Raw genomic sequence first — 142,513 nt, 5'->3', positions numbered from 1 at the left:
CTAGCCCTGAGTGATGGCTTCCTTTTGGGTGGCTCTAAACACAGCTGCCAGGACTGAACTTGCTGCCACTTTGATCAGATCCTCAAGCTTCAAAGGAAATGTCTAAGTAGAGGTAAGACCAGTCCTCACCACCATAGCTTGGCCCATGGTTGGACCTCATTGTTCTTCATGGAAATGGGATTGGAGGGCAGCTAGCCCAGGTTGTAACTGGGGTAGGATGCTTACAGTCATCAGGGATACAGGGGAGCTCTGGACAGGGCATGTGGAAGTTGAGGAAAGGCCTTATCACACAGCCTGTGACTGGGAACTGTGCTTCCTCCTTAAGCAGGTTTCTTCACAGCAGCAGCCTTTTGCACACGGAAGACATTACCCAGGATTTCCACTACTCTGTTAGCCTGTGGTGCTTGATACGTGGGTATTTGCACATGCAGAGGAACTGTTCCTCTCCTTCATATAAAAGAAGCACCTTTTGGGGCAGAGCTGTTCCCAGCTAGTCTGTGAGTCACTACCTGCCAGTGTCATTAGTCCAGGCACATGGGGGTCAGAACTCCTTTTCCCAAGACTTAAAGACGCTTGGCCCCCAGCCAGCCCACCAGAAGGACAGAGACACTCCAGTCATATAGAGCTCACATCATATTGTGTGTAAATGACTACACGCATATATCATACTCACTTAAGGTATGTCCTCCACATTCATTAAGGCTATTAGAGTGGTGTATTTAAATGAAATGCTATATAGTTAAAATCACCAGATTATTGAGTTAACAGGAAAATTACTTCGCAGAAAAACTAAGACTTTGATTTTTTTTAAAATAGGATTAAACTGTTCATATGTATTAACCAAAAATAAAGCCTACTGCTTTGCAGTAGAAACCACACAAACGGCTTCCAAAAACTGAAATGCGGTCTGGCATCAGTGTCTCTCCACACAGCTGTTAGCTCAGAGACAGGTTGGACCTAGTCAACCAGCTCGCAAAACACAGCTGTTCTAACTCAGAGTTTGTCTGTCCCAATTCAGCCACTCTCCCCCATGCTGATTTGCATGTAGACATCCTCCAATTCCAAGCCGATGGACATTCTCCAATAACATAGCAATCAATTTAATAAAGGAACTCACCAATGTCAAATTGCAATAAATTTACCAAACATTTTCACTGTTTATGGAGAGCTTTACAGTAAGAAAGTGTCGACAGAAGCAGGCACATCCGGGTACAAAGTGTTGCTGTTGGTTGTTCTTCTGTTCTACAGTTCCAACTGCTTTGCACTCTCAGCCAGAGAGGTCCTCTACAGGAAATCACCTTTGCTAGGCGTTCTGCTCTTACCCATTCGACCCAGGACCTCCAAGCACAGTCCTGGGGTATGGACTTGCCTAAGAGAAGTGTGATCGGCGAGCCCACCCCAAACATTTATTGTAAACTTTAAATGGAGTCCGGATATGAATGACACAGAAGGGAGACACCTCCTCACACAGAAAGGAGAATACCATATAGTGTCCTAGAGTCTCGCAGATATCACAAGGCCCGGCCAGAATAAGTGCCAAGCCTCACGCAGGCACAACACCAAGCAAAGCCTGACTGCTACCCTTTGGGTGTCTCGTTGGGGATCGGGCCTGAACTCAGCAGGCTCGGCTAGGCTCCCAAGGGCGCGCCATCTCACAAGGCGGCCGGCAGCAATAGGGGTAGGAGGCGTTGAGGTCGGGGTCCGAGGGCGCATACCCTGGCAGTTCCACGGACGGGTGCCCGCCACAGCACACCTCCACGCCCGCCTCGTCAAACGCGTGGAAGACGCCCACGTTGATGTAGGACACAGCGTGGTGCGCAGCGAAGCTCGCGCAATCTCCTGGGGTGGTGAAGTCGGACTCCTCCGGGGATAGGATGGAGGCCTCGCTGGGCCGTGGCTGCAGCCGCCGCCCCCTTTTGCCCCGGCGGCCGCGCCTGGTCCGGGAGGCCAGCGGCTGAGCGCGGAGCCCGGGTCCGCCCCGCGGTCGCGCCAAAGATCGGCTTGCCCTCCGGCGGCCCCGGCGGCCGCGCCGAGCCTGCGACGACTTGTAGTTCTTGACCAGCAGGAGGCTGAGCAGGCCCAGCAGGCACTCGAGCGAGTTGAATACAGTGGAGAGCACCAGGCCGCGCTGGTAGTCCTTCAACTGGCGGCATTTGGCGGTCGTGGTGCTGTCCAGGTTGCTGCGGGAGCGCTGCGTGCTAGTGCCTGGGGCTACAGAGCCAGTGGCCGGGCCAGGGCCAGCGGCCGGCGTGCGCGGGGGCAGGCAATAGTGGGAGTACTTGCGTTCCACCAGGGACACTGTGTCGCCGTCGATCACTGCTCCCGCAAAGGCGCTGAGAACCCCGAGCATGAAGACCAGGACGCCTAGGAGCAGCAGGTTTTGGCTGTTCACCGGTCCCGAGGGCCCGGCAGCCGCCCGCGTTTCTCCAGGAGAGGGCTCCGGAGCGCCCGCCGGAGATGCGGGGACCCCGAGTCCCGGGCCCGGCCCGGCCCCTGACCGGGCGAGGGGCGCCTCCCGGGGCCCGCAGCACAGCAGGGCGGCGCCGAGCAGAGAGAGGCCGGCAGCCAACAGCAACCCCGAGTAAAAGGCTCCGGCGGCCGCCCCAAGCCGGAACGGCTCCCCGCGCAGCTCCGAGCCCAGTGAGAAGCACTTGAGGCCGACGGCGGCGGCGCTGAGCGCGCAGGCGAGCAGCAGGCAGGAGGAAAGCGCGGCGCAGGCCCCGCGGACGCTCCACTTCATCCTCCGCGCCGGAGCCGGCCCGCACCCGGCGCGCCCGCCGCCGCCCGCCGCCGCCCCCGCCGCCTGCGCCTCCTCCCGGCGCCGCGCGGCCGGACCGCCGGCCTCCTCTTCATCCTCCCGCGTCCTCCCGGGCTCGCGCCGCTGCTACTGGAGCCCGCATCCTCCGCCTCCCGCCGCCGCCGCCGCGACCCCGCACCGGGAACCAAGCCGGCGCGGAAAACCGCAAGGTGCGCGCGCCCCCTCCCCAGACCGCGGCGCCGATCCCCGGACGCGCGGCCCCCCCACCCGCGGCCCCGCGCGCCTCTCCCTGACACCACCCTCCGCGGCCCCCTCCGGACCCTCTGGCCCCCAAGACGCCCCTCCGGCCCTCCCCTAGGAGAGGGGGCCCTCGCCAAGTCTCCGCCTTCCTGCCCTCCTCCTGTCAATGCCGCTGTCCAGAGCTCGCAGCCCTGGGAACGCCACTCCAGCGGGGCCTCCTTCTCCTGGGACCCCCTGGGCCCCACCCCCAGGACCTCCCACCTCTGCAAACCCCGAGTTTGCTTTTCCCATCCACCGGGCAGCTCTTCTCCACGCCCACCTGGCTGGACCCGGGAAACCGAAGAAGTTAGTGGGGGTTCACCAGTAGGAATCGGTATGAGGGAGAGCCTGGAGGAGGAAATGGGGAAAGGGGAAATGTTCAGAAGGAATGGAGGACAGCGAGCAGGGTATTCGGGGATGGAGGACCAAGTGTGTTTCTTTGGGAAGTGCTGGCATGTAGGGGTGTGTGCTGTGTACCTGTGTGAAGGATGTACGCAGAATGTAGAGTATGGGGTACGTGAGGGTGGTGTGCACGTATGTGTCCTGTGGCGGGGAGCGGTGTGCATTCCGAGATGTGCGCAGGGTGAACACAGTGTACGTGCAATGTCCAGGCGTGTGGTGTGCAAGTGTGTGTCTGTGTGTTATGTGGTGAATGTGCAGGAAAGGTGTCGCCTTGAGGTGTGGGTAGAGTATTGTAGGTGCTGGGGGGTTATGAATAGGGTATGCGGGAGAACTGGCTAGAGATTTCTCTCAGAGGACCAGCCATGGAGAAGGCCAGGATGAAGTCTTGGGGAGAACCTCGGGTGAGTTCAGCTCTGAGTCCATTTCCGTTTTCAGATCTGGCAGACAAATCCCTCACACTCAGGTAAATAAATTCGGCCTGTGCTCGAGTGCACGAGAAGGGAGAACGTTGTAGTAGCCCAGATCTGGACTTGGACCACTGGAGGCCTCCCTCTGGCAACCCCGCCCTGGCCTGCAGTCCGGGGTGTGGGTGATTCAGGCCGCCTGCGCAGCAGCTTCGGAACCGCGGGTTGCCTTGGCTGCGCCTTTAGCTGGGGCTGGGAGAAGCCGGGTCCGAGAGCCGGGAAGAGGGAGAGGTGGAGAGAATGCGCCTGCGCACGAGTCTTTCCCACAGCAGGTTCAAGTCAGGAAAAGGCCTAGGGACTTTCCTATTTTTTGCCCTTTAAAGTCAGAGACCCTTCCAAAACTGAGCGCTGTATTGCCTGGGGAAGCCGCGCCTATGTGTCCGAGGCAGCTCTGGGGTTCTTGCCCACCCTTCCGGGAAGCCGATTGCTAGTGGGTGTATGGAGGCTTTCCAAAGACTCCCGGAGGTTTGCGTGGGTTTCACTTCGGGCCATAGCTTCAGAAAGAGTGAGCCTGCCTCTCTGTATTTTTAGCAGGAGGAGCAGAATTTGAAACAGCAGCATACCGGTCCTGCGCCTGGTGAAGGATGACTCGCCAGAAAGCAAAGGCACAGCCCTACCTCCGCGAGCTTGGCGCGTGGCCCAGGAGGCTCCGCGAGCCCTCGTACGTAAGGATCGCGGCGCCCACGCTTGAGAGCAGAGCTCAGTGCAAACTTCCAACGGTTCTTCCAGTTTCCAGGGAAACGAGATCTGGAGCCGCTGTGCGTTGCAGAGCTGCCTCTCTGCAACCCACATGTGACCCCTGTGGCTGGCTGGTCTTGGGGAAGAAGGAGTTGAAGCCACCACATCCATGAAGGGTGAGGTCTGGTCTTAAGATGGAAGACTTGGGTAGGGTTATGGGGATGCCTTCTACCTCAGAGCACTCTTTGGGGTTGTTTCTCCTCTAGAGGGGCACTGCCACCCCCCTAACCACCTTTCCATTTCTATACTCACCACAGGGTCCATGAACATGATGTTTTCCCCGTTAGGGTATATTCACACTCCACAATGATCCCCCCCCCCGATATTGCCTCCTCATTTCTCAAAATTTATTGTCATATTTCTTAATTGCCTCAGTTTTGTCTGGAGCCTGTCTGATCCGATGCATTCAGTACTGAAAGCTTTCAGGAACATTCTTTTACTCACTTCTCAGGACAACCGGTGAGGTAGGTCCCCTGTTATCCCCAGTAGGACTTTTCATTAGTAAATTAGTGACTGGAATTGGGACAGAAACCCACACTCTGTGACCAGGCTATGCTCCCCCCACCCCCGATGCCTTCCTGATTCCAACCCCTGCAGAGGATCCTCAAGGTGCAGGATTTCCCTGGAGTACAAATAGGTCTTTTCTATCAGGTCGGATTGGAAATGGCCAGGTCAGGAGAATTCCAACTATTTCTGGGGCTAGCTGAGTATGTACGTGTCTGTGGTGCCAAAAAAAAAAAAAAAATCTAGTTCTTTGGAGAGTATGGTGGCAGGAGCCTGCAAACACGGAGAGGGGAACTCACTGAGAAGGGTCTTTAAGCCGAAGCAATTCAATTTTATTCTGAGGGCAGGAACACAGAGATTTCAGGCGAGCATCCTGGCGTGTGCTGAGAAGGAGCTCTGCTGCCTGGGATCTAGGGGAGCGAAAGGAGCTTTCTCTCTGCTTGCAGTGTAAAATCCCAGGTACAGGGAATCACCCTGCAGCTTCTGCTCAGCAGTCTTTCTAAAAGGACTGGGAGTTAGCGGAGAGTGGGAGGGGCAATCTGTGGTCCCGCGACAGCGAAACCGGGGATGACATTGAAGCTAACCCAGGTAGGATTTTAGAGCAGATTGAATTGCTTTATTTCAGGATCCTTTCACCGAGGAAGAGCTCATCATGCTCTGTTGTGAGCCATCCTCAACTTCCACTTGCAGAGTCTGCTTAACCTTCCATGCATGCCAAGGAGGGGACCCAGGGTAGCTGCGGTCTAGTCACGTGACCTGGAGGGTCAGAGGCAGGAAGGAGAGCAACTCCAGAAAGAACCACACCGGTGAGGGATAACTTTGCCACTTTTCCAGGAAAATGACATCATTAACTACTGTGCAAGTTCCTACAGAGGTCTGGCGGCCTTCTGGGGGCAGGTATCACTCTCCCACACCATCACCTTTTAAATATTTTATTAACATATGTCTTAGTCTACCTTCTTTTACTGTAACTGAATAACATTTACAAAGAACAATGGTTTATTTAGCTAACACTTCAGAAGTGCTTGCAACTGTGAAGCCCTTGTGCTGTGTATAGTATGGTGTAAGGAATGACTTGGCAAGACAGAGCAGCCAAAGAGCTTCTTCCACAACAAAACCGCTCAACCAATTATATCCCAAAGGTTCCACCAAACACCATGACCATATGACTTTGGGGGTCACGTTTCTCGCCTGTGGATTCTGGGGACAAGCGTTCATGCATCACAAGTAGCCAAATAGTTGAAATGTTCATTGTTAAGCCTCACCCCCTCCCGACCCCCCTTTTTTTCCTAGGAACAGCCACGTTAATCTGTTACTTCACACAGGCAGTGCAGGCATCCTCTGTGCAAAACACCCAACGGTGAATCTTCCAAAACCGTAGCCGAGTTCTCAGAGACACAACAGTGTTTCTTACTATGTTCAAAGTCTTATAGAATGTAACACAGAAAATATTAAATATACAATGTGCTATCTTCATGGCATAGAAACAAGCATTTATCTAACTTACGAAAGACAGAAGTGCCCGAGACACGGCCCAGGACCTGTCAGCCAACCAGAGCTTCTTCCTGCACTTGCTTAGGCATTTGTAGAAGGAATCTATCCCAGCCGCTACAGCTGGTCTGGTTTGTTTTCTTTTGTTTGTTCATTTGTTTTTATTTTACAGAGAGTCAGAGAGCATGATTCTCCCTACCTGGCTTCTTTTGTTCCATAAATAATGTTTGTGGAGCGTGTCCACGATGCTGCGCACAGCCCTGGCTCACTCATGGCTGGTAATGAAACCCTGCAGCTGACCAGTTTCACTGCAGTAAGCAACACATTGCTTCTTGTTTGGGAATGGTGTGTCGGGAATCATTGAGACACGCAGCTGAGTAACCCTGTCTGATTAATACTGTCTTTACTTCTATTTCCCCCTCTTTGCATCGAGGTGCAATTTATGTACAATAAGAATCATTGATTTTAACTGTATGATTCCACGAGTTTGGACAGCTGCATACATTATACGGACGACCCACTCATGACTCAATGCTGGTCCAACTCCTGCAAATGCTAAGCTCAGCTTTTCCCGACTCCCACCTCATGCAGTATACAGGATTTCCTGTGCATGGGCAACCTTTTCTGTCTGGCTTCAGTGCCTTTCAGATTCGTCCAAACTCTCACATGAATCGATTGGTTGTGCTTATTGCTGAATAGAATTCTAGTAAAAAGTGTTTATCCATTCACGGCATGGTGGGCATTCCGGCTGTCTCTGACGGGGTGACTGACCTGTATTCAACCGTGGTACCATGCAGGTTTAAGTCGATATGAGCGTGCTTCCAACTCCTTAGGTGTGTGGTAGGAGTGTGATTGCTGGGCTGCATCACCACACATTTACAGTTATCCTTAAAGAAAACAGAAGATCGTTAACTAGAATCATTTTCCGCCCCCATCCCCCCGTGCCGTATGTGTATACTCCTGGGTTGTGTTTTTAGCAACACAAGGTGTGTCAGCTTCCCTAGCATGTTGGCCAGCCTGGCGTCCATAGATGGATTCTCATGGTGGCTTTAATTTGCATTGCCTGGTTTTGAATGCTATCAACACTTTCACTTATCTTCAGTAATGCGCGCGCGCGCGCGCGCGCGCACACACACACACACACACACACACACACTTGGTTAGCTTTTTCGAAAATTACGTGGTCTCTAAGTCTCTATCATTTTATCAACAGTGAATAGAAGCGTGACTGGAAATGTGGCGTACGTTGGCCCTGTGGATTCTCCTGTAATAGCCCAAGCACATATTATACCTCTTTCAGCTGATCCCTCGAAAACTCATCACTACTCAACCTGTAAGTTCAGTCAGACAGCCATAACTTCTCCAGTGTGGTCTAGGCTTGTGCTGCAGAAGGGCCTCACAGTCTCGTAATGTTCAGAGCTCCAGAGAATTTTGGCAAAAAAAAAAAAAAAAAAAAAAAAAAAAGCAGCTGCCTTGCAAGGAAAGATCTTAGGGGGACTTTTAAAAAGTAGACACTGGACAGCCTGCCTCTAATAATCAACATTGTAGTGGTTCTGGGCGTCCAATTGTGGGATCTGGAACTCAGCTTCTAGCTTGCTTCAAACGGGTAAGGAATCTGCCTCAGAAGCGTCATCTTGAAGGGGCCCTCAGAGATTGAAGTCTTGGTGAAGCTGGCCAGGCCCAGGTAAAAGTCAGTTATATGAACCCACAATTAAATATATTAAAATAGGGACAGCAAATACCTAAAGCAACCATTTTCTATCTTTAACGTACTTTTCTCTCACCTGTTTTCTGAAATTGCATCAAGTTAAGCAGAAATGTATATTCCGTCTCTCCCAAACCCTTGCTCAGTGGCTCTGGGTGATGGCGTGTGATTCGCGCAGCAGGAGAATTTACACCACAGAAATGAGCAAGCGGTGCAAATCTGGCTGGGGCTGCTTATTTAGCGTATTCACAAAGTGAAGGGCAACGTGAGCAATGCAGACTGGACGGACGCTAGACTGTGGCTCTAGCTATCCAATCCTGCACACACGTCCTCTAGTGTTTTGGGAGCCATCACCTGTGCAGGAATGGTATGCACGTTGTACGTCTCTAATGATGCGTTTCAATATGACTCCCTCTTGTCCTCCCTGGAACTCATCAGCTCACGTGTAAACAGCGCACAGCATCCAGATCACAGCAGCGCCCTCCTGTCAGCGATGGGAGCGAGTGTTCTGCTGAGTCAGATGTAATCAGGGTTTATTCATGTCCTAATTTTGCAATACGGTTGTCAGTGATAGAGTTACAAAAGCAGTGGGTTTTGCAAGAAATAGGGAGTCACATTGAAGTTATAGAATAAAAAACAGATAAGTGCTCTCGCTTAAAATGTTATTTCCAAACTTGCGTAAGAAAATGCTAATGAAATATTGTCAATTTTTAAAACCACGATCATTTGCTCATTGCGCTGTGGCTTCGCATGCAGGGACGTAAATGTATTGGGGGAAGTCGTAGAGTTCAGAGGGCAACCTGGAGCACTTGATTCTCTCCTTCCGTCTTGCGGGTCCAAGGGACCAAATTAAGGTCATCAGTCTTGGTAGCAAGTGACTTCACCTGCTGAGCCATTTCACTGGCTCATTAAATTGCTAATAAAAATTTTATGTTAGCTCAAGTAATGGCACGGATTTAATAAGGTTATAGAGCCACCTTTTCATATTTTAGCTGTCTTCAGATACACCAGAAGAGGGCATCAGATCTCTTTACAGATGGTTGTGAGCCACCATGTGGTTGCTGGGAATTGAACTCAGGACCTCTGGAAGAGCAGTCGGGTGCTCTTAACAGCTGAGCCATCTCTCCAGTCCACCTTTTCATATTTTAATCCAGCGAATCATTACTTCCTCACGTTATCTTACCCGGCAGACAAGTGAAAACAGATACAGGAAAGAACTGTGTGACCTTCTGAGGATGCTCATTCACTAATAACTCAGCAGACCACCAAGCTGCTCCAAGTGTCTGGGAGTAGTTAGCAGGGAAGGCACGGCTCCTGCTTCTTGAAACAGTTTTGCAGGAGAGAAAAAAATCCTTCAGGTAGCGAAGATGGAGAAGTAACTGAGAGTTCTACATCCTGGTCTACAGGCAGGGGGGGAGGGGGAAAGAGAGAGGGAGAGAGGGGGAGAGAGAGAGAGAGAGAGAGAGAGAGAGAGAGAGGAGAGAGAGAGAGGAGAGAGAGACAGAGAGACAGAAAGACAGAGAGACAGAGAAAGACAGAGATAGACAGAGAAAAACTGGGCCTGGCTTGAGCTTTTGAAACCTTAAAGCCCACACCCAGTGACATATTTCCTCCAGCAATGCCGTGCCTACTCTAACAAAGCCATGCCTCCTAACCCTTCTAAAACAGTGCCAGTCCCTGATGATTAAGCTTTCAAAAATATGAGCCTAGGGGGGCCATTCTTATTCAAAGCACCACATGACCCCTGCCTCGTTTTCTAGGGTTTCTTGGTCTGCTCTCAGACCAGCTAGTATATCCCTGCTGCCCTCTCACAGAACCTCCAACAACATCTTCTGAGGCTTAGTCCTTTCAGCCAGGAGTTGAATGCAGGAATTTAAGAGGGACATATCAGTGCCGCTGATATTCCTCTTTCTCTGTGGAGAAGGCTTCCTGTGGTGTCTCAGAGAATGAGCTCCTGAGGACTGTCCCCAGAGGACATATGCCCAAGAACCCTGTGGCGGATGCAGGGGGATGCTCAGCTGGCCATGGTTGCCTTTTGAATATTTCCACTTAGACTAGTTAGTTGTCCTGCCTAAACCCACCAGCAGAGTCATGCAAATGCAGGTATAGCCATCTGTTGTCCTGGACCAATAGGATGGCAGATTAGGGTCCTCGGGGCAAAGGTCTCTGTTGTCCTTAAACTCATATGGACCATGGTCTTTCTGCCTCCTGATTCAGGCTTCTCCCTGGAGGACAGCTATGTTTACCACACTGGCTTAACTAAGCAGTCATCCCCCAAGGTGGAGCCGTGGGGCATGTGAGTTTATCATAGCACTGACTCTAAACCAGGCACAGGTGAAATTTGGGGAACAAAATATGTCCAGCGAGTGCTGTTGCCAATCCAGGGACACAGAGACTGGTACAGCTTTGGATGCTATCCTAGGCCCCAGACCCAGGCAATAAATCAGAAGTCACACCATGAGTAGCGCCAACATGGAAGGAGAAATTGTCCTGAGAAGCCTGAGAGACCCCTCTTGAATGGACCTCAAAGACTGTTCACATGTCTTTCAGGGTCTCCTCTGGAGTCTAAATGAAGCACTTAATGGGAATCCACCTAAGCCTCCTCTGGCTTCTGTTTATGACAGTAAAGAGTCCAGGTAAGTCATGTCAGGGGTAGACAGAGCTGCCAGCTGCCCATGTCTTAGCGAGATCAGTGAGCTATATCTCCCAAGAGAGAATTGTCATTCTGCCTCTCCGCCATGAGGACACTGCTGGACCACCTCTGCAGGAGCTTGCACTGATGCTGTGCTAGAAAGAACAAAGACCCTTCTCTGCTTTGGTTTCCTTTAGAAATGGTTCTGGCTCTGTCTCCCACATACTCCAGCCTCCCACCACTCCAACTGGGGTGAACTTTCCTTCTACCTGTGGAACACATCAAATGGAGTTCTTGTGTTTCCTGTGTTCATTTTCTCGTCTGAAATCATGCTGTTGCTGCTGTCTACCACACTATGTCCTTGTATTCCTAGACCTCCAAAACCAGGGCTGGACAGTCCAGGTGGAGCCTTTCTTCCTTAGCAGACGTAAGTAGACACAACCATCCTGTAGGGCGAACAAGAGCTTGGTGGCTGGACAACCACTTCAGATTTTCAAATACACCCTCACAGAGATGCTCAGGGATGCTCACTGAAGTTTCATCTGAGGCAGGGAGTCACAAGAAAGCAGAGAAGGATGACCCCTGCCAAAACCATGTTAGAGCAAAGGTGGCAGGGTCTCCCTTCCCTTGAAATAACTCAAATGCTGGACAGAGGACAGAAAGCATGGTTTTCAAATGCTAATCATGAAACAAGGCAAGACTGTGACAGAGAATCAAAGAAAGCCTCCAGTGCCTCGTGTAACAGCTTAAGAGTTGCCAGCAATGGTGCCAGCCGAGGAGCCCAGGCAGACTCAAAGAACTTCCCTGGGTTTAAGAGACATGCTTGTGCTCAAGGGACCAAACTAAATGTATACAGGTTTGATTTTTGTCAATTATGCTTCAATATAACTATAAAAACTGGGGTAAAAGCACACTGTAAAATACTGTCAATCAGAAGTAACAAAGCTGTATCTAATACATATCTCTAAGTGAGTAAAGAATCAATATTGTCCAACCATATGTGTGTGTGCTTAGCCATATACATGTGAATAAATTGATGAAGGATAGATGGATGGAGGAGTGAGTTAGGATTGCATAGATAGCCGATAGATTGGTAACTGATAGATTGATTGATAGCTAATAGATAGCTGATAGAGATAGATAGATAGATAGATAGATAGATAGATAGATAGATAGATAGATAGATAGAATTAGATATGAAAGGGGCCCTAGGCCAAAGATGATATAAGAACTAGAATAGACATTGAAAGGTTATAGTTTGCCTTGTGCAGAGGTCATGCCCTCAAATGAGTTTGACTTATAATAATCATTATTCTGTCTCCCTTTGGTTTTCTCTACGTTTTGTAATTATAGGATGGTTGTGATGTGTCATTTTTCATTCTGGAATCACATGAGGAAAATATCCTTATGTGAATGTGTTATCTCTGTGGTCAAGGTGGCCCATGCCATGACAATTTAGAAGATGCTTTTTGGCTTTCCCCCAAATTCTTATAACAATGCCACCGGTCAGTAGCTTAAGGACAATTGCAGGGTAGAACTGACTCCTCACTGAAATGTCAGCACCGCTTCAAACACACCTTAGACGTAAGCATTTTATCCAACCCTAGAGCCTGAGGGCTCCTCAACCCCAACCTTGGGGTCGGAGCATTCCAGCTTCAGGAAACTCCTCTTCGTCTTGGATATCGTGACAAGTCTACATTTCTCTGTCAGTGCTCAGTGTTACTCTGGGTCCTCTATTTTTCTCCTTTTATCCCCAACATATTTTTATTGATTATTTTGGATTTTACGTCATGCACCCTGAACACACCAGTCCCCCCATGTCTGCCCCACAGCACCCTTGTGCCCTCCATGCCCCCAAAAAGAAAAAATATAGGAGGCAGAAAAGCAGGAAGAGAGGGGAGGGGAAGGAAAGGAAAGGGGAAAAAGCCCAGTTTTGTGCTGCTCAAATACTCACTGGAACAGGACCACACTCCAAGTGGCCAGTCCCTGAAAGAAAACGGAGTTCCTTCTCCACCTACACTTCTGCCAGCAGCCCCAAGATGTGCAGAGCTACACTTCAGCATCCTCGTCACAGTTTTTTAAGAGTTCTCTTTGATGGCTTCCTTTTTAGGACGTTACTTTGGTGGAGGTTGGGGGGATAGAAGCCTTCTTTGTCCTGTCATCTCAAATGTGCATGTGCAGTTACTGCAAAAGTAGCTTCCAGGGCTGGAGAGATGGCTCAGCGGTTAAGACCACTGGCTGCTCTTCCAGATGTCCTGAGTTCAAATCCCAGCAACCACATGGTGGCTCACAACCATCTGTAATGAGATCTGATACCCTCTTCTGGTGTGTCTGAAGACAGCTACAGTGTACTTATATATAATAAATAAATCTTAAAAAAAATAGCTTCCAGTCAGTGATAGCATCGATCCTGGGCCTCTACATGGCTTCTAGCAATAGCACAGATCACAAACATCCACATGATCTCCAGCATCATCAGGTACCAAGGACCTCCTCGGGGCCTCTGGTGGCAAGCACAGACCACAGACATCAACACAGCACTCTGCTGAAGCACAGGCCACTGATACCATCATAGTTCTTGGTAACAACATGGGCTAAGGACGTCAACATGACCTCCAGGGCCACATGGGCCTCGGACGCCAACATGGTGTCTGAGCTAGCCCGGAAAACAGATACCAACATGGCCTCAGGCAGCAGCACATGAACTGCAGACATCAGTGTGGCCCCAGGTGGTTCCATAGGCCACCCACATCAACGTGGCCCGTTGGTGGTAGCATAGGCCACAGACAACAAAATGGCTTCAGGTGTCAGCATAGAGCATGGACATCTGCACGGTCTTAGGTAGTAACATAGGCCATGGGCAATAACATGGCCCCAGTCACATCAGGACCACCATGAAGCCAGACAGGGCTCTTGAAGGCAGCATGGGACTCAGGCAGTGAAAGAGACCACAGACTACTGCATGGCCTCTGTAGCAGCATGGGCCTCTAATGTCAACAGATCCTGGCTACAGCATAGATCATGGACATCCACATGGCTTCATTATGGCCTGGGACCCCTGTACCTGGAGGAGGAAACTCTAGCTACCTTTCTTTAATGTGTCACCCAGACCCTATATCAGCATGAACTGTTGAGTTCTAACATAACCCACCAGTTTTATGCAGAGGATAGACTCTACCCTCAAAGCCAGGGAGGCCCCCAGCCTTCAGCCTTAGAGACAAGACACTGTTCCTCAGGTCAATAGAGGCCTCAGGCACACTGGCCACTGCGCTTTGGAAACAGGCTGTGTGTAGCTGAACCTGCACTGATCCAGAGACATATTCTGATTTCCTGCTGAACAAGCTATAGGCTTCCACCTGCTTCCAGGTCCTCACAGTAACAACCTGGCTCTGAGCAATTTTTTCTCACCAAGAGACAGATGCCAGACTCACGTTCACCCTGAGGAGGGAAATGACCTGACAGCACTGGGGTCATCTTGGGGTGGGTTCAGAGCCAAGGTCTGGCCACCAAGGCACATATGACCCATAGCAGCAGCAGGACTACACACACACACACACACACACACACACACACACACACACACACACACCTCCTGCATCTGCCTGTTTATTCTGCTGTGAATAAACATGATGACCAAAGCAGCTCTTATAAGGACAACATTTTATTGGGGCTGGCTTACAGGTTCAGAGGGTCAGTCCATTATTATCAAAGCAGGAGCAGCATCCAGGCATGGTGCAGGAGGAGCTGAGAATCCTACATCTTCACCTGAAGGATGCTAGGAGAAGACTGGCTCCCACATTACGAGAAGGAGGAGCTCTTAAAGCCCACGCCCATAGTGACACACTTCTTCCAACAAGGCCACACTTCCTCCAACAAGGCCACACCTCCAGTAGTGTCCCCCCTCCCCCAGGACAAGCATATTGAAACCACCACAGTGTGGCTCATCTTGAGGGATTGGATACCATCCAGGGACACAAGTTCACGTCTAAACAAAGCAAGGTGCAACCCACCTGGCCATGATGAGGAGGTAAGAATATAGAATTATACTTCACAGGATCAGCGTACCATTTAATTTCAATTCTCAGCTTGTCACATAAACTGAACTCATCTGAGAAGGGAAACTCAATCGAGGGATTGTCTAGATTGACCCATGAGCACATCTGTAGAGGGTTGTCTTGACTTTAACTAATACCTTAGACCCAGTTCACTGTGGGCAGCACCATCCTCTAGGCTGGGTCCTGAACTATGTAAGACTTAAGAAAGCGGTTGGGGGTTTAGCTCAGTGGTAGAGCACTTGCCTAGCAGACGCAAGGCCCTGGGTTCGGTCCCCAGCTCCGGGAAAAAAAAAAAAAAAAAAGAAAGCTAGCAAGCGGGCTGTGTGCGTGTTTATTCTATCCTAACTGTGGATGTGATGTGACCAGCTACTTCAGTTCCTGTCTTGATTTCTCCCAAGTGATGGGCCGTAACTTGTAATTGTAAGCTAAAATAAGCCATTTCTCTCCCTAAGTTTCTTTTTGTCAATATATTTCATCACAACAACAGAAATAAAACTAGGAGAGTCAGCAAGACACTTGTCCTACTCAGGAACTTGGTAGGAGCTGATCACAGCTATTTGCAAAGGCCTCTCTGTTGCACAGCAGTGCAACTGGAAACACTGAAGGACCCACCAAAAGCACACTGCAGCTTCCACCAAGAGCAGCTCTGACCGTCAGCAAGTCAGCCCTGGTTCCAGCTGGCTGACTCAGTCTGTCATCGACACCTTCCCCTGAACTCTCCCATCTCCACCTCTGTCTGTTGTGGCTCATGCCCAGACATTGTACTGGCCACTCGGGGACTTTGTTGAGTCTATGGCCCCTTCTTTTTTGCACAAAGATGATTATTGTTATGATTTTAGAGCTTGTATAAATTTTTATTTTTAAATCAATTTTTATTTTAGAATAATGACAAAAATGTTTACAGATGTGTTGGACTTTATATTTTTCCTTCTGGGTAGTAGGTGTTTTTCAAACTGTATGGTCTTTTATTATTATTTTTTTAGATTGAATATTTTATTTATTTACATTTCAAATGTTATCCCCGTTTCCGGTTTCTCCTCTGCAAACCCCCTATCCCATCCTCCCTTACCCTGCTTCTAGAAGGGTGCTCTCCCCTACCCACTCCCACCTCACCATTCTAGTCTTCCTCTACACTGGAGCATCAAGCCTTTAGAGGACCAAGGGCCTCCCCTCCCATCCCTCTGGGAGAGAACTGGTCTCTCAGGAGTGCTGACACACCTGAGGGCACAGGTAAGACCACCACTCCTATAATTCTTTCTTTGTGAATCATTGTCTAAGTTACTTCTCTGTTGCTGTGAAGAGGCAACATGACCAACATATAAAATTTATACAGGCAATTTATAAAAGAAAGCATTTAATTTGAGGGCTTATGGTTCCAGAGGATTAGTGGCCGTGATCATCATGGTGGGAAGCATGGCAGTAGGCAGGCAGCCATGGCACTGGAGCAGTACCTCGGAAATACACACCTGATCCACAAGCACCAGAAGAGAGAGCTAACTGGTAAAGGGGTGAGCCTTTGAAACGACAGAAAAACAACACACCCCCTCCAACAAGGTCACGCCTCCTTAGCCTTCCCAAACAGCTCCACCAACCGGTGACCAATCATTCAAATATATGAGCTTATAAGGGCCACTGTCATTCAAACCAACACAATCATTGACACAACAGATCTCTCAGATGTCCTCTCCCGCATTGGTGTCTCAAGAGGCATCCAGTTCCTTGACACATCATAGCTCTTACTCATCTCTCATCAGATGTCACTGTAACACACAGTAACATGCACACATGCACACACATGTGGATGTTGTGCCGAGGACTCTTCTACTCTGTTCTGTGTTGTCTCTTTGATGGCCCTACTAGACCAAAGACATTAAGCAAGCACAAGCAAGGTAATAATTTCCTACCTTCTTTTGTTTCATTAACTCTGATCTTCCCAGATCAATATTCTTCCCAACTTGATGTTGACTACTGGGATTCCGGTATTTATACTATTCTCTTTTTTTATTTCTTTTTATTTGTATTTGTTTGTTTGAGACTCCAGCACTAATCTTAAAACCTGTCAGTTCTCTTAATGGAATATAAATCTTGTCAAAATAAAGAAGGGAAAAAAACTCTCTTACATTGGCAGAAAAGGAATAAAATTCTGTGTCGATAAACAGTTCCTACAGCTCTTCAAGGGCATATCTGTAAACCTGAGTTCATACAGAAGTGTTCATCAGCAGCTACAGTGTGGAGGCAGCCCAAACACCCGCTGAAGGATAAGAGGAGGGGCAAAGTGTGGCCCATCCACACCACGGAATGTTGCTCAGTCTTGAAATAGAATGAGCTTCTGACACATACTTCACAGCATGCAGGGGAGCATATAAGGCAGGGTGAACTAAGCTAGACACAGAAGGACACACATTCTTTTTCCTAGAGTTAGGAAAAATCACAGAGACAGCAGTAAAACGTCGTCTGAGGCAGGACGGGAATTAGTGTTTGGTGGGAACTGAGTTACAGTGTGGGAGGTGAGGTGCTGCTGCAGACAGATGGTAGTGATAGCCCACAGTATTCTTAACCATGCCCCACAAGGGGGCCCCACTTCAGATGGACAAATTGCACTCCGAGCTCATTTGTGAGTCCACACCAGAAAGGAGCTGTCGACAGCTGCCCGCGTCACAACTGCCGGAGATGTGTTTTCTCAAACGCCAAGCTCACCAGTAGTCTTTGACACTTCGAATGGGCTTATTTTCTGATTCACATTTAAATGACCATGTATCTTTTTTTAAAAAGCAAAAAGCAAAACAACAACCCCCCCCCACTGTATGTATAGTGATGGCTGTAACTGTAAAACCTCTTAACTGTGAAATTGAAACAACTCCTTCTGAAGTTGTTCAGTTCCATGTTCCTTCTGGATGCTGGTGCTATAAGGTCTCATTGCAATGTTCATGGGACCAAGAATTGTGTGTGAGCCTGAAACTTCCCATCTGTCCCCAGGCTTCACCCTTCCAAACTGTGCTTAGTTTAGTGGCACACATCGTCATCTGCACAAATCACAGCATTGAAGTCTCTTGGTTCCTGGAGCTTCTGTTTCTTGTTCTGTGCTCATCCAAACTGAGGCCTTCATTTTGACCTGCCTGTCTCCCCTGCCTACTGCAGTCATAAATAGTTATGGGAAGTTTACAGGTGTCCTTACAGGGCCTCCTGTGTTCCCAGGGTATCTCTGTGGAGCTCAGAGTCCTTTCTGTACCCAAAAACTCAATCCATCAGAAAAGGAAGTAACAGACATAATTATTTGGGAACTTTCTTCAGGAACTATGTGAAGAAGCATGGCATAGCCTAGCATATCAGACGCCACCCCTACTCCACTGAGTACTAGTCAGTGCTGTACTTGACACCAAGACTGAGACCCAACAGGTTGCTCTACAAAACACTGGGTCAAAACTCAGGAAGCCACAAAGCCAGATGAGCTTGCGGATGACCCATGACTTTGAAGGGTCAGCAACATGTCCATTACTTATATGAGGTTCAACCCCACCAGCTTACTTTCAGCTCTACCTTACCAGCCTCAGCATCCATACCTCCTCCTTAGGCAATTAAGAAGACATAGGAGGGCCATCTATCCTTAGGGGTGATGCTCTCTGCTCTCCTGACACCTCGAGGACTTCCGTTGTTCAGAATAGGATGAATTCTCATGAGCCACCCACCAGGCATCTCCACTCTACCTTAGTCACTGACTCAACGAGCAGTTCTGGACACGTCAGTGGAATTCTACAATACACATATGTTGACCCATTAGATAAATGGGCCACATGAGACCAGGGGCAGTTAGTGAATGTTCACTAGGAAATTCCAACACCTTGGTACAGAGCTTCAGTTAAAATGAAACAAATGGATGAAGGGTTTCCACCGGGGAAACATTGAGAAGCTCTCTAAGGGGGACAAATGTATACACGTGCGTGTACAGAGCAATTTCCACATGCTGACTTGGACTCACACTGCCAGATGCCCAGGACCCCAGCATGGCTCCCACGCCCCCCTTGGGTACTTGGGTGGACATAAGGGCCCAAGACTAGCAGTAAACATGCATTATCCTTCTTGCCTTGGGTGATGCCTCTCTAGCAAAGCACATCCTGGCCAGGCTCAGGAGGGAGATTCGTCAGAGGGACCTTCCTAGTGCCACCACTCTGTTCTGAGCACTGCAGCCATGTCTGGATGGCCTTCTGTGTCACCAGTAGAAGTATGAAGTTGATCCCCTGTTCCCTCTTTGCAAGAGGCAGGATTGTGGGTGGGCACTGCACTTGGGCAGCTAAAGAGCAGTTTTCAGCTTCAGGGCACCGTTCCCCAAACAGCAAGCACAGGACCTGCTTTCTCCGTTTGAGCTAACATCTTCTGCCCAAACCCATTTGTTATGGAAATACCTCCTACAGATCCGTTCCGGATCTCTGATAGTGACCTGTGTTCTTTGGATCGTGGTTGGTGCCTATGGCCTTTCTTACCTTGCTCCAGGAGCTCATCCTGAGGTGCATATATCTGTTCCTCAGCTCGCAGACATGATTGGATTCTGGTTGTGAGCTGAATTCTCCCCACTTCTATCTCTTGCCTCCCCCCCCCACCGGTTAATTTTAATTCCAGAACATACTGCTCCTTGTCTAATTGTATCCTTTCCACAATTTAGTACAAGAAGCCAGATTCTCTTCCCGTAACAGCTGGTGATGACACATTCCTGTTCTAAATGACTCCCAGGATGTGTGACTCATTTTAAAATTCCACATTATGATGAGGCAAAATTAATAGGAGACTGGTAAGTGGAGCGGTCCTATTTCTCCCTAAGCATCCCCCAGTTGCATCTGCAGAGAAGTCATCTGGTGAGTCCAGTGGCCCCCTGAGCATGCCTGCGTCTTACAGGTGCAGCTCACAGGTGTGCCTGACAGGTGTGCACCACAGAGAAGCCTTACAGGTGTGTTTCACAGGTGTGCCCCAAGGTATGCCTTTATGACTTTGCTGAGGCCCTCCCAGTCAGATGGGGGGGTGGGCTGGAGGGATGGCTCAAGGGATAGCTCAGTGGTTAAGAGCACTGACTGCTCTTCCAGAAGTCATGAGTTCAATTCCCAGAAACCACATGGTGGCTCACAACCATCTGTAATGAGATCAAAGATGCCCTCTTCTGGTGTGTCTGAAGACAGATTTGAGACACACACACACACACACACACACACACACACACACATATACATACCTTGACACATTTATGCAGAGCTCCTATCAACACAGGCCTAGGCTGTCTCTGGGATTATTGAGTTCCTGATGCCCCTAAACCAGCCTACAGACTCCACGGCAGCACCACTGGTGGATGTTGGTTGGGTTAAGGTTAGAGTAAGTGAACTCCAAGCTAAATTTATCCTGTGACCATTTATCCTTCCCTGTGCCTGTGGTTTCTTCCACGGTTCCCACAGCTGCACAGCTGTCCTGTGCTACTGGAGCAGAGAGGTGGACCTCCAAGTAGAACAAGGTGAACTTGTGGGCATTTCCCCTCACCCAACAGAAATAACACACCAGGACTCTCCCGAGACATTCCAGGACTAAATGTCAAGCAGGTGGCTTGCTGACCTGAGCCAAACCCCAGCACTGAGGTCTCTGCCCACATACCTGCCCCTGTCCCAAAGTCCCTCCCCTGGTAACCTAATCAGGATTCAACTACTTTTAGGAAAAGAGAGACACGTCCAAGGAGGTTCATGAAAAGAAGATGTATGTGACTCAGCAGAGACAAGAACTTGTGGGTACAGGGCCTTGTTACATGCAGTTAGGCCCAATGCCTACACAGAGCAGTGTGGCTAGTTAACCTCTCCTGCCTGGAAACTTGCAGGTGCCAGCACAAAGCCAGAGAGAAATAAAGACAGGGTTTTATGCTGAGAAGTCACTAAACATGTGTGTACCAGTCCTTGCCACCTGATGCAGAAAAGTCAAAACTGTCCTCTGCTGGAAAGTATACATGAAAGAGGCAAACGAAGAAGCCCCTGCTAGTCCCCGGACGTCCACAGTTTGACTTCTGGTCTCACCCGGAGTGAGGCCCACCCAGAAATCCTTCCAATGAACGCATCCACCCTCATCTCTGAGGTCAGGCTGGGTGCCCTGGACCATCTCACACCATGGACAGACTTAATCCTCAGGTCTCCCTCTGTCCATCAGCACTGACATGTTCTCATGCTTAGGCAAGCTCAGCCTCTGCAATTCCTAGTGCTCAGTGCAAACTATCCAGACACCAGCAATGACTCTATCCTCACATCACGACTGCCATAGAAACCAACACCAGGACACCTACTGTTCTCTAGACACATGGATCCTCACCTGACAGCAGGTCTGCGGGTGTGTAAAACAGTGCTCACAGTGCAGCTGTGGATGGATGGATGCAGGACAAGAATCCAGCGACACAGATCAAGGTGCCCAGAGTAAGTTTCTAAATTCAAGGAAGTAAAAAACTTCCTTACATTCGGTTCACACAACACTGTGAGTAATTCCACTGTGACGTATGAACTTTATGGACCCTGAGGGAGGACCTCATCCATGAGAGAGAACATGTGGGCCCAGGGGCCTGTTAGCCAGTGACACAAAAAAGGAAAGTCTTAAGTCTACAGCAGGCAGCTGTTGAGTTTGAACCCTCCTGCCACCGATAGCCACATGGCTGCAGGGTGCTGTTCCTCCAAACCTGTGCCCTCCACAGCAGGTAAAGATCAGGAAGAAAGGGAGAAGCAACTTCTATCCAAGTATTCTAGGCACGGTTGGCCTAAAATCTTTGTATTTGTTTCTCTTCCAGGCAGGGACCCCTCCATGCACTCCCTGCCTCAGAAGTCAACTGCAGCACCGGAAAGCCAATGCCCACCACCTTCCCAGGGTCTCTGAGCCAAGGAAGACCAGGGACTTTTTATTGGACCAACCCAAATCCTTAGGCAGCTCCCCAAGCAAAGAGGGTCATAGTATGTGTTTGTGGAATTCCCTAGTCTCAGGGCCTTTTTCACCAGAAGTGACATTCCATGTCGAAAGCCCACCTAGCTTTACCCCAAACCGCAATTCTAACAGGGGAGCTGGGACTGCCGGGCCTCTGAGAAGTGAGAGGTTGGGCCACTCATGTGGTATGAGTCAGCGGCCTCCCCTGGGCTCCCTAATCATCACTAAGAAAGACTTTGCTGACAACAGAGTTTGCAGAATCCATGTGTACCTGGGGGTGGAGAAAGCTCTGGGCACAGCAGGAGGAACACCATGAGCCTCAGTGAGGAACAAGTACGCAGCTTCCTGGATGGGAACCCCACCTTTGCCCACCAATACTTTGAGAAGAAGCTGAGCCCTGAAAATGTGGCAGGGGCCTGTGAAGGTGGTTGCCTGGTGGACTGTGGCAGCCTACGAGAGCTGTGCCAGGTGGAAGAGAGTGCAGCGCTGTTTGAACTGGTGCAGGACATGCAAGAGAGCGTCAATATGGAACGCGTGGTCTTCAAGGTTCTGCGGCGTCTCTGCACCATCCTGCATGCTGACCGCTGCAGCCTCTTTATGTACCGCCAGCGCAATGGCGTAGCTGAACTTGCTACTCGGCTCTTCAGTGTGCAGCCCGACAGCCTCCTGGAGGATTGCCTGGTGCCCCCTGACTCTGAGATCGTCTTCCCTCTGGACATTGGGATTGTGGGCCATGTGGCTCAGACCAAGAAGATGATAAACGTGCAGGATGTGGCAGAGGTGGGTGATCTCCGGCTACCGTGTAGAGTAGTGTTCTGCATCCAGAGATTTCATAAGGACTTCAGGTCACCCTTCCTTGTCCCATCTCCTAACAGTGCTTAGCCTCCTGTCCTTCCCTTCCATAGTCTTTCACATTTCCAGTTTAAAAGGAGGGAGGGGCTCCAATGGAGCTTTAAAGGGTCCCTCCTTTTCTCCCCCGTGCTGCCTAATTGCCACAGAAACGCCATTTAAGAGATGTTCTTGTGGAGGTTTTTCCGGCCTCAGCCTCTGGCCTTGCCAATGTCAGGCCTCCTTTATGCATGATAAGCACTGTGAGGACCCGGGGCGGCTTCAGTGATCATCAGACATGAAGAGTCTTCCGTGATGATTATGGTTATCTGCAGAGAGGTTGAAGCACTTAGGCGGGGACTGGTGTAGAGAGGCCAGATGCCCCAAACATCCAGGCATGGCAGAAGCAACTTTACCCACAAAGGGAACCACACTGGTCCTGGAGGCAGAGGATCTGGGATGTAGGAGAGGGCAGGGATAGAGTTGCAAGAGATTCAGGGTCCAGGATGGGAATGGACTTATTGAGATAGACTTCATGGAAGCTGCTGGTTTGTGGCAGGTATAACCAGGACAGAGCTCCTGTGGGTGGAAAGCACCATGGGAGACAGTGAGTGAGGCACCCACTAGATATGGGTGTGACAACAGCCGGGGAGGCTCAGAGAAGGGTCAAAAATGTATTTTACAGTTTAGAGAGCTCCTCAGAAGGGTTGGGGGACAGTCTTCCTCCTGCCACCCCTGCCTGTTCTGTTTCTCTTCCTCTTTCTTTCCCAAGGTACCCAGGTAGCCTCAGCACCTGCTACATAGATCAACCACATACAGTGAGGGAATCCCAAAAGAGGAGAGGGTCCCCTCCTGGACAGATTCCCCAGAAGCAGTCTGCTACCTTCACTCCTGGCCAAGTGGGAAGGTTGGGCGGGAGGGTGCTGCAATCCTCTTACACTCATCTGTTATAAACAGGCACCCACTGGCGACCTGAATAGAATAATCTGCAGGATTATCTTGGTCTTCACTTTGCTTCCTTTTAAAGAAATGGGTCATCCATGAGCCAAATGGAGCATAAATTACCAACAAAGCAAGACATTTGGTATATAGGGGAGACTGTGACCGAACATTAATATTCTAGGCTTCTTGGTCTATCCACCCTTCCTCATTTTCTCACGCATTCTCCTGCCTTCTTTCATTCATTCCTGCTCTGCCCTTTTCTTCCTCCCTCCCACCCACCTTCAAGCAACCCTCAAACCGATGCCTACCCAAAGCCCTGAGCCTGGGGCAGGTTCTTTCCTTCCAATTGCCCTGATCCACACCAGAGTAATGATGTTTCTCTGAGGTAAGATCAAGTTGCAACATTGCTCTTAATCCTATTCCCAGGTCCACCTGTGTCCTGCAGCCCCCTCTCCAAGGTTTCTAGTCATTCTGTAGCCTAAAAGATACATCCCCAGAGGCAGGGATACCATGTCTGCTATTGTGGTGATTCTGTAAACTGCTGTCAAAGTCAGCAAAATCCAGATTTCCACCAGTGGCACTAGGACACTCTGCATCTCCAGGGATAGGATTCTGGGTTCACATGCAGGTTTTCAACAAAGAAACTGAAACAATCAACACAATCTTCCCAACACACTTGGTGCTTTCCTTGCAATCCAGTGTTGTTCTATAGTGCGGTAGATACAGTAACACAGGGTTGATACAAAGTTTTAATTGCACATAGACACTCACTGCACCTGGACACATTTGATCTCCAGGTTTTGCTGGGGAAATGATGTTTGTTTCACCATGTAGCTACAGTAGTTACACCAGACTGTTACTAAGCATAAATAGACCCTAAGCAAAAATAAACAATGAGCATAGGTACAGGTACACCATGAATACAGGAAGGCCTTGAAGACCATGAGCCCAGGCAGAACATGAACATAAATAGGACATGCACACAGGTGAGACATGATCATAAAACAGAATACAAATAAACTCTGCCTAGAGCAAATGTTAGCAAGTATGGGAAACTGACTCCCCAGAGCCATGAGTATATCTTCTTGGCATTGATTGTATCAGATTGTTAACATTTCTGATGTGATGCCTATCTCTGAAACCTCATCTTCTTGCCCCCCTCTAACCAGAAGCATGTCCCAGGGTGTGGCTTTGTGGAGGGAAAGTCTGCTTGAGACTATGTTCACATATCCAGCCTGTAAGGAATGTGGTAGCATTGGCATGTGTAGAACATACCTCTGAACAGAGAGCCTGAATCCATGCCTGAGACCCATCTGTCTCAGGACCCTATAATTTCTTCATATGTGTCACCGCCTTCCCCTAGGAACAGAGGCTAAAACCTGAAAGACAGTTATTTCAATAGGTCTCAGGTTCATCTCAATATCTCTGGTAACCAGTTCAGAGCAGAATAAGCCCTAGTATTTCAAAACCATATATCCAAAACCCCATAAAACCTGGGAGATAGATGCTGGGCTCTCTGTTTTGCTCTCCATATGTCATAATTCAACAAAATAGCAAGATCATTTACCCTAACTGTCTTCCAGAGAGGTGTGTTAGCATGGAGGAGATCAGGACAGCACATATGACGTCAACCCAAAATACAAGTGGAAAGAGATTCACCAACGAATAATGATATTTATTTAACAATAGCAAATCACTCCAATGAGAATCCCCATGTCCTGGCAAACTATTAACATATTTAAGGAAGTTGGGGGCAAGTGGTAGATTTCAAAGCCAAAAGAGAAAAAAATAAATTGCTTCCATAAAAAGTTCATTGGTCTTAGGGATCGAAGGCAGCAGATCACTGGTAGAGACACCCATGCTGGACAGGCATTCTCTTCTGAGTGTGTTAAATGAGTTGTTTCAATCTTAAGGACCACTAGAGATAAACTGAGTAGGTGTAGTGGTGCACGCCTTTAATTCCAGAACTTTGGAAGCAGATGGGGGCAGATCACTGAACTAGAAGCCGGTCTGATTTTAGGCTAACCAGGGTTATATGGTAATAGCCAGGCTCCAAAAAAAAAAAATAGATTTTTGCTATAGAAGCTTTTGCATAGGTCAGAAAGCTTGGCAGAAGAAATATCTCTGGGGTCTTTGGAAAGTTCTCAAGAGAGTATTTATGTTTGGTGGTGGCGTGCAACTTTAATCCCTACACACAGGAGGCAAAGGCAGGTGGATCTCTATGAGTTTGAGACCAGCCTGGTCTACAGAGCAAGTTTCGAGACAGCTAGGGCAGTTATACAGAGAAAACTCATCTTGAATAAGATCTCTTTTTAAAAAGTATTTGAGGGGGGAGGGGGATGTTTGCCCGGAAACCGGGAAAGGGAATAACACTCGAAATGTATATAAGAAATACTCGTTAATAAAAAAAAAAAGTAAAAAAAAAAAGTATTTATCTCAGAGAAGCAAACATGAGTGTGTTCTCCACTCCCACAAACTTTCGTTACATCCTAGATTATTTCTTGGATCTAACAAGAATTATTCATCCTTTAATCATTAATTTTTATATTTTCCCCTCTGATCAAGAACATTCTTTAACATTACTGCTGATCAACTAACACTGCATCCCTTGATGCTCAAAGGGACCTGTACTGATTGGCTGTGTATGGGTCAGTTGGTTGGCTGTTGAGAGAAGGAGACTGACAGCTAGCGTCAAGACCGTTTCAGTCATATTTAACCAACAGAAAGCCAGAGGGTCAAGCTCTCAGGACTGGTGCATGCACTATCACTAAGCTCCACCTCCTCAGGTGATAGCCATTACCTCACTGGGCCAACTGTCATTTTGTCAGAAGCTGAACTTCTATCCATTCTTGACAGACAGCAGGTACAATTTTAAAATAAGGAATACGGGCTGGGGATTTAGCTCAGTGGTAGAGCGCTTACCTAGGAAGCGCAAGGCCCTGGGTTCGGTCCCCAGCTCCGAAAAAAAAGAACCAAAAAAAAAAAAATAAGGAATACAAAGTATTGGTTTGTTATTTTCTTTTTTAGTGTTTTAGATTTATTTATATGAACACACTGGAGCTGTCTTCAGACACACCAGAAGAGGGCATCGGATCCCATCACAGATGATTGTGAGCCCCCATGTGGTTGCTGGGAATTGAACTCAGAACCTCTGGAAGAGCAGTCAGTGCTCCTTAACCACTGAACCATCTCTCCAGACCTCTACAAAGTATTGTTAACAATAATATGACAACTTCCATTTCATGGTTTTTTTTTAATGGAGAAAGGTTTATTATTTTATTTTTAATGAAATACAGTAACCTAGATATGAAAGGGACAAAACAACCAAAGAAGAGTGAGGGCCAAAGGAAAGGCACAAAGAATGCATGTAGATGCCAGACACAGGTGTTGCACACACAGGAATCCCATAAAAATACAGAACTGGAAGTCATGATATACATGCAAAGGATCTACAAGGTTAAAAAAAATATATTTTGACTTAACACTGTTAAGTTCTTAACACTTAAGACTTAAGCTGTTGAGTTCATTTTCTGTTGGTCATCTACTGCTGGGTATGGGGCCTACCCTCTAGAATGGTTTGTTTCCTCAGTGAGGCTCCCTTGGAGAAAACTAAAAATAATTCTTCATTCGCAAGTAGCTATCGATTGGAGATAGTTTCTGGGTTAGGGATGAAGGCCTGTGTCCTCTTTTCCCTTCGGCTCTAGGACCCCGCTCAGGAACAGACCCACACAGGACTGTGCATGCTGACACAGTCTCTGTGAGTTCATATGTGTTCCAGCCCTGTTATGTCTAGAAGGCATTCCTTGGTGTCCACCATCCTTTCTGGGTCTTACACTCTATCTCCTCTTCCACAGTTTCCTGTGCCCTGAGGGGAGGGATTCGATGGATTTTGAACTGAGTATTCCAAACTCTCTCTTTCCCTCCTCTCCCCTCTCTCCCCCTCCCTCCCTCCCTCCCTTCCTCTTTTCCTCCCCAACCCCTCTGAAGGGAGGGATTTGATGGACATCCTTTAGGGCTCTCTCTCTCTCTCTCTCTCTCTCTCTCTCTCTCTCTCTGCATTCTGTCTGGGGGTTTCTGTATTTGTTCCCCTCTGCTACAGGACGAGGCTTCTCAAAACCACTGAACAAGGTACAGGTCTATGAGTAAAGCAGAATGCTGTTCGGAGTCAGCATTTTACACAAACTGAGACGAGAGGGAACCAACGAAACGAGTCATGTGACCACAGAGGAGTTTCTGGGACCTACTATGGTACCTGAGCCTCTCCCTTGTTTTATGTAGCTGGGTTCTAACTCCTGAGGAGAAATCTGGAAACAGCATAGTCTTGACAACAGCACAGGCGTTTCCTCATCCAACCAATAGCTGGTCTAGAGCAAATTTACCACATAACATCCTATACTCAAGGAGATACCGTTTAAAAGGGTGACTTGTGTAATTTTTGAGCAAAAAGTTGTCTTGGCAATGTTGCCAAAGTCTCTCACTGGGTAAAGAAAAGGTTTTCTAGGGTCAAATTCTGTCAAATTATCCAAACTGGCCATTGGCTATCTGTATATCTTAACAAATATCATCATCCTTCTCATAAGCAAAGAAAAATTAAAGGGTCAGAGTCTTACGATACAGTCTTATTCTGACTGTAGTTTCCATTCTCTTTCTGCCTCCGTCTGCGTCATCAGACCATTTTAAAGACTATATTTGAAATTTTCATCAAGTTGTACAACTCTAGCTCATAGAGCTCCAGAAAAGAGTAATCATTGACCTCAATAATTGAAATCTGTTTTGAGATGTTAGAGAAAAAAAAGAGTCCAGAGTCTAGTCTAATCTACAGGTAGACAAAAGAATTAGAAGGCAGTGAACAGTTACAGTATGACAATAGATATTTCGTTTTCCTTTAGATGTAATTCTTTTAGTAACACTGATTTTTTTTTTCAAAACGACTTGCTAGGTGAGTTTCATTTTTATCAAATTTGACTTACACAAATACAATTAGAGAAATTATTTCTCTTATAAATAATCTCGGACATAGGAACCTTGAAGCAAGAAAGCCAAACAGAGGTAGAAACTAAATATAACTATATTCCCCAACCCCTTGGGCAGCAGACCTACTTCTGTAACTTGCAAATTGTAAAGGGAGGGCCCTCAAAGCCAGAATCCTGTGCACAATTTAAAACATGTCATTCAGTTTAAAGACAACTTCTATAAGAATACATTTTACTGACCCTGTGCAAAACAATCACAGGATCAGAAGAAAACTGAAGTATCTATAGGTCCTTCTTAAATTTTGGAGGACCCAAATAAGGAAAAAGGAAAAGCTTCCATCATTGCTTATAAAAATGTGTTCTGTTTCTGTCAAATTTCTATAAGCCGTATAGAGCTTAAGGAAGTTTTCTTAAACCTAGAAAAATATCTACGATACAGCAATGTTTCAAATAAGACATAAAATCACTGGAAGTGTTGGCGCACACCTTTATTCCCAGCACTTAGGAGGCAGAGGCAGGCAGATCTCTGGGTTCAAGGACAGCTTGGTCTACAGAGTGAGTTCCAGGACAGACAGCCCTACGTAGAGCAGAAGAGACCCTATCTCAACAAACCTTGTTAAAAAGTTGTTTTGCTATGTAATATAAAACTAAAATATATACAAACACACACACACACACACACACACACACACACACACACACAAAGAGAGAGAGAGAGAGAGAGAGAGAGAGAGAGAGAGAGAGAGAGAGAGAGAGAGATTGGCATCATAAAATGTAAGACTTCTGTTTCCTAGAGAATTATGAAAAGAGAGAAAGATCCTACAAAGTTGGTCACATCTTGACAGGAAGCCATTAAGAACAGCATTGTAGGTGCCTGGTGGAATGGTATGGGAGCCATGAGATGCTGGAGGAGGACATACAAACAGCATTTGTACAGCATGTGTGTACATCATGCTACCGAGGCTGCAAACCAAGATCAGTTGCCTTGAACAGGGGCTTGGTGAAACTGTCTGGTTTACAGGGTCCAAACACGTTAAGGAAATCCCCAAAGAAAAACTTTCATTCTGGACCTTTAAAACAAACGATGTTAGCACCCGGCTACAATACCAGTCAGAACTGAGGCAGTGGTGGGGGTCATCAGAGTCGATGGAAACGTTGAGTCAGTCACCATGTTACTTAAGAACTTAAAAACTTTAGGGCGGGAAAGCTGTAGGTAGAAAATGATTCAGAACTAAAAACACTAACCTCTTGAAAATTTTTACCAATCAAATCAATAGTTCTGGAAATTTGTTATTTTAACACTGTGGGTTACTCTCTGGTTTTATGTTTTCATAACAATGATGTCTTTTAGGAAAATCTATCAATGTTTTAGTGAAAACCCACTCGTTGGCACAAAGTTCATTTGTAAGATTAATCTATCAGAAACCTACAGACTTCTTTAGCCCTTAGTCTTCCTACAAAATTCTTTCTCATACAAAAAGTCCTTTCTTTTGGAATCCTTTGCAGGTAAAACTACATATAACCAAGATATTTTACTCTTACTTTAATTTCTGCTGAACTAAAGAGCTAACCTATGAAATAAAATATTTTAACTGTCTACCATGTACTCAGACTTTGTGAGACTTTTAAAAACATTTATTGTGTATGTGCATCTGCATGCAAGCAGGAGTGCATGTTCACACACCCACAAACTATGCAGGAGTGCATGTCCACAAATGGTGAAGATCAGAGGACAACTTGTAGGCATTAGTGTCTCCTTCCAAGATGTGAGTTCCAAGGATCAAACTCAGGTGGCCAGGCTTGTTAGCAAGCATCTTTTTTTTAAAAAAGATTTATTTATGTATATGAGTGCTTTATCTGCATGTAGACCAGAACTCATTACAGATGGTTGTGAGCTACCATGTGGTTGCTGGGAATTGAACTAGGACCTCTGGAAGAGCAGTCAATGCTCTTAACTGCTGAGCCATCTCTCAAACTCCTGCAAGCATCTTTACCACCGGAACCATCTCACCAGCGAAGGAGTTCCAGAAACACGTTTCCTCATAGAGCAATCGATGAATTTGGTGTTTTAAATTACTCAGGGATGACTTGGAGATCACATGAGTGTCAGTTAATTTCTGATAGTATAGTGTAATTTTGGAATTACATTGAAAATTCAAAATTAATTATTTGCTTACTTTTACCTAATTTATTTATTTTTCACTCTTAAATCTAAATTGCTTTTGACAACTGAGATGTCAGTCTAGTGTCAGGCTCATCTTTTGTTGTTTTGTTGGTTTTTTCAGTACATCTCAACTTTCCCCTCCCTCCGCTCCTCCCAGTCCTCCCCCTCTTCCAGCCTTCCCCCTCCTCCTCTCTCCCCCAGATCTACTTTTCCTCTGCCTCTGAGGGTCATCTCATCTTTTTGTTAAAGAAATGCCCTATGAATGTGCTATGCTTTTTTTTTTTTTTGGTTCTTTTTTTTTTGGAGCTGGGGACCGAACCCAGGGCCTTGCGCTTCCTAGGCAAGCGCTCTACCACTGAGCTAAATCCCCAACCCCGAATGTGCTATGCTTTGACACTCAGGGGCAATGGGCATATTTCCATGTTGTGTGCACATGTTCTTGAATCACAATTCCGTAACTTGTGATCTCAATCATCTGACAGTGGAAAAGGTAGATCTGTATTATGCTTAATGTTGACAACGAAATATATGTTAGGTTTAGTTAGGCCAATGATATTAGCCTCATTCATCAAAGACCTACACTACCAATACCTTTACAGTTTAAGGCTTCCCTCTCTGTCAAACCTACATAACGCAGTGAACCCAGAGGAAAACATGCTGACCACTCTGAAGACTTCAATTATGTTTTACCAACAAGTTTTAAATCAGCTTATTGATCAAAGATTCATTTAAATCATGTGAATGAAAAAGCTTCTGGATTAACGTATTTTTAGCAAGCTTAGGTGTACTCAATTTATGAGGATTCGTTTATCTCTAAGCCAATTAAAAATTCAGCTCTTATAAATCCAAGGTAGAAAAATCGCAGGTTCACAACATAGATACACACACACACACACACACACACACACACACACACACACACACACACAGAGAGAGAGAGAGACAGAGAGAGACAGAGACAGAGAGACAGACAGAGAGAGACAGAGAGAGATACAGAGAGACAGAGAGAGACTACATAATCACACAGAGAAATAAAAGCCAAAGTCTTCCTTTAATTGGGAACTGGGGGTAATGTTCAATGAGATAACATAACGCAGGGCCCTTTGATCACATTTTTTATCTGCAAATCTTGGTGCTAATGGGTATCTACATCTGATCAGATGACATTAATCTTAATCTGCGAGAGGAGATCAGAGAAATAGAGCACAGGTTCTGTGAGGGATCCTCACTCAGAAATGACAATCCCAAAAGTAGAATTGGCGAACTGGAACCGATAAAAATCAGTTTGATGCTGGGTGTGGTGGCACACAACTTTACTCCCAGCATTTAGGAGGCAGGGGCATACAGCTTTCTGTATGTTAAAGACTAGTCTGTTCTGCATCGTCTGTTTCAAGTCAGTTTTTTCCCTAGCACCATGGCCTCCACTGCAAACAAATAGATGTGCATTTGGAAGGCTGGGTGAGTAAATGACTACAGGTAAATGGGTGAGGGGTGAATGCATGGGTGAGTGGGTAGAAGGACGGGTGGATGGATGAGTCAGTGAGTGGATGAGTGTTACTGAGCAGCACTGGTACCTGCCTGGCCTATATAGCCAGAACAACAGGGTACAAAGATATGAAAGGCTGAAGGAAGGACAAGGCTATGCCATAGCACAGCAAAATCCTCAGAACAGAAATCAGACCATAGCTCAGGGTCTCTAGAGTTCTCTGCCCCTATCCTTACCAAAGACATGAGAACCCCTAGTTCTGCACACACAGCTCACCCCTTCTCCTACTTGTCATCTCCTAAATGTCACAGAAGGTTTGACCCAGGACACTATGTATCCCTGGTCCCTCCCCTGCAGTAGCTTCTCACTGGAGGGCTCCATTCAGCCATGGAGCCAGACTGGGACTCAATCCTGAGTACAAGACACGGTGAGGTTATGTAGCCAGATATGATGGGGGTACGTTCAAAACAATGGACGAGTAAAGGCGGGGGCTGGCACTGTGACTCAGTGATAAAGCACTTGTCTGACGTGCAAAAGGCCTTGGGGTTCTGTCCCGAGCACAGCAAGAGTGCAGAGAGACTTACTGTTCATAACAGACAAGGGGTAGCATCAGGATTACTACTAAAACAGTGTCCCTGAAAGGAGGAGCTTTGTGGTTGATGTCACGTATATTTCTACTGGAAAGATTATATTCCCTGAGGATCCAGCACATCCCTGAACAGATGTTGCTCAAGATCATGCCTCCTTGTGCATTGTATATTCAGGAAAGGTGGTTGGGAATGGCTCTGGGGTGGAGAATATAGCATTATAATGGAGTAATGATGAACATTGTTCACCTTGGGTTATCCAGAAAGGGGCTGGAAGGTTTGATTATTTTAACCTTGTTCTGTGTGTCCTTCTCTAGAGGACTTCATCTGAAACAGTCTAGAGTAATGCAGAAGGCATTTAAAGGGACAGCAAGTTCCCCAGTAAACAAAGTTGACTTATACATTTCTCCCAGCTACCAAAGAAGTTTGGCTGTGTGGGCCATGGCTTCAGGAGACCCAGGGATGTTTGAGGTAAAGAAGGGATGCCGACGATTAGGGGTCAGCAGAATAGAAAGGATCTTGGCCTAGACAATGGGCACGGAGAAGTGGATCTTGGAGAAGTCTTCTGGTCAAGAAGTGTCCCAGGAGTCCACCATATTTGTGTTGCATATGCATTTATATCTTGGCACTGAAGAGTTCAATTCAGTCTCCAGGGCCTGAGTACTTATCACCTTTGCCCACTTTCAAAGCAGTCAGATATTCTAAGTGGGAAACGATGGGAGCAAAGAAGCCCTGAGAAGACAGGAATGGACAAGAAAAGCAGGAGGAAGCCTGCAGATGCTCCCGAAGCCACAGGATGACAAGGAGGGAGTCTGGGAGCCGCAGGGCTACATGTCAGTGTTCACTGTAGAATGCAAATTTACATCACATACATAGAAGGGCTAGCCTCTAGAAGTCTAGAGGTGACCAAGAGGCTGAAGAGACACTCTCTACATGGGGGGCTTGTAGGGCCAGGCTGAGGATGAAGAGCTCCTGGGGGCATTTGAAGGCCCAACCAAAGACATGGCATCCTTGACTTACTGAAACACATGTGTGAATGGCAGGAAAATGGAAATCAAGGAAAGGTAGAAACGTGGTTATGAGGGATTGATTTGCTTAAGGCTAGTAGATTTGTCTCAGGGAGCTCTATAGTCCTGTTTTACTGGTGGAGTCACAGAAGGAAGTTCAAAAGGGAAACTGCTAGTCAGACTTGGCATAGATATCCCCAGAACAATCTCACTCAAAAGCAGCTTCACAGAGGGACACAGAGCCAGACCTACCATGATGACCAAGCCCAAGTTCTACCTGATCTCTGGCCCTGGACTCTAACACTTATTTACCCTTTTCCTAAGAGTCTTGTCTTGTTAGGATATGATCCTAACCATAATGATACCAAGATCCTGTGGGCATAGCCTGTTGGGTGAAGATACTAGAGTATCCCGAGGAGGGTATTTGATATCCCAGGAATAGGTGAGGTTGAAGGATGTTACCACAACATAAAGATTGTGATTCTACATCTGGGGCCAACAGTAGGCACCTGATAGGGAGACTGGGGACCTCATCAAGAAGGCGGGAAACCCAGGAAGTCAGATGCCATGGAGAAGAGAACATGGCAAAATAAAGGGTTTGAGAGCATTTTAAAACCATGGCTTTGGTCACAGTTATTTCCCAGCAGGGGAAGGAAATGTGGAGAGACAGCGATGACTAAGTTATGTTCCGGAGTGGAGAGATCAGGTCAAGAGCAGAAGATAGGGAGGTCCCAGGCTAATCTACAGCTTTACTTACAAAATGAGACTTAGACAATGTATAGATAAAGATGAGCAATGAAGTTAGGTGTCAAGTGGGGGTTGAAATGTGGTAAAAACCACGTTAATAAGAAAATCAAAATGAGACAACTACCAAGTATGACTTTTGTGCCTTGCACACTCTCTGAAAGTCACATCTGTAGATTTGTGGGCTTCTTTGGAGGATCAAATGTACTTCATCTAAGAGCACTAGTTCTCAACATTCAAAATGGTGCAACCCTTTAATACAGTTCCTCATGTCGTGATGACCCCAATCATAAAATTATTTTTGTTGCTCCTTATAACTGTAATTTTGCTACTGTTATAAGTTGTATTATAAATATCTGATATGCAAACCCTGTGAAAGGGTCATTCAACTCCCAAAGGGTTCATGGCCCACAGGTTGAGAACTACTGATCTAAGAGTCAGATATGCAAAACCATGTGACCCATCTGAGGATCAAATATGTGTATCTGTGTGCGTCATATGAGGGTGTGTAAAGATCTATGTATACCATCCAAAGGCAATTTCTTGCTCTGTGCAGAAACACCTTGGTATGCCTTGGTGTAGTGAGTGCTTCAAGACTACTGTAGAAGTAACCTGCAGATCGAGATTAGCCGCTATCACCAGTGGTTGGTCAGGAGATAGGTGTGTGCCAACCACCAGGTATCCAATGATCACAGTGACAAACCATGGGGAGCTACCCAGGATATGCCAAGAGAAAAGAATATCCAGGTAAATCTCTTCCTCGGAGGGATATACCATGTGAACAGAGCCTTGTACCTGTGATTTAGCCAGAAATAGTTGGCAATCTTCTGCGATAAGATATTAATGCTTATGCGAGTAATGTCATCTCTGTCAGGGTTTGCTGCTCATCTTCTTTCTCCACTATCATCATATGTTGATTTACCTCTATCTTAGTGCCACATGGCAGCCAGGTGGTGGCTGCTTCTCCAGGAATGAGAGAGGGAAGAGGAAGAGTTGACTTTAGCCACCTCCATCCCACAGAGAGGATGGCCCAATCTTCAGACTCCTAGTAGGTTCCTATAGCTAAAATGTGACCTTGCTAACATGCTACCATGGAGACGGAATGCCAGCAGGGAAATTTTCAAGCTGCCCATAGGCCTGAGCTATGGAGAATTACGACAAATCACTGGGCTTCAAGATAACATGGCCCTCAGGACACATAATAAAGTCTGTTAACAGTGGGGCCTGTCAAAGGCATTGATAGTCGTCCTCCATTCACCAAACAGGAATGGGAAAGACATAAAGGTGCTCCAACTTTCTGAGACAGAACCTGAAGAGAAAGTCACAGCCTTTTGCCTCAGTCACTATGCCAGGGCACTTTAGTCTCATGTAAATAAAAGAATAATCAGAAAGCAGAGAGGAAGGCAGCGCCATGTCTGTTAGGAGCTACCCGGCTCTAACTTAGTACCCTGACCCTAGCTTAAATAACCTGTTCCTTTCAGGGGTGACACTAATGTCAGAGGCAGGATTCCTTTTATATCTTGGGGTAGGGGATGTAGGAGCCCTTTCTAAGCTCTCCTCAAACCCTCCCTGAGCCCAGAGATGGGCAAAGCTCACTGTGTCACAAAGTCTCATGGTGGACATCGGCAGAGCATAGGGTTAGTGGTCAGATCCCAAGACACAGGGAACTCTCAACTGCAGCTCTCCAGCCAATTTGTCTTGGTGATAGCGTCCTGTAACAAGCCACCAACCACAACAGAGTCCATCCTTCATGCAGTCAAACTTATTTTTCCAGGAAGAGTGTGCAGCAGGCTTGGAGGGGGCTGGAGGTAGAAGACAGCCACCTGGGCTAAAAGTTATGAGGGTAGGCAGTGGGGCAGGCTTGAGCAGAGAGGAGGCCAACTTTGCCCAAGAGTAGACAGATGCTCGAAGACCTTCTAGGGGTTATTTGGAAAACTTGGGAGACTCCTTAGGAATCAGAAGTTAGGTGAACTTTATAGAACCCCAGGAACAGGGTGAACTCTCTTTGCCCAGAGACTGTGTCTTGAGTTCAGAGGTAAGGCTACTTGACATCACAGTGCTAGTCTAAATGGTGGCCGCCAAAGCAGAGGTGCTCCCTCCATAAAGACCTGGGAGCACCAGGCTGCCAACGATAGCGGTAACCTCTCTCTTCCCACTGCAGTGTCCTCACTTCAGCCCATTTGCCGATGAGCTCACCGACTACGTGACAAAGAACATTCTGTCCACGCCAATCATGAATGGCAAAGATGTTGTGGCTGTGATTATGGCAGTGAATAAATTGGATGGTCCATGCTTCACGAGCGAAGACGAAGATGTGAGTGCTGGAAGGTGTTCAACACACAGCTCTTCCCACGGCTTTGCCCACTGTGTCTGCATATTCACCACCTCCCCGCACGCCTTTGCTCATCTGCGTGCAATTATCTCTCTCTAGTCATATGCTTGTGTGGGCCATGCCTCTTGACAAGTCTAGGTCTGAGCTGTGTCCCTATGCTAATCTGAGTGTGTGCGCTGTGCTTATCCAGAGGCATCAGCCATGGCCACACAGAGATTTGAAGAATCTCTGTGTGTCTCTGTTTATCTGGGTGTATGGGCTATACCCGAGGCATTCATCTTTGTGCATATAACTCATGTCCCTTTGTGTGTGATCCATGTTCCTGCCCCACAAGACTGAACCTTTGTGTGCATGTCCACACCCATGAGTGCTAACTATAGCTTATCAGTGTGCTTGCCTGTGTGTGGCACTTCCTCCAGGACCATTGGGGTACGCTTCTCTTCTGTCCATGTGTCCTTGAACATCTGGATTTCTGACTCATGCTGTTATTAATTGTTGTTTCAGGTTTTCACGAAGTACCTGAATTTTGCTACATTAAACCTGAAGATCTATCACCTAAGCTACCTCCACAACTGTGAAACACGCAGAGGCCAGGTACCTGTATGCTCTGGCTGATCCTTCCCCAGCCTTCTACCCTCATAGGCTGTTTTGTCTTCATGAATGGCCAAGACACTGTGATGTCCAATCGAAGCACGACTCTGGCCTAACAGGACCATTCATGTTACCAGTACAAAGCTGACTAGGGGGCAGAAGTGCTATGCTCACTTAGGCAGGCAGGTTGGGAGGAAGAAACTGGAAACGTCCTCTGCTCATTGCTACAACCTGACCTAATAGGCACAGCTTCCTGCAGAGTCACAGACAGGTTCCAATCTCCTCAGACACTGCCTTGGAACTCTGCAGGAACAAGAGTGAATTGTTAATTAACTAAGCACAGAATCTCCTTGTGGGATTGGGCCTGACAGAGAACCTAGAATCTGTTTGCTTTGCATGAGATAGAAATTTGAGTGTCCAGCTGGGTTCGTGTGCTGTAAGTTTAGAACACAAGTGACTGTGGAAATTTGAAAATGTGAGAGAAGAGAGGCAGAGCCAGGGTTGGGGGCCACGATCTTGACCATAAGCTACAGCCCAAGAGCTCAGAAGAGGTCTCAAGGCAAAGTGGTTCTCTTACCTGAGTCTCAGCCTGTGGGAACCTCTGAGAAATTCCAAACAAGCCGGGTACAACAGGATATGTCTGTATCCCGGCACTCAGGAGGCAGAGGCAGGGTGTCTTAGTCAGTGTTCTATTGCTGTGAAGAGACACCATGACTACTGTGACTCTTATGAAGGGAAGCATTTAGTCAGGGCTGGCTTACAGTTTCAATGGCTTTCAGTCCACTGTTGTCAGAGCAGGAAGCATGGTAGAATGCAGGTATGCATGGTTCTGGGAAACTGAGAGTTCTACATAGGGGTCCACAGGCAGCAGGAAGAGACAGTCATAGTGGGCCTGGCTTGGGCTTCAGAAACATCAAAGCCCACCTCCAGTGACACACTTCTTCCAACAAGGCCACACCTCCTAATAGTGCCACTTTCTGGTGACCAGGCATTCAAATATATGAGTCTAGGAGACCATTCTTTATTATTGTTGTTGTTGTTGTTGTTGTTGTTAACTTTACATCCCAATCACAGCACTTCTCCCTCCTTTCCTCCCTCTCCCACCCTCATCATCTCTCCCTCCATTATTTTTATTTATTTATTTGTTTGTTTGTTTATGTATGTGAGTACACTGTTGCTGTCTTCAGACGTACCAGAAAAGGGCATGGGATCCCATTACAGATGGTTGTGAACCACCATGTGGTTGCTGGGATTTGAACTCTGGACCGCAGGGAAATCAGTCAATGCTCCTTAACCTCTGAACCATCTCTCCAGCCCCTCCCCTCCATTCTTATTCATACCACCACACAGGGCAATCACAAGTTCGAGGCTAGCCTGGGATACATACACAGCAAGACCTTGTCTCAAAGAAAGGGGACCAAGGAGGAAGAGAAGAATGGAGAGAGGGGGAGGAAGGAGGGAACAAGGGAAGGAGGGAAGGGGGAGAGAGAGAGAGAGAGAGAGAGAGAGAGAGAGGGAGAGAGGGAGAGAGAGAGAGAGAGGGAGAGAATGAGGAGTAAAATGGAGGAAGGGAGCTATCTTGAGTGGGTGGTAGGTCATTCTGTGCCTAAAGCCAGGAAATTCAGCCATACAAAAACTGCTGTTGGAAAGTGTTAGACGACAGGTAACTCTGTGCTTTCCAAACTTCTTGTTCTGCCTGTGAATGCTGCGATGCCTCGACCACCCATGGTAAAGATGTGAAAATGTCAGAGAGGAGAGGCAGGGCCAGGGTTGGTGACCACTGAGAACATCTTGATAGCTTGTATCCATGTGGTAATGGTCACTTGCCAAGAGATCTCTGTACAGATACTTCAAGTCCAAGGCAGAGCCTGCCTCCACTCATCAACCAAATGTATAGTATATACAGCCATGAGAGTACAGGGCAAAAACCAAGTTTAGTCACAACTTGGTCCTTGCATAAAGTACCCAGGCATGACACTGAGGGGAGGGAGGAAGAGTGAGGCTAAGAGAGATGAGTGAGGTAGAGAAGCTAGGCCTGCAAGAAGAGGACCACAAAAGAGAGAGCTTCAGTCAGACAGGAGCAGCTGAATGGAGAGCCAGGAATAGTTGGGGCTGTCAGAGGGCTGTGGGGATGGCGAGACCAGTAAGGTAGGCTGACTAGAGGAGTCAGGATTGGAGGCAAGGAGCCCAGGCCATTCTGAGAGGGGGGCACACGGGGTGAGAGCAGTTCAGAGAGAGGGAATGATGACAGGCTCATTGGAGAGGAGAGGGAGGAACAATGGCTTGTTGGAGGGGGTCACAGAGGTAAGTGGTCATTTGTGGTTCTCAATCTTTATTGTACTGTCAGAAATAGAGAAAGGAGCATCAGGAATCTCCAGTTCTCCACCAAACCTATTACATACTCCATAGCCCATGACAGACATACACATGCATGTGTGCACGCACGCACACACACACATACACACACACCCCATAGCCTATGACAGACAGACAGACACACACATATACATACCCTACAACCCATGACAGACATACACATGCACGTGTGTGTCACACACACACACACACACACCCCAGAGGTAAGCCACCTACAATTCACCACAACACACATAGCACAGACCACACACCATGCATTACACTTATTGTCTGTTCCACACCATCAAAAATGCCACACACAACCTCACCATTTGCATCTCAGACACAAATCATACACATACATCATACATATTCATCTGCACACAGCTCTCACACAGCTGCAGAGCCTGTGAGAGAGCCTGTGAGCCTCTTATTCTCCAGCCTCAGAAAAGGTCTTTCTGTCTTCCCATCCCCCATCCCAGTGTCTTAGTGTTCTACTGCTGTGAAGAGACACTATGACCATGGCAACTCTTAGAAAAGAAAGCACTGAATTGGGGCTTGCCTACCATTTTGGAGGTTTAGTCCACTACCATTGTGGCAGGGAGCATGGTGGCACACAGGCAGACATGGCACTGGAAAAGTAGCTAAGAATCTCACATCTGGATCCTCAGGCATCAGGAGAGAACCATACTGGGCCAGGCTTAGGTTTTTGAAAGCTCAAAGCCCAACTACCTGTGACACACTTTATCCTTACAAGAACAAACGTCCTAATCCTTCTCAAGGAGTGCCACTTCCTGATGACTAAGCATTCAAATGTGTGAGCCTATGGGAGCCAACTTTTACTCAAACCACCACACCAGGTTGTGTCGAAGTGTCCTGCACTGCTCACTTCCTGCCTGCACTCACAGTCGTTCTTCTGATAGATGTGGATGCTGTCCCTATCTGCTGCCCAGACTTCCTCTCCTACATACATAGGTCTAACTTCAGTCAAAGAAAGCCATTGCTCTCTCTGCCCTTCCTCCACCTTCCTGATAGACTTAAATAAAAACTGAGTGCCTTCTAGAACCTCAGAATTAATCCATTGTCCTCACGATGTGGTTGTTGGTGTCTATTTGAAATTGTGTAAACCTAATTCACAGCACCAGGTGCTCCAGCAGAGCCCACTATGCTGCAGTCACCCTTCACCCTTCACCCTTCACCCTCACCACCCACAGCCCTAGACAACACTGACAAACTCACTTCACAAGTTAGTGACAAGTACTCCTACCCACTGAGCCATCTCAGTAGTACGTCATAGTCTCTTTTCTAACTGGTTTAGGTTTACAGAGTTGAGCCAAATTTGTATAGCCCTCACCAACAAGAAGTTTCTCCATCTTGACGTCTTTCATTGGTGTCATGAAGCTGCCACAACTAATGAACCAGCACTGACTGACAACATTGTTAAGACCACGCTTGATTGAGATTTCCTTAGCTTTTACTTTCTCCTTCTGTCCTAGAAGGCTATCCCAAATCCCACAGGATGTTCAGCTGTCACATCTCCTCAGACCCCTCTTGTCCGAGAAAGTTTGTCCTGTCGGCTTTTTTTCCCATGACCTTGACAGAGAAACCTGGCTAGCAAGGGTCATGGTTTTGGAATTGTTCTGATGTCATTCTTGTGATCAGACTTGGGTCACTGGGCTTTAGAGGCTAGAAGCCTTTCCACTGCAACACAGTGGGGTGCTGCCACAGGGTCTACCAGAAAACCAGGAAACCATTTCCATCCCACCGTACTGTGTCACTTTCACCACTGGAAGTCACCTGACCTGATCTTCTGTCCTTTGCTTTCTGAAGGAAGTCGTTGCTCATATCATACTTGGGAATTCGAGGCATACTCCCTCGGAGTGAAACATCTATAAAATTTGTACTCAGTTAGTAATTTGCTTAATAATTTATTTATGTCTAGATTCATGGGTATTTATTTTCTGCTTTAGGTTGCAACCCAGTATTATTGTATTCAGACAAATATTCCCACCCAGGAAGGCAAACTGTTTTAGCCCTGGTCCTTCAGCTGGCTCCTGTGTCTTCTAACACATTTCATCACTGTAGGAGTCCCAGACTTCTCTGGGATGCTTCCTAACCCAGTACTAGAACCCATCATTTCTCTAAGAAACCCTGATCCATCTATTAGAAAGCTCTATTGGAAGCTAAGATCTGAGTATTGTTATAGTCTTTATTGCTCCAATCTCCTCTCACCCAACAAAGGAAGATCATGTGTGCTAACCCACGTGTGCATACGCAGTTGGTATATCACATTTAGCACCATACTGGTATAGAATTGAACATAAGTTTTGATTGATGTTCCTAGCCCTAATCTATTGCCATGAAGATTCTTTTTCGTACGTACTCTCAACAGAGAGACCCTTGGTCCTCTCTTCTGCCATGCACTTGCTAAATGTGAGAGGTTTTTTTTTTAATCAGGAATGCTAATCCACTCCCGTGAAAAAAATCAGAGCACAGAGATTATGCAACCCCCTTTGCCTTCTGTCCTAAAAATAAACCGGCACTTTCTCCATGCCCCTAAGGTGCATAGGTGCTCTTGGTCGACATTCTTTCTTGCTTAGTTTTAAGGGTAGATATGGATATATGTATATGTATATATGTATATATATATATATATAGTGTGTGTGTGTGTGTGTGTGTGTGTGTGTGTGTGTGACTGGAGAGATGCCTCAATAGCCAAAAATAATTACAACTACTGCTCTTTCAGATGACCTGAGTTCAGCCTGCAACTCCCTATAATTAAACTCATAACTGCCTATAATTTTGGGGGACTACAATGCCTCTGCTCTCTGTAGACACCTGCATTCACATACACATGCATTTATATGCACATATCCACAAATAGATACCTGTTCACACACATTACATACATGCATGCATGCATGCACGCACACACACAACGTGGTCTAAGGCTTATAACTCAACATTCAGGTGGCGGATTCAAGAGGATCACCCTCAAGTTCCAGACCATGCTTGTCTACACAGTAAGCACAGTGAGTTCTAGACTAGTCCAGGGCTTTATAGAAACACCATGTCTCAAACAACAATAACAAAAAGGAATATATTCATGTGTATTTTGGATGTAAGTCCAGAAGTGGATTTTTCATGTATTTTCTCCCAGAGTGTGGCTTGCCTTTTCATTCTCTTAGTAATACATACGGCAAAACAGAAGTTCAGCATTTTAATAATCCCAACTTATTACAGTCTTCTTCATAGAATGCTATACCTAAAACCTCATCCTTAAACCCACGATCACCCAGGTTATTTCAGGCCATGGTCTAGGAGTTCTTGGATTCTTGTAAATGTAAATGTTGCTTTTATTTCCTCGAATGAAGGGATGAGATGAGAGTTGTACCCAAGCTTCGTGAATACCCAGCTTTGGCTGAGGCCAGAGAGTGTCTTTCTCTGTACTAACTACCCCAAGGTCTAGGCCTGGAAACTTGTAGCTTCCTTACAATCTAATCTTCCAAGCTATCTGATTCAGTCTGGCTTCTCCTGGCTTCTGACTGAATTGCTCTGCTTGGCCTCACACTAACTTTGGCAATCTGTTCTAATCTTCTGGCTCCTTCTCATTCTCTGGCCTTTTCTGTCTTCAATTGTCTCCGACCTGTGTCTATAAAACTGTCCTGTCCAAACTGCCACACACACACCACCTCACCACTCCATCTTTTCTCTCTCTTGCTGCTCTTAAGCAGTCTCTCTCTTCCTCTGCTGTTTTCATGTGAGTTGGACATTTCCTCTCTCTGACTCACTCTGTCAGATCTTTCTCTGGTTCATCACTTTATCTGCCCATCGATTAAACGCACTTTTGAACTTGGCTGCTTCCTTCTACAAATTAACCTTTCCTTCATTGTAAATGATTAAACGTGTGTATTAAGGGTGTGTCTGAATTTCATCCAGATTATACTGTGATCCAGGGTGTATCTGCATATCTTTGGATATGATCCCTGGCTAGAGCAGCCATGTTGCTGGATTAAAATTCCTTTAAAGATTCTGAGTTTAGGCTCATCATTAGTTTGATGAACACTCTAAAGTCTGGATCTAGATTCACATGGGCATATGGATGTTGAGCTTTTAATCATTTGTGAAAAGACATTTTTTTTCTGTGAATTGTCTTTCCTTGTTGTTGAGGATTAGTTGAGTATATTTGCGGAGATCTACTTGTTTTTAATTTTCCAGGGATTTTCTCTGATCAGCCACTGTAGTTCTAGAGAAAATCTTGAGGATGATAATGTCAGTCTATCAATGTTGTTTTCTGTTCTCAGAATTGTGTTGACTATTCTGGGTATTCTGTCTTTCCACATAGACTTTATAGTCAAGATTTCAAGATTCATAGAATAGCTTTCTGGTATAACTTGGATTTTTCTAAATCTATATACCAAGTTGGAAAAAATAGTATCTTAAAATTTGTGAGTCTTCTAGGGTAAGGATGTAACTCAGTTGGTAAGAGTACTTCCAGGGGTTGTGGATTTAGCTCAGTGGTAGAGCTCTTGCCTAGAGAGCACAAGGCCCTGGGTTTGGTCCCCAGCTCCAAAGGAAAAAAAGAAAAGAAAAGAAAAGAAAGAAAAAAAAGAGTACTTCCCTACCATGCCTGAAATCCGCATTCAATTCCCAGTTCCACATAAAACCTGATAGTGTGGTACATACATTTTTGCAATCCTAGTACGTGGGAGGTGGAGGCAGGAGGATCAGGAGTTCAAGATGATCCTTAGCTATACAGTAAGTTGAAGGCTAGCCTTGGCTACATGAAACGGCCTCAGAAAAAAAATTCAAAATCACTTTAAATCTTCACATTAATTTTGATACTTTACTTCTTTAATCAAACTTTTGAAGTTTCTAGGGACTGGGGAAACAGTTCACAAGCATGAGATCTTGAGTTTGTTCCGTGGCACCCAAGTGAAAAGCCAAGCATGGGAACTTATGTTTGTAACCGCAGGTCTGGGTAAGTGGACACAGGTGAATCTCCTGGAGATCTACTGATCAGCTGACCTCCAATGTTTACCTCCACACAGATGCACACATATATACATGCACCTGCACATATATACAAAAGACTGAAGCTTCAGCACATAAATTTTATACATATTTCACTAGATTTATGCCTAAGCACTTCATTTTGGAATATACTGTAAGGTGTATTGTGTTCTGGTAGTTTCACCTTCCAGTGGTAGAGAGATGGCTCAGAGGTTAAGAGGTCCTGAATTCAATTCCCAGCAATCACATGGTAACTCATATGCATCTATAATGAGATCTGATGCCCTCTTCTGGCCTGCGGGAAGAATGCTATATACATAATTAATTAATAAACAAACAAATAAATAAGTCTTTTTAAAAAACAAAACGAATAAACATACAAATAGAATGATTCCACAGCCCAGTGTGGTGGTGCACACCTTTAATCCTAGCACTCAGAAAGCAGCAGTAGGCAGATTTCTGTGAGACCGAGGCCAGCCTGATCTACAGAGTGAGTTCCAGGTCAGCCAGGGCTATACAGAGAAACCATCTCAAAAATCAAAACAAAACAACAGCAACAAAACATAGGGTTGCTTCATGGTGTAAGGAGATAGCACATTGGACTTCTAGAGGCTGAAGAATGATGTCATCTCTTGTGGTTTCATAGGATTTTTTTTTTAACCTAGTTGAGGAAATTTACTGTATTTCTTATTGCTAAGGTGCTCCATCTTGAGTTAATACTGAATGCTATCAAATAGTTCTTCATCAGTTGATAGAATCATGTAAAACTTTCTTTAGTTTGTTTATTTTAGGATTATATTAGTTAGTTTGGGGTTTTTGGTTTGCCGTGCATTTATTTTGAGCTGTGGTTCCCGAATCATACAGCTAGGTCTTCAACTGCTGGGCTCCGGTGGTCCCCTCACATTACTCTTCTGACTAGCTGAGACTGCAGATGCATGCCACCATTTCTAGTTTATATTATCTGAATTTGAAATGCTGAGGTGGTCTTCTGTGATATTGGTCGTAGGGTGTAATTATTTGCTAAGCAGTGTAATAGTAATGGGGCAAACATTTATTAACAACTGCATTATTGTTACAGACTAGTTTTACCAACATTCTTCTTTTTCTTAGACAATACTTGCTATGTACTTGAACTTGCTGTGAGGCTCTTACCTCCCAACTGACAGAATTATAGGTTCGTCTTACTATGCATGGTAGTTTTGCCAGTGACCAGTGAGGAATTTTTGTATCTATAGCCAGGTGTAGTGGTGCATGCCTTAATCACAGCATCTGGGAGGGAGAAGCAAGTGGGTTTTTCCTGATTTCAAGGCTGGTTTGGGCTACATAGTTAGTTCTAGGGCAATGAGGGTTATGTAGAGAGACCCTGTCTCAAAAATAAAAATAAAAATAAATGTTTTTGTATCTATGTTAATGAGCCATATGGATATATAGTTTTTATTCCTTGTGATGTCTTTTTAAAAACCTATATTATTATTATTATTATTATTATTATTATTTTAATCTTTTTTTTTTACAATCTAGTCATTACCCCTATCCTGGTTTGCCCTCCAACAGTTCCTCATCCCATTCCTCCTCCCCTGTCTCCAAGAGGATATCCCCCATCCCCAACCCCACCCCACCAGACCTCCCCACTCCCTAGGGCCTCAAATCCCTTGAGGGTTAAGTGCATCTTCTCACACTGAGGCCAGACCAGGCTGTCCTCTGCTGTATATGTGTCAGGGGGCTCATATAACCTAGTGTATGCTGCCTGTTTGGTGGCTCAGTGTCTGAGAGATCTCAGGGGTCCACTGCTGGTCTTCCTATGGGGTCACCCTCCTCCTCAGCTTCTTTCAGCCCTTCTCTAATCTAACCACAGGGGTCCCCGACTTCTGTCCATTGGCTGAGTGTATCTACCTCTAACTCTTTCAGCTGCTTGTTGGGTCTCTCAGAGGGAAGTCACGCTAGGTTCCTATCTGTAGTAATAGTGTAGGTCTTGGAGCCTCCCCTTGAGCTGGATGTGGTGTAATGTACTCACAAGTATGGTTGCCTGAAGAGACCAAAAGTGTTGCGATCTCCTGGATCTGGAGCTACCTGCTGTAGGTGCTAGGAACAGAACTGAAGTCTTCTGCAGTAGTAGAACATGCTTTCAACCCTGAGTCATCTCTCCAGGCCTAGCCTGGTGATGTTTTCATCTGACTTTGCTTTCTGGTTAGTGCTGGCCTCAGAGAGGATGTTAGGCAGCATTCCCCATTCTGAGACACAGAGAAAATCAAACTCAGTCTCTCTCAAAACACAAGAATGGATCTGTGAAGATTTTAGCCAAACCTCAAACAAGCAATCATTTGTGCATCAGACATAGTGTCCTCTGATTCAACTCAACTCTAATCCTATCTATTTGGAGATAGTCAGATGCCACAAGTGTAGGGATCAGTCCAAACATGACCCACTTCTGATGCAAATGCCAAACTTTAGTCTGTTACCTGAATTTCTGACTGATTAGTTATAAAATAAATTTTAGCTAATTTTCTGCTGCTGTAATAAATTACCCAAAGCTAGGCATTTAACAAAGAAAAGAGATTTAGCTCCTCTATGGAGGTTCAAAGGCATGGTACCAGCTTCCACTTGAATATCATGAAGTCCTCCTGGTACCATTGGGCTTAACCTAGGATTTAGGAGAACCATAGCGTTCAGCCATAGTATTTCTTTGGTTGTCATTATTTTTTATATTGTTGGTGTTCTTATCTAGGTTTCATTATGGTTTTGTTTGTTTACTTGGGTCGGGGTGTTTGGTTTTTGACTTCTGCCATACTGGCGGACCGTGCTGAGTAACATGGCAGCCATAGCCTACTGAGAGTTTGTTGTCTGAGCACAGAAATACCTGAAGGGTAATGTCATTCATCCAAGCTAGGAGAAACCACCCAGCAGAGACCCATCCTGAGGCAAGGGCAGTCCTATAAACTAGTCATCTGATCTCTATTTAGAGTCCAGAGGTCCAGGCACATTCTCTGCCTTTGTGAAGGGTCATCCCAGCTCTCTTCCTCATGGCTACTATCTGAGAGGCTTTACTCTTGCCTGTTCCTCCATCCCTTTTCTCTAAGGAATGAAGGAAGCTACCAGAATTCTAGCCTGCCATTCCTGGGATCACCATATTTTGTAATACCCCCTTCTGTAAGTCTTACAGGGCCCCAATTCTCCAAGAAGTCAGACTTTAGGAAGAGAAGAAAAGCTGCCCTGAGACTCAGACCATAATGAGCATGTGCAGAATCCTGATTTATGCCTCTCTGTGGGCTTTGTTTTATTTATTTGGGGATGATAGAAACAGGGCCCAGAGCTTTATGCATGCTAGGTAAGTTCTCCTCAAACTTAGCCACATCCCTCACATATAAAAAGAAACCTCTATACTGGGTACAGACTGGCTCTGAAGGGCCTGTGGCCTAGCCTAAGACATATTGTTTTTTTGTCCCTATGTGGTAGGAGTACTGGTCACTAAGCATTAAACATTTTCAGACTCTCCCTCACAATGTTTCCTAAACCCTGGAGGTTCTGAGAATTAGTCAGATTTCTTTCTAAAAAGCACCTCAGTTACACTGATCAGAGCCAACAGAAGATAAGAAAACTATAGGGGACCCCCACATGCTGATGTTTACACTGACCTGCCACTTGGCTCCCAGTCAGGTGTAACAGAGCAATTCTTTCTGCTCATGGCACCAAAGACCCTATAGCCTCTACCCACTGTTTGCATGGCAGAGGTACATTGCTTCATTCGAAAGACACGATGGGAGGACTTACTGATACAAGAGAAGGGGTAAAGTCAGGGCCTTCTCAACGTCTCACATTTATAAGTTGTAAGCAGTGAGCTGTAAGGAGGTAGCCAGTCTGGAGTACCCACCATAGTGTCCCTAGACCTAGAATGGGAAGAAAAGGGCTGTGGCTTCCACATTCTTCTCCAGTAGTTCCTCAAAAGCAGAGTCCAGAACAGAAAATAAGGAAGGACAAGAAAGGTGAATTTTTAGTAACTTTTTTCTTTCTTTCCTTTTACTTTTTTTCCTCTTGAAACTGCCTTGTGTATCTCACATTGCTCTCATTCTTACTATGTAGTTGATGCTGGCTTTCCCTCCCGCTTCCATTTCCCAAGTGCCAGGATTATGGGATGAGCCACCGTACTTGGTTTTATCTTGGTTCTTAGTATAATGTTTTAATGTATAAGTTTACATGATTTAATTTTAATAACAATGGTGTTTTAACACCTGACTCCCAAGATTCCTAGATATTTGATAAATAGTTCTTAGTTCACCATGAAGTAAATGTCTCAATACTGAAGCTAGACTACAAAGGCATCGCAGTAAGAACAGCTGAGAGCTCATATCTTGATCCATAAGTAAGAGGCAGAGGGAGAGAGAGAGAGAGAGAGAGAGAGAGAGAGAGAGAGAGAGAGAGAACACACAATCACACAAGTCCTTTGAAACCTCAAAGCCCTCTCCCAGTAACACACCTCCTTCAACAAGGCCATAACATTCTAATCTTTCCCAAAGAGGTCTATCTACCGGGGAGAATAAATATGTTCTACCAACTTATATATTTAAATATATAAGACTATGTCATTCTTAAGAGATTCAGAGTTCAGTCCTATGAGAAAACATTCTTGAATACAGGCTTCCTGTGAGTGAGTTTTGCTAGAGTCACAGATTGTCCTTCTGTTTTGGGTCATTCAAGAGAATTGATGCCATGCAGATGTTGCTATTAAGGCCCAGAAACATAACTCTTAGACCTCTTGCTGCTCAGTCATGTGACTCATACCAACTGTAAGTTTCAAAATACATTACAAACCAATAGTAATCAAAACAGTACTGTTATAAAAACAGATGGGTCAATCAACTGGAAATGAGCCCAGAAATGGATCCAAATCAATTATTTTTCTCTACAAAAGTACCAAGAGCACACAATAGGACAGATGTCAGTGAATAATGCTATCTACATACCGCAGAAAGAAAACAAACCTAATTTCAACTCTTGTGGAGGAACCAACTCAAAGGGGATTATAAAATTAAGACTTGGAACTAGGGTTGGGGATTTAGCTCAGTGGTAGAGCGCTTGCCTAGCAAGCACAAGGCCCTGGGTTCAGTCCCCAGCTCCGAAAAAAGGAAAAGAAAAGAAAAAAAGACTTGGAACTAGACAACATATGAAGAAGTTTCTGATATTTTTGTCAAAAGTTTCATGAGTCTGGTTTTCTAGCATCCTTGAAAGTTCAAGTACTCCTATGGTTTTGCTTTGAATGTCTCTCCACTGAGGCTCTGGTACTGACCTGGAACACGCCTCTCATGCTTGATCTTTTTGGTGTCTGGGTTGGAATGAGTCTGAGAGAGGCTACACAAAAGAGGTAAGTGTCTGGGTAGAGAGGAAGAAAAGGCTGGCAAAGGCTAAGGCCAAGGGCCCCTCAGGCATAGAGTAGAACAGAGGCCTCTGTGGTAAGTTCCACCAGTCAGGGATGGAGATACAAAGCCTGAGTACTGTTCCCACAGGAAGAGCCTCTGAGAGGGATACTGTACCCCAAAATGGAAAGCTGCTCCTGCCCCAAAAGCATGCTGTGTGAAGAGTAACAACGTTCAGAGGTTGCTGACACGAAGCCCCAGAGCCCTGTGATCAAAGGCCAGGAGGGCTGTCATGCATGCCATGAATGTTGACTACAGCAGAGCAACCCTGGGGTCCTGATCTGACTCACGCAGTGGCAGACACTTGGTCATCGTTGATAAGTGTGTTTGCCAGAGTCCATTGGAAAGATTTTTAAAAATGAAAACAAGGAATAAAGAACAGGAGGCTTGCAAGGATCTTAGACCAGGTTTGTCCTCTCTGGTTTTCATTTCCTCAGGGTCTCAGATCTTGTTTCCCCAACTGGGTGAGGAATGATGGCATTCACAGAAGGGCATAATTGCTGAAAGAACCAGACCACAGAGGAAAGGTGTAGAAGACCTCTAAAGGGGACAAAATAAAGGGAGGCTACCTCTGAATAACGTGTTGTGATCTTACTCCGTTGTGTTCCTGAGAAAATGGTTTGAACTACCAACACTCATATGACTCCAAAGTCAAATATGTGGCTGAATCCACCTGCACTGTAGTAGGACATCCAGCAATTGTGGTAAACACCCCGAACACCAGTGAGGGGGTGGCCCTGGTTACATAAGAAATAAAACTCGGGCTGGAGAGACAGCTCAGCAGTTAAGAGCACTGACTTCTCTTCCAGAGGTCCTGAGTTCAATTCCCAGCACCCACGTGGTGGCTCACAACTATCTGTAATGGGATCTGATGCTCTCTTCTGGTGTGTCTGAAGACAGCTACAGTGTACTCATAAAATTAAAACAAATAAATCGAAAGGAAGCAAGGAAGCAAGCTCAGGGAATATCTATGGGACAGAGGCATGAGTGATCCAAATACCTGCTCATTCAATCGCACATTCAATGCTCACACTCAACACTCATTTACTTACACTCACACTCACACATGCATATAGGCTTACCTGCTCTTTCTACACACACAGAGAGAGAGAGAGAGAGAGAGACAGAGGCAGAGACAGAGACAGAGAGACAGAGAGAGAGACAGAGAGACAGAGAGACAGAGAGACAGACAGAGAGACAGACAGACAGACAGACAGACAGACAGAGACAGAGACAGAGACAGACAGAGACAGAGACAGACAGAGACAGAGACAGAGAGAGATTCACACATATGGGGGATTTACACACACAGGGACAGAGAGGGAGATTCACACACACACACACACACACACACACACACACATCCTTTTGAGACACAGCAAATGTCACTGTTCTTTGTATCTGCACATCCTACGAACAGGAGCCCATGTTCCTTTCTTTTTGATGGTCCCAAGACTATCAAAGCACAGTGGCCAAACTTCCAAGTTGTGGCCTTGGCTTTGTCATGGGAAAGCATGAGGTGTATAAGTGGTGACCAGAAATCACCCACGAATGAGGCAGGGCCAGAGTATTAGAGGCAGAGGTGTCCCTGGGACAGCTAAGACCAGGATCTCACTGTGGTTTAAGATGTCCAGATCTGGGCTGCTGATGTGAAGGTGAAAATGCAGTCCTGAGGCCGTCAAGATTCATATCTCCTGGAAAACTGCAAGTAGTGTGGAAATTGTCGAGTGTGAGCTTGTGAACTCATGGGAGTCAGAGGCCAAGGTGCAAAGATTGACAGGGCTGCTTCTACAGCAACAGAGGCTGGGTCACCCCAGGAAGATGGAGCCTGGGAAGAGTTACCTCCTACTAGGAGGGCTATAAGTTCATCAGCTCCCAGAAGTGACAGGAAGAAGCCACCAAGGAAGACCCATGGAGAAGGGCCTCTTCTGTGAATCAGGCCTAATGTGAGTCTGAGGACTGACAGGGCTGTTGGTATACATTCCAGGAACTTGTGCTTGAGAACCATGGCCTAGGCTTGTGAAAGAAGATTCCCGAATCTGGTCTGGCCAAGGACCTGTGTAGGTATTAACAAAATAGTCACTTTCAAATTCACCCTGCCGAGACACAAGAGGACCTGCTGTTTACAGTGCAAACCATGGTGCTCCTTGGGCTACCTAACTGCAGAGTGGGTGGGAATGGTTACTTGAATCTTTGTCTTTTAAGTTCACAGTGACTTCATTTTCCACCCATTGGCTCATTCACTGAGCAGGAGGCCAGTGATAGGTAGTAAGAGTCACAGTTGTAGCCTAAGCAAGCCTAGAGAACTTCCCAAGCAGTGAGTTTCCAGGGCCCCTCTGGGTCAAGACACAGGTAAGACTGTTCACAGTAAACCTTGAGTAACACACCATCAATCAGTGTCCTCCTGGGTTCAGGGCCAGTGGGGCATCCTGTATGAATTAAGCTTGAAGTGTTTATGGTACCAAATCTGAGTGGATCCCAAGGCTTCTGAGGCCAGACAGGTAGGGCCAACATGTGTTTTACCCCTCCAGGTGCTTCTCTGGTCAGCCAATAAGGTATTTGAAGAACTGACAGACATTGAAAGACAGTTCCACAAGGCCTTCTACACTGTCCGGGCCTATCTAAACTGTGACCGGTACTCAGTGGGCCTCCTGGACATGACCAAGGAGAAGGTGAGGTCTCAAACTCTCAGGCCCCTCCTCCCCGGCGTGACCAGCTCATAAGCTGAGCGTTCCCGTCTCTCCTCTTCTCTTTCCAGGAATTCTTTGATGTGTGGCCTGTGCTGATGGGGGAAGCCCAGCCATACTCGGGCCCACGAACACCAGATGGCCGGGTAAGTCAGGCTGATAGGTGACAACTACCTCACAGTCTGGCCAGCCTGGGTCGAACTCGGGGACGGGGAAATAGTGTAGCCCCAAGCACCTATCTACTCTCATCAGGTTGCACTGCCACAGTGATGATGGATTCTCTAGGTCTGCTTTAGCTTTCCAGAGCTCCTATAAATACTGTGATGTGCTTACACATGAGTTTTAGTGTCTATGTGGAGTATGGGCCCAGTGGGTGTGAAGGTAAATGGGATACAGGAAAGATAGATCTATGAGTGTATCTATAAGTATGAGTGCGAGGGGGGGGAGGGAGAGGGAGAGGTATACACACATAGACTATACATTGTACATGTGTAACTACTGAATGATGTACATATGACATCTTTGTGCATGGATGTCTGGGTGGGTGCCGATCTCTTTTCCCTTAAAAAAAGACTCCATTGAGAAGCTGACCAGGAATCCCTACACTGATGTGTTTTGTTTCCCAGGAAATTGTCTTCTACAAAGTCATTGATTATATCCTCCATGGCAAAGAAGACATCAAAGTCATTCCGTAAGTGCTGGGGTTTTGACAAGTGGCTCACCCCAGGGTGGGACCATCCACAAACACAACCTCCTGAGTAGCCATCTCTTGGGCTTTTTAGAAAAAGATTTATTTTATTTTTAATTTATTGAATGTATGCGCGCTCTGCTGCATATACACCCACAGGCCAGAAGAGGGCATCAGATAACCTTATGAGCCACCATGTAGTTGCTGAGAATTGAACTCGGACCTCTGAGAGAGCAACCTTTGCTCTTAACTGCTGAGCCATCTCACCAGCCAAGGTTTATTTTATTGATATGAGTGCACTGTAGCTGTCTTCAGACACACCAGAAGAGGGTATCAGATCCCATTACAGGTGGTTGTGAACCACCATGTGGGTGCTGGGAATTGGATCTCTCGAAGAGCAGTCAGTGTGCTCTTAACCGCTGAGCCAACTCTCCAGCCCATCTGGGGCTTTTATATGGAGCCAGCAGAGCCTTCCCAGAACAGAGAGTAGGAACATGGGCAGATGAATAGGGAAGTGGCTTAAGGCACTCAGGTATCTGAAACACATATCTAGGGAGTCAGGTGAGCTGTCCAGGTGGCCTCATCAGCGGAAACGCCACCATCCCAGGCTTGGAGGTGAAACCCTCAGGATGTGAGGCCATCATCACACCCCAAAGTAAAGTCTAGCGCAGAGTTCTGCCCTAGAGGGACAGCGGTCCTATGATTATGTGACCAATAGCCTCATGAACTATAACCCTGTCAACTCCCAAGCAGGCTCCAGGCAGGCAGTGGGGAATTGAGGTATCATGAATGGAGAACAGGTAGTCATCCCTCAGTCTCCAGAGGCCAACTGAAGTCAGGAGTCTCTAGTAGGGAAGGAGACTCTGCAAAATGAGGAGTTTGAGCACGGCGGAATGGAAGGAAGCTAGCCAGCTCATCCTGACCTCCTCCCATCCTCATCCGCTTCCTAGTTTCATCCCACCTGAGCTCAGAGAAGGGCATAAAGCGAACTCATGTATTGTTTCATCTAACAGTCCAAGCATCCATTCCTCTAACCTCTGTTCTTTTCGCACAGCACACCTCCAGCTGATCACTGGGCCCTGACCAGTGGCCTTCCCACCTATGTGGCAGAAAGTGGCTTTGTGAGTGTCCCTCTCCAGGCCTTGGCCTGTACTTGCCAGTGCCATGGTGCATGCTGGCCTGCTACCTCCTGTTAGCCCTTCCTGCCAGCTGCTGCTTACGTTGCCCAGTTAGAAGCTCCTCTGTTATAGGCAAGGCTAAGTAGGTTAGTGTTTGTGGGTGTGTGCTCAGTTGCTCAGCGTGAAACTGCTTCTCTTACTTTCCAGATCTGTAACATCATGAACGCTTCAGCTGATGAAATGTTCAACTTTCAGGTAATCTGCCTACTCACTTAATGAAACTGCATCTTACTAGAAAAAGAGGATATTTTGTTTCAGAAATGATGGGTCGAATTAGGTTTTTCCACTTAAAACGACTCTGGGGGTGGGTTCTAGAGAGATAGCTCAGCAGGTAAATTGTTTTCTGTGAAAGCACGAGGAGCCAGCACCCACATAAGTAAAACCCAGGCGCGTGTACCTGTAATCCAAGTGTTAGGTGAGGAGATCTAACCAATCAGTGAGCTCCAGTATCAGTTAGAAATCCTATCTCAGAAAATAAAGTGGCAAGCAACAGAGGAAAACACTTAATATGCACACATATAGGTACACCAACGTATGTAGCATACACACATGAAACAACTTCACTTACACCTCTAATCCAGCACTCACTCAAAAGACTGAGGCAGCAAGATTGCTGCAATCAGCCCAAGGCCAACATGGCTGAAGAGTCAGATTCTGTCTCAAAAAGCAAGAGAAAAATAGAAGAAACAATTTCAGTCTTAGAGACTGGGAAGCCATACAAGAAATGCGTTTGTATTTCCAGGTCTACAGTCGAGCTGATTTTATGTGGGCTCAGTTAGATTTAATTGATCATGGCTGGACTCAGGTGATCTTGTCTAGTCTCAGCTGACCTTGTCTGATCTCAACTGATCTTGGCTGGACTCAGGAGAGCTAATCTGGGCTTAGTGGATCCTGTCTGGTCTCAGGTGATCTTGGCTGGTCTTCACTGGGTTCATCTGGGTTCAGTTGGTCTTCACTGTATTCAGCAGAAGTCAGCTAATCTTTGGACTCAATAAACTTTTGTAGGACTCAGCAGAACTTTATTTGATATCACTTGATTGAACTTGGTAGAGTTGAGCTTTTCTGCGCTGGAACTATGAAGGTTTAGAGTTTTTCTGCTCTACATGTCTTTACCTGGTGTTTGGACAAACATTCCTATGGCCACATAGCACTTTCCTAAGGAAGGTTATATTAGTGGGAAAACATCACTAATGGCCTCTTGGAGGAACTGGAAGACAGAGTGAACCAACTACAGAGTGTTCAAAGTACAGTGTAAAGTAGAAATGTGGATCCATTTGTTGAGCAGATCGTAAGTTTTCAATTCTTCTAATAAGTGTTCTTGGGGACCGGAGCCCTCAGATGCCCATGAAGTCTGCTATACTGGGAAAATAGCCTCCTCCAGCCCACAAAATTATGACACAAAGCCCACGAACATAAAGTTTACAGACAAGTGAAAATGAAGAGTCGGCATTCAACCTATTAGCATGGCCCGAGAACAGAAAATATGAGGTCTAACCCTTCCCCTAGTCACCAAGTCATTACCCGACCACACCTGGAACAGCCTAGTTCTTTCTCTATTTCCTGCAGGAAGGGCCCCTGGATGAGTCAGGGTGGGTGATCAAGAATGTTCTCTCCATGCCCATTGTCAACAAGAAGGAGGAGATTGTGGGGGTAGCCACCTTCTACAACAGGAAAGATGGAAAGCCCTTCGATGATCAAGATGAAGTCCTTATGGAGGTAGATATCTAGTATCATATGTAGACAGAGGGGTCTGTCAATCATGTCGTGGGACATCAGCGAAGATTATCCCTCTCCACACACATCTGGACCCTGCTTAGCACTACATCACAGAGAAGGGGACAAGAACAGTTCCCAAAGTTCTATCTCGGGAGGCCCTATTCAGAGGCATCCATTGTTCTGTAGCAGTCTGGGAAACTGGCCTGAGTCACAGACATAAAACGTAGTTAGCACTCGCCGAAGTGCATAGCTAATGGGGTGACGCTGCTGTCTACCTCCAGTCTCTGACACAGTTCCTGGGATGGTCAGTGTTGAACACAGACACCTATGACAAGATGAACAAGCTGGAGAACCGTAAGGACATCGCCCAGGACATGGTTCTGTACCATGTGAGATGCGACAAGGATGAAATCCAGGAAATCTTGGTAACTGTCCCTGGCCCTCTGACTGGGTGTCCCTGGTCCCCTCTGACTGGGGGAGGCAGAGAGTTCAGTGATAAGGACGTATGTCTGGAGCCCAGTGGCTAGGTCTAGCCCTAACACTATACACTGTAGTATTTATTTCATCTCATTATTTCATCTGTACTCCACATGTGTCACTAAGTAGGAATGAACGTCAGGGTCCTCAGGAACTTTCCACTTACGTCTGGAATTGAGGCGGTTTGAGCACAAGGGACATTGTCATTCAGGGATTATCCTGTGTTCAACATGTTCTGTGATGGCACACCATCATTCTGTTGCATTCACAGGGTAAGGGTGGTTGTTGTCACTGTCACAGGAGTAAAGGAGATACCACCACTGACACACTTATGGATGGGCATGGATGGCATGATACCGCCATTCAGTCACTCAGCCATAGTCATAGGGTTATGGGATCTTATCATCCTGTCCCTTGTGGGGGAAAGGTAATGAGGTCAGTAAGTCACTGTCACTCTGTCCTTCCTGGGGTAAGAGTGATTTTGCTGGGTGATTTACACCGTATGGGGTGTAGGTGTTGCTGTTACTCTGTTATATAGGGTGAAGTGACACTATCACTCAGTCCCACAACTCACCTTTTGCTCTCTGTTAGCCAACAAGGGATCGCCTGGGGAAGGAACCTGCTGACTGTGAGGAGGATGAGCTGGGGAAAATCTTGGTGAGAATTTGCTTCCAGTGGACACATGAGTGTCAGGAGAGAGCCCTGGCACACACAGCTTTCTTTCATGATGTTAGTGCTGCCTGTGTAGGCATGTCAACACTCCCCAGCAGAGATGACCATACTGGCTCCTAGAGTGTCCAACTGGAGTTTACTTGATATCTGCGCTGCTGGGTGTCTCCGTCTGCTTTCCTGTCTCCTCTGCGTTTCCTAGAACTATCCACGCTTTAGTTTCTGCATGCACAATTTAGGCCCTGTCCATCTGTGCTGCTTCCCTACAGGAATAACTAGGTGCTACAACCCCTAGTTTATCTATGTTCGTGTGTATGCATACTTCTGGGTGCACACATGCGTGTAGGTACATAGAAACACATGTTTGTGTGTCTCCCAGAGAACAGTCATACATCAACTTGACAGTTGTGGGACACCTACCTTTTTCTTTCACCTATGTGACTTAACAGAATCACCAGAGCTGTCTGTCTTACTGAACATGCTTTGGAGTTTATTAATACCAACAAGTTCTAAACAGCAATGGCTCTGTGTGTTGTAAGTGTGGATATACGTGCCCATGTGTCCATACAGGTAGGTCTAAGTTCATGAGTCTACCTCTCTAACTTTTTATGTATAGACCTTCATGCTTGCTTTTCCAACATCACTGCCACCAAGCCAGGCAAACTTCTCATTGTCAGGTCACCTGGTGCAAGGAAGCAGTAGGATAAGTGACCTGCTATAAATTTGAGTAACTGGAAGGCAGACGTCACCAGAGATACCTGGTGTCTGCCTGGACAAGGGTTCAGAGAAAAGAAAGGTTAAGAACCAGTAGGGTGCAGTAGGCCTGAATCTCTCAGCCCACAATCTCTCTTACAGAAGGAGGAACTTCCAGGGCCTACCAAGTTTGACATCTATGAGTTCCACTTCTCTGATCTGGAGTGCACCGAGCTGGAGCTAGTCAAATGTGGCATCCAGATGTACTACGAGCTGGGTGTAGTCCGAAAGTTCCAGATTCCCCAGGAGGTGAGGAGATATGGTTGGAAGTTCCAGAACAAGAGGACATGGAGGAATGGTTAAGGGTTCAGGTCCCCTAAGAGGCGAAATGTGTATGGTAATAGGGGGAGTGTGTCCATGAGTCCCACAGAGAGTGTTGGTGACAAACATGTCTATCACAGTGAAATACATAATTGGATGGACCATGGATGGATAGACGGATGGAAATTTTGTTAACTAGGTGTTCCAAACAACATTTTTATTAGGACATCACAGGGAAATAGGGATCTTTAGGAATTGCAGCAACTGCTCACCAGAATAGAAAACACACAGCATCTTATAGGCTTGCTTATAGGAGAGCCCCTCAGGGATCAACACCAGGAGGAAGGGAAGAGCTCAGAGCCCCACCATCCTGCTCTCTCCATGGCTTCCTCACTCTGTCCTGCATCCACCTCCATACCTGTGTTCCCACAGCCCACATGAAGAATCTCTCATGCTCCTCAGAAAACAGGAGCAACAGGCTGGTATTTCTGAAAGGAATTTTACTAAATACTGAGGGAAACAGACAGACAAAAACATTGGAATAAAAAATATTGGGGTTGGGGATTTAGCTCAGTAGTAGAGCACTTGCCTAGCAAGCACAAGGCCCTGGGTTTGGTCCCCAGCTCCGAAAAAAAAAAAAAAAAAAAAGAACCAAAAAATATTACCAAAGCAGCTAGTGTTCTTAACCACTGAGCCATCCCTCCAGGCCCAGCCCTTCTTCACTTTAATGCAGTAACTTCAAACTACTTAAGTCATAGTACACAAATCTTTTAGTGGTATAGTAAGGTAAAATTGTTTAAAACTATTAAATTAATCATATTTAAAGTTATAAATCAAAACTATGCCCATAAGAAATTTTTATCTTGCTGGGCATAGTGGTGCTTGAGAGGCAGAGGCAGGCAGATCTGTGAGTTCTAGACCAGCCAAGTCTGCATAGTAAGTTCCAGAACTGCCAGGGCTATGTAGAAAGATGCTGCCTCAACAAAACCAAACAAAAAAAATCCAAATAATTACTTGACCCTAAATATCATAACGAAAGAAGTGAAGGGCTCCCTCAGCCTGCATCGTCTTGTTGAAGAAAATGTTGAGGTGTCCCACCTTCCTGCTCGCAGGCCACATGTGTGACCCACTCAAACATTCAGGCCTTAAAATGATGGGATTTTTTGTTTGTTTGGTTGTTCAGTTGGTTTGGACTTTGCTTTTCTCAAAAGATCTCACATGCCAGGGTCCTCTTCCCATTATGAGTCTGAACCACGGGGAGAGAGGCATCAAATTTCCAATGTCTGGAATGTGAGAACCCTTCCCAGACAGGAAGGGGCCAACGGGAACAAGGAACAAGGGCTCTGAGGCCAACAAGACAGAAGCAGGGAAATAGGTATAGCAGACTCTACTGCAAGCACAGGAGAGGCTTGTGTGGACTCTCATGTGGTATTGTGTAGACTCACGTGTGGATCCCAGAGCCCACGTGTCCTCTGCTCCCCAGGTCCTTGTGCGCTTCCTATTCTCTGTCAGCAAAGCTTACCGAAGAATCACCTACCATAACTGGCGCCATGGCTTCAATGTGGCCCAGACCATGTTTACCCTACTCATGGTATGTGTGTAAAAGGGATGGGCAAGATGACCGAGGGGGCTGGGGCAAGCACCACAGCTAACTCCCTTCTGGTCCAAGGATTGTGTGGATCCAGTCCCAGCAATGGTGGAAGGGACCTGTTTGGGCAAAGGGATGGGTTTGGGCCGCCCACATTCCCTTCAACCCCTGCCTTCTGGAGCCATAGAGCTGGGCCGGTGGCAGGACTCAGGACTGACTGGACCTATCCCCACAGACAGGCAAACTGAAGAGCTATTACACAGACCTAGAGGCCTTCGCCATGGTTACAGCTGGCCTGTGCCACGACATCGACCACCGTGGCACCAACAACCTGTACCAGATGAAGTAGGCTGTGGGGAGGGCAGGCTCATGGTGGGCGTGGTAAACCATAAGTCACGTGCCCTTAGGGTGAGTCTTTGCAGTCTGGCAATCAGTACTGAGATGGACCACCTTGAAGGCACAGTGCCAGATGGGTCAGACCTCATCCTGCTGCCTTCTAACATGGTTTATGTTGTGCTTTCTTTTAAAATAAAATATACAACAGATCTCAGAATCCTCTAGCCAAACTACATGGCTCCTCAATTCTGGAAAGGCACCACTTGGAGTTTGGGAAGTTTCTGTTGGCAGAGGAGGTTTGTTCCTGATTTGCTTCTTCTCTGGGCTTTAGTAGACAAGCAGGAGGTCCTGGACAGCATGGATTTATCGGTGTGAGGTGCTAAGGGACAGGCTCACATCTAGAGATGTTTCCACATGGGGCAAAATTGCATTCATGGAGACAGTAGCTATGAATGGCCACTAGAGGGTACAACGGATCATGGAAATGGGCAAAGGTATCTGACCCAGGACCCTCCCAGGCAGAGGGTAGACGCCAAGGGAAGAAAGACAGGTATGACGATCTTTGCTTGGAGAAGTAGCCTAAGACTGATCTGGACATAGTGAAGGTCAGGTTAGAGTGAGGAGATCAGACAGAGTAGGCCCTGAGAGTCAAGACAGCACCTGCCACAACCCAACACCAACTGATGGTCCCCACAGAGCCTGAATATCTACCAGAACCTGAACCGGCGGCAGCATGAACATGTGATCCACCTCATGGACATCGCCATCATTGCCACTGACCTGGCCCTCTACTTCAAGTAAGAATGCGTCAGAGGCTGGAGGTATGAGTAGAGCCCTCAGTAGACACAGATAAACATGACCAGCCTGTCACCTACTCCCCACTCCTTCTTGGGATCAGGAAGAGAACCATGTTCCAGAAGATTGTGGATGAATCTAAGAACTATGAAGATAAGAAGAGCTGGGTTGAGTACTTGTCCCTAGAGACCACACGAAAGGAGATCGTCATGTAAGTAGCAGGTCTACTGTTGGCCAATTAGCCCTGCAGACCTCCCCAACCCTAGGGTCAGGAGACCCCCACAGGAGTAGTTCTCTCTGAATTGAACAAAGGCACTGCCTTGATCTGTCCTGAGGTTCATAGGCCTCAGCAGAGAATCCAGAATCTTCCTCGGCTCCCCTTCTTCACCTACAAGATGGGGACTCGGGACCAGCACCTTCCCTAGGATTGTCCCAGAGAGCTGCTGAGAAAATGTGCTTACTCTCTGCTCAGAAGGACAGGAAGTCTGCTCTGTCTGTCCACAGGGCCATGATGATGACTGCATGTGACCTGTCTGCTATCACCAAGCCCTGGGAAGTCCAGAGCAAGGTCAGGACTGATGACCATCTGGACCCAGAGTAGCCCTTCACAGGCCGTCCTGGGTCTGTACCTAGGAAGCTACAGGGAAATGGTGTTGGCTTTTGAAGTAATGCCTGGGTACAGCAATGAGAGGCACCATACGAACACTGCCTGCAGAGCCTCGAGGGGAGGGCCGGCTGCTCCTGAATACAGAGCCCCACTATAACTTTTGTGTGTGCTCAGGTTGCTCTTCTGGTGGCTGCTGAGTTCTGGGAACAGGGGGACCTGGAGAGGACTGTCCTGGACCAACAGCCCATTGTGAGTGTGGCTTCCAGAATCTTCCATCTTGACATATGAATTAGAATGCTTGGTAGTGCTCCAGACCCCAGTTACTTAAGGTCCCAGAGTCTTATCCTGGATTTGTGGAGCCCTTTGGCATGACTATGGGTAACTTGGCATCTTGTAGTAGAATAGAAATCATGAAAAAATTGGAAGATCAGAGTTGTATCTCACGATCAAGAGCACCTAGTGTCTATGCAGCCTCAGAGTACACGCACTAGGCAGGACAGTCCAGGGAGGTCAACTGAGAAGGGCAAACCTAGGGAAAGACAGGGAGAAGTAGTCCAAGATAAGACAACGAGGGAGTTACAGTTAGGGTTAGGACCCCCTGCTAGCACCAGAGACGGTATCTATACACACAGGAACTATATAAGGTTGTTCTGACCACTTATCTTCCAAACCAGCTCTAGCTAATGGGAAGAACTGTTTAGAGCAGGCTTTAAGCAAGGTATAGACTCAGCGAGAAAGAGGTTTTTGCCAGCAAACAAAGCCTCGTAGGGAGAGACAGCTCCCATGTCATCTGCCTGTGTTTTCTTCACAAGCCCATGATGGACCGGAACAAAGCAGCTGAGCTCCCCAAGCTACAAGTTGGCTTCATCGACTTCGTATGTACTTTCGTGTACAAGGTGCGTAGCAGGGGTATTCTACATTGGCTGGGGTAGACTGGCTAAGGGTGGGTAGGGAATGGGCTGGATCCAACAGGGACCCAACAGGGACATTTGTGAGGTGTCCACCCTTATCTGATAGATGAGGGAAACCGCAACACCCATCTTAACCTGCCCAAGCAATGGTTTGTCCCCAAACTTATGACCGTCCCTCAGAATCACCAAGTATATTCCCTAAAATGTCCTTATGCACCCTGAGGTCTCACCTTAAATATCCCTGCCTCGGAGTACCCCTTTACCCACAGCAGGCACAACTTCTTCAGGAAAGTGGCCACAACTTTCCTAGGTATCTGTGAAAATGTGACTCAAGCCTGAGTCTTAGCTGTCTCCGATGGAATACCCCAATACAACCTGAAGAACATGTTAGCAGCCATGTTCCCACTAGCTGGCCAGGCACCAAAGAACTGCCAAGTCTTTGAGTTCTGCTATTTGATCATAGAATATAAGACAAGAACTTGAAGAGACTCACAAGACAGGCCTGACTACAGTATCCTCATGTGATATACATGACACCCAAGGTCCACATCATTGAGTTGTACTCAGTGACAGACCCACATTGAAAAGTAGATGCTGTGTGGTTTCAAGCGACATCAATCGTATGCAGTTGGGGAAGCAGGAAGAGATGACCACTGTGGGCCCCATTGTCCCTCTGCTCATTGACATCATCTGAAAGCAGTTGTAGAGTTTGTTGGAGTTTCCAATCCTCCAGCAGGTGACATTCTCTGCTCTATTCTTGGGATGGTCATCCTGTTAATGCTATATCATAAATCCATCTCACAAGTTACTATGCTGTCCTCCTCCTTAGGGATGTTCTGGAAAGGAGACACCTCAGAGGTTCTCTCCTATGGGGTTAACTATAGATGACATTGTCTGGAGCGAGCCCCAAGTAAAGTAAGATAAGGGTCAGGAAACCAAGCTCATGCTAGGCCTGCAGTGTGGAGTCTTAGATTATATGACCTAGAGATCAATCTTTGCAGTCCAGTGACCAGTGCTAAGAGTGGTCATTGTATATGCAGTATCAGGGAGTCTGAAGCCTCATTTCACCGTCCTTATGACTTTTAAGATAAACAGGCCACAGATACCAGAATCCTATAAGCAAGATATATAGCTCCATGATTCCAGAGCATTCTCAGTCCAGTGAGTTCGGTGGTAGGGAAGCCTGAGTCCTTGAAGAGCTACCATTTGAGCCCTGCAAGATCCGTGAAACAGCATGGTGACTTCTCAGTTCCCTCTAGGAATTTTCTCGATTTCACGAAGAGATCCTGCCCATGTTTGACCGACTGCAAAATAACAGAAAGGAGTGGAAAGCTCTAGCTGATGAGTATGAGGCCAAAGTCAAGGCACTGGAGGAAGAGAAGAAGAAGGAAGAAGACAGAGTAGCAGCCAAGAAAGGTCTGGGCCCCTCAGAGAACCGGGATGGGCTCATAGTTAAGCCCTAAGTCAATGCTGTGAGATGGCAGAGAAACACCAAGCAAGCAGCAAGGCAGCTAATTTGCATAGCACAACAGCTGAGACAGGCTCTGGAGCCAAGGGATGCTCCATCCATCCATGCTATTCCTTGTGGAGCATATCTCATATCCCCCAGCTACCCTGAGAAACGAGAGAAAACCTGAATCAAACAACAAAAAGGCAAAAAACAAAAAAAAAAAACAAAACAAAACAAAACAAAAAAAAAAAAAACCCAAAACCCACAGTGAGCTAAGAGTTAAGGAGGCTCAATGCTTACCTTGTATCGTGCGAGTCAGTTGAACAAGCCAATGCACCCCAGATCAGAAGCCCAGTGACACTGTCTTATCTTTTCCAGGGTTTGTTTACCCTGGACCTGGGGTTCTCCAGGGCCAGCTTCTGGGTCACGGGAGGTCAGGACTGAAAGTAATCAGGGCATAGTGACCGAAGGGGCTCAAGGGCTAAGCAAGGCTCAGTGTAATCGGCTTAGGTTGGCTACAGATCTAGTTCAGCCCCTGCAGGGAAACCTGCAGGGGTAGAGGGCACTGGGTGTAGAAGACAAGGCCTCACACTCTATCTTCTTTTGCAGCGGGCACAGAAATTTGCAATGGTGGTCCAGCACCCAAGTCCTCGACCTGCTGTATTCTATAAGCTCTATCTCATGGCTTTGTGTCCCTCCTGCCACTCACCCACTGGGTATGGACTCTGCCTATAGCAGTTTGGTGTAAGATATTAGGAACAGGGGGGAGAAAAAGATCAAACTTTGGATGTTTTGAAACTTTAAAGGTGTTTTTACAAATTAAAACCAACTATGAATAAGTTAAATAGTGTAGCCCATAATATTCATCTGGTTTGATAAAGTTCCCACGGAGATCTTTGTAATGGATCTGTGAAATGTGTCTGGAATCAGAGCTCTACTATTGTACGTATGTATCCTGTCCCATCTGCTTCAGTAAAGACATATGCCCAGGAAGTCAGAGCAACACAAGAGAAAATAACTTGCCAGTATTACACATCCTAACAGCATTGGAGGCCACATTATATTTGTCCTGTTGAAAAACTGCTGGCCAAGGCTGTGAGCAGAGCTGAGATCAAATGCAAGTGGCCTGAGTGGGAATACCCCGTACTGAATGCCTGAGTGGGAATACCCTATACTTGAATGCCTGGGTGGGAATACCCCGTACAGAATGCCTGGGTGGGAATACCCCATACAGAATGCCTGGGTGGGAATACCCCATACTGAATGCCTGGGTGAGAATACCCCGCACTGAATGCCTGGGTGGGAATACCCCGCACTGAATGCCTGGGTGGGAATACCCCGCACTGAATGCCTGGGTGGGAATACCCCGCACTGAATGCCTGGGTGGGAATACCCCGCACTGAATGCCTGGGTGGGAATACCCTGCACTGAATGCCTGGGTGGGAATACCCTGCACTGAATGCCTGGGTGGGAATACCCTGCACTGAATGCCTGGGTGGGAATACCCTGCACTGAATGCCTGGGTGGGAATACCCCACATGAATGCCTGGGTGGGAATACCCTGCACTGAATGCCTGGGTGGGAATACCCTGCACTGAATGCCTGGGTGGGAATACCCTGCACTGAATGCCTGGGTGGGAATACCCCGCATGAATGCCTGGGTGGGAATACCCTGCACTGAATGCCTGGGTGGGAATACCCTGCACTGAATGCCTGGGTGGGAATACCCCGAACTGAATGCCTGGGTGGGAATACCCTGCACTGAATGCCTGGGTGGGAATACCCCGCATAAATGCCTGGGTGGGAATACCCTGCACTGAATGCCTGGGTGGGAATACCCTGTACTGAATGCCTGAGTGGGAATACCCTGTACTGAATGCCTGGGTGGAACCCTAAAGGAGGAAGCACAGCAGCTTTGTCTGCTCTTGAGGCTGTAGCTGTACAGGGGAGCCTGAGGGTAAAACAGAGGTGGTCCAATGGAACCTCACAAGACTAACCTCTGACATGGGCACTATCTGGCAAAGAACAAACTTATGGGAATCCCAAAGAAATTGTCCTCCCAACAGGCCAAGACTAACTGGAAGGAGGCATTCCTGGGAAGAGAGCACACCCAGCAGTCTGGGGGATGGGGTGGCAGATTTAACTCTAAGAGCCCCAGAGAGTGGGATACCATTTGGGGAGAGTAGAGGGGGAAAGCGGCTCTTCAGCCTCTAAAACCAAATATACAGTTTTGAAGTTTACATGTCCTGATTCTCACCACATCTGTAGATCAACTCAGTTTAAAGACAAAAACAGGCTCCAAACCTAGAAAAGTTATTTAAAGCACGAAACTGAGGAAGCAGGAACGCTTCCAGCTTGCTTTTGATTGCTGTGAGGACCATAACCAAAAGCAACCCGGAGGGCTTGCTCTATTTGGTTTACACGTCTCCATCACAGAGAACAACAGTCAGGACAGGAACTCAAGCAGGGGCAGAGCCAGGAACCATGGAGGAATACTGATTACTCTGCTTACTGGCTCACTTTTGCTTTCTTAAGAGGACCATCTGCCCAGTGTTGGTACCACCCAGTGGGCTAGGCACTTCCACAGATTAACCATCGATTAAGAAAATGCCCCACAGACATGCCCACAAGCCAAACTCTTAGACAATTCCTCAATTGAGGTTCCCTCTTCCCGGGCGTCTTGTTTGTGTCAAGAACTAAGTATCACCCCAGTTGGACACAGGAGCCCAGTCATCCAGGTCTCCTTGAATAGTTCAGCTTTAGATCACTTTGACCCATGTTACTGTGAAGGCATCAACCCCCACCTTTCCCCCTGTGCAGGGCCCTGAGCTGCAGACATAAGCAGAAGAGCACAGAGCAGAGCAAGCTGCAACCAGGAGGCTAGGCCACTCTATTACCCTGGCATCCCTGGGTCCCAATTTGGACTTACCACTGCACCCTTCAGTACTCCTCACATGCTTCTGAGCTTTACTTTGTATGTGTGTTGGGTAAGGATCATTAATTCCTTTGAAACTCCACACACCCCACCCCCACCCAAGCCCCTACAGGAGAAAAAGCCAGGATAGAACCACAGAGCTGGTGCCTAGCAGCAAACAACCAAGGCAGTAATGAGAGGAAGCCAGAGCATCACACAATGAAGCTTTATTCATCCTCAACGACAAGAGAAAAGCAAGATCACTGCCGCCTCACTTGAAAATGCTGACATCTTCAGCTGAAAAGTGAAAGGAGACCATGTTACACATCATACAGACTCGGGCCACCTTATGGGGGACTTCAGTTCTTAAACAATTCACAATCTAATTCCAAGGGAATCTAACTTCATCACTAAAACCATCCCTTGCATCCCCAACTGCCTTCTCCATCTGACTGGAATCTACAGGAAGTCAACAGAGAGGGGTCAGAGAGCCTGCTCAGCAGTAGCCTCTTGAAAGGAAAGGGAATTTGCAGATGCCACCCAAGAGAAGGGTAGTGTGCTTCCCCTGCTCCACAGGCTCTACGGAGGGCAGCACTGGACAAAAGCGTCACGGGATGAGGTAGCCCCTGGTCCACTAAACAGCAGCTACTTCCAGAAACCTCGTGGGTGTTGGGAGGGGCTAAAAACCATACCTTCTGCCAGTTCTCTCTCAATCCGTTTCAACTCATCTAGTCTCTTTTTTTCCTCCGCTGCTATTCTTCTCTCCTCCTCTGCCCGGGGTTTTAAGTAACCTGGGGAGTGGAAGCAATTAACTTCTTCCCTAAAAATGCTGCTTCGTGAAAAAGCCGACTCCAGAATCTCCGGATAGCTGTCCCCACCTGCTCCCCTCTGGCCTAGAATTATTTCCCTCCCGAGGAGGTGCTGGCCCGAGCAGTGTCACACAGCTAGGTGTCTCTCCCCGGAATCCCGCCCTCCCAATCCCCAAACTCACTGTAGCGCTTGGCGCCGTATGCCATGCCGAGGATCAGAGCGGAGTACCGGCCGAACTGCAGAACAAAACGTTAGAGCAGAAGGAACACCGGTGGGACAAGGGGATCGCAGGGTCGGAGATGGAGGAGGACTGGGAAAGGGAGCAATGGGCGGGTGTGTGTGCAAGGGTTGCAGGCCGGGGATTGCTTGGAGACCACAGCCGGCAGTCTCGAGGGTGGGCAATGCTAAGTCAGAGGAGGGGAAGGGAAAGGGGGCATACAAGGGCTGTGAGCACCGCGCAGTGACGGTGAAGGGGATTCACCTTGATGAGCGGAGAGACCTGAACCGGGGGCACCATTTTGTCCGTGACCTCCGCGCCGGAAGCTCACCTGGGGCGGAAGCCAGCAAGAACGCCAAGACGCCTCCTGAAGCCAGGAAAGCGCATGCGCCGTAGCGCAAATGCTTCCCCCTAGCGACTGGAGGATAGCAGTGCGTTCCCAAGAGGCTGGTTACCGCTTTCCCGTGCGAAGTCTCTGGGCTGTTAGTGCAAGATGGCTTCAGAAGGGTGGAGACGCAGAGCCTCGTTACTTCCGCATCGACGTGTGAAGAACCACAAGCCCTGGAATCCGTCGCCCACCTGTTGTGGACTAGACCAAGCAAACAATTCCTTCGTCTCTTGGAACAGACAAGAACACCTGGCCGACGGGGGCGGCCCAATGGATGCGGGGGGGGGGGGGGGGGAGGGGGGAGACAGGGCAGGAGATTACAGAACTTGTATTGGCTCTTCCTGAGAGGTCAGCAACCTTCCAGGGCTTTCCTGCAACTTCCAGCCTCGGACGCATATGTCCTCTGGCCAGTGTTTTCTCACCCAGAGTTAGTAACGCCCACCTCTGTATGTTTGGGGCCTTACAGGTGATGGTCATCCAAATGGGGCTAACCCCTGGGTCTCCCTGCCCACACTCTCAGGAACACAGGTCCTGAGTCCTAATGACCTCATCTCCAGGCCTCGTGGGGATGAACCATGAGGCACCTAGATCGCCAAACTATCTTTCTGCAGTCCGTGTCCCTAGAGTGCGTACCTCTCTAGCAGCCATGCCCGTCTAGACCAGCAGTTCTCAACCTGTAGGTCATGATCCCTTTGGCAAACCCTTATTTTCAAAAATATTTACATTGTGACTCATAACAGTGGCAAGATTACAGTTATAAAGCAGCAATGTAGATAATGTTGTGGTTGGGGGTCACATAAAGAGCTGTATTAAAGGGCCACAGCATTAAGAAAGTTGAGAATCACTGGCCTGCACAGAAGTTGTCCAGGGATGGGGCAAGCAGGAGACAAGCTGATTACCAGCTGTGTCCATTACTGGCAAGCAGTCTCTGTGAACATCTGTCATGGTAAAGTTCGTAGCCACCCACTGAATGGCTGGCTTTACCCCAATGCCCCATAGTGATTTGAAATCTCCCTAAGGCTGTCGATTGAGCCATCTTCCTCAGTTTTGCTTTGTATCAGGGCTTGGAAAGGTACACAGTCTGTAGGGATGGGGTATGTTTTCCTGTCTCTTAAGTCCATATATATATGTATGTATGTATATATATATATGTATATATATATATGGAGAACATAACTATGAATATAAAGTGGATAAAATGCAGCAATGAAAACTCCAGGACTCATAATAGGTGCTTAGCTCTCCTGGGCCGTCAGAAGAGGAGCCACACGTAGGTCCTGGAACTGTGCCTACTTTGGTCTAGAATCCAAGTCCTGGAACTCTTCTGTTGGAATCCTAGAAATTTTCCTAAACAGAGAAGAGAACGACCCAGGCCATGTGCACCACATACTCTTATCTTGCCTTTGGTACGTCTGATCTTCAGTTCCTCAAGCCCATCTCTACCTGAGCCACAGTGAGATTCCTGACCTCCTTCCGACTCACTGCTCCCCGAGGAAGCTGCAAAGGCATGCTGACCTACAAGGCACCAAATAAACTCTCTCACCTCTGTGGCCATCTGCACAACTGGTTAGATAACCTTGTGTGACCAAACAGGTTTCCCTCACTAAATCTTAAAATAAATCAGACTCCTTAGCAGCTCAGGCTTCCAGAACTGGACGTGACTCTGGGATCCAAGAGGAGTGTGGACCAAGGGCTGGGTGCACAGAAGCTACATGGAGCAGAGGCAAAGAGGCTTACAGTATACACACTGGCACAAGCATATACATGAATGGCTTGGCATCTGCTATAGCTAGGTGTCATTTATAGGCAGTAGGTTAAGGTAGGGAGTGGGAATACCCTGTACTGAATGCCTGGGTGGGAATACCCCAACTGAATGCCTGGGTGGGAATACCCTGCACTAAATGCCTGGGTGGAACCCTAAAGGAGGACTCACAGCAGCTTTGTCTGCTCTTGAGGCTGCAGCCGTATACGTCTCCATCACAGAGAGCAGTCAGGACAGGAACTCAAGCAGGAGCAGAGCCAGGAACCACGGGGGAACACTGCTTACTGGCTCACTTTTGCTTTCTTAGAGGACCATCTGCCCAGTGGCGGTACCACAGATATGAGAACTGCTTAGGACGCCACTAGGAGGATCCTGCACCTGTTGGAGACAGCTGTGTGCAGAATCTAAATATTCCCAGTGTGCTGCTATCTTTAGTGCTGTGCCCAGGCTCAGCCAAGGTCCTCCCTGGGGTCCTATCTCAAATTCAGAACTTACCACCCGAGGGCCTTTGCTCTCAACTATCCTTCCTACACCTGGACAGACTCCTACCTCTGGTAACGTGGAAGATGTCACAGTTTAGAAATGTACCAGGGTAGGGTTTGCCCAGCTATTAGATGCACAATCCTTCCCCACTTGTCCCATCTGTGGCTGCTACTTCCTGCTGTTCTTACCTGGCATAGGCCTCCAACTTATGGGACTGTGGGGGAATGTCACCTGCTCTCATTGTATTTCCTAGACTCCCTCATCCCATGCAGCCTGGAGGCCCACTCCCATATCTCCTGCCCTTATTCTCACCCCAGAAATCCAGTGTCTGGCACCAGTGACAGGATACACGTCAATTTGCTTCCTTGAACTTTGCCCGTCAGATGTGTAGGAAACCTGAGGGCCATGTCAAGACTGGTCCCATTGCAGGCAGTCTAATCATCTCTAAGGCTCTTCTCCCTCAGAAATGTTATTGGCCCAGCTACAGAGGGGCCAGAAGTGGCAGCACAATGGGTCCTGGGTCTGCCAGTTAGCCAGAAAGTAGAAATCAGTGATATGAAAGGCTTGATACATCAAGAACAAAACAAATTCTTTACTAGGCTGAGGCAGCACAATCCTAGCACTAGGGAGGCAGAAACAGGCAAATACTCTGAGTTTGAGGCCAGCTTGGTCTACAAAGTGAGTTCCAGGTCAGCCAGGGATACACAGAAAAGCCCTGTCTTAAAAACAAAACAAAACAAAACCTAAGTTCTTGGATCAGAGCCATTCATTTGCTTGTCTAGAAAAGATAGCACTCTATCCTTAGCACCTAGCTTTCTGCTGCCCCAGCTGAGCCCAGTTGCCTAGGATGATGCCCTGCCTTTGGCCAGTAATGCTACACATGCCCTGGAGATGTAGCATCCTTGGCAGAGTAAAACCACCCAGAGCGTAAGCTGAGAGAAGGCGTATCTGAGTTACCACAACACTACCTGGGTTCACTCTGCAATTGTCTGGTCCTCTGGGGTGGCAGTCTTCAGCCTGTCCTTGTAGGAAGTGCAACCAAAGTCTGACTGTCTTATGGGACCAGGCACCATCTTAAGACAGGCAGGAGCTGGATCCTGGGCAGCTCAGGCGTGGTGAGCAGGTGATGAGAGGCTGGGAAAGGACATCCAAGTGTGTGTGTGTGTGTGTGTGTGTGTGTGTGTGTGTGTGTGTGTATTCACTTACACATGGATGTCTCTGTGTGTGTTTGCTCGTGTGATCATAAAGAATGGTGTGGGCGTAGAGATACAAGCCCTGCAGCTGCCATGGTGACAGACTGGGGAGAATGAGGGAGGGCCTGGACCTTCAGAAAACTGGATGCCAGAAATGAGCCCATCCTTGGAGTTCATTCGCCCTGAAGCCCTCTAAGATTGGACATAGCGGGCTGCTTAGACCCTCCAGTGTACAGTTCCTTCATCTGGAGTGAAGTCTCCCAAAACAGGGGGTGTCCCCAAGTGTTCCCCTAACTGCCTCAAAGCCCTCATCCTTGGCACTCCTGCCTCTCAAGACAGCAGGAAGACCAAGAAGATGGAAAACGGAACTGCATATCCAGAGGGTACTCTCCAATGTCTTCTCTAATTCTGAGCAGGACTCAGATCTGGAAGTTCTAGGGGAGTCTGCCTTTGCTCTCTGGGAACCCCTCACACAGCTGGTACTTGTCCCTTTGATGGAGCAGAGCCAGGTGTGAGGGGTAAGTGTAGGAGCTGGGGCACCAGCACTAAGTGACCAGCAACGCAATAAGTCTGGCATTGACTCTCAGCCCTTCACACTCATGGATAAGCACAGAGACAGCTTCATTGACAAAGAGAACCGGCAGGACACTTAACACTTCCCTGAATAGGTGTGACCTCTCCCTCAAGCAGAGCAAGGGCATTGCCCCTCAATGCTGATTCACCCTTTTATTTGGGGGTGTTATGGCCAGTTCTAGGTTTCTGTAGTTTCCCTTAGCTATTCCAAAGGACTCTACTCTCAGGGTTTCAGAGTAGCTATTCAAGGCCCTGGTTTGTTTAGACCTGGCAGAGTGTGTCCAGGTCCCAGAAAAACCTGGGATGGGTTTGAGGCAGGGACTGGGAAGGCAACCCAGTAGATGACAGCCAGTCCTGTTCCCCTCCCCGACACCTCCCTTAGACTCACCTTGTGGGCTTAGAAGAGGGTCTGTATGGGTGGGCCTGATCATCATCTCAGAACCAGATGCCAGCTCTTCTCCCACCCTCTCCAAGCCACTTCAGCTGACCCAGAGCCTGTTCTCTCATAGTTGCTCACCATGAGACACTCCTGGGTTGGGGGTGGAGGGGGAAGGGACTTTTGGTCCTACCTTAGAAGCTGGGAAAGGCAGTTACTTTTTATCTGAGATGGTGGTTCCCTAGTGCCTACCTTCCCTATACTTGAGAACATGTTAAATTCTCAATCCACAATTCATCCACACTATAAATTCACTGCCAATTGATAAAGACATAAACCACCCACCTAGACAAGATAAAATCGATCAAGTTCACCTAAATCTGAACCTAAATCTGAACCATCCTCCTCTGTAGACTCCATCTTGATCCCCCCCTCCTTCCTTCTCTCTCCTGCCTTACAAAAACTTTGTCCTGCCCAACTCTCTACCGTCCAATCATGTATCACCTTGACATTAACCTACAAATGAGTGCTGGTTTGGGGTCTACAGAACACCGACCCTGAAAAGAGACAGCACCTGGGCCCCAAGCCCACCTCACCAGCCCCTCTTGAGCTCTAACTCTAGGGCATTAAATGGCTACCCTGAGACCCTAAGAGCAGAGTCATTCAGAATAACTAACTGATTCCTGCCATTTGGACCTTCATTACCCAGGGTGCTGTTGTCTATCCATCTGTTGCTGCCTTACCTCCTTCTCATATGGACTACTAACACACAGCACTAGGAAAAAGAAACAGTCTGGTATCCCAGGCGTTTGCTTCTTACCCCATCCTGTATCTGCTGTGAGTCATGACAGGGACAGGGACATTCTAAAAGCCCAAGCATATCAGAGTACAGCTAGAGGCAACATTTCCCCAGAAGGATAGATCAGCACCCTGCCGCTGGCCAGCTCAGTAATAAAGCAGCGGACATTGAGAGAGGCAGGCCTATGTTGGGCCTCCCACAAGAGGAGCCACAAGAGGGAACTTTCCACTCTTCCTCAGAGCAGCCTAATTGGTCACTTTTCCACTCTCAAGACCAAAGGTCTACTTATGTTCCGAGCCAACAGGCTGAGTGCACATGAGATCCGCCCAACCCCCAGCCCCACTCCTGTGGCTTTTACAAGCCCAAGCATATCAGTGGGCAGCTAGAGGCAACATTCCCCCAGAAGGATAGATCAGCACCCTACTGCTGGCCAGCTCAATAACAGAGCAGCAGACTAAGAGGCAGGAATAAGGTCTAGGTTTCCAGCATGTCTATTCCATTTATTTACCACTCCCATCACTCCCACCAACACATTACTCACAGTATCCCACCCCTTTCTTCCCTCCATTTCCCTCTCTTACAGTTTCCCTTCTCCCACCCCTCTCCGCCCCACTTCCTCCAATCCCTCTTCTGACCTTACTTTGCATACATCCCCAGCCCCTTCCCTGGCCTGGCCCTTGGCCCACTGACCTTTTTCACCCCTGACCAGGTCAAACCAGAGTCTGGAACCCACTGAAAGGAGTTTGGTGCCTGTAATTTACAGTGTCAGGGCTGCTGGAGCCCAGGAACCTTGTCTCTCCTCCTCCTACCACCACCAACATGACTTCCCCCTCGATACCCCACCTAACTCACATGCTGGTGCTTGCCTTCATTGCTGTGGCTGGCAACCTAGACCACAAAGTGTTGAGCTCTATGCTTGCCCATGTGGAGGAGGAAGTATATGCTGCTCAATCACTCAATAAAGTTGGACACATAAACATCCCTAGGGGTGTTCATTGCAGGGAATGTGTTCCCTACTCTGCTCAGACCAGCTCACCACCCTCTGTGCTGTTTTAGAATCGGGCTCAGTGCCTGGTGAGACAGTGGAGACAAGTTCTTCCTACACCTGTCTGCCTCAGACCGGTCATGCCATAGCCTTCAGAACGCCCCAGGTCTTATGCCAGGAGTCTCTAACTCCCTCCCTTTGGCCCTGCACAGGCCCTCTTGCAGTAGCCACCATAAATATGGCTTGGCCAGGGTCCACCCTAACTGACTAGTATCCATTCAACAGCAGTTATTTTCAATTCCACCACAGTCTTCCTGAGGACCAAAAGGCCATCCTAATCATACCCTGGGTCTGTTAAGGACTGTGTGTCCCTGTCAGAGGGATTGCTGGCACAAAGAGACCCTAGCAACCCTATGCTTTACTAGACATTTCTGGTTATGGTCTCTGTCCATTCTGAGTGTCCTTTGGAGACAGAAGCAGGCCCAGGAGCTTCCTGCAAGGCGTCGTCTGGAGGTGTCAAGCCAGGAGTCTCAAGTGGTGCCACTTGGGTGGGGCTTTCATTTCTTGGATCCCCGGCACACATCATGGGTGAAGAGGATCCTCCAGACTCAGCCTCCAGGCGCCGGTATGGTGTGTTGAAGAAGATCACCAAGACACAGGTGAAAAGGGTACATAGGCCAGCCAGCAGCAGCAGGGACACTAGGGACACAAGCACAGGCCTGTACCTCAACTGTCCAGGCAGCCAGAGCCCCCAGTTCCCACCATAGTGAAGCCTTGGTAGACCTGACCCAGCTAACCCCAGTGATGGCGACCACAGAGAGGTCTGGAAATAGTACTGATGTAAACCTTCACTAGTTCTCAGAATGTTCTCAGACCCAGGCTCCAACAGGGAGGAATCATGAGTTATGGGACATGGGTGTGCCACTACTGTTCTACCCACTGTCATCTCCACATCTCCCTGCCTCTGTCTGCCTGCCTGCCTCCTGTCTGTCTGTCTTGTCTGTCTGTCTGCCTGCCTGTCTGTCTGTCTGCCTATCTACTTGCCTGTCTGCCTGCCTGTCTGCCTGTCTGCCTGTCTGCTTGCCTGTCTGCCTGTCTGTCTGTCTGCCTGCCTGCCTGTCTGTCTGCCTGCCTGTCTGTCTGCCTGCCTGCCTGCCTGTCTGTCTGCCTGCCTGTCTGCCTGCCTGTCTGTCTGCCTGCCTGCCTGTCTCTCTGTCTGCCTGCCTGCCTGCCTGCCTGCCTGCTTGCCTGCTGGCCGCTCTCTCAATCTTCCTGTCTCTTTGTATCTCTGTCTTTATCCCTGTCTATCTCTAATCCACTCCCACTGCCCCTTTTGTCTGTCCAGGTAGACTTTCTTTATAGCTCCCTCTCCGTGTCTCTGTATTTTTATGTGCATTTCTGTATTTCTGTTTCTGTCCTTGTCTCTTTTTCTCTCCAAGATCTCAGTCCTGTCTAAGATCTTAATCTATTTTCCTGGACTTTTGAAACACCTTACACAATGCTGGATTTGTGTCAGCGTCTTTGAGCTACACCCACAAGCAGAGCCTAGGCATCTGACCACACTATTTCATGCTTACACCAACTGGTGCTGCACTGGGGGATTAAGGAGCAATCAAGATCAAAGTTCTCAACTGGACCAGGCCTCCTACTATCCTTATCTTCCTGGTAAGATCTTCCTGGCCTTATCTCTAGGGCCAAACACTCACCTAGGCACAGACACTTACCTGTCCAGTCCAGAGGGTCCTCACCCTGCCGGCAGGTAGAGAAGGATGGGCCTGTTCGCCGCACAGTCACTGCCGTCAATAGCAGCATGATGAGCACGCCCTCGGCCTGCCTGGATACACAGGGCCCTCAGCCTCGGCAGAAAAACTCTCTGTCCACCATGTTTAATGTCATTGTGGGCAGGGAACAACATCTGTGCCAACCACTACAACCCCTGTTACTCCCGGAGCAGTACATTGTCCTTATCCACACCTGCCTTGCAGCTGGCCCAGGTTTGCACATGCAGCTGGCCCAGGCTTGCACACAGCAAGTACATGCTCATCCCTGGCCAGAGGAAGCAAGTTCCTAGCTTCATGGATCAGGAGCCTAGGACATGTGGCTCAGGCACGGTGAGGGAAAGAGTCCACGCCTTAGGAGAGGAGGTGAGTGTAACAGGATACTCACCCCAGGACAAAGATCAAGCCAGCAGAGGCACCCTCACCCACAGGAAACGAACACTCAACTGCCAGCTCCATGACCACAGGTGCCACCGAGAAGCCAAAGAGCCCAAGGAGAGAGCAGATGGCAGCCAGTGCAAAGGTCTGTCCCTGCAGCTGGGATACCTGGTACCAAGGGGTAGAGAAAAATGGAACAGGGATGGCAGTGAGACATGACACACACACCCTGCCCCCACCCCTGAGCTCCTAGACTGGGTGACATGAATGTGGCAGTGAAGCCACTTCTACCCAGGGCCTACCCTCAGGCATAAAACAGGTTTGACACCGAGTCACTTGCTCTTGGCAAGCCACCACTGTACCTGCTGCCCCCTACTCTCCTGCCCGCCATAGTATCCCTCCATCCTGGGTGGGCAGTCTTTGTTCTTTTTTTTTTTTTTTTAATTAACTTGAGTATTTCTTATATACATTTCGAGTGTTATTCCCTTTCCCAGTTTCCGGGCAAACATCCCCCTCCCACCTCCCCTTTCTTATCGGTGTTCCCCTCCCCACCCTCCCCCCATTGTCCCCCTCCCCCCAACAGTCTGGTTCACTGGGGGTTCAGTCTTAGCAGGACCCAGGGCTTCCCCTTCCACTGGTGCTCTTACTAGGATATTCATTGCTACCTATGAGGGCAGTCTTTGTTCTTAACAGTCTCACCAGAGCGAAGGCCACGAAGGTCAGGGAAGTCAAACAGAGGCCTATCTTGGTGGCTTCGGTGAAGTGCTTGGTCCGGTCCACATACAGGCCTAGAAGCAGTGCCCCCAAAATTCCAAACACGATGAAGAGAGCCCCACAGAGGCCTGAGAACTCCTGGAAGTGTGGAGGGAACACTGAGACCTATCAGGAGGCAGGGAGCCTCCAGAGCTCCCTCGGGCATATACCATCACCAGGGCAGTTCCAAAGGACCAGGCCCGATGGCCCTGCCAAGCCGCCTCCTAAGGTGGATTTTCTGCAATGAGCACACCAATAAAGGGAAAGGGCATCACCACAGACAACCCACAGACCCTGGGTCCGTGCCTATCGCCCATGAGAGACCCATACCCGCCAGAGGTCATGGCCCCGGGATATATAAACAGCCATGACTACCACCTGCTTGAGAGGATGCTGATCTAATCTCTATCAGGGGTGAACACTGAGCGCTCAGAAACAGTAGGTAACCCTGGCAGAGGCAGAGCCATTCTTTAGACAGGGCTACTACTTACATTAGAGTAGCCGTTGGCACAAAAGATCTGTTCCAGGAGGGCTGAGAAGCTGGAGAAGACACCGATGCCACCACCGAAGCATACGGCCAGGATGACATAGGCCTTATTCTTCATGAGCTAGAGGGAAAAACAGCCCTTAACTCAGAAGCCCTAACAGGTTTCTGATCACAGCTTCCCTGCCCCCAGAGCCCACATCACCCACCAGTTTGAGCCCGTGGAGGAAACTCTCTGAAGTAGAGCTGGCAGCCCCTGCGGACGGTGGGGTAGGAGGCACACTCTCCCAGAGGCAGACAGTGGCCAACAGACAGGCAAGGGCAGCAGGAACGATGTAGATGCCAAGCTGGGGAGAGGTTCTGAGTGTCACAAAGAAGTCACACTGACATGCACCCCCCACATGTCTCAGTCTGTTTTGCCCACCTTAATAGCTGCCTCCTGCCTTTCATCTCCACAGAGTCAGCAAACCTAGGCCCTTTGGGGGGCTGTATCACTCCACCCCCCAGGTATTCTTCACTAGCTTTCAGAACACCACTCAAGGATAATTCCCTCCTTGATGACACCAGCCCAACTTCCCGAGGCTCCGAACTTATCGCTACATAAGAAGATGATGCTAACACATCCACGTATGTCATACCAGCAAATGTGAGTATATACCGCACCCGGGAACAACGACCTTAGGTGCTGTGTACACAAGTCTATGTATATATGCTCAAGCTCACGCAGCACACATGCCACATGCAAGATAATCAATCGCAAGGCCCTCACCATCATAGGGATGTCTTCTGCTTTCTTGACGAGGGCAGGAGACAGCACATTTGCTATTAGGATGCCCAGAGGATTTGCTGGATAGAAAAACAGTTGTATCAGATCAGCCGTGACAAGCCTCACCCCAGCCCTTGGGATGAATCCTTCCTGGTTTGTGCACCTTGGCCTTGGCCCAAGCCAGGGAGTAGATTACAGACATCCAGCAGGGCCTATGAGCTGAGCCCAGGTTGCAGAGGTCCCATCCCTGGACTCACACATGGTGCCGATCATGTTAGCTGTGGCTCGTTGGTGCTCTGGAAACCACAAGGCAGCCAGCTTGGCTGGAGAAGAGATGACCAGGGTCTGGGCCAGAGCACAGAGGCTCTGGCCACTCATGAAGAAGGCAAAGGGACTGGGGATCCTGACAGCCAAGCACGGCACAGCACGTAGCAAACTCCCAGAAAAATTCAGCCATGCACCCAGGATAGTCTGTAGAAATGGACAGTCAGAGATTAGATGCTAGCCTAGAGCCTCAACATCCGTATCTCCAGATGCCTATCCATAGCTTATAGGGACACCCCAATAACTACCTGCTCCCCGAAGCTGCTTGGCTGGGAAGCCTAGCAGGTGGGGCTAAGGGAGTCTAATCTGAAGGGATCAGGGTTTTGCACCCAAAGTCAAAGGGTCCCCAGCCCGCCCACCCTACGCAGGAATAGAATGGATTCTGACTTACCGCTCCACGGAGGCCAACAGAGTCCAGAACCCATATGGCTGCCATGCCAAATGGGATGGATAACACAAGGTATATTAGTGACAGCCAGTTGATCTGGTCCATGGACAGGGAGAAGTGCTGCGCTATGGTGTCTGCTACGGGCGCGAAGGTGAGCCAGAGCTATGGGATACATGGACGTCAGCTACAGGTCACAGACATCACCTAGCCATCTCTGCTCTGGCTGAAGCCTATGATCTCCATTTGGCTAGCTCAGGCGAGGAGCTGGGATGTAAGGGTAGCTGCGAAGGTTATAGGGACACAGCCTAATAGAAATTCGGGGTCACCCTGGTAGAGAACCGCGTTTACTCTGTTACAAACCAGGAAAGCAGACAGGCATGGACTACAGCCTAATTGGCAGTGGACCATGAACCAGCCTGGAGGCAGACACAGAGGCCAGAAACCTGTTCGGGGACTGCAGGACCACGAATCTAATTAGGATTGACTTGATTCTCTGAGGAAGCTGAAGTCAATCAATAGGGTTAGTGTCCACTGCCTGGGAGGCACTGTGTGAAAGGTGAGAGGAGGAGGAGAGTGAGCAGCTGGGACTTGGGTGTGAGCGATGAGACAGAGAAGCCAGGATCTCACTGGGTGGGATATCCTGGACACTGAGTAAGTCATAACACTTAAGGGCACAGTACTGGAGCACAAGTAAAAGAGGGAGAAATGGGAGTCAGGGCAGATGGTAGCCATGGATTCAAATTTCATGGTTGAGCAATGTGCTGAGACACAATGGATAAGGAACACATTTTGGGGAGATGATGAGGTTTGGTGGGTGGTGATGGATACTGATGCCTTAGAGGCTCGGGACATCCATAAGGATCAAGGAGGGGGCAAACAGAGCCAAGGACAGATGAGTTCAGAGCCCAGGACTTCTTTAGAGATGGGATAGAATCAATGGCATCTTTCTCTGCACATACTCTCCCAAAAGCAGAGGAGTGCAGAGTGGAGGAATTTTATTTTCTGGAAGAAGTATGGAAAGCTGGGTAGAGAGAAGGGGTCATCAAGCAGTAGAAAGAATATATACTGAGCATGACAGAGGGTCACACCCTCCAGAGCTGAACAGAGAGACCCAGGCTTCCCCACCACAAACACCGAGGTTGTGCAACGGCTGCATTTTCTTCCTCCCCCCCCCCTCAGGACAACACAAGGAACAGATCTCCCAGGCTTAGAAAGCAGCTGATATAGGCCTAGCTGCCTCCTGCCTGACTTCTCAAAGCAGACAGGGTATGCTAACAGAACGTGTTCACAAGTCTCACAAGGTTGTCCTTGCTCCTCCCAGAGCTATGGCTCCACATAAAAGTGGGCAGAGAGAGCTCTAGCATGTGTAAGACAGCAGATAGGTGGAGGAAAAAAAAAATCCATCCACCTCATTGTACAAGAATAAGAAGGAAAATAACTTCAACCAGCTTTCAGTTTCATCCTGACTCAGCCCCTGATCTCCTTCCCATCCAAAACACCGTGCCATCTCTTGGTCTCATGTAAGCCCTGTTGTGCGTGCCCCCTCAGGCTGTTCTCTCAGAACCCTGGCCCCCCAGTCACTGCTACAGATGAATGATCAGGGACTTATGTTAGAAAGCATGACAAAACGTGAAGCCCCCGGTCATAATGGGGACCAAGCCAGGACCGTGACAATTCATAGAATCAGGGTTATATTCTATCTCCATTAGGACAGCAGGACATCACCCAAGAGTCCAGGAACTTGCTGCATCTACAAAAGGTAAAACTCAAGTAGCTTTCTCCATGTATCCTCAGACATCCACCCCAAACCAGTTACGTTTTCCAATGTTAGAAAGGGGACCTTTGAGCCAACCCACAGTGACAAGTCTCAGCAAAGGTAGCTACCCGGAGAGAAGTATCTGATATTGCCACCACGGTTAGTATACTTGCATTCATACCTTTTCTCAAAGCTGTTTCTTCACAACCAGCACAGCAGGGGAAAAAAGAACAGGCCATGGGAATCAACCTAGTGCTTGTTCACATGGAAAGCCGGTTGGGAACTGAACCCATAGTGTGCTTGACACCCATCTACACCTGATATTAATGGTCACGATTCCGGCTGGGGCTCCAACTGTGACCAGTGGGCTTCATGGTCCCACATGCTTGGCACTATCTGAGCCACACTTGTTATAATTTATAGTTGTAAGCCCAAATGCTACCTATCCAGATGAGTGGCCACATGTGACCCAAAGTTCCTTTACAGGTTCTAGGGAGATCCAGCACCAGAAAGGTTCAGTCTCTGAGCAGCAGATGATAGCAGCTCCATGCTCTCCCTCCACTCAAACTCAGGTACTGTGTACCTGTGCCTGGGGAAGATCACTTGCAGGCTAACTGCCCCTGATGGATGAAGAGGGCCCCTAACATCAGCATTTGGGACATACGAGACAGTACGAGAAAGCAACATGTTTCTTTGAGACTAAGAGATCTGTTTCCCTGGCTGATCCATGCCAGGAAGGACAGGCATTTGCCCCTCTTCTACAACTTTTTGAGCCAAAGGAAGGTTTTCCGTGACGAAAACAATTGGCGCTGGGGCTGCAGGAAAGACCCAGCCCCGCCCGCCCAGCACCCTTGTACCATCGCGTTGGAGCAGCTCAGGAGGCTAACCACCAGCAGAAAGACCCAGCGGCGCGCATATACACGGGGACCAGGCAACGCGTCTCCGGGGGTCCCAGATGTTCCCGGGCTGTTGCAGGCTTCCAGTCGGTCCATAGTCCGGGCCATCCCAGTGTCTGCGGGCCGCCCACTTGCATTACACTGCAAAGCGCTGCAGCGGTGGGTAGGCTGTCCCAGGAGCAGGGCGGGGCGGAATGATCTGGTTAGTCTCCGCCCCGAAGGACAAGTTTGGTGAAAGGAAACCAGGATTACCCACAGACAGAAGCCGAGTTGAAAACCGGAGGGCAAAAATTTCCTTTTAAGAGGTAATTTGGATACAAGTGTGTATGGCCTGTACCATGAACACGTCCGCGGTGGTAGGTGCGGGAAATGGGTCTCTACTTCAGCAAAGTTTGCTTTTCCTTAAAGGTCTTCCAAATTCTTGAGGTTCACGAAAGGCCTGAGGCCAACCTGGAGGAGGAGACAGGGAACAGTTCCAAAAGCCTCCAATCCAGGCCTGTCACTAGACTCCTCCTAGAGGAGAAAGGCGGGGTGAAGGGCGAGGAAAGGCTGAGCCTAGTTACACCATCCCTGCCTTCAAGTCCACAGCTTCCTGAGTAGACAGCTTCCAGAGTAGGCAGCTCCTGACCTCACTTAAGACTCTTTAATTTGCCCATGAGTCACCCGACTCTGGCTTAAAGCAGTTGACAAGAGTCATCTGACACTCGCCACTGCGTTTAGTCCGACTTGTTAAAGAGAAGACCAGAGTGCCAAAAACCCTATTCAGACTCGTGTGAGTGAGTGAAGAGCTGGTAGGACCGAGAAAGCCGCGCTGTGAAGCAATAGGAGGACTGGCCAAGCAGGGGCAAGCAGGAGGCGACTTTCTCTCAGTGAGGAGGCTTCCCCCTTCTCACGATGGTCTAGCCCTCAGGATTACTATTCCTTTTTGTTCATTCCTTGGGCTTAGGGATTTGAGTTTTGAGTAGAAGTCTCAGTGGCATAGCCTAGCCTGGCCTCTACCTCCCGGTGTTCCTGCTGTTTTTCTTCAACATTGGATGGTATCACCTGTCAGCCACACAGGTCTGAACAAGCTTATTGTGTGGTTCCAGCCTTTGGCGTGTTCTTAGTGGGGCTGTGTACATGTCAGACGGATTCTCCCATTTGTAGGTGAAGCCCTGTCCAGTAAGGAGAAAATGAGCAAAACCTGGTGGTGGCCTGAAAGGGGCAGACCCACTCTGAGAACCATAAAGCCTGTGATCCTTGCCCTCTTTGAGGGCAAGACCTACCCGCCTTTGCCCTCCTCCTATGGCCTGGAGCTGCTCTGGGCTGGGACTTTGATGTCCTGACATTCTACCTGGGAGACTGAGAGGACAGGTCAGGCTTCACTGTTCAGGACCCTCGCTTTAGGTGGGAACATGCCTGTCACCAGCTTCTGGTTTAGGTAGTATCTAAGCCGATCACCAAAAGGAGCCATCACCACGGTTACCTCCTGTATTGCCACATCTCTAAATCTTTGATCCACCTCCATCCACACTCTCTTAGGGTGCTTGTGCTATATAGGTGAGTTCCACAAAGTTATCAAGTATAAGGTCAGTACGTAATCAACAGCTGCCTTCCTAAACACGATACCAATGTGGGGGATGTGGAAATCAAAATGAAACATAGTACATTCACGATCTCAGTACGGTCAAAAAAATACTCAGCAGCCGGACTCTGGTGGCATATGCCTTTAATCCCAGCACTTGGGAGGCAGAGGCAGGCGGATCTCTGTGAGTTTGAGGCCAGGCCCCGGCTACAGAGTGAGTCCCAGGACAACCAGGGCTACATAGAGAAACACTGTCTCGAAAAACAAAAACAAACAAACAAATGAACTATATAAAATATTTAGCTGTAAACAGGTATGGCATTAATATGCTAAAATTGAACAACACTTATGAAATAAATCAACGAGAGAAATGGACAAGTATACCTTATTCCCATAATGAAAGACTCAGCATGCTAGCTAATATTAGTTTTATCTGACTTGGCCTGTAGGGTTAATGCGGTTTCTATCAAGAGGTTTTTCTACACAGTGATTGCAAGAAAATATTTGCAAACCGCAGATCTAAAAAAGGACTACTACATGGTGTTTTTAAAATCCAGTTAAGGATATGAGCAAAAGAGAAAAAAAACACGGGTGGCAAATAAGGCTTAATGACAAACTTCATTAGCCACCAGAAACATTTGACGTAAAACCACAGTGAGCAGGCTGGAGAGATGGCTCAGCGGTTAAGAACACTGACTGCTCCTCCAGAGGTCCTGAGTTCAAATCCCAGCAACCACATGGTGGCTCACAACTATCTGCAATGGGATCTGATGCCCTCTTCTGGTGTGTCTGAAGACAGCTACAATGTACTCATATATAACAAATAAATCTTAAAAACAAACAAACAAAAAAAACATACGGTGAACTCCTGATGGTGGTGGAACATGCCTTTAATATCAGCACTCAGAGGTAGGTGAATTTGAGTTTGAGGCCAGTCTACACAGAGAAACCCTGTCTCAAAACACAAAACAAACAAACAAACAAAAAACCCACACTGAGCTAATACCGTAAAATAAAAAATACTGACAATTCTAAATGTTGTCAAGGCTGTAGAAAACAAGTCGGAAGCTTCCTTCTTGTAGAACTAAGAATGTAGCTATAACTCAGCCATTGCAGTCATGAGCTTTATCTGCAAGAGATAAAAACCTGCAGCAGCTTCATTTGTGATCATCGAAAACAGTGTCAACACCCAGGTGTCTGTCCTTCAGTTATCGAGTGGTCACAGCAGTAGAGGCACCGTGGAATATTACTCAGGAACGAAGGGCTAAGACAACAACCTGGATAGACAGAGTGAGGGGAAAGAAGCCAGCCCTCCAGGCTATATGCTGTGTGTGTCCATTCGCAATGGTCTCCTATTATCTGGGTGTATTTCCCAAGTGTTTTTGTGCTAGAAGCTTTGCCGTCAAAGTGGTGATGTTGAGATGGAAGAGACTTTAAAACCTGGGTCCTAGAGCAAATCTTCAGATCATTTGAGGTGCTGCTTTTGGAAGACACATAGCTCTCCAATTCTCATGGGACCCCTTAGCTGGTTCTCAAAAATTATTTAAAAAGAGCTTGGGTGCTAGGGACTTAGCTCAGTGGTGGGACACTTGTTTAGAACAGGCAAGACCCTGAGGTCCACATCCAACACTGGAAGAAAAAGGGATGGGGAAGGGAAGAGAGGACCAATCTTAGCCCATCCACTCACTCTGGCTTCCTCTCTGCCAGCATGATAACTGGCTCTAGCAATGCTCCCTTCATTGTGACACCATTCACCAATAGGTACTCACTAGCATTGACATGACGGCTGGGCCAAACGCTTGACCCTCCAGCACTGTGTAACAAACAAAAGCTCTTTTCTTGTCAGGTTACCCAGACTCAGGCACCTCATCACAGCAACCCCAAATAGACCAACACAATATTTATGTAACTTTTTTTTAAGAACTGGAGAACAGATTGGTAGTGGGTCAGAGACTTCGTAGGGAGGGAGAGGGTGGGTTGTGAAGGTGCCATAGAAGGGCTTTGTTATGTTGATGATATCCTTTATGTGGCCATGGAGGTGGACACACATGGGACACACGTAGGATATAGCTATGTAAAGTTCAGAAACTACAAGTAAACAAGCAGAAACAAAGCCAGAGAGGCTTAGGGAGATGAGTGGGCCACCAGTGCCCTGTCAAGGCTGTGGTACTCAACTCTTGTGTCCTATGAGCTGTCACCTTTACAAAACAACAGAAAGGTTCTTCCCCTGCCACCCTGTATGTGTGTGTGTGTGTGTGTGTGTGTGTGTGTGTGTGTGTGTGTAGAATCTACAATTATTTCAACGCGGCGAATTTAATTGTAAGAAACCCTGTGACATAGGACCTGCATTTGTTTGCAGATGATGACTTTTTATTCTCTTGTAGTCAATGTGACCATTTTGCTCAAATCTCAACAAGTTACCATCCTCACACCTTAGAGGGAGCTACATGTGGGAGATGCCCTTGGCAATCACCAAAGGAAGCCTGGCATCTTCTGGGTGGCCATCTCCAGGGGCTTATCATTCAACCCCTAGCCATGGTGAAATCTATGTTCAGTGTCTTTCCCTTCATTTAAAGCCAACGTCGAATTTCTTCCAGCATTTCAAACCAGCATTCTTAGGCCAGTTGGTCTTCCCCCAAATAGCATCTTATCAAAAACTCAGTAACTGCTACAGTTGGAGCATGAGGCTTGGCCCCTTTTTTTCCTGGGATACTAAGAGGAATTAAATACTCTCTGAGATGAGATGAAGCCAGGAGCTCTGCCTGGTTATTTACTGGTATTGGGAATGTCTAGGGCAAGGGCCTCCATCTGCCATTCCAAATGTTTGGGTAGTGACTGGCTGTATCTTGGGAAAACAAGGGCGGAGGAAAGACAAGCCCTTCACCTATGGGACATTCCTCCACCCAGGCTTTCAGGTACCCACATACAGCTGTGTAGAGCCTCCCAGACCTATCTGGTTCCTACAGCATGCCTCCCTCCTGTATCTATCCAGTGACTCACCTGTACCTCACTAATCTAACCAGGACTCACCTGCTGGAAAGCCACAATGATACCCACCCTCATATGTCAGCATATCCAGGCTCTCAGGTACCTCAATCTGACTGACTGTGACATCAGCCTCATGGCCATGGAAATGGATCCATTGCTAGAACATGAGCCTTTTTGTTTCCTTTTTTGAGAGAGGTCTCTGATCGTTGTTATGTGGGATCTATTTGGGTCCTACGGTAAGGCCCCCAGATGCCTACTTCTTCCCTTTCCCATCAAGCCCCAAAGCTCTTACAAGCCCCAGGATGGAAGCCAGAAAGTCGCTGTAGTCCAGCTTGTAGCCCATACCCCAGGACTGCATGGCTCCAGACCTATTAGTCCCTTAAAGAAGTGAAATCTTTTTTTTTCTTTTCTTTTTTATTTTCGGAGCTGGGGACCGAACCCAGGGCCTTGCGCTTCCTAGGCAAGCGCTCTAACCACTGAGCAAAATCCCCAACCCCAAAGAAGTGAAGTCTTGGGTTGGAGAGATGGGTCAGAGGTTAAGAGTACTGGCTGCTCCTCCAGAGGTCCTGAGTTCCATTTCCAGCAACCACATGGTGGCTCATAACCACCTATAATGAGATCTGGTGCCCTCTTCTGGTCTGCAGGCATACATGCAGGCAGAATACTATATACATAATAAATAAATAAATAAATAAATAAATAAATAAATACATATTTTTTAAGAAAATTAATAAAAGGGCTGGAGAGATGGCTCAGAGGTTAAGAGCACTGGCTGTTCTTCCAGAGGTTCTGAGTTCACTTTTTTTTTTTTTGGTTCTTTTTTTTTTTTTCGGAGCTGGGGACCGAACCCAGGGCCTTGCGCTTCCTAGGTAAGCGCTCTAACCACTGAGCTAAATCCCCAGCCCCGAGGTTCTGAGTTCAATTCCCAGCAACCACATAATGGCTTACAACTATCTGTAGAGGGATCTGATGCCCTCTTCTGGTGTGTTGGAAGACAACAACGGTGTATTCACATACATAAAATAAAAATAAATCTTAAAAAAAATAGAAAAAGAAGTGAAGTCTTTGGTTTTCCCATTTGTATATGTAACATTAGGCGTTTTCTGCTTAAGTGTGGTGTGAGATAGCAGATGTGTTTGTGCTAATGAGGGGTGAACACAGATCCTTGTACAGGCCATGCTAGTCTCTACTATGTAGTCACACCCCCAGCTTCTGTACCTTTGTGTAATAAAATCTGATGTCTACACTGTGCATTTATCTTAGACTGAAACTGGAGTTTAGTCTGTGTTAATGTATCACATCCTTGGATAACATTTAGGTTTTAGTATGGTCTGTCCTTGTGCATATAGAAATGACTATATGCTTTTTTGTTTAAGTGTTCAGGGGCTCCGTTTTCAAGAATATGCAGACATAAAGAGAGCTGTCTCTTCGGGGGCTGGAGAGACGGCGCTGCAGTTGAAGAGCACATGGTGCTCTTGCACAGGACTCTAGTTTGGTACCTAGCACTTCCACGGTGGCTCGCGACCATGTCAGCTCCAAGGTTTACAATGCCTCTTCTGACGTCAACCAACACCAGGCACACATCTGATGCACATCTATACATACAGGCAAAACACTCCTACACACGGAATAAAATAAATGAATAAGACCATAATTTTAATTATTTAAAAAGAGCATCTCTTTGGTGTGGTGTTGAATGAGCACATGTTAAATAAGGAACATGGAGGGTCTTGGCTCTAACCATTCATAAGCCCAGATAGCTGTCCGAATTTACACACGTGAGTAACAGGGAACACAAGAGTCCTAGGCACAGACAAAACATTTGGTGCTCAAGGCAAAGCAACTGGTTTTGTAATGGTTCCTCAGCTGGTCTGATAATGCTGGTATATACATTGGGGTACACTTCTGATAATGCTGGTATATACATTGGGGTACACTTCTGATAATGCTGGTATATACATTGGGATACCCTTCAGGAGACTCCGGTTAGAACAAGCCCACCATCCCCCAACCTGGACTGCAGTGACCTCCTTATCTCCCTTCCAGAGATTTATACTCTGAAATCTATGTCGTCTTTGTTTCAGGAAGGAGAGGGCAATCTCCCCTTAACTCTGGCAACTCCTCATCCTCACTGTTCCAAAGTCTAGGAAACAAACATTCCTATATTGGATGAAACTGCCCTATTGTGAGGACAGAGACTGTGCAGTAGCCTGAGGTGTTCATGGAGGGTAACTCCCTAAAAGGATCTAATGTGAATTGGGTTTTGAATTCACTGTGTGAGCATGGCTATGACTGTATAAAGTAAGCTGTGTGTATGGTGTGTGTGTGTGTGTGTGTGTGTGTGTGTGTGTGTGTGTGTGTGTATGGGGTGTGTGTGTGTTCTTTAACTTTACTGTTGTTTCCATGGGAGTAAATAGGCAACATTTCATTTTTTAATCAGTCCTAAATGTTTTGTAGTTTCATATACATATATATATATATATATATATATATATATATATATATATATATATATATATATATTCAGACACAATTCGCATGGAAGCCATTTAAAGTACCCAGATGGGGCCAGCAAGATAGGTAAAAGCCTATGAAAACCTGAGTTTGGTCCCAGAACCCATGTTAAAAACCCAGAATTGGGGTTGGGGATTTGGCTCAGTGGTAGAGCGCTTGCCTAGCAAGCGCAAGGCCCTGGGTTCGGTCCTCAGCTCCGAAAAAAAGAAAAAAAAAAACAACCCAGAATTGGTGGTGTATATCTGTAATCCCAGCACTTCTGGAGTGGTAAGGGAGATAAGACAGGAGAACTGCTCAGAAGTTCACATGCTAGCTAGCCTGTGGTAGGCACTGCAGCATAAACAACAAAGACCCTTTCTCAGTCATGTAGAAGCAGAGAACAATCCACTCAAAGTTGTCCTTTGGTCTCCATACACACACACACACACACACACACACACACACACACACACACACACACACACACACACACACAGAGGACACACAGGTGAATAAAAAAATGACAAAATTCAAGGGAATATGTTGGTTGGAGCACGGTGCCAGCCCCTGGAATGCAGAGGAGAGAGAATCCATAGTTCAAAAGGTCATCTTCAGTTATTTAGAGGGTTAAAGGCCAGCATAGAACCCTACCCCCCCAATTTTTTTAAAAAAAGGAAATTCACAAGTTTTAGATTTTTATGTAGTTACCACTCAAATAGTTTTATATCGTCACTTCAGAGAATGCTAATGTTCACTCACAGTTGCACAGTCACTCTTGACAACCATGTATCTGTCTCTGTTTCTGTGGATTTGCCTGTTCTGAACACTTATCTTTAATAGAGTCATGTAATATGTGGCCTTCTGTCACACTTGTGTGACTGGCTTCTTCTGCTCATCATAGCACTTTCAGGTTCATCTATATTGTGGCAGCCACTTTTCCTTTACTGCCAAATAATATTTTACTATAAGTATATGCCACATTGTATCCATTCACTCACACCCTCATTCATTCACCCATTGATACCTGGAATGTTCCCACTTTAGGCACACTGAAAATGTTGCCATTCTGAGTACTTATATATAGGTTTTGTGTAGACACTTTGTCTTCATTTCCCCTAGTTCTATATCTAAAGAGGGATTGTGGAGTCTCATGTTTATCTTCTTGTTTTGTTTTTCGAGACAGGGTTTCTTTGTGCATCAAGGCTGGAACAACTACTGGATTCTTGGACTTTCCATTGAGAGACAGCCTTTGTTAGACTAGCTGGGCCACAGCCTCTAGGCCACTGTATATGCAGAAATCCCATAAATATAGATTTATTCTCTCAGCTCTGTTCCTCTAGAGAATCCAGATTAACACACTGGGTTGGGTCCCAGTGCTCATGGCATCTGTAACTCCAGGTCCCAAGCATCAAGCATGCTCTTCTTGACTTCTGAAGGCAGTGCATACACATGGTGCACAGACGTACATGCAGGCAAAATACCCATAATACATACAATAGAAAGCAATCTAAACATACAAACCACTTTGTTAGTGCTTGTACTCACTCTCCCTATACACTTGAAAAAAGCCATCCTATATCTTTTCTATTTGTTTCATGTGGGATTCTATATTATCTATTAGATACAGATTGCTGTTTTCTTTTTTTTCTTTTTATATTTTTTATTGATTATTTGGGAATTTCACATCATGAACCCCAATCACACTCACTTCCCAGTCCTTCCAGGTCCACCCCCACCCTTGTGACTTCCTCCCAGAAGAAGAGAAAGAGGAGAAGGAGGAGGAGGAGGAAGAGGAAGAAACAAGTACAATTTGTGTTGTCCATATTTCCACTGAAGCATGGCTTCCCAGTGGCCAGTCCTTTAAGGAAAACTGAGTCTTCCCCCACCTGCACCCCCACCAGAATCCATTAACTGTGGAGAGCTACACTTCAACATCCTTATCACAATTTAAAAAATATATTTATTTAATGTGTACACTTTTGCTGTCTTCAGGCACACCAGAAGAGGGCCTCGGACCCCATTACAGATGGTTGTGAGCCACCATGTGGTTGTTGGGAATTGAACTCAGGACCTCTGGAAGAACAGTCAGTGCTCTTAAGCTCTGAGCCAACTCTCCAGCCTGCTATGTCACTATTTTTTAAAGAGTTCTCTTCAATGGTTTTCTGTCTACAGTGTTACTTCTTTTGGGGGTGTCTTAGGGTTTCATTGCTATGAACAGACACCATGACTACAGCAACTTTTAGAAAGGACAACATTTAACTGGGACTTGCTTACAGGTTCAGAGGTTCAGTCCACTATCATTGTGGTGGGAAGCATGGCAGCGTCTAGGCAGGCATGGTGCTGGAGGAGCTTAGAGTTCTACCTCTTGTTCCAAAGGCAGCTAGGAGAAGACTGGTACCTAGGAGTAGGGTCTTAAAGCCCATGCCCATAGTGATACACATACTCCAACAAGGCCACACCTACCCCAACAAGGCCACACCCACTCCAACAAGGCCACACCTACCCCAACAAGGCCACACCCACTCCAACAAGGCCACACCTACTCCAACAAGGCCACACCCACTCCAACATATTTTTTCTATTTCTCTATAACTTAACTGTAACTTAGCTGTTCACCATGCTTTGTTTGGTCTATTTTTATTTCATTTCGTTTGTGTGCATATAGTTATGTGCATGCCATGGCACACACGTGGAGGCCAGAGGACAACTTAGGGGACTCCATTATTTCTTTCTATCATTTGGATCCTAGGTATTAAATGTCAGACTTGGTGGCAAACACCTTGATCCACCGATCCATCTCACTGGCCTGCTTGGGAATTTTGTACTGCTGGGAATTGAACCTGGGGTTCATACATACTAATCAAGTGCTCTGCTACTTAGATACATCCCCAGCTGTCATTTTACTTTGTGTTTTGAGATAGGATCATACTAAGTTAAGTAAAGGCCTAAGTTGGCCTTAAACGAGCCTTTTTCCTGGCTTCATGTATTATAGGACTGTGTTGCCCGACCTGGCTTATTACACTTTTTTATTATGGAAAAGTTCAAAGACAAAAGGGGTGATGAAGTGTGGTGGTTTGTATTTGCTTAGGAGAGGGAGTGGCACTATTAGAAGGTGTGGCCTTCCTGGAGTAGGTGTGTCACTGTGGGTGGGGGCTTTAATACCTTACCTGGTCCTAGCTGCCTGGAAGTGAGTCTTCTCTTAGAGGCCTGCAGATGAAGATGTAGAACTCTCAGCTCCCCCTGCACCATGCCTGCCTGGATGCTGCCATGCTCCTGCCTTGATGATAATGGACTGAACTTCTGAACCTGTAAGTCAGCCCCAATTAAATGTTGTCCTTAGGGGCTGGGGATTTAGCTCAGTGGTAGAGCGCTTACCTAGGAAGCGCAAGGCCCTGGGTATGGTCCCCAGCTCCGAAAAAAAGAACCAAAAAAAAAAATATTTTAAATGTTGTCCTTAATAAGAGTTGCCTTGGTCATGGTGTCTCTTCACAGGAGTAAAACCCTAACTAAGACATGAGGGGAAAAAGATGGAGAAAAGAAGAGGGGGAGGGGAGAGGAAGGGAGGGGAAGAGAAAGGGAGGGAGGGAGGGAGAGGGAGAGAGAGAGAGAGAGAGAGATCGATCCAATAATGATCAATTAATGGCAAGTCTTGGTTTGTCCATATTCCTTGCCTCCACCTAGTCCTGAGGAAGTCTCAGAGGCTATATCATTCTCCAACCCCCCAACCACCCCATGGGATTTTAATATTTATGTATTAAAGTTGAGGCCACTTAAAAAAAATCACAACGCCATTATTATATAAACATATACCATACACCATTATTATATATTATCTTAAGATAGGCCTTGAATCTCTGATATCACCAGATGCCAAAACAGGACCCACTTATCTGACTGCTGCAACATATGTTGCATCTGGCTTGGTTCCCTTGATCCAGCAGCAGCTACTGGAGCTGCTCCCATAGGGTGGGATCATAGTTGCTTTTCCCGTATCCGTCACCAACAAGACGTGGCCGTGGCCCCCTATCTACTTCGCAGGTCCAAAACTGCTTTTGTGCACAACTCAGCTCTCCAGTGCTGTTTCACGGTGTATTTTGAGAGACTGTTCTCTCCCCTGGGGTCAAATTCTCTTTTGTGTCTCTGGCCGCCAGTGTTACTAGATGTGGATGTCACGCCTTTCCCTGAGAGTTTTCACCATATGCAGGTGTAAACACTTCTGTGCCATTAGGCCATGGTGTTTCATCATAGCAATATCACAGATAAGACCGAGTTACCCAGCACTCGGTCCCCTCCAGGCCTCCTAATTTATCAGGCTGGGCAGAGCAGTTGTTTTCCTTTATCCCACTGCTGGAAGCCTTCTGGATACCTCTAGACCATCAGGGCTTCCTGCAACATTTAATTGGGGCTGATGCCTGCCTGCTGAACTCCAAGTTCCCCCACCCTCTCCTTTCCCCCACTCTCCCCCAACTCTAGCAGTTTCCATGAAGGACTAGCGATGCTAAGCTGAGGGCTTTGCAGAACTGTGCAGATCCAGAGCTCATACCTAGGCAGGTCCGTTGGCTTCCCCCAAGGTTCACTCAAGAATTCCTTCTTCCTCTGGGCCTTCCTAAGACCTGGTTTTCTGACATGTTTGTAAATTGCTACTTAGTTCATTCGTCCAGTGTGTTAGTTGTTTAGGTGGGAGGGTCATGCAGCTTTTGTATACTCATGCCTACTTTGCAGTGAGGGTGAGAGGTGCGCCTCCGTTTTCCATGCCTTCAGCCGCTGTGGGTAAAGATGCACCCACTATTGCCTTGAGGTGCAGGTGCCTGACGTGCCCAGAGGCATCAAGGAGAGCCACGCAGTCTGTGAATGGAGCACAAAGACAACAACAAGGAGTAGGAGGAACTAACCACAAGACAGGACCGGAGAGGAGTCTTACTCTTTTCTCTGCAATGGGCTGCCTCACAGGCTCTACCCAGGTGCTATGGGATTCTCTCAACACAGCTAGGAGCAAGCGATCAATCCAAGAAGAGAACATAACCAGGTCAAATACTGCAGGAGTCACAGAGGTGGTAACGGACCTTGAATTTAGTCCCAAAATGTCTTGGAGCCCTGGGTCAAGCATTTGTTGGAAGGCAGGGCAAAGCCTGACAGGGGTAAGAGAGAACCTGCATAGACAGATGGAATTGTGGGGCTGGAGGGATGGCTCAGCAGTTGAGAGCACTGGCTGCTCTTCCAGAGGATCTGGGCTTGATTTCCACATGGCAGCTCACAACTGTCTGTAACTCAGTTTTAGAGGATCCAGCAGTCTATTTTGACCTCCAAGGAAGCTGCACACATGGGGTACACGGACTTGCATGCAGGCAAAACACCCATACACATAAAATCAAAATGATCTTTTTTTTTTTTTATGGTTCTTTTTTTTCGGAGCTGGGGACCGAACCCAGGGCCTTGCGCTTCCTAGGTAAGCGCTCTACCACTGAGCTAAATCCTCAGCCCCAAAATGATCTTTTAAAACGTTTTTAAAAGAAGTATGGGACCAGTTCGTTCTGTTCTGTGTTAAGACAGCAGGCTCACTGGGTGGGTGATGTGAAGACCATCATTACAGAGAACAGAGGAGGTACCAAGTAACCCAGATCGGCTAGCTGCAGACAGAAGGAAGAAGGCATTCCCTTCCCTATCATCAAGCTGAGTGCCATAATTTCGGGTTCCTTCATTTGCTTGGCTGAACAACATGTACCTGTGAATGTAGTATATTACTAAATAGGATGGTCACATGATTTCAGGTCTCTTCCAGTCTCCAGGAACCCTCTGGTTTCTGCTCTGGGTTAAGCCACTGGGAGGGTTTTGAGCAGGGAATGTTTCCCAATTAATGTTTTATAAAAGCCACTATTTTGTGCTCAAAGTAGTCAGGGAGCAAGGAAAGATACAAGGATACTAGTTGGAAGCTATCCGCTCACCTAGGGATACAGGGTGAGGACTGGGGAAGGGACACATAGCTGGATTCTAATGTGTCCTCTGTTAGCTAGAGGAAGACATCAGTGGTGGAAGGTGGAGGCCTAAAGTAGGCAACAATCTTCAAGAAAGACCAGAGGTTGTATAAAGCTAGAGCATCCCAGAAGGCTAGACACAGAAGCAAGGTCTGGATCCTAGACCTAGAGTGACATTTCAATATGGTCTTACCTAAGGCATGAAAAGCCCACTTGAAGACAAATGGTTTAGGGGTCTAGCTGTCTGTCAAGTTAGATCTGTGCCCTTAGCCCAGCCCAGGTACCTCTTTGCTACCTCTAATACCAACACCAGATCCTCCATTACTCTGGGACTGTCTCTCAATCTTCTCCTTCATCAGTAGCCTCTCTCTGGTAGCAAAGGCTGTCAGATATCTGTAGAGTATAATTACCTTCCTGGGTCCCCATTCTGTTTCCCAGGGAGCCTTCCCTCCAAGGGACCATTCATAGTACCCCAGCAAGAGTTTCAAGTCACCCCTTTCGACCTCATTGTACACATGCCATTGCTGTATTCTTTGCATGCCCCTTCCCCAAACATCGGCTGGCAACCTTTAGCTCCTTCCTTGTCCCATCCTCCACCTCCCACCCCCTGTCTGGCCTACAGCTGCCACAACTACTTTGTGGTAGTGCGTGGTAGTGCACTCCTTTAGTACCAACACTTGGGAGGCAGAGGCAGGCAGATCTATGTTAGTTCGAGGTCAGCCTAGTGTACAAAGTGAGTTCCAGGAAAGCCAGGACAACACACATAGAAAGGCTTTCTCGAATACTACTACTATTAAGTAAACAAACAAACAAATAAATAAATGCCCTCTGCCAGTTACAGTGATCATAACGCACAGTGGACAAACTGGGTTTCCACGGTCCGAAAAGTCCAGCAGAAGGGTCTCTCTCTCTATCTTTCTCTCTCCCTCTCTGTCCAAGAAAGGACTAGAATGTAAGAAGAAGGCTTATAGGGGAGGAAACTCGTGGTCCAAGTGTTGTTCCGGTTTCATTCCCAACCCACGCACTTGGGTCGGCAGTGTCCTGATCTTCAGCCTGGTGGAGTTTCCCCAGGTTGTGCTTCTGACCACGCCTCCTGACCCACCTCTCACCTTGTGACCACGCCCCTGAGCTCCACCCTGTCTGGCTCGCCGCGCCAGCTTCCTGAGTAAATTGCTGCCAGCACGCGCTTGCGCCCTCTGGCCCCTCTTGAACCCCACCCCTATAGGCTCCGCCTTCCAGAGGCCCCGCCTCTCCCGTTTGCGAGGTGGGAGCTGAGCCACACACTGCGCATGCTCTAGCCGCGGCGCCCCCGACTCCGCACTCGGCTGGGTTCGGGCATTTCCGCCTCTTTGTTTTAAACTCTGCACGGCTTTTTTCTCCTCCTCTTGGGGGGGACCCAGAGGGAGCGGCGCCCCCTCCCCCTCCCGGCGAGCCCCCGCGTGCGCCCGCTCGCCCGCCGCCCGAGACGCAGGTCAGTGAGCCCGCCCCGCCCGGCCTGGCCCGCGCGCCCGCTCCTCAGGCCGCGGCCTCGGCCCATGGTCGGCAGAAGGCTGCGAGCCCAGCGCCCCCGGCAGGCCCGGGAGGCGGTACCCTAAAAGCCAGCGGGAAGGCCAGGAATTGGGAGGTCTGGACCCCGGTAGGGCAGAATCCTGGGCCATGCTGGATCCCGGAACAGTCTGGACCTCGGGAGGACAGGAACCTGGACCAGACAGAACCTGGGGAAGAGCCTGCACCAGGCTGGACCCTGGACTAGGCTGGACCAGGGGTGGGCAGAATCCTAGACTAGGCAGAACACCGAGCCGAGGTGGATTCCGAGCAGTCTGGACCCCGAGAGAACAGGACCTAGGGAAGACAAGGAGCTCAGTCCGGCTGGACCTGGCACTAGGCAGGGTTCCAGAGAACAGGACCCCGGAAGAACAGGAGTCTGGGCCAGTCTGGATCCAGGGAGATCAAGACCGCAGACCAGGCAGGACCCAGACCAGGCCAGAATTACTCAGGGCCAGCCACTGAACAGTCCCTAGGACTATGCAGACCTCCCATAGTTCTGGGGCCCTAGGACAGGTGGAGCCCCGACTCTTGGAATGCACACTTGGGGGGAGGGTCAGTATCAGAGACCTGACAAGGCTCTAGGAAAGGTCATTGAGGAAGAATGGCTCTCAGGACCCAGCAGGACCTAGAAAATGGCAGAATCACTGAGATGGGCCAACTCAAGATAAATTAAAGAGGAGGGTTAAGATCCTGAGACCACCCCACAGAGGGCCAGGGTGCTGGGACAAGGCCATAGGAAGGTCAGGACTCAGGGGCAAATCACCCGTAGAAAGCTGGGAAATCAAGGCTGGCTCAAAGGAATCTGGACCACTATGACAGTCCTTTGAGCAGTTTGGGGCCCTGAGGGTGAACTGTGAGGAGAGTTCATAATATAGACAGGCTTCAGGACAAACAGGACCAAAGGTGGGTCACTTTAAAATGAAAGCCTTGGAGCTGAACCATGAGGATGGTCCTCAGGGATTACTTAGATAATAGTTGGGACTTTGAGGCAGAGAGGGCCCGGGACTGTAGAAATCCACCCCCGAACTCTGCTGAAAAGATTACTAGGCATTGGGAGGTTTAGATCTGCCCAGCTCACACTGGACCTTTGCTATGAAGTGCTTACATGTGGGTACCTGAGCCCAAAGGTTCAAACTCTGCATTTCCCACAAGTCCCCCAGCTCCCTGATGTTACAGAGTGGGTGAAGATCTTAGGATATTGCAAGGCAAAGTTGGAGTTCACCTGGGCTCTCTTGCCTGCTCTCCCCAGCTCCTACAGGACTGTGCCTTTCCCTAGTCTTAGCCCCAGGTCAGTGGCTGTACCTCCACCCTCCCTCCTCTTTCCCCAGCAGGTCATGAGGGTGTGTAGAGAGGCTAGAGGCTAGATGTCCAGTCCGGATGAGGTGCCCCAGGAGTAGATAGGTAGGAAGGTGAAGTCAGTGAGCAGAGGGCTGAGGGGATGTTGAGCACCTAGCCCTCGCACTTCCGTCTCACCCCTAAAAAGAAAGAGTTCTTGTTTCTCTGAAATCTTCCCAGTCTGTTATGGAGAACACAATGTTTGTGGGAAAGTGAGATGTGCTTCTACTGTTGTGGGAGACACTAGGGCAAGTACTGAGATGTTCACAGAAAACTTGATGTGTTTCGAGATGAGAAAGCCAGGGGTTTCCAGAGTGGCCCAGCTCCCACACAGACCTGGGGTGGTCAACGATGGGTGTGTTGCTCTGAGGAAGCTCTGCTTGGTCAGGCTGCACTTCACAGTGCTGGACACAGGGTGAGCCTAAACTCTGGGCTGTTTGGATTCCTGGGAGATAGACTCGAGCTGGCCAGTTCGATGTTTCATTTTGAGCCACCTCACAGTTTGGTTTCTCAGGGGGAAACAAGTCTAGGTTTCTTGGCATGGTGTCAGCTGAGTTGTGTTCTAAGTGGAAAGTCGCATTTGCCAAGTGTCCTTACACTTGGGAACCTTGCGCTCAGAGATTACCTCTGATTTTTTTTTTTCCCTTTTGCCGTGCCCTTTATTCTAATTTGCTGTGTGAAATTTTAGAACTGATCGTTCGTTTAGGTGTGGTGGTGATCTTCGTTTTCCTATGCTTTGACTTTTAAACTCTTGAAGGGTTATATGATTTGTATGCTGCTGTACAACAAACTACCTTAGAATGTAGCGCCCTAAGTCAGATAATGGTTCTGGTGATGAGCTCAGGACTGACCTTTCCTGGCCAACTTCCCTAGCCAGGGTAATAGCTAGGCCACTAGAAGGTGGATCAGGCTCTTCAGTATTGCTGACAGCCAGGCATTTATCAAGTTTTAAGTATCATGTGGCCCATACCCTAGAAAATTTCATAAACAAATTATGTGTAGATCCAGGCGTGGTGGCTCAGACCTGTAATCCCAGCACTTGGGAGCCGAGGTAGGAGGATTGCCGTGAGTTTGAGTTTGAGGCAAACCTGAGCCACAGTAGTGAGTTCCAGACCGATTTGGGCTACAGAGTTAGATCCTATCTCGGAAAGTTGGTGTGTATAGAGTGGTGTGTTAGAATGAGGCCTCTAAATAAGGTCTGTCAGGTTCGTCTGATGCTACTGTAAGAGTTCAGATGATTGTGATGCATGCATGTATCCTGTTTAAGAGGCATCTGCTAGGGGCTGGGGATTTAGCTCAGTGGTTAGAGCGCTTACCTAGGAAGCGCAAGGCCCTGGGTTCGGTCCCAAGGCCCTGGGTTCGGTCCCCAGCTCCGGAAAAAAAAGAACCAAAAAAAAAAAAAAAAAAGAGGCGTCTGCTAGGGGTTGGGGATTTAGCTCAGTGGTAGAGCGCTTGCCTAGGAAGTGCAAGGCCCTGGGTTCAGTCCCCAGCTCCGAAAAAAAAAAAGAAAGAAAGAAAAAATAAATAACAAAATAGTAAGGCGTGAGGTTCTGAAAGGTTGGGATATCGGTTCCTTGTGGGGATACTGTGCTCAGAGATCTCCTGCAGACAGGAGCCCTTTCTCCACAGCCCAGGTCTTGGGGTAGGGGTGGAAGATGAATCAGAGTTACTTATCCAAGGTCATCCTGGATGCTCTTGCCCCTGATGGCCACCTCCCTGTCGTCCCTGTACTTTGGGAGGTTCCACCTCGGGCTCACAAGGTCATTCACTAGAACCATTAGAGTTGATTTGTGTTTTAAAACAAGGTTTGTTTGGGGGTGTGTGATTCTTTAATGACCTTTTATTATTGGCTGCCTTGTTTGTTTGATGTTCAAGATTTGGTTTGAAGTAGAAGATGTAAGTTTTCTTTACTTATGAAATACATTGAGGTTGAAGGTCAGCTTCTGTTGTTATCCTCACAACCTTACTGTTCATAATGCAGGAATGCTGCACACAGTACATTATGCTTCAAAAACTTGAACCGTTCCTTAGTTCTGCGAGTTGATTATCATTAACTTTAGCTAGACATAGTAATATAAGCCTTTAATCCTTGCTACTGCTCATGAGACTGAAACAAGGATCATTAGAGCTCAGAATTTGGAGACCAGCCTGGGCGACATAGTGTAACCCTGCTTCAAAAAAAAATAGTCAATCACAAAGACAGATGAAGCCTTTAAAAATAAGAAAACATTCTTTTTCCTGCCGCATACCTTCTCACATAACTAGATTATGCAAAAGCCAAAAGGGTAGGGGTAGTAATAAGTACTACCCACTTTTGTTGCTGTAGACTACCCTTTGAATTGAGCCAAGTCCCACTGAGAGGAGGGAGCTGCACTTGCTGGAAGTGTGGTCTCTGTCAGCCTATCATGTTGCCAGCGTGCTGTATTAAAGAGAAACTCTACAGTGCTTAGTTGGACCTCAAGAATGGAGGTTAATTGGACTTTTTTGAAAGTTCATTGATCTTTGGTAGACTTCGCTATTTTAGCTGTAAATTCTACAGCAAACATATAGACGATGAGGCTGTGTTTACAGACTTTCTCAAAGCCTCTGATCAACACCTGTGTCCTGTGCGGGTCTCACTGGGCTTCATGGGGTCCTATAGGACTTACAGGTGCCTGTGGGAAGAAGACCCATGGGTGCTGTGTGGGTTTCCTGACTCTTGTAGTACAGTGGGACTTACTAGGACCTGTGAGTTCTGTGTGGTTATCGTAAGGCCTAATGGAGGCCCCTAGGTCACATGGGGAGTTTGTGAGTTTGTACTGATTTGTCTGTCAACTGGTTCCAGGTAGGGCTTAGCCTGTGTTGGGTTCTCAACAAACTCCAGCCTAAAGCAATCGTAAGCAGTGGCTTTTGTGGCTTTATGCTGAGAGTGTGTAGGCTTGGTTGTTGAAGTCCTCAGGACATGCTCTACCAACAGGAATGGGGGCCAAGCCACATATGCCACAAGTGTCCTTACTTAAGGACTTCTACATTTAAAAAAAAAATTGTTACAATTTTCTGTGTGTTTCTGAATGCAGAAACACTGAACACATCTGGGTGTTAGAAGATAACTGTGGTGTCTTGTTTGCTTCTGCCTTCTTTATGTGGGTTCCAGGAATTGAATTTACGCCATCAGGTTGGTGGCAAGTGCCTTTACACTCTGAGCCATTTCACCAGCCACCTTTTGCTTTCTTACTTAAGTGCTTACCAAAGTAAACAACAACAAACTCAAACAAAAAAAATCCTAATGGAGCACAAATGCAAGAATTATAATCGTGGGCATCTGCTATGGTCTCAATGTTGTTTTCATTCCTCCCGGGTTTTTAGATTGAAGTCCTAATCAAAAATGAGAAGTGAGTTTTGATGGGAGGTCTGTCCTCAAAGACAGAGTAAGTGCCTTATCAAAAATCCTGAGAGCTCTTCTATCCTCTCTGTCCTAGAGGACTTGGCATGGGGGTTAGGTCTGAACAAGCCACACGTCTACTGTGACGTAGATGTCAGTGCTGAGGAGTAAACTTAACTTAGGTTGCCTTTAAGCCTTTTGTTGTGGGTGCTTTGGGACAGCAGCCTGCAGTTTAGGGCAGAGTCCATGCCCATTTGCAGGACACAGTTTTCTCTTTGATGTATCGTTATCTTTCTTACTGCTTTTGTCATTGACGTATCAAAGAGCAACTTCAGATGGTAGGCCACCTCTTGCAGAAAATGAGGAACACCCAGAAGGCAGCAGACCTGGCTTCTGTCCCTCAACCCCCGCAGCGTGGGAGGCTCAGCATATCCCACGAATAGTTACGTCCAGGATTTCACAGCTGTCATAAGGAAGGTCCTTAGAGGTTTTTCTGAATAGAGCCCTGGGGTCTGGTGCTAGGTTGAGTCCCATCCTGACACAACCGAGGGAAGTCTGGGGCTGTGTTGCTACGTTTCATCCCGATACTAAAAGAGGTCTAACATTAGATTGATGCCTGTTCTCAATGCACTTATGGAATTCTGATGTTGAGTTTTCTGTCCCCCTGATATCCTCAGACTTTGGAGTAAAACATTTCGGGTTGGAGTATTTCTGCTTTGTGACATATATCAGCATCCCATGGCCACATACATGTGGTGAGTTGCGAGTGACTTACTCTCCTGCTGGCTGGTTCTGTAAGGTGAAGTGCCTGTACACAGTCAGCCAAAAACAGGGCATGTTGATGAGGTCATAGATCTGGACAGACTTCTGTCCTCAGTGTCAGTGTTTGGTGACACATTGGCGATTACGCTTACCCCCCAAGACCAGTGCTTGTCACTAGAGACTGATAGTATAGCACGTCTATCCAGGTGGGGTACCAACCAGATCCTAGGAAGTCACAGTCTCAGCACAGATTGAATGGCGTATGACTGTGGGTGTCTCAGAGGGTACAGTGTTCAAGCCAGCACAGAGCTTCTGGGAAAGTTCTAATCTGTGAGGGAAACGATCTACCTGCCAAGCTACACCCTGTTGAAAGAAGGGTAATGAATTCCATCTGCTAACCGTGGGAGGGACCTCTGCAAGTCTTCTACAGATACCAGGAAGTTCTGGAAGAGACCGGAGTGGCAAGAAGACAGTAGAAGTTACTTGGATATAGGAGTTATACCAGTAAACTCAGTCAGCTACCACAGGAGGGTCAGCACAGAAGGACAGAGGTCTGTCCACACAGAGCATACTGAACAACAGCATGTTGTGGACAGGTCATACATGGAGCAGGAAGAGGTCCCTTGGAATGGGATGGGAAGACAGTTGTCAGCAGCTGAGTGTCTGTAGCTACTGTCCTTTTTGAAAAAGACTTGTTTTTATGTTTTTTAATTGTTAGAAACTATTCGTATTGATAAAGTTACTGTCTTCATTAATATGTATTAGGCCTGGGCTGTTTAGGAGACCAGTTTGGAATCTGATCAGATCTGTGGTGCCTAAGACATAGATCTGATGGTGACTCCACCTAGATCTTATCCCTAGGAGGGGCAGCTTGTGTTACTGATTTTAATGAGGACACCTCCCTCCCTCTTTCCCTCCCTCCCTCCCTCCCTGCCTGCCTGCCTGCCTCCCTGCCTGCCTGCCTGCCTGCCTGCCTGCCTGCCTGCCTGCCTCCCTCCCTCCTTCCCTCCCTGCCTGCCTGCCTGGCTAGTCCTTTCTACCCCACTGTGGTTACGGTTTGCCATGTCCACTTGCTTGTCTGCTCTAGTAACCACAGATGTGATGATGTGCAATGTAAGCAGCAACAAACATAGGTGATTCTTAGAAGACTTGGAGAGGACACCAGGCTGGCCATTTAGTCACATGGATATGGTACGGGTTCTGAAGCTTAGCTGATTTAGAAGAGAGTTTGTCAGGGTGGATATGTTGCCTTTAGCACAGAATGTCAGCCTTTCCTGCCATCCACGGCACTTGGCGCCTGGCCCACTGCTCACCAGCACACTCCACTGTCTCCAAGGAAGTCTCACTGGGTTTTTAGTTTATACTTCCTGTTTAGGAATAAAGTTTGTCAGCTGAATTCACTTAACTTGGATTTTTCTCCTTAGTGAATCTCTTTTCATCACTTAGAGCAGAAGCAGGCAAAGTTTCTCTAAAAACCCAAGTAGAATTTTGGGCATGGCTGGCCCTGTGATAGTAAGCAGAGCAGCAGCACCGCTCCATCTCGAGAGCTGGGGTTTGTCAAGTCCTGGTCCTGTTATGATCCTAGTGTGTTGTAGATCTGTGCTTCTCGGTTCATTACAGAGCCACACAACTCAGTGATGGACTTAATTAGAAAAGGGAATGAACGCCCCTGACCTACTCAGCCTGTGAACGTGGCGTCACATACTCTGCTGAATGCTGGCATTTCCTTGAGGGATTATGAGTAATGTGATCCAGTGTCACCACCAGGAGTGTGTCTGTCATTTGTTTTAAAATTTAAGATGCTTCTTCATCACTTTATTGTGTAGTGGGGACCCATGGGCTGCTCTGGCATGCCAGCCCATAGCAGGCAGTTCACCCTCCTGGAACTTTATGTCCCATGAGAATGGCACTGCCATGCTCCGTGTGGGCAGTTGCTCCTCCTCCAAGGAGCCCTGCACAGCTGGGAGCACCGTTTTCCTGACTGCGGAGGAACGGCTGTTGTGTGAGGCCCACCTTGTCACGGGCTGCCTGCTGATGGGCATCCGGCACCTCCGTCTGAGAGAGTGTGTGTGGGGCTGTAATTGTTCACTTCCGAGTTCTTGAGCCGTCGTGTGTTAGTGTCTCCTTCAGTAGGGTGATTTCCTCACAGAATAAGTCATGTTGGGTGATTTGTCAAATCATTTTTACATGTCTTTGGAAAGAATGTACGTTGTTCTGCTTTTACCTTTTGGCATAAGGGATGTTTTTTTTGTTTGTTTTTTTTTTGTTTTTGTTTGTTTTTTTTTTTTTTTTCTTTTTGGCTCGTGCTGTTGCCTACCTGTATTCCTGGGATATACCTAACTTGGTCCTAAGAGACTCCTTGTGTACTGATTGATGAAGGTCGCAGATGCTCTGCTTAGGGTCAGGCAGGTCTGTTAGCTTCCTTCCAGATTTCATCTTGCTAGAGTTTGGTGTGTAGCTAGTAGTAGTTAGTTTCATAAAGGGAGTTAGAGATCCCTTCTTTAGCTGTGCATGATGGTCCTGGGAATCTGAGCGCAGGACATGGTGCAGGACAGACAAAGTGTGTTCCAGCTCTAAAATGCCTTTACCAGCTGAAAGGGTGATTTGCTCTCAGGTGTGGTAGACTTACAGAACCAGAGTTCTAATTGAAGAAATTTTTGTGACTACTTATCCAGTTTCCATAATAGAGAATATTTTGGGTTTTCCTTACTAGTCTCAATTTAGTTTTTCCCTCCTAGGAATTTATCCATTTCATACAAATGTCATTATTAAAAATTGCATGTGTACCAGGTATGGTGGCATACAACTTCAATCCCAACACTGGGATTGGATACTATTGGAAAGCCTGTTGTAGTGGCTTATACCTGTAAGCTTAATACTTGAGAGGCTGAAGCAAGAGAATCATTGCAATGATAAAGTCAGCCTGGGGTCCACAGGGAGTTTTAGGACAAGACTACATAGTGGAACCCTATTTCAAAGCAATGAATGAAACTCTGTGGTTCTTCTGTCACAAGAACCGCCAAGCTTCAAGGGACAGCAAATTCAAGTGGTTGGTGGCCTCCATACTAGGCAGGGACTAGTTTAAGACAGACCTGGCCTTGAGTTGACTTCCCCTCTTCCTCTAAATGTTTCTGACATATCTGTCAACCCTCCCTTGGTTTATTTGATAGGACATACTCACCTCTTTCTACCGTCCCTTTTCCTTACTCATTTTGTACAAGTCTCCTGGGTGTATTAGTCACTAAATAAATGCAGTTCTGAGGCTGGAGAGAAGGCCTAGTGGTTAAGACTGTACACTTGTTCTCCCAGGGACCCAACTGCCTTTCTTAGCATTCCACCAAGTAGTTCATGACAGCCTATAACTTCAACTTCAGGGGATCCAATTCCTTTTTCTGGCCTCTGTAGGCACCTGTATATACATTGCATACATTCCCACAGACAGACAGACAGAAATACAAACTTCTTAAAAATTAAGTTTTGGAAGGTTCCCCCCCCCGGGGGGGGGCTGGGGATGAAGGTTTTTTAAGGTGAAATTATCTGAGTTGCATTTAAGAGTAAGTTCATTTAAGCACATGTTAGGGTAAGCTGCATCCAGGTTGTATGTAATTAGTCTTTAAACTACAAATACCTGCAGTCTTGGTATTGTTCTAGTTAAGACTATAGGCACCTTACCAAGCTCTTCGCCAGCAATGCCTGTTCCCAAACCCCAGAAATGAAGGGCGGTACCAAGGAATCCACAGCAGGAATCCTAGGAACCCTCAGAGCACCTTAGTCAAGACTAGTTATCTCGGGAGGCCCCAGATCACTATTCAGACTTCTAGCTGCTGCCCATCTCCATCTCCTGGCATGAGTACCTGCTCGTTTGCCTTAGCCTGCTGACCCTAGCACGGTACCGTGCTCACATGGGCCCAGGGCACATTCACTGAGTGGGTGGCAAGTCTATGACTAGGAGGGATAATGACTTAGCTTGGGTGTGAGGATGTAGACATTGCTGGTATCAAATTGAGTGAGCAACAGAGTGCTGCTGCTCATCGTCCTCACGAGGTTTCTCAGGTCACCCTGAGATCCACTGTTACTTGGAGCTTCTACAGATATCCCATCTTGCCTCTTGGGCCCTAAAGCGAGTAGTGGAGCCACCCTCTCTTTCCCTTAACCATTAGCTTTGTATTTGCTCTGGATTAGGCCAGGGCTCAGGAAATCTGGGAGGTGTCGCCGCTGAGGTGTCACTTGATGACTTAAAGCAAGCAAATTGGCAGACATGTTTAACCAAACAGTCCTTGAGAGTTGCTAGAGGTTAGAGGGTGAGACAAGATCCTCCCATGGTGACACCTGTCTCTGCTTCTCCACAGACTTCACGATGTAGCCCCGATTCCAGACTGTCATTTACAGGTGAGTGCAGCCGAAGCTTATCTTCCTTTCTGGCTACCTGTGACTCAGTATGGTGGCCACCTCATATTTCCTTGAAGTCTGTTCTCCAACAATCATTGGAGTTATTTGTGCTTCTTGATTGTCTTCCAACATTTCTGGTGGGTTCTGTCCCATGATTTAATATGTAGACCTTATCTAAGATGTAGTAAGGTTTAATGTGGAATTGTGTGCAGGACTGGTATCAGTGAGCTTTGAAATAACAGTGCCATCTTTGTGCTAGAAAATGGAAAAGGAACAAGGGGCAGAAGGAAGGTGCAGAAGCCAGCCAGAACTCAGAGTAAGGAGGGATCATCGCATCCACTTGGTGGCCTGAAGCCTCCATGCCACCGAGTGAGGAAGGACACGCAGACATCCAGAGGAGGTGAGGTCTGGGATTCCTCCAAGGGGCCCTGCCATCTAGGGGAGGGAGGTCTGGGCTCTGTCTCATGAGTGAAGAACTTGGCACTCCTTATACTCTGTACATAGTCTCTGGAATACCTTTAATCCAGGGTGGGGTAGTGTTGATCAGTCAGTTGCCTAGGAGACGTGCAGGTTAGAAGTGGTACTGTGATCGGGATGGACTTTGTTGGGGCCATTTGGCCTTGCATGCTCAACCCCGAGTACAGTGTCTAAAAGGTAGTCGGTGAGCCTGGAGCAAAGCAAGATGTAGCTGGTGACTTGGTGATGGATTTCTCGTAAATTAGTTTCTTCAGGCATTGAGTGGACAATTAACTGTTCCCTTTCAAAAAAATATACAGGGATGAGGATGGCTAAATTCCTGAAGTGGGACTGGACCCAGGTATCAGCTGTAATATTCAAAGGCTATGTAGATTCAGGTCAAAGTAGCTGGTGATTAGGTTGGATCCACAGGACCTTATCTAACCTCCTTTGGGGCTCTGTGTCTTCTTGGTAGACGTTATAGTGGCTCGAACCTCCCTTGAGTTGAGGTCGAACTTCACTTACCATTGAGGTCTGAGGCAGGTCACCATTCGATGACAGGATCAGATGGGATGGGCCATGTGCCCAACAAAAAGGCTGGGATGTATTAGAACACCTACTACATCTATGGATAGAACCTACTACATCTATGGATAGAACACCTACTACATCTATGGATAGAACACCTCCTACATCTATGGATAGAACACCTCCTACATCTATGGATAGAACACCTCCTACATCTATGGATAGAACACCTCCTACATCTATGGATAGAACACCTCCTACATCATCTATGGATAGAACACCTTCTACATCTATGGATAGAACACCTACTACATCATCTATGGATAGAACACCTCCTACATCTATGGATAGAACACCTCCTACATCTATGGATAGAACACCTCCTACATCTATGGATAGAACACCTCCTACATCTATGGATAGAACACCTCTACATCTATGGATAGAACACCTCCTACATCTATGGATAGAACACCTCCTACATCTATGGATAGAACACCTCCTACATCTATGGATAGAACACCTCCTACATCTATGGATAGAACACCTCCTACATCTATGGATAGAACACCTCTACATCTATGGATAGAACACCTCCTACATCTATGGATAGAACACCTCCTACATCTATGGATAGAACACCTCTACATCTATGGATAGAACACCTCCTACATCTATGGATAGAACACCTCTACATCTATAGATAGAACACCTCCTACATCTATGGATAGAACACCTCTACATCTATGGATAGAACACCTACTACATCTATGGATAGAACACCTCCTACATCTATGGATAGAACACCTCCTACATCTATGGATAGAACACCTCCTACATCTATGGATAGAACACCTCCTACATCTATGGATAGAACACCTACTACATCTATGGATAGAACACCTACTACATCTATGGATAGAACACCGACTACATCTGGGGATAGAGGAGAGGCAAGCCAGGGGGGAGCATACCTGGTTATCAGAGTTCTAGAAAAACAGAACAGGGAGGGAGGGAGGGAGGGAGATAGATAGATAGATAGATAGATAGATAGATAGATAGATAGATAGATAGATGGAAGGAGGGGGGAGATAGATAGATAGATAGATAGATAGATAGATAGATAGATAGATAGATAGATAGATAGATAGATAGAGGAGGAAGAAGAGGAGAAGGAGGGGGGAATGGAATTCAGGCTATAGTTCAGCTAGTTCAACAATGACTGTCTCCCAACAGAAAGTCCAAGAATCCAATAGTTGAGTTGTTTAAAGCCCGTGGAGCTGGATGGCTCTGCTGGTCTTCAGTATACACTAGCATCCCAAAGAAGACTCCAATGCCAGTGAAGGGGCAAACTTGCCAGGGAGAGCAAGCAGGCAGAGAGCAAGCTTCCTTCTTCCATGCCTTTTTGTGGCCAGAGTATCTTCCTATCTCAAAAGATATGGATAAAGGATATGGATAAAGGTGTATCTTCCCACCTCAAAAGATCCTGATTAAAACTGGGTCTTCCTGCTTCAAACGATTTAATTCAGAAAAAAAAAAAAAAAAAAAAAAAAAAAAAAAAAAAAAAAAAAAAAAAAAAAAAAAAAAGCTCACAGGTATCTCAGCCACTTGGGTTTTATTTATTCCAATGTCATCAGTTTGATAACCCATATTAACCATCACAGCTACTTCAGTGTATTTCTCTTGCAGAAGCCAAAGATGTTGACCAGGAAGATTAAACTCTGGGACATAAATGCCCACATCACCTGCCGCCTGTGCAGCGGCTACCTCATCGACGCAACCACAGTGACTGAGTGTTTGCACACATGTGAGTACGGCCCGGTCTGCCCTGATCCGGGTGGGCTGGCGACTGCTCTAGCGCACTCCTTAGGACTTTCCTGGCACAAGGGCAGCAGGGCCAGGGGAAGAACAGAGTTCTTATGGGGGTGTTGGAAAGGTTTCCTTAAACTAGGGGTGTTGTAGGCAACTTCCTGGAGGGTGGGTTCTCCTCTCGAGGAAGCTGACCCTTTTTTGTTGTTGGTCTGTCAAGTCAAGTCACCATCGGTGGTGCTTGTGCTCTCAGATTTCAAGTGAAGTAGATTCTTTTCAACAATCAAACACCTGACTTGAGGGGACTTCAAGGGTCAGTGTGGTGCCCCTTGCATGTTCCTTGTTCTGCTGTCAGGCCTGGACCTGTGCAGGATGGTTGTTGTCGTTTTAGTTTGTTGGTTGGTTTTTTTATCTTCAAGTGTTTAGCCAGTGTGTTTATATATGCCCCACGCACTTGCGCTTGTGAACCTTCATGTGGGTGCTAGAAACAAAACCTAGGTCCTCTGTAACAGCACCGAAGTGCTCTTAACCACCGAGCCATTTCCCAGCACCCTCAGATTTTTTTTTTTTTTCTTAATTTTTCTCTCACTGGAGGACACGTTCTGTGTGGATCACCTGGAGGCATGGCTGCTATACAATGCATCGAGTGACCACTGAGAGGCAGTTCATAAAGTTAAAACCTCATCACTCATAATTTCCATCCTGTGCCTTTTGCATTTTTGAAAATGTTTCCCACTTTTGAAGATTTTTTAAACTGAGATTAATTGTGTTAGAAATTGGTGGTACAATTCTGTATTCGTTTCACTGAATGCTACCTAGTGTTGTCATCTTTTAAGCCAAAATACAGATTTTTTTAAATATTAGTTATACTCTCATGACTTAGCCACTCTTTGCTGTTTCTTCCCCGTTAGTTCCTAGGCCAGGGCTGTGTATCAGTGTAACCCAAGGGCACTTCCTCTTCAGAGGTCAGGAACTGTATAGAGGAGGTTGTTTATGAAAATGTCCTCTTAGCCATCTTGGAGTTAGCTGGACATGGTACCAACCAGAACCTTTCTGGGTTGCTGTCATCCTCTCCTTTGGACAGTCTGCAGGAGCTGCCTGGTGAAGTACCTGGAGGAGAACAATACCTGCCCCACCTGCAGAATCGTGATCCATCAGAGCCACCCGTTACAGTATATCGGGTGAGTAAGGACATGGGCTGGTGCTCCCTGACCATAGTGTTCAGAATCAGCACGGTGGTGGCCACCTTGTCCTTGGTCCCCAGACACTACCCTGCAGGTGACCGGGGCCATGGAGTGGATATCCAGTGCACCTGCCCTGGGGGACCATGAGAACAAGTGCAATCTTATGTCTTTTTTAAAACTGGAAGTTTGACGTGAAGGAGACCCCAGACCTACCTTTCTTTAGAGCAGTAACTTGCCTCTAGGCTAGAACTTCAGCCAAAGAAGCAAGGGCCTGCAAGTGGAATTTCTGACTTCAAGAGCCACTTGGAAGGGAATGAAGCCACAGATACATATGGCATGAGGGAATCAGAGAGAAGATGAACTGAAAGAGAGATGCACAGCTTGAAGTCACATGTCCCACTGGGAGCAGTAGCAATTGAGGTTGAGTTGTTGGACCTTGGGAGCCCCCCAAGCTCCCAGACAACACTACCAATGCCATTGTTTCTACTTCCCGTATCAAGATCAGAGTATGTTTTCTGTGTTCCTAACTTCATTGTCAAACCATCTCTTCACACAAACTCTGCATAAGGCCTGTGTGGTGGATATAAGGAAATGTCTACCAGTTCTTGGTGTTAGTTCTGTCCTGAGTCCTTTCTGACTGGGTGGGTAACATCTGATTTAGGGAACTTCTGTCCATATTCTCATTGGCTCTTGAACCATGCTCCTGTGCTGTGTCCTGGCCAGTGCTGCTGGTGGCAGGTTTTATTTAATTCTGTCACCATGGTGTCAGGTGTCTAGGCACACCTCAGCCCACTACCACAGCTATGCCTAAGCTTTGTGCCTTCCTGTACATCAAGTCTCTGTCGGGGCTGCCTTGTGATGCCACCTGTCTTAGGGCTCTGTTCTGCCTTTTCTGTCTTCTTGTGCCTCATGGCAGCACAAGCTGTGTCGCCTGCCTTGTTTCTAGGATGCACTTCTATAGAGCTCAGAAGCAGGTTTCCCATTTGACCTGCTGACAGGAATGGTGAGGGGCTTCCTCGGGGCTGGGAATGGGAGGCAGAACACAAAGAGCTGATTGTGGGCAGACCCTCTTTGCCATGCAAACACAGAAGGGAACTCAGGGAGGAGCACAGTGGTGGGCCAGGTGTTGGATAAGTAAAGGAAGCAAGGTGGCATCTTGGTCTGAGTGCTGTAACTACGTTACGAGCTGGGCAGAGGCTGTTGCCTGCCATAAACCCTTGACCTAAGAGAGGCTCTTAGCCTCTCTGGTTTAATAGATACAGGGTTTTGTGTAACCTTGAACTTCTCATCCTCCTACTTTTATGTAAGTGCTGAGATATAAGTGTGCTCTACTGCACCCCATTTATGGGATGTGGGGATCAAACCAGGAGCTTTGTGAATGCAGGCAAGCATTCTGCTGACTGGGCTATAGCTCCACCTTTCTTAGCCCCTCTCACTGGCAGTGTCTGGGTTCCTCTGCCGGTGCCATCCTCTCTGCTCCTGACTTGGCTTGCCCTGCCCCCACCTCTTGCCTGGTTCTCCACTTTCAGGGCAAGGTGAGAAAGCTTATAGGCCCTTTGGTATTACGCGTAAGGAGTTTTACTGCCTTCAGTATTTACTTTCAGGGTTAGGGTGGAAAGACAGCCAGAACTATAGTAGAGGTGGCCTAAGCCTGTGGTAGAGACTTGCAGAGAATGTCAAAAATGCTACTGTCAGCCCAGAGTGTGGGCACGTGCACTTTGAAATACAGCTCCACTTTGAGAATCTTCATTCAAAAAGTGCCCTGTGTTATGTGTCCCACTTAACCCCCCCCCCCCCATTTCCTAGCCCTCTTGCTGGGCTTCCAAGGTAGACAGAGCCTGGTGTCATTGCCTGGTACCCAAGTGTTGGAGTTTTGGTGACCTGTAAGCTCCAGCAAAAGCTAGGTGGATGTGGTAGACATCAAGGTCATCAAATGCAAGGAGAGTCCTGTCATAGTTTGCTTCTCTGTTGCTGTGGCAAAACACTAACCAAAACCAGCCTGGGGAGGAGAGGGTTTATTTGGCTTACACTTCCAGATATCAGTTCATCACTGTAAGAATCAGGGCAGGACCTGAAGTAGGACCGTAGAGGAAAGGCGCTTACCTGCCTACTCTCCATGGCCTGCTCACCCTGGTTTCTCATACAGTTTGTAATCACCTGCTCAGGGCTGACGCTGCATTATAGTAGTTGGGCTCTCTAATGTCAATCACTAATTAAGACCCAACCCATGGCCACAGACCAATCTAATGGGCGCAGTTCCTTAATTGAGGTTTCCCTCTTCCCAGGTGATCCTAGTTTGTGCCAAGTTGACAAAAACCAGTCAGCACAGGCTCCAGTCTACAAAGTCCAAATTTGCACCTGAGTGTGCATCCCGGTGTAGGTGTGGACCATATTCCTTTGTGTGGACAGTGGCAAGGAGGGTTGGACACTATATGACTCTCGTACAATATGTAGTCGGGCCTCATAGCCAAGAGCTTCCAGAAGTTGGTGCATGCAGTGAGCGATGTTAGATGGCTGTAGTTATGCTAGGACTTGCCCGTGACCGAGCCCAGTTTGGCTAGGTTACTGTGTATTGAAGTGTAATCATTGGGTAGTTACTGGATTCATATAGGCTTATAGAGTAAGGATTAGAAGTTAAATGGTTTTGAAAATTAAGAAATTCTCTAATACTTTAATCAAGAATATAATTATGAAATTGATAGAATTATACTGAATGCTTAAAAGTAGCAAACTATAATAGGACCATATGTAGAAAAAGTAGTTCTGCACTTTTGTTTTTGCAGTGACCTTCTCATCCCAAATAGCTAGAACCTAAATTAAGTGATACATCGATTCAAGTCCTAGATATATTTTTAGTACATGTTTTTCATTGCAGACTAGTTGTTAAATATGTAAATAATTGTGGTGTTTACATTGGTTGATGACCCCCCCACCCCCCTTCTCTTTGCAGTCATGACAGAACCATGCAGGACATTGTTTACAAGCTGGTGCCGGGCCTCCAGGAAGGTGAGTTGATGCTGTTCAGCTCGAGCTCAGAGCTGGGGTTTGGTTCTTGGACCCAGACCCTTTCCTCACAGCACCCTTATTTCCCACATGCCATAGTTCTAGACTCTCCATTGTCTTCCTGTGATACATAGGCTGTGTTAGTCTTAGGAAACAACAAAGAATACCTCAAAAATGCTGAGATCGTCCCCAGCTCCAAAAAAAAAGAACCAAAAAAAAAAAAAAAAAAAAGCTGAGATCTTCAGAAGCATTTGAGATAGAATTTTATAAGCATGTGGCCAAGTACATAAAGATCCTTGTATGCTGTGATCAATGATTTTATTAATTTTGTGTCCTGTTACCTTGTTGAAAGTGTCAGCTGTAGGAGTTTCTAGGAGGAACTTTTAAGGTCAGTTATGTATATTATCATATCATCTGCAAATAAAGATACTTCCACTTCCTTCCTTCCCTCCTGTTTGTATTCCCTGGGTCTCCTTAAGTTGTTTAAGTGCCCTAGCTAAGACTCCTTGCACTATATTGAATAGGTATGGAGAGAGTGGGCAGCCTTGTCTTGTTCCTGGTTTGTATTCCCTGGGTCTCCTTAAGTTGTTTAAGTGCCCTAGCTAAGACTCCTTGCACTATATTGAATAGGTATGGAGAGAGTGGGCAGCCTTGTCTTGTTCCTGGTTTGTATTCCCTGGGTCTCCTTAAGTTGTTTAAGTGCCCTAGCTAAGACTCCTTGCACTATATTGAATAGGTATGGAGAGAGTGGGCAGCCTTGTCTTGTTCCTGGTTTGTATTCCCTGGGTCTCTTTAAGTTGTTTAAGTGCCCTAGCTAAGACTCCTTGCACTATATTGAATAGGTATGGAGAGAGTGGGCAGCCTTGTCTTGTTCCTGTTTGTATTCCCTGGGTCTCCTTAAGTTGTTTAAGTGCCCTAGCTAAGACTCCTTGCACTATATTGAATAGGTATGGAGAGAGTGGGCAGCCTTGTCTTGTTCCTGGTTTGTATTCCCTGGGTCTCCTTAAGTTGTTTAAGTGCCCTAGCTAAGACTCCTTGCACTATATTGAATAGGTATGGAGAGAGTGGGCAGCCTTGTCTTGTTCCTGGTTTGTATTCCCTGGGTCTCCTTAAGTTGTTTAAGTGCCCTAGCTAAGACTCCTTGCACTATATTGAATAGGTATGGAGAGAGTGGGCAGCCTTGTCTTGTTCCTGGTTTGTATTCCCTGGGTCTCCTTAAGTTGTTTAAGTGCCCTAGCTAAGACTCCTTGCACTATATTGAATAGGTATGGAGAGAGTGGGCAGCCTTGTCTTGTTCCTGGTTTGTATTCCCTGGGTCTCCTTAAGTTGTTTAAGTGCCCTAGCTAAGACTCCTTGCACTATATTGAATAGGTATGGAGAGAGTGGGCAGCCTTGTCTTGTTCCTGGTTTTAGTAGAAATGTTTTGAGTTTCTCTCCATTTAGGGTGACATTAACTGTGGGCTTTCTATAAATCACTCTGTTATGTTGAGGTGTGTCCCTTGTGTCCCTAGACCCTCCAGGACTTTTATCATGAAAGGGTATTGGATTTTGTTAAAAACCTTTTCTGCATCCAATGAGATGATCATGTGGTTTTGTGTTAAGCCATTCCTATAGCCTTCTGGGATGAAGCCTACTTGATATCATGGTAAATAGTCCTTTTGATAGGTTTTTGAATTTGGTTTGTAAGTTTTATTGAGAAGCTTTATGTGCTTATAAGGAAGCTGTTCTGTAATATTCTTTGTTGGATCTTTATATGACTTACGTATCTGGGTAACTAGCCTCATAAATTTGAAGAGTATTGATGTTAATTCTTCCTCAAAAGTTTGGTAGAATTTTGTGCTAAAACAATTTGGTCTTGGGATAGTTTTTATGGGGGGTGTTAATCTATTATACTATGGTTTATATGTTTGTTTAAACTGTTGATCTGATCTTGATTTGACTTTGATAATGTTATATATCAAGAAAATTGTTCCATTTAAATTTGCTTTCCAGTTTGGTAGAGAATAGGATTCTAAAGCATGTGTTATGATTCTCAGCATTTCCATGGTATTTGTTATGTTCCACTTTTCATATCTGATTTTGTTAATTTGAATCTGCTCTGCCTTTTAGGTAATTTGACCAAGGGTTGGTCAAAGAACCGACTCCTTGTTTCATTTTTTTTTTTATTGTATTTTTATTTGTTTTTATTTTAATCAACCCTGAATTTGATTATTTCTTGCCATCCTTTTGAATATTATTCTTTCTTGTTCTAGAGTTTTGGGTATGCCATTTAGTTAATAATATGAAGTCTCTCCAAGTTTTTAATACTTTAAGTTTTAAAATTTAGTGCTATGGACTTGCCTCTAAAAATTGCCTTCATTTTATCCCATAAGTTTAGGTATGTTGTATTTTCATTTTCATTCAATTCTGAAAGGTCTTTAGTTTCTGTCTTGGCTCAATTTTCATTCAGTAGTGAGGTGTTGAGTTTCCAGGAGTTTATAAACTCTCTGGTGTTTCCGTTGTTGTTAACATCCAGCTTTAATCCATGGTGGTCAGATAGGATACAGGGGGTTATTTCAGTTTTCTTGTATCTGATGAGATTTGCTTTGTGTCCAAATATGTGGTCAATCTTAGAGGTACTGAGAAGGTATATTCGTTTGTGTTTGGGTGGAATATTCTGTAGGTATCTGTTAGGTCTGTTTGATCTGTAAAGTTTGTTAGCTCCAGTGGTTCTGTTTAGTTTTATGGCCTATCTGTTGGTGAGAGTAGGGAATTGAAATTACCCTCACTGTGAGGGTCAATACGTGATCTTAGCTGTAGTTGTCTTTTATGAACTTTGGTGCCTTGTGTTTATCACAGAGATGTTAAGAATTGTAATATCCTCTTGGTGAACTTTTCCTTTGATAAATCTATATTATTTTTTTCTGATTCTTTGAATTAGTTTTCCTTTGAAGTCTATTTTATTAGCTACATTGGCTTGTTTTCTTGAATCCATTTGCTTGGAATATCTTCTTATCCTTTTACCTTGAGCTGATGTCTGTCTTTGATGTTAAGGTATATTTCTTGGATGCAGCAAAAGGAATGGTCCTGGTTTTTTTATCCAGTCTGTTCATCTGTGCCTTCATTGGGGGAATTGAAGCTATTGATGTTGAGTTATTAATGAACAGTGTCTGTTGACTCCTGTTATTTTGTTGTGATGTGGGTTGGAGTCCACCCCACCCCCACCCCCCAAACCCCCGCTGTTCTGAGATACAATCTTTATGCTTTCTTCAGTGTGGTTAACTTCTTCAGGTTGAAAGTTTTTTCTAGTCTTCTAATTAAATTTGGTTTTATTGTGGAATGTCTTTCTTGCGATTGAATTATTTCTTGTGATTTAAAGTTTGGTGGATATTATAGTCTGTCTAGTCTCTTAAGAGTCTGTAGAACATCTGTCCAAGTCTTCTCTTCTGGCCTTTAGATTCTCTATTGAGTAGTCAGGTGTTACTCTAATGGTTCTGTCTTTATATGTTACTTGGTCACTTGCAACTTTTAATATCTCTTCTTTGTTCTGTATGTTTAGTTTTTGATTATTGTGTGTCATGGAGATTTTCTTTTCTCATCCAGTCCATTTGATGTTCTGTATGCTTTTACCTTGGATAGACACCTCCTCCTTTAAATTAAGAGAAATTCTTCTATGATTTTGTTGAAAATATTTTCTGTACGTTTGACCTGGGTTTCTTCTCCTTCTATTCCTATTATATGTGGATTTGGTCTTTTCATGTTATCCCAGATTTCCTGGATGTTTTGTGCCTGGGTTTTTGGTTTTTGTTTTTGTTTTTTTTTCCAGTATAAATTTTTTTCCATCCATTTCTTCCATCTTGTCTTCAGTGCTTGAGGTTCGCTCTCCCGTCTCTTATATTCTGTTGGTGAGGCTTGCCTCTGAGGTTCCTATTTCTAAATTTTTCATTTCTAGATCCCTCAGTTTGGGTTTTCTTTTTTCTGCTCTATGTCTTGAATAGTTTTCTTTATTTCATTCTACCATTTGTTCGTATTGCCATAGATTTCAGTAATAGACTTACTCGTACCACCTTTAAGATTGGTGAGCATATTCGTAAAGCCTATTTGAAGTCTTTGTGCTTCAGCCTTTCTCAAGGCCTGCTGCTCAAGGTTGTTGGCTTAGTGGAGATACCTTGTCCTGTTTGACCACTGTGTGTTAAAGCTAGACACTGACACTAGAAACAACAGTGTACAAACTCAAGGAAACTGCAAAACTCGTTACTGAATGAAAAAACAAGTCAAGGTACAAATTGTTGTTTTTACGCTCATGCCTAGGTGTGTCTGGATTTGGGATAAATTGTAGTTTCAGGTGTTGGCATCTAGTCTTGTCTTTGTTGAGTAGGTTTTCTATTTATTTGTCTATTTATTTATTTATATTTATTTCTGTTTCTCTCTGTAGATCTTAAGGATATGTGGTGGCTATGGGTTTCCTGGTAGGGAGTGCTTCTGAGTCCCTGTTAGTTAGATGTGACCACTGTGGGTTCCTGGGTAGAATTGGGAATGGGGATGGGGGGTGTGTGTCTGAGAGGGTTCACAAGAGGAAGGCTGGGTCTGCCATGAGGATCCGTAGAATCTGCAGTGAATGGGAGAAGAGAGGAAGACAGAGCCCTGCAGGTGTTCTGTTATGGGGTTGGGGTGAGACCACAACTGCAGAATTAGAGTTGGAGGATGGCAGGGAGAGTGAGGACTGCTTGCTTGTTTCTCTGGTTAGCATAGCCAGTGGGTTCCAGGGGAAAAGTGCCTTGAGTGTTGGCCATGAGACAAAGGGCTGGGGTGAGAAACTGAAGCACGAACTTTTAACTGCAGTTGAATAAGAGCCCCCCCCCCCAAGAGGATTTCGTTCTTCTTGTCAGTAGGCTTCCATTACAAAGAACATACCTCATCGTCATACTGTATTTTGATTGACAAGTCCCAGTCTCTCCAGTCCCTTGTTACTGAATTTTGATTTTCATCTATAATAAGCTATGGAAATTTGCTTCTCTCTTGTTACTGAGCTGGCATCAGCAACTCAGTTTTGTCCTCTGGTCACAGTTTTAGGTTTGCTTTGCTTCTTTACATAGAAAGCCTGTAACTGGCTGAGGTTTGATGCTGAGTAGGGCTGGAGTACGTAGAATCTGTTTTGCCGTTGGTGGTGTTACTCAGCCTTTCCCTGGTGGGTTGCACCTGCTGAGGGAACAGCACACACACCTAGTTCAGGGGGACTCATTGGCTGAGTGTTGTCATTGGGAATGTCTGTACAGCCTCAGATGACGGTCTGCATCTACATCCCAAGAGAACCCTGTGTTTCTGTGTTTGAGTGTGTGGGCATGACTCTGGTAGACCTGAGCCATTAGGCTTCACAGCCTGCCTCCTCCATAACCGTGCATCATGGCACATGCTCCTTGCCACGTGTACCGTTGACAGTGGCCACTTAAGATTTCTTGGGGTAAGTGACCCTACTCTGGCCCCAGGGTGTACCTGTTGGAATATTCACAGCCTCTTTAGGAGTGTCTGTTGAACAGAGGAGACCCACGCACTATAGGCCAGATTTAACCGGCTCGGCTCCAAGTGTTGGTCATGCAGAAGTTGTGACTCTTCAGTTCATAAACACCCTTACACACTGACCTGCTTGCCTCTGCGACAGCTCACTAACATTGGCTAGATTCTAATGTATTTTAGATATATGATGCCAAAACAATGTCCACCTAATGTTTCTGTGTCTGTCTGTTTCTCTGTTTTCTGTTTGTTTTTTGATAGGGTCTAACTCTCCAGCTTTGACTGGCCTTGAACTCATTGAGATCCACTTGCATCTGCCTTCCAAGTGCCTGGATTAATAGGCCTGTGCCAACGTGCTTGGCAGTGTTTCAGTATCTGTATATACCTGATATTGGCATATTAAACCGTCTTTCTGTGACAAACAACCTAGAGACGTGGTTTTGTCATGTAGGTTTAGGATTTTAGGTTACGGTCATCTGGTCCCATTATCCAGAAGATCATGGCGGAAGGTCCTGGCATAGCAAAGTCTTACATCAGGGTGGCCGGGAAAGCAGACAAGAAGGACTAGGAGCAGTACTTCTCCAGAAGCATGCAGGGACCTACTTCCTACAGCTACAGCGAGGCCCTGCCTTCCACACCTCCCAGGAATAGCATCAGATCATCCTCGAAGTTAGGACTCTCCTGATCCAGGCACCTCCCAGGAGACCCATAGTTGGCAACCGTAAACATTTGATTCAACCGTACACTGGGGGTTATTTCTCTTATCCTTTTTATTAAGATAAGTGAAAGTTAGGGAAGTAGGCAGTAGTCGTGGTGTCAGACGCTGAGTTATTTCTGCCTTTGGTGAGTTCCTTTTCACTGATCTCTGGGCTCTTGGTGTTCAGGTCACAGCTCTTTTGGAGGCCACTTTGTGTGGCTTCTCTTTGTCAGAAACTGTTCCATGCTCTAGTTTTAGGGCTGCCTTTCATACAGTTGTATATGGGAACCTCTCTTTGTTCATTTATTTATTTTCTGTATGTAAGTGTACACATGGGGATGCATATGTGCCCTGGTATATGGTGCTGTGGTTGGATATATAAGTCAGGGGACAATTTGCAGGAATCAGTTCTGTCCTTTCACTTATGGGTCACAATATCAAACTCAGATTGTCAGGCTTATTGATAGGCAGACATCTTTAGCCATCTCTAGCCCAAGAACATGTCTGGCTGATACTTTGGCATGTTTTTGGTTGAGCCCTTGCTCCCCCCATTGTGGAAGAGCTCCTTTTCTGACCAGACTCACAGCTTACACACCCTCATACTTGTACAGCCAGGTTTGCAAAGCCTCTGTTCAGGCAGGATGCTAGGGCTCTAAGCGTTCCAGGTCTATGGGAAAAGACAGTTGTGCAGATGAAAAGTTTAATGAGGCCAGGCATGATGGCACATGCTTTTAATCTCAGCATGCAGGAGGCAAAAGCAAGATCTCTGTGAGTTAGAGGCTAGCCTTATATATACAGTGAGTTCCAGGCCAGCTGGTAACCCGGTCTCAAAAAAAAAAAAAAAAAAAGAATATTTTTAAAAGTTTAATGAAGCATTTCTTGCTTCAGTACATGTAAAGTGTCTTTTACAGAGTAACTTACAGATTTTTGGTTTGAATAAATTGTTTTAAGCTTCCTTTGCCTTCTGTATGTTCTGAGCAGTGGCCAGGATCTGGTGTATATCATTTGGGTCTGCATTTTAATCTCATGAATGGGCCTTTTGCTGTAAGTCAGAAGCTGTTTCATCTATGCAATTGATTATTTTCTCCGAATACAAGGTATCAGCTTGGTCTAGCCAGCAGGGGTATGCTGACCTAAGGACAGAGCATGCTGCTTATTGGCTGATGATCCCTAGCACACAGTGATCTGAAGCTCTGGGTAGCTTCATGCCTAGATGTCTGCCTCCAAGAACAAACTTCCTCTGTAGGTTGGCAGCTTCTGTTTCCTCTTTTTCTTGCATTTCTTTCATGACCACGACTGTCCACAGCCACTGGGGCCAGTCTTCACCCAGTACAAGACAGACAGGGTCACTGCCGTAGTCTGATGTGACCAAGTGACCAAACACAGGCTTTCAGGACAGGGTTGTTCTGGATCTGTCCTTGTCATTCAGGTGCATCTCCTGCCCACAGCCTAGTGAGAGCTCTTCTGCACTTGATGGTAGCTTATGACCATCATGGCTACAGGGACAGTGTGAGGATTGCTAAGCTGCCTGTGCCAAAATGGCATGTGGGATATAGGACTTCATTAGCAGCCACATTGTCAGTATTCATGTGTGAAGTGTCATCTAAACCACCTCCTCAGGGCCTGTCATACTCCGAGGAGTCCTTCAAACTGCCTCCCTACAGTCTGCCTGCTCCAGGTGATGAGTAACCCCACACCATCCTAGAGGGCTGAGGAGATTAGGTCGTAGTCCTGAGCAGTGTCCCTACAGCTCCAGAACCTGTCTTGTTGCACTTGTTCTTCCCACCTGAGTCCTGCCTCAGTATTCTTGAATACCTGTAGCATAGTCTTTAAGGTTCCAGTCCTGACCTGTGCTTATTTTCTGAGTAGTGGCATCCTTTAGACTCATCATCTAATCTCAAGTTTCTTCATATGATGTTAGTGAGCAGTTTTACTATTTAAGTCCTTTCCTACTGAATATTAAAATTGTCTCCATTCTTAATAGCGGAAATGAGGAAACAGAGGGAGTTCTATCACAAACTGGGCATGGAGGTACCAGGTGACATCAAGGGGGAGGCGTGCTCAGCAAAACAGCACTTAGATCCCCGCAATGGTGAGTAGCTGCATCAGGCCACCATGCAATTCACAGGTTCATTTGTCAAGCTTTCCCTCACAGAGGGCTTTGCCTTAGGTGGTTTTTCCAGAAGGTGACCGTTTTCTGAAGGTTGCTGAAAAGATTCTTCTCAGCCCTGGTAGCTGGACCTATGAGTTAGAGTCCAAGAGATACTACTAGAAAATGCCTAGGGGTCATGTGGAAGAGACTAGAATTGGACAGAGGGCCTAAGAAAAAAAGTGGAAGGTGGTAGATATTCTTAAAATTCTACCCTAGCTTGCTTTATAATAAAAAAGCCAAATGCCAGTTGGATTTGAGCATAAAGTTAATTGATGCTCTTAAGTCAGTATTTAATAAATTATTAAAATCTTTATGTGCTGGCACTTTGCTAGTCGAACTGTATAAGTTCCTGAGAAATGTTAAGGTCACCCAGTATGAGCTTAACAGCCCAAGGCTGTTGGTGCCTAGGCCCCAGTGGCAGCCGCACTAGGCTGGGTAGGGGTGGGTAAGATCGATGGAAGTGGGAATCTGGTCCTGGGTATGTGTCCAAAAGTAAGGTTCTATTAGCCAGGCTTCCTGGACAAGTAGGTTGCTATGGTAAGCGCTTAGTAGTCCTGGGGTTTATCTCTGCTGTCCTTACCAATTTAGTCACTTTCTCTGTCTTCTGGGCCCCTTGAGATACATTAAGCCAAAACCTATGAGCGCCCTAAGACACGTAATCCAAGACCTGCCTCACCAGCTGTAACCATAGGCCCTCCTACCCCAGAGTTCCTTAGCTCCTCAGCAAACATGTAGAACGGTTTAATTGCTGAGCTCCTCGTATGCATGCTCTCAGTAGAGTAGATGCCAACATCATTTTTAGTATATGTCAGGTTTTACAAATATTATAAGATGGTGTCTTCATATGGGTTTTGCTTGTCCACAATGCTTAGAGCCAAAAGTGTTTTTATATTGGATTCCCCCCATTTTGGAAAAGTATATATAATATTTTATTTCTGCCTTTATGATATTTTCCATTTATACCTCAAAAAGTTTTATATACTAGAATTTTTGAATTTTGGATTGGAGATATTCCAACCTGTACAACATTTTCTGTTTGTGCTAAAAGGTGAAACCAAAGCAGACGACAATTCAAATAAAGAGACGGCGGAAGAGAAGCAGGAGGAGGACAACGATTACCACAGGAGTGACGAGCAGGTGAAAACGCCTCCTCTGTGAATTTTCTGGCGTCAGTTTATCCCGCGCTTGCATACGTCAGTGTCTTATGAAAATGTGACAGGTCAAACACCACAAAGTTTCCTCCTATTACTCCTAACTTTTCTTTATATTCCCTTCATTGATTTGATTATCACAGTGGCACAGGCTGACAGTAAATCACTTGAGACATTCTCAAGTATGGAGAGACATACAGTCAGTTATGTTCTCTCCAACCCACGTCAGTACTCAGTTAGTGGCTTGGGACATATTCCTCTGTTTCCCCAAGGAAGCAACCCATCAGCCAAGTTAAGGAGAGTAAGCATGCGATGGTGAGGACTGTCCGTGTCCTACCTGCTACACTGTTGGGTAAAAACAACAGTGTCACCACAGAAGTGCCATAGAAGGATCTGATACAATTCTGTATCCCTGTCAATGGACGCTCCTAGTGTATGGTCTGAGTCGTCGGTTCTAATAGTTGTGATGCTTTTGAGGAAACAGGGAGAGATGAAATGCCATGACTGGTTGGCTGTCACTGTGCTTAGATGTTCTCTCCCAGCAGCAGAGAAACAAGTGAGACACCAAATGAGGAAACAGATATGCTGTCATTCCTAGGTACTGCTGTCTTACATACAGCCTAAGACAGTCCACTGAAAACAGCTTACTCTGCTTCAAGGGTGATTGGGTCAGCATGCGATAATCAGTGCATGTTGGGAATATGCAAACAACCAGTGCACGCCACCACCCAGGAAACCTGGCACAATTTCCTCAGAAGAGACAGGTCCTTCCCCAGTCTGACTTTAGTCATTATGTCAAGGTTGACTGGAAACAGTCCCTCCACAGCTTCCTGGGAAGGTGTGTGAATAGCCAGCTGCAAACGGTGGGGTGATCTTGGCCCTATCAGAAGACACGGTGACTGAGCCAGACGGTATATTCGGGGCTGGGATGGTGGACTCTTATTTTAACATGTCCATTTCTGCAGTTGATGATAGCAGCACAGCACTAGGATAGGTTTGCAGACGCATGCTGGATAAGAGACTTTCCTGTGATGAGAAAGCCACTTGACTGCCTGTGTGGGCACCTTGGAGTGGCCCTGGGTCCCACCTGCTATGCTGATTCTGAGCCTCAGTGACAGAGGTGGCACTGTCTGTAGGCACCTTGGGACAACTCTTGAGCAATACGTGTCCCCCCCACCCCCCCCACCTACCCCTGGTTATACAGGCTCTGCCTTGGGGGCCTTTCCGGAGGAATTGTGTTCCTTGTCACAACTCTGCCCTATGCTCTTGGAAGCCACTGGGTCTTTGGTCCTTGCCCAGTCCCTGGCATTGCTATGTCAGTTTTCTGTAGGGTGGCACAGAATTGTGCAAAGCATTCTCTTTGTTTTACAGTGAAAACTCTCTGTGTCTGACTTTTGCGAATGTTGCCTCTTCCTTCTTATATCATGCTACTTATTCGAGTGTCTTAGAGCATGCATAAGGAGCAGGTTTTGTTTCTGTAGTAATTTAGCCTTTGGAGCTAAGCTCTGTGTATCTTCTTGATCGCTCACACAGGCTGTGCACTTCTTGTGTGCCATGGGTGTGATCCGTGGCACTGACAAGTGCCCTACGACCCTTTGTTCTGGAGAGGCATTAAGGCCATCACCCTGCCTTTTTAGATGAGTGTTCTCAAGTGTCCACCTGAGCACTCTGCTTTGGCTCTAGTCCTGTCTACTTCCTTCCACTGATGATCAGAGACCCTGTCTGTGCTGATCTCTGCATGGAGTCCGTGAGTCTCCAGTGCCCAGCTTCTCCTTTGGTTTTCTGTTGCTGTGATAAACAACATGATCAAAAGCAACTGGACATAAAACATATCACTGTTATACCACAGCTTTTCCTTTTTTGTTTGTCCCAGGATCTCCTTGATTATCAGAATATAAAATACAGAATAACTTTAAGAAGTTTCATTACTTAAAAGTTTCCTGTCTTGGGGACTGGAGAGATGGCTCAGTGAGTCTCTTTAAAGTTTTAATTCTGGACTACTGTAAAATTAAAGTTGAGCTAAATACCTTCTTGTTTCAAAAGAGAAGAACTGGGCTTTAAAACAGTCACACTTAAGGGAAACCAGGGTCCAGCAGTGTCTGGCATCTGGGGCTCAGGCTCTTGTGGGTTCCAAAGGACGTGGGCAGCTTCTCTTCTTTCTCTCTGTCCTCTGCAGCACATACAGCTTGTCTCATAGGTTAAGGCCAACTCCATTCCACACTTGCCACAGTCCTGGCTTCTCCAGTATCAGGTCTCTGCTGTAACTGGGGCTGCACCTTCACCAATGACTCCCTCCCCTCCCCCAGCCTAGCCTGTCTTTAGGAAGACTCCAGTCCTGCTATTCTGTGCCAAGCCTCAGTTGTTCTTTATGACCCGAATGTGCCCATGAAACAGTACCATGTGGGAGAAACTTACATATATATGCTAAGTTCTGCTGCTAGCTTAATGTTCAGCCTTCATCCGCCAATGGACTGTGGCTTCTGCATGTTATCCTGAGGAAGTACTTTGAGGAAGATTTTGCCTCCATGATGCTGGGTCTTGTACTAATCACAGCTGATGTTTTTAGCCCCAGATGACCAGCATCAGTTGTCCCAGTAAAGCAAAGGTTTCTCTCTCCCTCCCTCTCCTTCTTCTTTCCCCTTTCCTCCCTTTTCCCTCCCCCTCCCTTTCCCTGGCCTCCTCTTGCCTCTCCCTCCCTTTGTTTCTTTCTTGAATATTTTTCTTCCACTAATATATTTATTCACTTTATATCCCAATTGTAGTTGCCCCCTTTCTCCCAGCATCTGGGCCATTACAGTCCAGTTGTGCAGAGAGCCCAGGGGAATTGTTTTTCAGGTCACTGATTGGGCTGTGCACTCAGTAGTTAAGCACATGGGACCTACAGGTCCATCTTCTCACTGCCTTAAGCTGCAGTTTTCCTTCCACAGGCTGTCACTCTGTCTCTGCCTCAGTTTCCTTGCCCGTGAAGTGGTGATAATGTCTATCTAAAGCTTCTGGGGGTTCAGTTGAAGCCTGTGGTACGTTGGACGGATGGACAATAAAGTACCAACCAGCCAAGGAAGAGTCGGTGTAGATTTCACAATTTCCTTTTAGTGTTCCCTGAGTCATCGTTGCTTGCTATCAGTCTCTCAGTGGTCCTTGCAGTCGTATTTGTCTTAGAACTTGGTGCGTGTGCTGTCTCCCAGTTGAGTTCTCCTTTTCTGGGCCATTTCTTTGCTTTGGTTCCCAACTGATCAGGTTTTGGTGTTGCAACTTTTCTTGGTGTCTCCAGACCTTTCCATGTCCTGATGGTTTAGGTATGCAATGGGGAGTGGGGAGGTGGGGTTATGTTGTGCTTTATAGCCTGCCTCAAAGAGTCTCTTTAACAATTTTGTTCATCAGAGTACATGTTTCTTCCCTTTCCTACTAATCCGTGCTCAGGTTGGTTTCTTCTTCCTCTCCTAATAATTTGGAGATGCTTTATCTTTTTATTCCTGGGTACGCTTACATTTTGGAGATGCTTTATCTTTTTATTCTTGGGTACGCTTACATTTTTGAACATGCTTAAGTTTACATTTTTAAGTAATCTAAAGCTTTGTTTCACAAGATTTTTTTTTTTATGAAGCAAAATTGGGCTTCATGAAGGTAATTTTGTTTTAGTATATAGACTTAGGCATAAGGGGAAGAGAAAGAGATGCTCAGAAGAAGGTAAGACACACCCAGAAGCATGGGCATAGCCTCCTCAGAAGAAAGTCGCAGATTTTGTGATTTTTAATTTATTTCCCCTCCATATTGGATTCACCTTCAGTCTTCCTCCTGTGTGGGTTTTGGTTTCCGTCACTTCAGAACACATGTGTGGTAGTAAACACTGTGTTCTTGTGCTGGCATGGAATAATTTAGTGGACACGGAACTCTAAATTCACAATAATTTTATCTGGTAACTTTTAAGACATATCTTTCAACTAGGTTCTTATGTGCTTTAGACATTAAATATTAACAAAGTGGGGGAGGCACAGTGGCACATGGCTTTAATTACATCACCGGGGCAGAGAAGGGCAGAGGCAGGCAGACCTCTGTGAGTTCAAGACCAGCCTGGTTGTACATAGTACCAGACCAGCCAGAGCTACATAATGAGACTATCTCAAAGGAAAGAAGGAGAGAGGAAAGAGAAATGGAAAACTAAGAAAGCTGAGGGTGTATTCAATGGTAGAATGCTTGCTTAGCATGCACAAGGCCCCAAATTCACATATGCTTTCTCTCTTCTGTTTCTTTTTTCTCTCTCTTCTCTCTCTGTCTCTGTCTCTCTGTACCAGAAAGGAAGGAAGGAAAAGAAAAGAATGAAAAGACAAGCTGCCTAGCCTCCTGTGTATGTTTGTGGTCTGTGCCCTCTGAATTCCCTTCTAGCTTACGTAGGAGCGTCCACTGGTAATCAGTGGCAGAAAGGTCTTTACCTCTCTGGGACCACAGCTAGGCAAAGCAGAACCCTGACCACTCTGGGCCATGGGCATTAGCTCTGTGCAATTACCAGGGAGATTACCCCTAATCTAAATCTCTAATGCAAGTCTGGCTACTGCCTCAGCTGTGTTCCCCAAATACTTGCTGTTTGAAATTCTCTGGGTTATTTCTGCTTCAGCAGTCTGGTGTCCTGGGGAGGCATTTCACACTGGTACATAACTGCTGGTCTGTCAGAACCAATGGACCCTTCCTGTTCTCTCCATCTGCACCACTTTCCTCTCCCTCTCCTCCTCATGATCACTACCTTCAACCCCCAACCTGGTAACTCAAACTCCACCTCTCTCTATTCCCCCCAGTAATTGGCTGTCACTAGTTTTATTTAACCAATAGTTTAAAATCGAGCAGCAAGGATTACGAATAAAGACTGGTATGTGTAAGGATCTGGTAGTCTTGGAGCAACCAGATCCTGGGGTACAGAATTTAGCAATTGAATACAAGCATTACCAGACTAATGTTCAGTTTCAGGCACCCATGGTGTTTTTAGCTTCAGTGAATGTGTTTGCAATTTTTAAAAGTTATATTGTGTTTTTATGCCTGTATAATGTTCTTTACTCAGTATCTTATGTTTAAATTTTACTTTTGTACCTACTGGGATCTTACGATACACATCTTGGTTAACTTACTTTTTAATTCTTATACCTGAATTTTGAGAAGCTTGAATGAACCTGTGTTAGAGGAGGGGCTTTCTCTGCAGCCCTAGGATAAAGCTTTGTCTCCCTGAAGCAGATTCCCATTTGCGGTGCCCTTGACTTGTCTGATCCACACCATTGCTCCGACCCTGAGTAGTGGCACACGCAGAGCACACTCCTTGGTGTCATGCCGCCTTCTGTGTCAAGAGCATTCCTCTGTTGTCTTCACGCACCTTGCTCAGTACAGACAGCACTTGTTCGGACAAGGGGAGCTGTTTGAGAACATGAGGGGCTCAGTGTCCATGGCAAATATAGATACATAACTCTCAGAGTGACTGTAAGTTAAGACGAAAATGGACAGGCTAAGGTGTTTGTAAGCACCACAAAGACCAAGGGGGATTTAACAGAAGATATAAAACAACTGTGGTAAGACTTGTACAGTGTTGTTCTGATTTCAAAAGACCAGTACTCGTAGATGTAGGAGCTTGTGTTCTTGCAGGGAAAGCCTGAGAGTGGCCATCCTGACCTCTGACCTCTTCTCTTCTAGGTGAGCATCTGTCTGGAATGCAACAGCAGCAAACTGCGTGGCCTCAAGCGGAAGTGGATCAGATGCTCAGCCCAAGCAACTGTGCTGCACCTGAAGAAGTTTATCGCCAAGAAGCTTAACCTCTCCTCCTTCAATGAGGTAGCCATCAGCTAGAGAGCTGGGGTAGATCGTTCTTGCCTGTCTCGTTTGTTAAAATGACAGCAGCAGCACATGCACGCACACACACACACACACACACACACACACCCACCTTCTTTTTAACAGTCTTGTTCAGAGGTTTTTTGTTTGCTTGTTTTGTTTTTTAATTGGGGGGGGGGGGGAGAGAGAGAGAGAAAGAGAGAGAGAGAGAATAAGTGTGCAGTTGTGCTTGCATGGAGGTCAGAAGACAGCTTGCAAAAGTCAGTTGTCTCCCTCTACTGTGAGGATCCTGGTTATTAAGCCCAAAGGTTGCAGGCTTTTTAGCAAAGTACCCTTACCTACTAAGCCATCTTGCTGGCCCCTTGTTTGGAAATTTGTTTTGATACAAGATTTAGTATGTGTGTGTGTGTGTGTGTGTGTGTGTGTGTGTGTGTGTGTGTGTGTGTGTGTGTGTGTGTGTGTTATAATGAATGTTTTACCCACATGCCATGTGCATGCTAGGCGCCCACAGAAGTCAAAGAGAGCATCAGATCCCCTGGAACTTGTTAGGCACCATGTGGGTGTGGGGTAAGGCGTTCCTAATCATCAGGCCATCCTCTGGTCCCAGACATGTGTTCTTAAATGTAATGCTGTAAGTTGATGAGTGAATGAGACATGGATATGACACCTAGAGGTTAAAATGAATAACTGAAAGTAAAGTAGCCAGAGACCCATAGCTGCTTGTTGGGGCTTGTGCCACAGACTTGTGAGTACATGTGTTCAGAAACTCAGGCTGGGTAGCATTTGGGCAAAAACATAAGCAGGAGCTGGTCCTGCTGAAGCAAGGGACGGTCAGTGATTTGAAGTGTTGCCTTCAGAGTTCTGAGGCTGTCTGGAAAGGACTTGCAGGGCACATGGACCCTGTCAAACAAGACATGTGCAGCATGTGCAGCAGGTACACGGGAATGCTGAGTAGTATAGTCTGCAGAGTAGTATATACAGAAAGCTCTGTTAGCCACCGAGCCAGTACCCCAGCTGGAGTTTGGGGTATGGCCCCCTGGAAGAGCGTCTTGGCAGATTGTAACATCTCAGATTATCTGCTAACCCTAAGCCCAGTGAGAGCAGTAGAGGAACATCTTAGATAGAGATTTGATACAGGAGCCGGATAAGAAATAACAGGAGACATTGGAGTGACCTGATCATAAGACCAAGAAATATGGGGCAAGAGGATCTTCTTATAGTCAGTGTTCCCCAAACCCATGTGCTGAAAACTCTGTTTGAGCCCGTGGTACTGGGAGGCAGGACCCTGGGGAAATGTTTAATTATGACCTGTATCTGAGGAATGTCTCTTCTGCTCTTACAACTTGCAATGACAGCAAGTACCTACACTCTGCCCAGAATTCCAGCCCATAGCACATAGTAACTGTTAAATCAGTTATATCAACTATCAATTTATTTATTAATATAGTTAATGTTTTATTTTATGTTAACTGTTCATGGGGCTTGGGGATTTAGCTCAGTGGTAGAGCGCTTGCCTAGCAGGTGCAAGGCCCTGGGTTTGGTCCCCAGCTCCTTAAAAAAAAAAACAAAAAACAAAAAACTGTTCATCAGTTGCCCAGTTCGATTATAGCCACACTGTAAGACATTCCTGGCAGTCCTGCCACAGTGCTCTCTCAGAGCTAGGTGTCAGCCCCAGGAACCAGGGCTTTGGACTGTCAAGGGGCCCACTACACGAGTGGCTGGGGAGGAGGTGGAAGACACAGAATCTTTATATGACATGACTTTATACTAGCTATCAGGAGACCACAGGAACAAGCAAGTTTGGATTTTGTTTGTCTGTTTGGTAGAGGGGGGGGATGGGAAGGTCCCAGGAGCCTTGGATTCTGTGAAGCTAAAGGTGTCCATCTTGATTTGAAGTGGCTTCTATGCACTGTGCAGAGTTAAATACATCAGGAAGTTCAAGGGGAGACGGCCTTCCACATGCAGGAACTTTTCTCCATGGGGACCAACAAGAAATGTGGCATTTTCATTGCAACTGGCCATTGGCTCCTGCATATCCCAGGTGGATCTCACACTGTTTTCAGCTCTGCAGTCCCTAATGCTGTGTAAAGTGTGGGAAGTGTTGCCATAGACAGTGAATAGGGCGGGGGACTGAATACTGAGGGCCAATCATTAGAGCTGCTGTAGGGTGCGGACATTATGCCTTGCTGGGGACGATGGCTTATAAACAGCATGTGTATCACAAAGTAGTAAACACCACTTGGTGAAGATGACAGCACACAGTTGAGCTTTCGTGGACTCAAAGGCTGTTTTTTTTTTTTGTTTGTTTTTTTGTTTTTTTTTTTTTTTTGTTTTGTTTTTTGGTTCTTTTTTTCGGAGCTGGGGACCGAACCCAGGGCCTTGCGCTTCCTAGGCAAGCGCTCTACCACTGAGCTAAATCCCCAACCCCCAAAGGCTGGTTTTTTAACTCATGACTCTCTTAACAAGAAACACACTCCTATGTGGCTGTGAGAACAACATTTGTTCCCTGCTTAGGGAGATAATGAGACCACTGGAGTCACTGATTCACATACTTACGGAAATACAAATTTAAATAACAGTGAAACATCACTGTGCACCTCCTCAAGCACCCATGTACGAACAGCATAATGACCAGGGCTGGTCAGAGGGGCCCGGGACAGTGGAGGGCCAGAGCCCGGGACAGTGGAGGGCCAGAGCCTGGGACAGTGGAGGGCCAGAGCTGGTCAGAGGGGCCCGGGACAGTGGAGGGCCAGAGCTGGTCAGACAGGCCTGGGACAGTGGAGGGCCAGAGCTGGTCAGACAAGCCGATAAGCACTAGGCTTTAGACAAGAAGACACAGAACCACCACTAGGTGCAATTAGGAGCAAGCCATTGTCAGGAGGATGACAGCCAGACCCCTCAGAGACTGAAACACAGGACACATACATAATCCACATGTTGTAACAGTCTAGTCTCTGTGGAGCATGTGCTGTGTAAGGTGAGGGAGAGAAGGCAGGACTGCATTGTGAACTCAGGATGGTGTAGGCCAGCAAGTGAATGTCCATCAGTCCCTGCAGCCGTATGTAATGAAAGCCCTGTGTGCTTTGTGCAGATAAGGTGTGTGTGCTCTCTTGTACCAGGCTGTGTTCTGCGTGTTAAGAGAAATTGTCTTGTGACTTTGTTGTGCCATCCCACATTTCTGTTTGGGTAACCTGGGGTCGCCGCTGTGACACCGTGGTGACATGCCGAGTTGTTGATGGTTAGGTCCTTCAAGGGTTTGTGGATGAACAAGCCTACATCTTACCACCACTTAGAGGGAGGGCAGTGACTTGAAGTACAAGAAGTGGAGATCCAGGGAGGGGTCTGCACATAATGTTTCCAGAATCATCAGAGAAGCCCAGAACTGAGGTAGGGACAGGGCAGATATCATTGATGCCTAGAGCAACCAGGCCAAGTCTCTTCAGACCACAGCGACACAGCTATGAAGAGGCTGTAGTCAGAGTTCTTTCTGTTATTGTTTGTGCTTGCAGCTGGATAGTGCAGTTACTGAATAAGCAGACACCCTATGTTCGCACTTGACTGGGGAGGGGCTTGTTTCAGGGTACCGTATTGTCTGTGTCGTGACGATTACCCTCAGTTGACCATGCACCTACTTGACGCCTCTTCTCCCACAGCTGGACATCTTATGCAACGAGGAGATCCTGGGCAAGGACCACACTCTGAAGTTTGTGGTTGTTACAAGGTGGAGGTTCAAGGTGAGACTGGGAGGGTGGTTCTTTGGATTTTTAGATAGTCTCTCGATCCTTACTTGCTGTGCATGTCTCTTATTTGCAGACATTGCTGTGAAACAGCTGTCTTTCCAGATCTCTCCACCCAGCCAGGGTCTTTATCACCACTCCACTCAATCCCTGAATCCAATGGGTCAGATGTGGAAGTTCCCACAGTTGGAACAAACTCTCAAAGTTTTGGGTACCTTTCTGTGTCAGGAACTGGTGTTGCAGTCCCTGTCCAGGACTGGAGTGCAGCTCTTCTATCTCCAGCCATATCGTTGCCCAGAAAGAAGGGGACAGAGACAGCATGGCCAGCCAAAGGCCAGGATGACCAGCAGTTGGGGCTGATCAGGGCAAGGTTGGAAGTGTAAGGACTGCATAGGAGAGACCAGGGCTGGTGTAGTAGGCAGGAAGAACGTTCAGGTTCTGGCTGCATAGGCCCTGTCATGAGCCCAAACACCACAGGGGCGACCACTGGGTCACCTGGGACCAGTAACAATTACTCCTTGTCATCCAGAACTAAATTCCGTTGTGGCACTGTGGTTTGTGTACACAGTATGGGCTCCTTGTGCCTCCCTCAGCCACCTTCGTTTTTGTCTTGCAGAAGGCACCCCTCCTGCTACACTACAGACCCAAGATGGACTTGCTGTAAGCCCAGCCAGACTCAGCCCACACCCAGCACTCTACATGGCAAAATGTGCTATGGAATGTTGCCTCTGGGTGCCATGCGGACCAGATTTCTGAATAGAGAATATTTATAACTTTTGTATGAGAGAATCCACTCCCAACAAGACACTACCAGCACGCGTTTACAGAGGATGAAAACACTTCGCAGTTTGCTCGTCTCTGCTCCAGGTCCACAGGCCAGAGAAGAAGTGAAACATTAGCACGTCCCCACACCACGTCTGACACACAGCACCTCTGCTTGCTTTCCAGGTCTTGAGAGTCTTGAGCGCGTTTCAGTTGAGTTCATGGATTAGGTTTCATGATAAGCCTCAAAAACACTTGTACTTTTATTAAGTTCTTCGTAAGTTATTGAAAGTCTTTTGATGGTAAATATTTATGTTGCCTTTAGCTTCCTGAAAACTTAAGAGATATATAAAATTTTAATTTAAAGTATACCCAAAGAGGCTTGCAGCAATGCTATCTATGATTTAGCCATGGTGTTTAATTTCCCACCTTCTAGGGTACAACAGAAGCCCACTCCCAAGGCTGAGTCTTGTCCTGTGCATCCTGGGATGATCTGTGTTGGCTGGGCAAGGCAAGAACCCTTCCACCACTCCCCAGTGTCATGTGGCTGTAATCCGTCACCCCGAGTAAGGCAAGCTAGAGGTGGTGTGGCCAGTGCAGTGCTGCACAGACTTGTTGAAAAGTTCTTGCAAAGACAGTTTTCCTTGGAAAGGCCATCACTGAAGCTCTTGCCTTTTCCGTTCTATTTTCCTTCTGCTGGAAAAATGGAGTGGTGGCTGTGTTTGTCACTTATCAACCAGCACAGCCATCTGTCCAGTGGGGAGGCTTTGGAAAGACACTTAGGAGGTAGCCTCCAGCCTCCATGTTCCTGGTGTTGGTATTTCCAGGCTTGCTTTCCTGATCATGGGGTTAACATGCGTTCTTTGGGTCTTTTTCATGAAAGGTAACTGAGCAGCCTGCTCACTGGAGGGAACAGCTCGCATCAGCAGAAGCTGCCTTTTCAGTCATAGAGAGGATATTATTTGTCAGCACACACACCCTTCTCATACAGTTTATTGTTTTGTTAGGTTGGAGAATGAGTAAGACACTAGCATAGCCAAGTTCATTCTCTCTTCATGGGTATGAAGGCAAGAGTAAGGAGAACGGGACCTGTCCTGGGGTCCCAGGGACCTACATCTCAGTCCAGGCGCTCTCTCACCTCTCCCACCTCCTGTCCTTCCAGGCCCAGTGAGAACTGTAGGACAGTATAATCCCAGCAGTACCTCAGCTCTTGGTGAGCATTGAGGGAGGGTCTTAGTGTATCCCTGAGAGTCAGGCTTTCTGAGTCTTCACCTTAGCAACTGGAATATTTTTCTTGGATTTGCTTGGACAGTTGGGATTGGCTTTATCAACACCCACTTTTCCTTTACTTCCTCTTTTACATATACAGTGTCAGAAGCAGTGATTAGTGAGATTTAATGTTGGTAAGGAAAAACATCCAATTAACTCAGTCTTTAATGTCTGATCTTCTAAAACAAAAGCAAGCTCTTTGTTTCCAATTAATCAAAATCACCTCTCTATGTAAGCCGGTTTGGATTATTCAGTTTCCTGAGTTTGCTATTCATTCAAATCATTTATAGTTACTATACAAGGGTTTATGCGTACATATTACCTTTCTACCTCAGAACACAAGTGCTGCTGAAGCGCTCTGCAAGGCCGTGTTCTCACAGTGCAGTTCCATTAGAATCTAGGTATTTCCCCATGTGGTGAAATTTAATAGTTAGAAGCCTCCAAATTCAAAGTTAATTTACAGTTCAGATCAAACTTAGTATGGCTGTGTAATCTCATGATATATATTTGTAACTTTGTAGCTACTTTTAGAATCACTTGACTTTGCTATGGTGCTAAGTTGATAGATCTAAGTATTCAGCGAGGTGGACATTGCAACCGATGTCCTAGCTGGGCGCCACCGCCCCAACAGCCCTGCTTCTGTCACCACGTTAACCTGTTAAACCTCAGCAGCAAAAATACCTATTTTTCTAAGATTCCATCATCTGCCTGTCTGCACTGCAGACGGTTTCCTGATGCCCTTCTGCCCTTTGGTCTGACCTGTAGCCTTACCTCGCTCAGAGATGAAGCAGAGTGAGCTTGCGTCAGACGGAAGCTTCCGGGCGCCTTGTTTCACTCCTGCCAAGCTCCACGTGACATCCAAGGCCGAATTTTATTTTTCCAGCATGAACACTCGGATCACTTAGCGATTGGTCCTGTTGAGCTTTCTCAGCAGGCAGAGCTCCTGCGAAGTTGTTTTCATGGCTGCCGATGCTAGAAATTGGGTGTGTCCAGCCGGCAGCTCTGGGACCAGCCTCCCAGCACGTGGTCTCGCGCAACACCATTTTCACAAAAATAGAAAACTCAGATAGAATATATAATATTGAATTTAAGATTTGGGGGGTTAAAAAAAGAAAACTTAACTTTATAAAATTATTTATTCTATTTTAAGCCTTCTATCATATTTTCCCATCCAATTGTTTGGTTTCCGTGGTCCAGCTTTATTTACAGGCATATAAGATAAAATTGTGAGATGTTTTGCAAGCTTCTTTTACTTTTTGTAGCCTTTGGTTTGTGTGTTTTTATAGGGATGAAGAGCATTTTTATGCTTTTGTGCAATAGGTTCCAACATACATGGGTTTATTAGTGTTTCAGTTGTGGTCCGGCATCTACTAAATTGAAAGGGAATGTAGGTGGGATTTCAGAATCTGTGCATTTGGCTGTTTGGTTTTGCCTTTTTCACTGTTGTTATAAGAATGCTGTTACTGGGATTATGTGTGTGTGTGCGCGCGTGTGAGAGAGAGGGAGTGTGTATGTGCGTGTGTGTGTGTGTGCGTGAGTGTGTGTGTGTGTGTGTGTGTGTGTGTGTGTGTGTACTTTCTATCAATATTAAAAGATAAGCATCCAGGCAGGATGTGATGAGGTTAGCACCATCTTAAGCTTGCACCGATGTGGTTGCAACCAAGTCCTTGAGCTAAGTCTGTGACTGAGCTACCCTGGGCTTGGGTTTCACGGTCTTCACCGGGTAGTGCTGCCCTCCACTGGCCTGCTGGCTCCTGACGCCTGCCCTGGCCATCAGTCGCTGGTGTGTTTTGTTGCTAAGGCATACAGGGTGGTGTATCACAGTGCTCTGAAATGTATCATTAGATTAAATGTTCAGTGATGAGCCAGCTGAGTTCTACTTTGTATATGGGTGTTAAATATGTTCTTAAATCATTGAAAGTAAATTGAGTGCAGATAGCAAAATCCCCTCACACACACACACACACACACACACACACACACACACACACACACACACACACTTGTCTGTTTCCTCAGGAAATCATTTAAACTCCAACATCACATGTGACCTTAACATGAAAACAGAAGTTTTCTCTGCCTTGATATTAAATACACCAAGTAAATAAACTGAGATGCGTAGATTAGGAAATCACGTAATTGTACCGTGATCTGCATATCTTGCATTCCTGCAGGCAGGGATTGGACCATTCAGGCTTTCTTCAGGAACAGCTGTGTGGGCTGTGGCTCTCACACCCGGTGTTCCTGTTGTCATTTACTCCCATCCAAGAGCACATTTGGAGAAAGAACTGAAGTGTGCCTGTGAGATGTGTGTGTCATTTTAGCCAGTGACTCACACTCACTGTTTAGTTCCAGCTCTCAACTTGTGCCAGACACATTTTTCCCAAGTGAAAGAGCATCAGGTCACAGACAGCAGCTCCACCCAAGCCCTCACGTTGGAGTGCAGCCACAGCTAGCAACTGTCATGGTGTATGAAATGGTGCAGATACAGATTTCTTGACTGTTTAATTTGAAAGTTTACATTTTTTATGATTGCGTTAGTGTGTAATTTTTGTACCATCAGTGGCTAGTTTTTGTCTAAGATCTTTTTTGGAATATTGCTTAATGTTTTGATTTTATGATAGTGAAGCTTGTATTCAGTGTTTTGCCAATTAATATTATATGCTTGTAATAAAAGCAGAAGAAGAGCCTAACTAAAATCTCCCAGTCTGGCAATGTTTTACCTAAAGTATTTGTAAGGGTTTGACAGATAATGTGTTACAGAATGTGATCAGGCTTCTCCATCTCACAGGCTCAGCCATCCAGGGATAGAAATTACTCAGGAAAACCAAACAAACAAACAACCCCTCCCAAAACCCATTTTTTTTCTGTTCTCATTCCCTAACTATAGTATAACAATTGTTTATATAGCACTTGCTTTGTTTTGTTTGGTTTCGGTTTTTGAGATTGGGTCTCTGTAGTCTTTGGCTGTCCCAGAACTCATTTTGTAGACCAGACGAGCTCCTCAAACTCAAGAGATCAGCCTGACTCTGCCTCCTGAGTGCTGGGATTAAAGGTGAGTGTCACCATGCTTGGCCACAGTTTATAATTCACTATAACTCATCTAAAGATGGTTTCAAGGATTCAGGAGGGTGTGCTAATTAAAAACATGCTACTTTATCCAAGGGACTTGAGCACCCTCAGATTCTGATCTCTACAGGAGATCTGACATCGTGGACACCAAGGAGCTTCTGCGGGTGTTGAGAACTGCTCAGGATCCTGGCTCTCCATTGAGTCAGGCCTCCCTCACTTGCTCAGGAATACATGCCCACTGTATCACAGTAAAACAAGAATACAGGGGGTTGCTATCTGTTCATCTAGTGTGTCCCTGGGCTTACTACCCCTTCCTCTGTTCCATACATCATTCTAAAATGTTACTCTTGGGGCTGGGGATTTAGCTCAGTGGTAGAGCGCTTACCTAGGAAGCGCAAGGCCCTGGGTTCGGTCCCCAGCTCCGAAAAAAAGAACCAAAAAAAAAAAAAAAAATGTTACTCTTGACCCAACATGGGGTACCAGAGTTTGGCAGAAAAAGAAATGAAATAACATGTAATTTATGTGTTCCCAGAGGAAATGCTCTTTGGTCTGAAGCTGTCTGTGAGGACAAAGATGTGGCAAGGAGCCTGCTGGTCCTCATTGGTGGGTGGCAAGAATGATGACTTTTTATAAAGCACTGGTCAGACTTAGAGTTTCTCAGGGTTGGGGATTTAGCTCAGTGGTAGAGTGCTTGCCTAGCAAGCACAAGGCCCTGGGTTCGGTCCTCAGCTCCGGAAAACAAAACAAAACAAAATAACAGACTTAGAGTTTCTCAAGTTGGAATGCCAGAAGTTAATGACCAAGCTAGGTTTTGATGTCCTTCACTGTTTCTGTTGTTGTCTGTGTGTGTACCAGAGGAAGATGGTAAACGTCCTACTGTATCACCCTGCACCTTACCCTGGAGACGGTCTGTACTGATCTGGAGCTAGACAGTGGCCGGCAAGCCCTTGTGTCCTCCTGTCTCCTTCCTCATTACTGGAATTACAGACATGCATAACCACATCTGGCTTCTTATGTGGGTTCTGGGGACTTGAATTCAGGTCCTTGTGATTGGCAAGTCACTACATATTACAGATGTCAGGATATAGCTGCACTGTAGGTAAGCAGGGAGTAACCACCAGTTACTTTTACTGTGACAAAATACCGTGACCAATACAACTTATAGAATAGAAGCATTTAATTTGGGGCTCGCAGTTTCAAAGGGTAGCAGAGCCCATGACTCTCATGGTGGGGAGCATGGTAGTAGGCAGGAGGCATGGTGCCAAAAGCAGTAGCAGAGAACTTACATGGTTGCATAACAAGCATGAAGCACAGAGGGACCTAGCTAGGAATAGCACCCCTGGGGACACACCTCCTCTAACAAGGCCACCCCGACATTTTTTTCTAAGTATTTCCACCAACTGCAGAACAAGCCTGGGCCTGCGGGGTCCATTCTCATTCAAACCATCACAGTCGCAAACACAAATCTGCAGATCCAAATTGCAGCCATCCGCTTTCCAGGTGAGATCAGTGGGTGAACGGATGTGAGATTTCTGCCATTTGAGACTAGAGCTACCGCACAAGACAGTTCCTTCAGGGAAATGTCTGACCTTCCAAAGCCCCCTCCCTCAGTTGCTCCATCAATGCAAGCCTAGGGTGCCTCTACCCGAGGAGGTGATGCTGTTTCTCCAGTGCTTTTCCGTGTGTTCTGCCTAAGCACACATGGCATCGAGGAGTCAGTCATGGTCTTATGAAGGTCAGATGTGACCACCCTGATACACAGCAGGCAGTGAGGACAGATACCGCCCTTCAGAAGCTGTTGCATGACACCATTTCTGGGAAGATACTTAGAAACATCTACTTACCCCAGATAAGGAGCCGTGACAGACCAAAGTGTAGATGTCACCAAAGTCCATCTTGGTGAACCCATGCTTTATTTGTGTTACTTACAAGAGTATGGATAAAGCGTGATTTGCAGGAAGCCAGAATTACTCAGCTGCTTCACCAAAAGCCCACACAGCATGAGTAGCAGTTTATAAAGGCCGGAACCTGGAGCACACAGAACCTGCAGGCCTCTCAACAGGTTGGGTGTGTGATTCTCACAGCTCTGTTTTCCTGGCAGCTCAACTGCTCTGGTCTTTCAGGCTTATCTTGTCTTTACTTCTTCAGTGAAGTTTGGCTGATCTTGTTTAAGTTAAGCTTTATTGTTTAAATACTCTTGGGGAGGAGGGAGCCTAGCAAATCTGATCAGTTTCAGGGATTTCCTGAAGCAGTTTTGAGTCGCTTACTTCCCGGCTTAAAGGGGCTTACCTGTAGAATAAAGTGTTTTACCTTATAACATCCTGTTTCACGCTGTAAACTTGCTGTCCTAAAAGATCCTGCTGTGTCACTTGCCTTTTAAATCCCATGTCTTAAGTTTCCTTCCAAGATGAAAGGTTTTAACCTTGGAGGTCTTCATCTAATTCTGGTTCTTAAGGCTAAAGACTTAGACTTTACACCACATTCTTTGTCTTGGCCAGTATGGGCTTTTGGGAAGCCAGTGTCGGGAAGATCACTCCTGAGCAACTGGCCAATGTTCCTTCTACTAGGAACAATTATTTTGCCAGCATGTAGCTGTAAATGTGAACAGCAGTGTTCTTGTGTTAACCATGAAGGAAGGAAGGAAGCTGGATGTGGTGGCTCATACTCACTCAGCACTTAGGAGGCTGAAGCTTAAAGGCTGTGGCAAATCTGAGGCATCCTGGACTTCATTGTGAGACCTTGTCTTCAGAGGGCACCCACATAGTGTCATCTCCCAATCAACTACCTGTAACTTCAGTTTGAGGGATCTCACTCCTGACCTCCATGAGCACCAGGCATGCACACAGTGAAAAGACATACATGCATGTAAAACACTCATACATTTTTAAAAACTGAGCCATGTATACTGGTGCACTCCTATAATCCTAGCACTCAGAAGACTGAGGTAGGAGAATAATGAGTTTATGGACAGCCTGGGTTACATAAGAGTTGGAGGGGATTGTGGGGCTTCCAGGTTGAGCAGCTCTGCTCTCCACCACATGTTCCCACCATTGTGCACTCTTCGGACAGTCCTAAAATTGACCATGAACTTGAACCTCCTAGCTGTCATGTATGGAACAGATAGCCCGGGAAGTGGGTGGAGTGGGGGTGCCTACTGGAAAAACTCCCTTCATCAACCCCATCCCACTTAATACTGGCATTTCTTCTTACATTGATCTCTGGAAGCAGCTCCCTCTATGGCTTAAAAGAATACCTGGACTTTCAGTCAGGATTGCAGTAAATTCACAGTTCACAGCTTCGGAAGTCCACTTTCTCCCCAAGATAGAAGTTGTTTCTCTACATTCTCTTGAGATCTTCCTGAAGTTTTGTCCGTTCCTTGGGGCAGAGGCCTCGGCTCACACTTCTGTGTATGTATTGTAGAAGAATCCACTGGTTTCATGCAGAATCTGGCAGGCATTTTCTGGATTTCCATGTGGGTTGCACCATCAGAAACCTCTAGTCCCTGGCTGAAGAGCAAGAAGGAACTCTTTAATGCAAACCACTGTTGTGGTTTGTGGCTCTTCCTTCTTCCACCCTTTCAACCCACTAACACTAGGTAAGAGAGAACAAAAGGACAAAGGGGGCAACTGTATTGTTAGACTACTTCCTGCTGATTAGGGCGTTCTTTGGGGCAAGTTTAATGTTTGCTGTCAGCATATCTAATTTCTTTCTGTCTCTTCATACATGACTCTTTAACAAACTGCAGCCAATGACATCCAACCACCAACTGGTCAACCAACCAGCAGCTCCTATCCGGGATTTACATATCCTCTGAAAAGTTCCCAGAAACCCATCCATCACACACTGGCAAAATCCCTGCTAGAGCACAGGGCAAGCCATAGTCAGCTGCTGTGGACAGTCTGAGGCAACCCCACATCCCACACCTGTGATTAAAACAAAAACACATTCTTGAAATAGTTCCATGTTTCTAAAGGAACCAGAGTTCTCACTGCACACTATTAACACATGCTAAGTTGTATTGTTGAGAATGTCATTAATAGAGTCATCCATATATAACCTCCACAGTTAGATTCCTTCGCTCTAAGTATCTGTGAGGTTCATCCTGCCAATTGTGTCAATACCCCTTGTTTTAATACTGAATATTATTTCCCTGTGTGAACACAACAGTTTACTTGGAACCTGATGATACATTTTGTTTCAGTTGTTTTAATTTTCTCAGGTTTATCTTTGTGTGTGAGTGTTTTATTTGCATGTGTATGAGGTGTCCACAGAGGCACTGGATTCCCCTACAAGTGGAGTTACAGACCATTGTGAGCCACCATGTGGTTGCTGAGAACTGAGCCTGGGTCCTCTGGAAGAGCAGCCAATGTTCTTAACCACTGAGCCTCTCTCCAGTCTCCAGAGCATCATTTTCGCCCATTATCATACAGCTATGTCTTCTGTGCAATGTCTGTGCATGTCC

At 46.7% G+C, this 142,513-nt stretch overlaps 5 protein-coding genes and 1 long non-coding RNA gene across 9 annotated transcripts; 3 read left to right on the top strand and 3 right to left on the bottom strand.

Moving 5' to 3' along the window:
* Positions 1 to 1,122: 1,122 nt before the first annotated feature.
* Tmem271 (transmembrane protein 271) lies at positions 1,123 to 2,782 on the bottom strand. The gene has a single exon (NM_001399686.1). The coding sequence runs from the start codon at positions 2,738 to 2,740 to the stop codon at positions 1,616 to 1,618; it is 1,125 nt and encodes a 374-aa protein (NP_001386615.1). The 5' UTR covers positions 2,741 to 2,782; the 3' UTR covers positions 1,123 to 1,615.
* Positions 2,783 to 3,169: 387 nt separating this feature from the next.
* LOC102556249 (uncharacterized) lies at positions 3,170 to 11,972 on the top strand. Of its 4 annotated transcripts, none has more exons than XR_015637221.1 (9): positions 3,170 to 3,371; positions 3,792 to 3,840; positions 4,435 to 4,757; positions 5,017 to 5,105; positions 5,771 to 6,038; positions 6,809 to 6,949; positions 7,850 to 7,969; positions 10,892 to 10,977; positions 11,347 to 11,972. It is a non-coding gene; the product is annotated as an uncharacterized LOC102556249 (long non-coding RNA). The 4 variants fall into 4 exon arrangements; XR_015637219.1 differs by having other exon boundaries at positions 5,771 to 6,042; positions 11,171 to 11,972; XR_015637218.1 differs by lacking the exon at positions 3,792 to 3,840 and having other exon boundaries at positions 5,771 to 6,042; positions 11,171 to 11,972.
* Positions 11,973 to 22,234: 10,262 nt separating this feature from the next.
* Positions 22,235 to 65,340, top strand: Pde6b (phosphodiesterase 6B). Its single transcript, NM_001106024.1, has 22 exons — positions 22,235 to 22,732; positions 36,845 to 36,997; positions 37,520 to 37,609; positions 52,914 to 53,054; positions 53,141 to 53,215; positions 53,696 to 53,760; positions 54,812 to 54,878; positions 55,083 to 55,130; positions 56,502 to 56,651; positions 56,933 to 57,076; positions 57,720 to 57,785; positions 58,653 to 58,799; positions 60,295 to 60,402; positions 60,635 to 60,744; positions 60,944 to 61,031; positions 61,432 to 61,532; positions 61,634 to 61,741; positions 62,035 to 62,098; positions 62,312 to 62,386; positions 62,950 to 63,033; positions 64,308 to 64,464; positions 65,108 to 65,340. Exons 1-22 carry the CDS (start codon positions 22,265 to 22,267, stop codon positions 65,167 to 65,169), a joined length of 2,571 nt encoding a protein of 856 aa, NP_001099494.1. The 5' UTR covers positions 22,235 to 22,264; the 3' UTR covers positions 65,170 to 65,340.
* Positions 65,341 to 67,625: 2,285 nt separating this feature from the next.
* Atp5me (ATP synthase membrane subunit e) lies at positions 67,626 to 68,754 on the bottom strand. The gene is made up of 4 exons (NM_080481.1): positions 68,704 to 68,754; positions 68,404 to 68,458; positions 68,105 to 68,203; positions 67,626 to 67,709 (listed from the first exon to the last, which is right to left on the bottom strand). The coding sequence occupies exons 1-4, from the start codon at positions 68,737 to 68,739 to the stop codon at positions 67,684 to 67,686; spliced, it is 216 nt and encodes a 71-aa protein (NP_536729.1). The 5' UTR covers positions 68,740 to 68,754; the 3' UTR covers positions 67,626 to 67,683.
* A 5,728-nt stretch (positions 68,755 to 74,482) lies between these two features.
* Slc49a3 (solute carrier family 49 member 3) lies at positions 74,483 to 82,874 on the bottom strand. Its single transcript, NM_001107246.1, has 10 exons — positions 82,483 to 82,874; positions 79,873 to 80,031; positions 79,415 to 79,628; positions 79,161 to 79,237; positions 78,601 to 78,738; positions 78,399 to 78,515; positions 77,854 to 78,006; positions 77,165 to 77,322; positions 76,723 to 76,832; positions 74,483 to 75,697 (listed from the first exon to the last, which is right to left on the bottom strand). The coding sequence occupies exons 1-10, from the start codon at positions 82,627 to 82,629 to the stop codon at positions 75,420 to 75,422; spliced, it is 1,551 nt and encodes a 516-aa protein (NP_001100716.1). The 5' UTR covers positions 82,630 to 82,874; the 3' UTR covers positions 74,483 to 75,419.
* Positions 82,875 to 96,885: 14,011 nt separating this feature from the next.
* Positions 96,886 to 134,017, top strand: Pcgf3 (polycomb group ring finger 3). The gene is given in 11 exon segments (NM_001107245.2): positions 96,886 to 97,009; positions 106,894 to 106,933; positions 107,193 to 107,333; positions 109,607 to 109,724; positions 110,811 to 110,907; positions 113,861 to 113,916; positions 122,085 to 122,192; positions 123,301 to 123,389; positions 129,074 to 129,211; positions 132,865 to 132,945; positions 133,565 to 134,017. Coding segments are annotated over 8 exon segments (726 nt in total). The 5' UTR covers positions 96,886 to 97,009; positions 106,894 to 106,933; positions 107,193 to 107,333; positions 109,607 to 109,615; the 3' UTR covers positions 133,613 to 134,017.
* Positions 134,018 to 142,513: the final 8,496 nt, after the last annotated feature.

This window comes from Rattus norvegicus, chromosome 14 (genome assembly GCF_021556685.1).
Source record: "Rattus norvegicus strain SHRSP/BbbUtx chromosome 14, alternate assembly SHRSP_T2T, whole genome shotgun sequence".
NCBI lineage: Eukaryota > Metazoa > Chordata > Mammalia > Rodentia > Muridae > Rattus > Rattus norvegicus.
This window is presented reverse-complemented; position numbering and strand designations above follow the sequence as displayed.

Coding starts and splice junctions, on each gene's coding strand:
- Tmem271 (NM_001399686.1), bottom strand. CDS start 2,740: ATGAAGTGGAGCGTCCGCGGGGCCTGCGCCGCGCTTTCCTCCTGCCTG.
- Pde6b (NM_001106024.1), top strand. CDS start 22,265: ATGAGCCTCAGTGAGGAACAAGTACGCAGCTTCCTGGATGGGAACCCC. Junction 56,652..56,932: donor AAGATGAAGTCCTTATGGAG/GTAGATATCTAG, acceptor GTCTACCTCCAG/TCTCTGACACAGTTCCTGGG. Junction 62,387..62,949: donor TCCTGGACCAACAGCCCATT/GTGAGTGTGGCT, acceptor TTTCTTCACAAG/CCCATGATGGACCGGAACAA.
- Atp5me (NM_080481.1), bottom strand. CDS start 68,739: ATGGTGCCCCCGGTTCAGGTCTCTCCGCTCATCAAG. Junction 68,459..68,703: donor AGGTCTCTCCGCTCATCAAG/GTGAATCCCCTT, acceptor TTTGTTCTGCAG/TTCGGCCGGTACTCCGCTCT. Junction 67,710..68,104: donor TGAGAGAGAACTGGCAGAAG/GTATGGTTTTTA, acceptor TTCACTTTTCAG/CTGAAGATGTCAGCATTTTC.
- Slc49a3 (NM_001107246.1), bottom strand. CDS start 82,629: ATGGCCCGGACTATGGACCGACTGGAAGCCTGCAACAGCCCGGGAACA. Junction 78,007..78,398: donor GTGCCAACGGCTACTCTAAT/GTAAGTAGTAGC, acceptor CCACACTTCCAG/GAGTTCTCAGGCCTCTGTGG. Junction 75,698..76,722: donor GGACCCTCTGGACTGGACAG/GTAAGTGTCTGT, acceptor TTGTGTCCCTAG/TGTCCCTGCTGCTGCTGGCT.